This window comes from Monodelphis domestica, chromosome 3 (genome assembly GCF_027887165.1).
Source record: "Monodelphis domestica isolate mMonDom1 chromosome 3, mMonDom1.pri, whole genome shotgun sequence".
NCBI lineage: Eukaryota > Metazoa > Chordata > Mammalia > Didelphimorphia > Didelphidae > Monodelphis > Monodelphis domestica.
In genome coordinates this window covers 295,115,833-295,260,011 of record NC_077229.1, presented here as the reverse complement: position 1 = coordinate 295,260,011, position 144,179 = coordinate 295,115,833, and positions in this window count along the sequence as shown.

Genomic DNA, 144,179 nt, shown 5'->3' with positions numbered 1-144,179 from the left:
AGCACATGTTGGAGTACAAAGGACAACACGGCCATCCAATGCAGCTGAGGAAGTCTCCAGGTGTAATGACTTTTCGTGCCACTAGACCCAGGCTTCCAACGCCAAGAGAGTGGGACTGTCTCTGTGCATCGGCTTTTCCACTTAAATCTCTTTCATGCACAAGTATCTTTGTGCACACTCATCTAACCTAACCCCGTCCACCCTCTTCAATACCTGAGGCAATGGGGGAGTGGCAATGCAACTGGTGGAGGTGACCACTGGCAGTTGTAGTCACGATCCTGCACATAGGTGGCCCACGGACCAGTGGTCACTTGGCCCTGTGGGCAGCAGGGACGTTTGGCAGCATCCTGGGCGACTGAGCAGCTCTCTCTAGGACAGCACTGCTCACCCTAATCAAGGGAGGGGACTAGAAAAGGTGTCCCAAACATTGCCTGCCCTACAATCACCTGCTCAGCACACTGCCTCTGGCTGGTCATCCCCTTTAAGAGGTCGAAATCAAAGAAAAAATACAAAGAAACTCCTACTATGAGCATGGAACATCAGAACATTACTTGATAGAGAGAATACCTCAAGACCTGAGAGAAGAACAGCTCTAATCGGTAAAGAACTGGCGAGATATAACATCGACATTGCAGCCTTAAGCGAAACACGCTTACCAGAAGAGGGATCACTCAGCCAACCCACCACTGGATACACCTTCTTCTGGAAAGGTAGAGCCACAAATGAAGACAGAATTCATGGTGTTGGCCTGGCCATCAAGACCAGTTTGCTCAAACAGCTTCCAGACTTGCCTGTGGGCATCAGCGAGAGGCTCATGAAGATCCATTTGCCTCTCAGCAAAGACTGGTATGCCACAATCATCAGCGCATATGCCCCTACACTGACCAGCACAGAGGAGACCATTGAGCAGTGCTACTCTGACCTGAGTGCCGACAAATGACAAGCTGACACTACTGGGAGACTTCAACGCCCGCATTGGCCAGGATCATGAAAGATGGAAAGGAGTGCTCAGCAAACACGGCGTGGGCAAAATGAACAACAACGGTCTACTGCTACTCAGCAAATGCTCAGAGTTCGAACTCAGCATCATGAACACTGTGCTCAGAATGGCGAACAAATATAAAACAACATGGATGCACCCAAGATCAAAACAGTAGCATCTCATTGACTACATCATTGTAAGCCAGCGAGACATCCAGGATGTAAAGATCACCAGAGCCATGAGAAGAGCTGAATGCTGGACAGACCACCGATTGGTTAGAGCGACTCTTCAAATGCACATTGCGCCTCGCCATCCAAAATGCGCCCAGACAGTTCACTCATTTTACAATGTGAGTTGTCTTAGAGATCCATCTTAATTGCAAACATTCCAGTCCTGCCTGGACAACAAGCTGTCTGCCAAGGGACCACTCACTGGAAGTTCAAACGAGAAATGGAACCAGTTCAGAGAAGCAGTGAAGGAAACATCAAAGGCAGTCCTAGGCCCAAAATAAAGCAACCACAAGGACTGGTTCGACGAGAACAACACTGCTATTGAAGACCTATTGAGCAAGAAGAACAAAGCCTTTATGGAGTGGCAAAATAACCCAAACTCTGCCCCTAAAAAGGACAGATTCAAGTCTCTCCAAGCCATGGCTCAGCATGAGATCAGGAAGTTGCAAGACCAATGGTGGGGAAAAAAGGCAGAAGTAATCCAGTGGTTTGCTGGTATGAAAAACTACAAACAATTTTTCAGTGCCCTGAAGACTGTCTATGGACCCTCAAAACCCACCACCACTCCCTTTCTATCCCCTGATGGTGACACTCTCATAAAAGATAAAAAAGGCATCAGCAATAGGTGGAAAGAACACTTCAGTCAGCTTCTCAATCAACCCTCTTCAGTCGACCAAAGCACCCTTGACCAGATCCCCCAAAACCACTCCACTGAACAACTTGATGTCCCTCCTTCAATGGAGGAAATCCAAAAAGCCATTAAACAAATGAGTGCAGGCAAGGCACCCGGTAAAGACGGGATCCCAACCGAGGTGTACAAGGCCATAAATGGAAAGGCACTCCAGGCATTCCACATAGTGCTGACCAGCATATGGGAAGAGGAAGACATGCCCCCAGAACTCAGAGATGCCTCCATCATAGCCCTATACAAGAACAAAGGCTCATGAGCAGCCTGTGACAACTACAGAAGCATCTCACTACTCTCCACTGCCGGAAAGATCCTCTCCCGTGTTATACTCAACAGACTCCTATTATATGTTTCAGAGCAGAACCTGCCTGAATCACAATGTGGCTTCCAACCAGATCACAGCACCATCGACATGGTCTTCACGGTGAGGCAAATGCAAGAAAAATGCCTTGAGCAGAACCTGAGTCTCTACATTGTCTTCATAGTCCTGACAAAGGTGTTCGACACAGTGAACAGGGATGCATTGTGGGTGATCCTCAGCAAGCTCGGTTGCCCAGCAGAATTTGTCAAACTGATCCAGCTCTTTCATGTCGACATGACAGGGGAAGTCCTATCTGGTGGAGAGACTTCCAATTGCTTCAACATCTCCAATGGCGTGAAACAAGGCTTTGTCCTCGCTCCGGTATTATTCAACCTATTTTTCACCCAAGTATTACGACATGCTGTGATGGATCTAGACCTGGGTGTCTACATCAAATACTGACAGGATGACTCACTATTTGACCTTTGCCGCCTGACTGCAAAAACAAAGACAACAGAGAGACTCATCCTGGAAGCTCTCTTTGCAGATGACTGTGCTCTCATGGCCCACCAAGAAAATCATCTTCAAACCATTGTGGACAGGTTCTCTACCACAAGAAAACTGTTTGGCCTCACCATTAGCCTCAGCAAAACAGAGGTGCTGTTCCAACCTGCACCAGGGAGGCCAACTAACCAGCCGTGCATTACAATCGATGGCACGCAGCATTCTAACATCAAAACCTTCAAGTACCTGGGCAGCACCATCGTCAACGACGGGTCCTTAGACCACGAGATTAATGCCAGGTTCCAAAAGGCCAGCCAGGTACTCAGGCAACTGCTCTGCAAAGTCCTCCAACACAGAGGTGTAAGCACTGAGACAAACCTCAAAGTGTATAACGCAATGGTCCTCAGCTCACTTTTGTACGGTTGTGAAAATGGGCACTGTACAGGAAGCATATGAAACTGCTGGAGCAATTCCAGCAAAGCTCCCTCTGGTCAATCATGAGGATCCAATGGCAGGACCGAATCACCAATCAGGAAGTCCTTGACAGAGCCAACTCCACCAGCATTGAAGTCATGGTCCTCAAAACCCAGATACGATGGTCTGGACACGTCATCCTAATGGACCCACAGTGAATACCAAGACAGGTATTCTAGACTCAGGAAACAAGGCCAACCAAAGAAAAGATTCAAGGATCAGCTAAAGTCCAACTTGAAGTGGGCTGGCATTACACCAAAGCAACTAGAACTCACTGCCTCTGACAGAAGCAGCTGGCGAACCCACATTCACCTTGCCGCCATCACCTTTGAAGATGAGCAACATCGACGTCTTGCCACTGTGTGTGAACACTGACACCAGGCCACAACCGCACTTCCTGTAACAACTGGCGTCCCATGCCCCATGTGCCACAAAATTTGCACCTCAGCCTTTGGACTCCAAAGCCATAGGAGGGTACACCATAGATGATAATGCACAAAGACAATAGTCATTCTCGATCACCGAGAGACTACTATACAATATATATAGATTGATATAAATGTAGTCTTTATAGAAGAGAGTTTGAATAAATGAAAAGATAACAAGTTTCTCCTTTTCCCTTTCCATCATATTTATCTTTTCAGGTATTCCATGCTCTTTGTTTTTTGATATTGAACTTTCCACAGAGCTCTGGTCTTTTCTTTGCAAAAAAAGTTGGAAATCTTCTATTTTCTTGAATGTCCATACTTTCTCTTGGAAGTATATAGTCAGTTTTGCTGGATAGCTGATTCTTGGTTGAAGACCCAGCTCTCTTCCTTTCTGAAAATCATGTTCCATGCCTTACGATCATTCAGAGTGGAATTTGCAAGGTCTTGTGTGACCCCGATTGGCATTCCTTTATATCTAAATTTTCTTTTTCTGGTTTCTTGTAGGATTTTTTCTTTTGCTTGAAAGCTTTGGAATTTGGCAATTACATTCCTGGGAGTTGTCTTTTGGGGGTTTAGTGTAGAGAGTGTTCTGTGAGCTCTTTCAGTGGATGTATTGCCCCCTTGTTCTAGAATCTCTGGGCAATTTTCTTTGATTATATCTTGTATTATGATGTCGAGTTTGCTGTTTGTTTCTGGCTTTTCTGGTAGTCCAATTATTCTTAAATTATCTCTTCTTCCTCCATTTTCCAAGTCTGTCACCTTGTCAGTGAGATATTTTATGTTCTCTTCTAATTTCTTGATCTTTGGACTTTGCTTTATTGATTCTTGCTCTTTTACCTGCTCGTTGTTTTCCAGTTGTCTAATTCTGACCTTTAAAGCCTGGTTTTCCTTTTCAGTTTTGTCAAACTGGTTTTGTAATCTCATGAAATTCTTTTGCATTTATTCCCGCTTTTCCTGCCAGAAGGCTTCCATCTTTTTGATCATTTTTGATTCAAATTCTTCAAAAGTTTGTGGAGAGTTTCCATTTCCTTTGGAAGGTTTTTGCACATTTGCTTGTGTTTCCTCTTCTATCTCCTCTGTATTTTGTATTTTTGCTCCATTTAAATGTGTCCAAAGTTGCCCCCTTCTTGTTTTTCTTGTTGTTTTGAGGCTTTTTTGATTCTGTGCTGTTTGCCATCTCTATCTGAGTGAGGGAGGCTGGCTCTTCTGTTATCTGTCTGGTGTTCAGTGGCTTTAACCCCAGGCAAATTGTCTGTCTTCTCCAGGAAGCCCAGAATTGCTGGTGTTTTGGTGTTTCAGTGTTACTACCCTCCTCAGTTCCCTCCCGCTGCTTCTCTGTTGCCTTACTTCTATGCTCTGCACATGGCTTGACACTCTCAGATGTACTTCAATGCCTTTGCTGGCCAGAGGAACCTGTACTCTGAGGGGCAGTGGCCATGGCTTCCAGGAGCTCTGAGGGCTGGTGATAGGATTAACCTCAGACTGAGTATGCTCTGAGGCAGGGACCTTTGGTGAAACTCAGATGGAAGGATCTGGTTAGGGGGATACAGGCTCCCCCCATCTCTCTCTGTTTCCCTGCTGTCTGGGTGCCCCCTCAACTGGCTCAGGTTATTTTCAGGGTGCGGCCTTCAGAATAGCTGACTCTGGAGACCTTTTTGCCTGCCCTGAGGTTCCTGCTGCTGCCTCGGATTCAGAGCTCTGGGTTGGGGGAATGGGTCCTAGGACCTTCCTTTTGCCTACCCCTTAGATCCGAGTGATCTCGGGTTCTGACTTTTGGGGGGTGGTACCTTTTGATCCAGGTCCAGGTGGAGTGTTCCCGGGGTCTATTCTGTTGTCTGTTTTGTATTTTGGTGCCCTAGGAGCATTCAGTTTGAGATTGGTAAGGAAGGGTTTCTGGAGCTCTGAACTTTAGCTTTCTCTAAGCTGCCATCTTGACCGGAAGTCCACTTGATATTCTTGAGAAGAAGTAAAGTAGAGTTTGAAAGAATCCACAGATCATCTTCTGAAATAAATTCTCAAATGAAAACTCCTAGGATTTTAATAGCCAAGTTCAAAAGCCTGAGGCCAAGGTGAAAATACATTAAACAGCCAGAAGGAAACAATTCAAATATAATGGAGCCCCACTTATGATTACACAGTATCTAGCAGCTTTCTCATTGAAGGACAGGAATATTTAGAAGATAGCATTTCGGAAGGCATGGAACTGGGCTTATAACCAAGAATCACCTACCCATCGAAACTAACAATATACTTCCTGGGGAAATTATGGTCATTTAATAAAATAGGAGATTTCCAATAATTCCTAAAGAAAAGACCAGATATTCATAGAAAATTTGATCTCCAAAAAAAAAATTCCAAGTGAAGCTTAAAAGGGTAAATAAGAGAGAAAAAAATAAGGCCTTCAAAAAGGTGAAATTGTTTTCCTTACTGTATGGAAATATTATAACTATAACTCTTTAAAATTTCATCATAGTAGTTAGAAGAAGTATATAGAAATAGAGGGTATGGACATAATCTATTTGGATGATAGGTAAAAAAAAACAACAGGGGGTGAAAAAGAGGATTGTACTAAGAGAAATGGGTAGAGAGAAGTGAAAGGGGGGTAAATTATATTACATAGAGGCACAGGAATACTATTACAATGGAGGGGAGAAAAGGGGTGGTGATGGATAAAATTAAACCTTATACTCATTGGAATTGGCTCAGAGATTGAAGAACAGGCAGATTCATTGAGGCATAGAATCCTATAGAGAGGTAGAAGGGGAATAAGATAAAGAGTGATGGGGAGGGGAGTAATGTAATGGAGGGATAATCTGGGAAGTTATTAAAAGATCCTATTGAGAAGTAGAGGGGGAACACAGAGGGATGTGGTGGAAAGGGGAGTAATAAAAGGGAAGGGAAAGAAATGTGGGGAGTGATTAAAAGCAATGCAGTGGAGTGGAGGGAAAGAATGAAGGAAGAAAGATTAGGATTAATAGAGGAAATAAAAGTGGAAGGTAATACAAAGATGGCAATTATAATTGTGAATGTAAATGTTATGAACACACTCAAAACAGAAGTAGATAGAAGGGATTAACATCATAATCCTACCATATATTGTTTACAATTAGCTCAGATATTAGGCAAATAGTCACACACAGAGTTAAAGTAACAGATGGGAGCATAATCTTAGACTGCAACTGAGACAAATAAGGCCATACTAGCAATCATGATATTAGTCTAACATAAAACAAAAATCATTTTGATTAAAAGAGATATGGAAGATGATTGCATCTTGATAAAAGGCAATATATACAGTGAAGTAATATCAGTACTCAATATATATCCACCAAATGATATAACATCTAGATTTTTAAAGGACAAACTAATGGAGCTTAAGGAGGAAATAGATAGTAAAACTATTATTTGTGGGGTGATTCAAACTTTCCCTATCAGAACTAGATAAACCTGAATCAAAAATAAATAAGAAAGATTAAGGGAAGTGAATGAAATTTTAGAAAAATTAAAGTTAATAGTTATCTGGAAAAAAATTGAATAATAATAAAAAGGAATAAACATTTTCAGCAGCACTTGGTACATATACAAAGACTGACCTTGTACTGGGGCATGAAAGCATTACAACCAAATTCAGAAAATTATAAATAATTAATGCAAATATTTTTCAGATCTTAATGCAATAAAATTATGATTAATAAGAGTTCATGGAGCAGCAAATTAAAAATTGATTGGAAGCTAAAGAAACTCTTCCAAACTAGTGGATCAAAGAACAAATAAGAGAAACAATTTCTGATTTCATTTAAAGAATGACAATGAGGTGACAATATATCAAAATTTATAGGACATAGTCAAAGCAGTACTCAAATAAAATATTTGTATCCCTAAGGGTTTATATCTGCAAAATAGAGAAAAAGCAGATCAATGATTTGGGCATGCAACTAAAAAAATACTAGAAAAAAATAAAATATTTCTATTTATAGACTAAATTGGAAATCCCAAAAAATCAAAAGAGAAATTAATAACATTGAAATTAAAATGACTATTGAACCAATAAATAAGCAGAAGATCTAGTTCTATGGGAAAAAATGAAATATATAAATCATTGGTTAATTTGATTTAAAAAAAAAAGAGAATCAAATTTCCAGTATCAAAAAAGAAAAGGTTAATTCCACCTCCAATAAAGAGTAAATTAAAACAATTCTTATAAACTATTTTCCCAATTATATGACAATAAATCTGACAATGAAGATGAAATTGCTGAAATATAAATTGCGTCAATTGACAAAAAGGGAAATAAAACGCTTAATGACAACTCATAAAAAAGAAATTGAAAGAGTCATCAATGAACTCTGCAAGAAAAATCCCTCTTCAGTAGAGAAATGCAAATTAAAAAAAAACCTCTAAGGTATCATCTTTTGCCTAGCATATTGGTCAATATGACAGTAAAGGGATATAATAAATGTTAGAAGGAATGTGGCAAAATTGGGATACTAATTAATTGCTAATGGAGTTGTGAATTGATCCACTAATTCTGGAAGGTAAGTTGGAATTATGACCAAAGAGCTTTTTTAAAATTCCTACGTTTTGATTTAGCAATACCACTATTCCACCCGTATCCCAAAGAGATTTAAAAAATGGGAAAATACCTGCTTATACAGAAGTACTTACAAACTGTACTTTTTGTGCTGGCAAAGAATTGGAAATTAAAGAGATATCCCTCAATGGCAGAATGACTGAACAAATTGTTGTAAATGATAGTTATGGAATACTATGGTGCTATAAGAAATGATGAACAAAATGATTTTATAAAGAACTAGAGAGTCCTACATGAACTGATTCGGAGTTAAACAAGCAGAACCAGGAGAACATTATACACAATAGCTGCAACATTATGGGACAATCAAATTTGATAGACTTTGCAACTAATAGCAATACAGTGATGCAGGACAATTCTGAGGGACTTATGAAAAAGAATACTATCCACCTCTAGAGAAAGAAATGTTGGAATAGAAATGCAGATGAAAACATGATTTTTCACTTGTTTGAGATATGATTGGATTTTGAATTTATAAGGTTATTCTCCTATGAAAAGAGTAATATAGAAATATATTTTGGATGATAATACATCAATAACGCAGAGGAATTGCTTGTCAACTCCAGGAGGGAGGAGGGAAGAGGGAAGATCACAACATGAAGCATGTGCAAATTTATTATTGTAATAATATAAAGACAAAATACCAGTAAAATAAATACATGAATAAAAATTTGAAAAATAAATATTTTAAGAATTATTGTACTTTCTTAAATCCTTGACCAAAAGAGGGCATGCACATCATATTTCTGGAAACTCATCAGGAAAATTTCCTGAATATCTTAGAACCTCATATTAAAATAGAAATGTAAAGAATGAACCAATCAATATCTGAAAGAGATACAAAAGTGAAAATGCACAAATTTGAGACTTCCCAGTTCAAGAGAAAACACTTCAAGCCGCCAGAAAGAAACCATTCAAATATCATATTGTTATAATTAGGATTGCACCAGACTTAAGAGCAAACACATTAATGGAGCTAAGTACTTGGAATATGAGTTTCTAGAAGAGAAAAGAGCTGAAAGTGCAACATAGAATAAGCTACAAAGCAAAACTTAAAGAGCCTCTTTTTTACCCTTCCTTTCTATTTTAATATACATATATATAAAGATATGTGTATATATATTTTACATTACATGTATTTACAATTTTAGAAATCATTTTTAAATTGTGCAATCTGTGTTCTCTTCCTACCTCCCAATCTTCCCTTTCCTGAGAGAGCAGGTATATCATATAGGTTATACATGAGCTATCATGTGTTAAAATTAAAATGTCCAATAACTCCATATATAAACTAATAAAATTTTTAATTTTATTAATAATCCTTTGAAGTAGAAGTAGAAAAAAATAGAAGTACAAAGCTTAAGTATGACCACGTGAGTTAACTTTCCTGCCAAGCTCTCCCCTCCAGCCTCCAAAGCCATGTTCCATGAAGAAGAGAGAGGTGGAGCTACACTCACAATTTTATCTTCAAAGCATAAGGACATAACTTGAGAAAGAAAATGGGAGACTTGGAAAGAGAGTTCTGTGGAGAAAATTCCAATTAAACACATGTCATCCTATCTCCAAATACACTGTTATGTGGAAAACACAAATAGCTTATACTAGGGGAAAAAAACTCTTGAAGGAAATGAAGTGAAAAAAGATGATCTTCAATCAGCACACAAACTTTCTCAGTTTGTTCTATATTAATTGATAGCTTTCTTCATTAGATTGTCATGGAGATTTCTTGTATCCTTGCAATATTGATAATATTTAAGTTCTTATGATACATTATTACTGTTTCTGCCATTGTCCTGGCTCTGCACAAATCACTTTGCATCACTTCACACAAATCATTCTAGGATTGTGTGTGTGTGTGTGCATCTGTGTGTTGTTTGAATGTTCTTTTCATCAATTCTTATGGCATACAAATATTCCATTAAACTAATATATCACAGATTGTTTAGCCATTCTCAAATTTATGGGCATCTCTTCAGCTTCCAATTCCAACAGCCTCCACAATAAGTATTTTTATACAAGGATTTCTCTTTCCCTTATCTTTGACCTCTTTGCAAACCTAGTTGTGATATTATTGGAAAATGGAGTATAGTCAGTTTAATGGTCCAGTGGGCATAGTTTCAAATTGTTCTCCAAAATAGTTGGGTGAGTTAACATAACCTTCAACAGTGAATAAGTGTCTCAATTTTCTTACATCTTCTTCAAAATTTATAATTTTCCTTTTTTGTCATGTGTTACTTCAGAGTAGTTTTAATTTCCATTTCTCTAGTTGATAATGATTTGTAGCATTTGTTCACATGACTGCTTTGGCAATAGAAATCTATCTTACCAGTGTTGGAGTATAAAGGTGTATAAATGGAAATTTTAATCTCTACAAAGGCATATTATAACATGATTTATCACATGCCTATTTGGGTATATTACTTGGAGTTTTCAGTTTATAAGATTATTCACCTACAAAAATGAGTAATATGGAAATGTGTTTTGCTTGACAATACATGATTATTCCAGACTCTGGGAAGGGGGGAAGAAGAAGAAAAGGAGACAACATGAATCATATAACTTTGGAAAACTTATATGGACATTTATTAAAATATAATAAAGAATAGAAGAAAAAAGAAATCTATATTACCAAACAGGGATGTAGAAATGGAAAGTGATAAGGTAAAGAGTGGAAAAGCATTAAAAGAAAGGGCAGATAATGAAAGGTAGTGATGAGAATCAAAACAGAGGAAGAATAGAATAAAAAAGAGGAGAAATAAAAGAAAATAGGATGGATGGAAATGCACAGACATCAATCATAACTATGAATGTAAATTGAATGAACTCACCCATCAAATGAAAATGAAAATCATAATGAATTATAAATCAGAAACCAACAATGGGTCCTTTACAAGAAATACTTGAAACACACTGTAGGAGTAAAAACACCAAACAACTGCTTGAATACATGGGTGGAAATGATGTGGTTGAGAATGTAGACACTAAATGAACATTCTAGTGCAAACAAGAACATGTAACTAGTTTCTAATCAAGGATACAAGTAATACCCAATGAAATTGCACATTGGCTGTGGGAAGGGTAGGTTGAAGGGAGGGAGGGAAACATTGTGATTATTGTAACCAAGGAATAATGTTCTAAATTGACTAAATAAACTAATTCAAGTGAAAAAAAGAAATGCTTGAAACAGAGAGATACACCCTAGTTAAAATAAGGACAGAATCTATTTAGCTTCATCTAAAATACAAAAGAACAATCTTGACTTTAGACAAAGAAAAAGGAAAAATTGAATCTGATTTAAAAGTAATAATCATGGAAAAAATCACTAAAGATACAATGTAATAATGAAATAATATAAACACTATTTATACACTTCAGATGTTATACACTCAAAATTATTAAAGGAAAAGTTAAATGAATCATGGGATGTGTGATATTGAAACCACTTTAAAAGACTGATATATATTAATTTAAGGTCGCCAAGGAATTCAGCTATGCAATTTTTAAATGAAACCCTCAAGTCAGCTGCCAACTTTTTTTTACGGTGTTTTAATTACAAACAGGAGGAAGAAAGTATGAGAGAGAGAGAGAGAGAGAGAGAGAGAGAGAGAGAGAGAGAGAGAGAGAGAGAGAGAGAGGAGGGAGGGAGGGGGGGGAAGAGGTTTTAAATACCTACTCTGCTTAGGCTGAGCCAAAGTGGGCTTTAAGGCCCTGGATAGCCAAGGCAAGGAAAGAGATCTGTCCTTATCACTCACGTGACCAATCTGGAGAAAAACAGTCCGTGAATTCCTCCAACTCCAAACACCAGCCTCCAAACTGCCTCTAGCCCTCCTCACAGGAAATCATGAAAACTCTAGAGTCTGTTCTCTACCTCACTTCCTGCATCTCACATGTGCCAATGGTGGCTCTAGCTTGACCTAGGACTGCCCAGAGATCTGTCCTTTTTGCACATGTCTGTTGAAGGCCATATTCTCAAATAATTAAATCTTGAGTTTAGCTGCAGCCCTTCCTAATCTTGTTACCCTGAGTAGGGTGGAGATTGTAGTTTCTAAGACCTGATTCTGTTATTCCAAGTATCTCTATTGTTATGATCAGGAAATAGCTAAATCCCATCTTCTAAAGAATGGTCTGAATAGGGTGGAGTAGTTTTGAAATTCACCATCCCCCCTGAGACCCAAGGAAGGCTAGTCTCTCAGATGGGTTTTGTAAACATACCAGCTATGAAATTACAATAGTGAGAGGCAAGAGAAAAATAGGATATATATATATATATATATATATATATATATATATATATATATATATATATATATATAGAGAGAGAGAGAGAGAGAGAGAGAGAGAGAGAGAGAGAGAGAGACAGCAAAACAATGTTTTGCTGGGCACATTGAGAAAAGCCAATTAGGGGGCAGTCCCCTTTGGAAGAAGAGTGTACATTCAAAATAAATTAAATCAACCTTCAGTTCAATCAACCACACCCCGAGGGTTATTCTTGATCTTGATGTAATGTAGTTTTTCTGGCAGGCATCTTTCTGAAACAGTTCATTCTTTGGATTTAGGAGTTAGCAAGCTTCTTTCTTGAAGATCTTTCTCAAAGAAAAAAAAAACCTTTCAAAATCTTGGATTTTTATTAAAATACAATCCCCCCTGAAGTGGGTGTTAAAAAAAATATCCAGTTCAACTCAGGATGCTTTGTTGAGTTATGTGGGTGTATGAGTCAGTTATTAAAAGAATTCAGAAACAATAAAAACAAAACAAACAAAAAAACAAAAGAAAATAATATATAAAGGGAAAATTATGGAACAAAGTTAAACTTTTGAGAGAAAGGGAAGAAAAAAAATTCAAAATCAGAATCAAAATGCCAAAATCAATGTATATAAAATGTTAAGTAAGCAAGAATAAATTCATAATAGGCCATTGCACAGTTCCAATTTAAAGTAATTTCTATGCCACAAGTCTATAGGACAGAATGCAGTAATATTTCACTTACTCATTTGCAGCCAAGATTACAAGAAGTTGCCATATTATAAGAAGGAAAGGAACTAGAATTCTATTTTGATAAGGAAGTGTCATTCCCAGGTCTGACTTTTTTCATTCTCAGGGATATAGGGAGCCAGAATAATAGTCAAATTTTTGGTACTTGTATGAGTACTTCATAAAGAGTGTAGATACGAGGAAGTCCTATGACTTAATGTATGTCAAGCATCACAACCTCATGTCCACATTAGTATTTCCTCTGTGTTCTTTTGGCATTATTCAGGTTAAGTCCATGCTCCTTGTTTTTATCCCATTTCCTAGAATCAGACACAAACATTAATCATAGTCCCATAACATTTTGTCAATAAATGGAAGATTCCCACAGTCTAAAACTGTTTGGGTATGTTTTAATAATATAGCAAGTATGTACATTTAAACTTATATTACTGCAGAGAGAGAGAAAAAAAATTTAATTGTATGTACGTTTTTGTACAAGAAATGAGGAAAGGGGGAAAAATTCAAATATTCAAAAGAAAAGCAATAATAAAAAATAAGGGAAAGAGAAGAAAATAACGGGAATTCAGTGTGTTTTTGAAAAACAGCATCCACTTGTCAATGGATTATTATCTTCAATGCATGTGATAGGATACAGTCAATCAGTCTCAACAGAAGATGCTCTCTTTACATGTGAGCAATGAATCCAAGAGTCCTTCTATCCAACCTTTATAGATGTTGGAGTAGTTAACAATATTTTGAATAGCCCTTCACAGGAAAACTAAGTTGCTTCAGTATGCTGGAAATTCTTAATATACACCTTGTCTCCTGGGTTCAGGTCAGGAAGTGAATAGTCTAGTGGTCCAGCTTGTACTACAGCTCCAGATTCATGAAGTTCACATAGTTTATGCTGTAATTCCTATATATAGGAAGCAATAGTAGTATCTCCCCCTAATAGTGATGAATATGCCTGGGAGAAAGGCTTAGCCTGTATAGGCGGATGTCCAAAAAGCATCTCAAATGGTGAGATATGTAAGTTTCCTCTAGGCCTGCTTCTAAGATAAAATAGGGCCAGAGGGAGAATTTCAGGCCATTTTAAATGGGTCTCAGTGCATAATTTTCCAATCATAGTTTTAAGCTCTTTATTCATCCTTTCAACTTGGCCTGAGCTCTGCAGATGATATGGAACATGGAATTTGGGAGTTATCCCCTAGAAAGAATATATTTGGTTTAAGACAGAATCAGTAAAATGACTTCCTCTATCTGAATCAATACATGCTGGCAGGACAAAACAAGGAATAATTTCTTTTAAAAGCACCTTAGCAACAAAAGCTGCTGTGGCTCGGGTCATAGGAAATGCTTCAGGCCTTTGGCATTGTTATGAAATCTATCTGTAGCTGCTCAAATGGTGTGTAAGCCAGAGGACACCCACCAAAAGCTTTGCCATGAAAGGCGTGTTGGTTATATGCCTGGCAGGTAGAGCAGGCCAAACACACTTTAGTGGCTATGGTAGTTATTCTGGGGGCTATCCATACTCTCTTAACAGAGTCCATGATGCCCAAGTTACCAAACTGACCATTTTCATGAACAGATTGGGAAAATTGGTGATAGAAACTTCTAGGGTGCAGGGGTTTCCCTTCAGACAATACCCATAATCCATTAATCTGTTTGCTTTACATTTTTCTTTCCATTTTTCCACTTCCTTTTCATTATAGGAAAGTGATGAATTTAAATCATCAGTGGTTGTTAATGTTAAAATTAATGCAGGTCCTCCTATGACTGCTAGCTTTGTAGCCACATCTGCTCTGTCATTTCCCCTAGAGACAGGGTCAGAGCCACCTGTATGGGCAGAGCAATGAACTACAGCTAGGGCTTCAGGCAGTTTGAGAGCAGAAAGAACTTCATTTATAGTTTCTGCATTAGCTATGGATTTTCCAGCTGAGGTTAAAAATCCTTTCTGGAACCATAGCATCCCAACTGAGTGACAAATGCCAAAAGCATATCTAGAATCCATATAAATTGTTACCTTTTTACCCTTTGCAATTATACAGGCATGTTTGAGAGTTATGAATTCTGCCCCTTGAGCACTAAGATTAGAGGGCAGCGAAGCTGACCACTCTGTGGCAAATTCTGTGACTACAGCAGCTCCAGTGTAATGTATGTCATTTCTCATAAAATAACCATCAGTAAATAAGACCAGATCTGTATTGTTTAAGGGAGTGCCCAAGAAATCATCTCGAGCCTTTTCTGCCATGGACACTAGTGTTTCACAACTATGTAATGGTTCTCCTGAAGTTGGTAAATCTGGAAGCAAGATGGCAGGGTTAAGAGTTGAACAATGCTTCAAGGTAATGTTTTCATTGTTTAACAAGGTTATTTCATACCTTGTAATTAGCTGATCAGAAAATGCCTGTGTTCTATGTCTTAGCAACAATGCTTCTACCTCATGTGGTATTGTTTTTGTTAATTGTTAATGGGCACCCCAATACTACCTCAACAGTTTTTGTCACTAGTAAGGCTGTAGCAGTTACTCCTCTAAGACATGGTGGTGCTCCTGATGATACTGGTTCCAGTTGGGCAGAATTATAAGCAATTGGGCACTGAGAAGGTCTTCACAAAACATGTGGGGAGCAGGACAAAGCCAAAACTTTCCACAGGTTTTTTCCACTCCTAATCTAGGCAGTTGTTTCGTAAGGGAAAGGATATTTAGAAGCAGCTCTCCCAGCAAGGATCTTAGGGCTCTGTTTCTAAGAATTAAAACAGCTGTATTCTATCTAATTTAAGGAGATAATCCCGAAAGCAGGAAAATGGGCTTTGTACTCTCATTGTCTAGCTGTTTTTGTTGTGAGAGATTGAAGCAAGGGCTCCATTTCCCAGAGTTTCCTCCTGCTAATCAACAAGGGTCAGCTAACTATATTTAGCTATCTATCTAGCTATCAGAGTCACATTGCTGGGAAGTATCTGAGGTCAGATTTAAACCAAGGACCTTCTGTCTCTAGGCCTGGCTCTCAATCCAGTGAGCCACCCACCTGCCCTTAAGATTAAAAGGAAGGAAAAAAAAACTGCTGATTCCATTACATTGGAATTATTAAGTTATTAATAATTAATTACTTATAATTAAGTTAAATCTTAAGGTGAAAAGTGAAGAGAGAAGAAGTTTTTTATACTCACCTGTTCTAGTAGCTGTGTCTTTAAGCTGAGTTAGCTGTTAAAAAGGACTGACTGAGTGGGGAGAAAGTAGAGTAAAAAGGTAAGAAAATTCAGAAAGTTTATTGAGGGAACTCGTTAGACTTTTGTGGTCAGTCACACTGTGATATTGAAACCACTTTAAAAGACTTTATTATATATATATATATATATATATATATATATATATATATATATATATATATATATATATATAAATTTAAGGTTACCAAGGAATTCAGCTATGTAACTCCTAAATGAAACCCTCAAGTCAGCTGCCAACTCTTTTATGGTGTTTTAATTACAAACAGGAGGAAGAAATTATTAGAGAGAGAGACAGAGAGAGAGAGAGAGAGAGAGAGAGAGAGAGAGAGAGAGAGAGAGAGCAGAGACAGAGAGAGACAGAGACAGAGACAGAGACAGAGACAGAGACAGAGACAGAGACAGAGAAGAAAAGAAGTTTTAAATACCCATTCTGCTCAGGCTGAGCCAAAGCAGGCTTAAAGGCCCTGGATAGCCAAGGCAAGGAAAGAGATCAGTCCTTATCACTCACATGACCAATCTGGAGAAAAACAGTTCGCAGGCTCTTCCAACTCCAAGCACCAGCCTCCAACTGCCTCTAGCCCTCCTCACAGGAAGTCACAAGAACTCCAGAGGCTGTTCTCTACCTCACTTCCTGCATCTCACATGTGCCAATGGTGGCTCTAGCTTGACCTAGGACTGCCCAGAGATCTGTCCTTTTTGCACATGTCTGTTGAAGGCCATATTCTCAAATAATTAAATCTTGAGTTTAGCTGCAGCCCTTCCTAATCTTGTTACCCTGAGTAGGGTGGAGATTGTAGTTTCTAAGACCTGATTCTGTTATTCCAAGTATCTCTATTGTTATTGATCAGGAAATAGCTAAATCCCATCTTCTAAAGAATGGTCTGAATAGGGTGGAGTAGTTTTGAAATTCACAGATGAAATAGAAAGTATGTCAATGGGATACCTGAACCTTTGTTCTTTTAGAGATAGATAAATAAAACCATAAGATAAATAAAAAAGATTTTAAGATATAATTGCATTTTAGAAAAGTTAGATTTTATAGATCTCTGAAGAAAAACTCAATAGATATAGAAGGGAGTATGCCTTTCTCTAAGCTTTATATAGTACCTTCAGAAAGAATTAGGTCTATATATTAAGGCATAAGAAATTCTCAGAAAGAAATGATGAAAAGTTGAAATACTATATGTCTCTACTTCAAACCATAAAAAAAATTACATCCAGTCTAATGTTGTGATTTAAAATTAATTGAAAACCAAATCATCCTACCCTAAAGAAGCAGAGGTTCAAAGAACAAATCATAGAAAAATTTTTAATTTCATTACAAAGAATAAGAATTACATAAAGTTTTAAATTTTTTAGGTTGTGACCAAATAGTATTATAGGAAAAACTGATATAACTAAATGTGTACATAATTAAAATAGAAATAGCACACCAATGAATTGGGCATCAAACTACAATAAACTAGAAAAAAGGTAAAAATTACAAATCTATAATTAAATAACTAAGAAGAAAAGCTAAAGAAATATAAATAAAATTGAAAGTTATTTAAAAAGATGGGGTAATAAATAGAGGTAAGTGCTGGATATAAATATAGGCAAGCAACAAACTAGATAAACCATTGATCTATTTGAAAAAAGGAAGAAAACAAATCACTAGCATAAAAAAAAGTCTGAATTCAACACAAAGATGAAATTAAAGCAATTAATAGGAGTTAGTTTGCTCAATTATATGGCAGTTAAACTGATAAAATAAGTAAAATGGGCAATTATTTACAAAGAAATATAAACTACTCAGATTAATAGAAGAAAAAAAATGGAATATTTAAATGTGCTAAGAAAAAAAGACATTAAATCAGCCATAAATGAGTACTCCCCAACCAAAAAAAAATCCATCTCACCATATTTACATGTGAATTCTATGAAATCTTTGAGTGAAATTAATCTCAATATTATAGAAACTTTAAAAAAAAATAGGTAAAGAAGTCCTATCAAATTCCCTTCATGATATAACTATAGTTTTGATGCCTAAAGCAGAAAGGTCAGAAAAAAAGGAAAGAGAAACCAACATATAGACCAATTTTCTTAATCAATACTTAAGCAAAAATTGTACATAAAATAATAGCAAGTAGATCACAGCAATATATCACAAAGATATTACATTATGACCAGGTAAGAATCATACCATGAATTAAAGTCTGGTTTAATATTAGGGGAAATATGAAGAGAATTTATGTTTTTAAGATAATCATATGATTATATAAATAGGTGCAGAAAAAGTCACTGACAAAATATAACACCAATTCCTATTAAAAATAACAAGAACTACAAAGTAGAGGAATAAAACAAGTTTTCTAAAATTAACATATACTTTGTACATAAAATGAAGTACATGTATTTTGTGTAATAGGAATAAATTTGAATCTTCTCTCCCCACAATCAGGGTTAAAGCAATTGTGTCCATAATTGTCCTTATTGTTCAAAATTATGCTAGATATGTTAGCTAGAGCAATAAATAAATAAAAGGATATTACACTAATTAAAATAGGCAATGAGAAAAAAAAACGTTGTTATAATATATTTTAAATACTCTAGAGAATCAATTAAAAACTAGCTGAAATAATTAACACATTTAACAAATATTCAGGATATAAATAAACCCACAAAATAATAATAATTGAGAAATTAATATACCATTGGTGGAGGTGTAAACTAGTTCAACCATTTTACAGGAGAGTTTGTAATTATACCCAAAGGGCTTTAACATTGTGGATACTATGTGACTCAACAATACAACTACAAGGTTTATATATAAAAGAGATCAAGGAAATGAAAAAAAAGGACCTATTTGTAAAGCAGATATTTTTAATATCTCTTTTTTTGATAGCAAAAAATTGGAAATTGAGGGATGCTCATCAATTGGATAAAGGCTGAACAAGTTATATGATTGTGATGGAATACCATTGTGCTATTATGAAATGACAAATAGTAGAGTAAATCCAAACCTGGGGTGACTTATAATAATATATACAAATATAAATGAGAAAAACCAGGAGGAAATTGCACACAGTAATGGCAATATTAGATTGATGATCAATTGTGAAAGATTTGCAACTCCAATTGACAATGATATAAGACAATTACAAATTGTCTATGATGATAGAGGCAGGGTTTGGAACTCAAAATTTGGGAAAAAATAAACATTAATTATTCATATGTCATTTCAAAGTCTTTAATTACTTATAATTTTTTGACCCTCTCCCCTTATTGCTTCCTCATTATTTAAGATAGATTTGTATACCTATTTGAAAGTGTGTGTTATTCCCAATTTGTGCCAATTTTGATGAGAATAAGGTTGAAATATTGCCCACCATTCTCCCATATTCTCTTCAACTATATTGATTCTTACATGCTTCTTCAGGTGAGATATTTTTTGACCAACTTCCTCTCCTTTTCTCTTTCCCCAGAATATTAGCTTTTTCTTATCTTCTGATTTTTTCAATATTAGCCCATAGTATTATTCCAACTTACTTCTTTTTGTCTATATATGCTGCTATTCATTGCCCTAATAGTGAATAAGTTCTTCTGTATCTTCATATTCTAATATAAATTATTATTATCCCAAGTACTTTAAATTGTATAAGTAGCTCAAGTATCATATATATCTTAAAAACCTTCCTTATCACCATACTATTAAATTATCAGTTTAACCCTATTGTTTTCCTGGATTATCTTAAAGTAGCTTAAATAACTCTTTTACCATAAGTATATTAAGTATCTTGTTTATCACTTTCCCATGTAAGAAACATAATCATTTTAACAGTCATCACTATCACACCATCTCTCTTCTATAATTTTCACTATTTGTATGACTCTATATTTTAAATGTAAAAAATTACTGTTTTTATAATTATTTCTCTACCTTTTTTTTCTTTATGTGGAAAGTTAATCCTTACATGTTTAATTGAAATGTGCATATTTTTTAACCATTTTGGATCACAGAACAAGAGATAGTAAGGACCTCAAAAGCCCTCATTTAAGAATTGAGGAATCTGATACCCTGGATATTTAGGTAGTTTACCCCAAAGCACTTGAGTATCTATTCTGATGCTTCAGCGTGGTTATTTGGTTTGCTTACAATCCTTAAGTCATTTCAGTTCAGGATTCCTCCACACTCAGGACTCTAGTTTTTATGTTTTTAGTTAGTTTTTTTTAAGGACCCCTATATTTTCTTCTCATGTTAAAAAAAATCTACAATTTTCCACTTTTGTGTCTGGATTTTACTGTCTCTTTCTTGCTTTCAGACAAGCTACAATTGTGGAGCATCTATCACTAAGTTAAATAGCTTATTATTTAACTTCCTTATTTTTTCTTAAAGTATTTTAATTCCTATCCATATGTATTTGGCATTTTTGCTCAATTATTTCATCCCTTAGGAGAGGTATTAGAATAGTTTTATTGTAATTTCAAGGAACTTTTAAATTTTTCTTTTGATATCTTCACTTTTCTCAATGAATTTTGACTCAATTCCTTAATTTCCATTTTTCTCTTCTTTTTAATGAAATCTTGTCCATTGAAGTGATTCTTTTATTTGAAGATCTATTTATTTCTGCTCCACAGTTATCTAATATTTTCTATATTAATTATTGCTGGTCTTTCCAGAATGTTGTCTTTTTTAAAATGGTATTTTTACTGTTTTTTCTTTTTCTTTAGAATGTCAGTATTTTTTATAACCCTATTCTATCTTTTGCTATATTCTGTTCTTTGAGATGACAGGGATTGGAAGGGGACTGTTTTCCTTATACAAGAAATAAGTAATTGTGACAATTCATTAATCCCAATTGTCTAAATAAACAAGGACCGTTTTCCACTTTTTACAATCCCATTTTTTAAGACTTCAGTCACTGGAACTATATTGTCTCAATTTTTATTGTAGACTGCAAAGAACTAGGTTTGAAAGCATTGTAGGATGATCTCCTAGAACATTTCTAGGAAGAGACTTTTGAGAGTCTTTTGATTCTTTTCTGTATCTTTCCCTTCCTCCTAATTGCTTCTTATTTTTTCCTGTTATATAAAATAAATATATTATCTACCATGTGTTCTTATCTGCATCCTCATCACCTTTCTTGTCCCATAGATTCCACATTCCTCTGTAGCTGCCCCCTTTTTTCTTATATTAATCTTTAGTATTTTGTCTGAATCATGGGTTAATAGTAGTTGGACTTCTTTGCAATCATGTCAGAGCTAGCTGTCAAGGGGTTATTTATGCAATCCATGGTGAGGGTGAATAGGTTAGGTTCAAAACAGATTTGCTTTAGACACCAGCTTTGAAATTGGACAGCAAAGATGGTGCAGAAGATTTGACTGTAATTAATCTGTCATGAACAATTTTAAAAACAGTTTTCTTATGTGCCTTCTGAATCATTTCCTCTCCCATAAAATATACCTATATTGGACATCCAGGACATTTGAGTGAGAGGTTCAGAGCCTTTAACACTATATTGTTGTTATAAGATCATAGATTTAGAAATGAAGGATAGAAGATGTCTTTTAGTTCAACTCTACTGCATTATAAATGAGGAAACTGAGACCTTGAGAGGCTAACTGACTTACCCAATGTCACACAGGTAGTAAGTAGGAAAAAGATTTCCTAGTTCCTCTGAAATTAAGTCCTGCACTCTTTCCACTCTAATATGATTCCTCTTCCTCTTAAATAACTCTTCTTTCATAGAAACATTTCCTATAATTTAAAAATAATTCATTTTTCCCATGACAAAAAAAAATTGAGATATTTCTTTCTCTCAAGACAGATGATAAATTCAATCAAGGAATTATAGTTTGTTAGAACTAGAAGGAATCTTAGAGATCACCTACTTCAAACCTCTTTTCTTTAAATATTTTGATAGTCTAGCCATTTCACCCAATCTTTCCCAAAATTACTTTTGTGTTGGAGAATGCACTAAATTGAAGCCTGAGAGCTACAGTCATTCGTAGTGGTTCATCTTACATTATTGTTGTTACTGTGTACAATATTTTTCCTTGTTCAGTTCACTTAACTCTGCAATCTTCACAGGTTTTTTTTTTTTATTATCCAGTTCATCATTTCTTATGGCACACTAGTATTCCATTACAAATATATACTGGAAATTCTTCAGCTTTTCTCCAATTGATGGACATCCCTTCAGTTTCCAATTATTTGAACATGTATCATTGTTCAAAACCTATTTCCATATTATTCATATTTGCAATAAAGTGATCTTTTAATGCCAAAACCCCAAACATATCTCCATTGAACCACATGATTGATCAAATGTTTTTCTTCTGCTTTTCTACTTACACAATTCTTTCTTTGGATGTGGATAGCATTATTTCTCATAAGTTCCTCAGTGTTGTCCTGGATCACTAGTAGCATTGCTACTAACAGAAAAGTCTGTTATATTTTATTGTGCCAAAATGTTTCCAGTTCAGTATAATATGCTCCCCTGGTTCTGCTCATTTCACTCTGCATCAATTCCTGGAAGTCTCTCTAGTTCACATAGAAATACTCCAGTCTCCAGTCCATCACTGATTTTATCACTATAGTATGCCATAACCATTAGATACCACAATTTGATTTGTAGATGGTTTTAAATATATACTATTTATTATTTTGAGGAAAGGCCCTTTCCATCCTGCTTCAAACGTGTTTCCTGTAAACAACATATAGTAGGATTCTGGTTCTTATTCTTTAACAAAAAATTCTAAAAGTTTTGCAAATATGAATAAAGGAAACCTGATATCTATAAAACTAGCTGACATAGTACTAGTAACTTTAGGTATAGGAATAAGAAAAATAAATAAACAAAGGATTAAAAATAGATGGAAAAAAGGAAGCAGTGGATTGATAGAGGAGTAACAAGAGGCACTCCACATCAACACAAGAATCCTGGTTGTAGAAAAATACTTTTGGTCATATAAGGAAAAGTTATTTTATTGCTATTATAATTTTAGTGATTTAAACATTAATATTTTTCATATTTTGTAAAGAACATTTTGCTGTTTCAATGAAGATATTGTTTGTTATTTTGTTAACAATAGAAACAATTATATGAATTTTTCCTGAATGTTGACTATTCCTTAAAAATTCTTGATAGAATCCAGCCTGCATTTAATGACTATTTTAAATCTACTATTCTTCACTAATATTTTGACAAATTTCATTAGAGATATTGGTATATATTTTACATTTGCTTGTTTTTTTTTTCCATTTTGTTTTTCTTTTCTCTGATTTGATTCATCTTTAGACCAGTTTCTCTGCCCACTTAAGGATCTAGCAAGACTTAGCCCTGAGATCTCCCAGGTATCAACACTTCTGTTATTGCCCAAGCATACAGCATTTTTCCTCTTCCATTTCCCTTTCTAATAGTCCTACAATTCTAAAAGATTTGTGCTGTGATTATGAGGCCAGCATTTACCACTCTCCACTTTCAACTCTCTCTCAGGATTGCTTTTTTTCCTGTTATAATACAGGACTCTTACTAGGCAAAGCAAAGCAATATGCAATTATCAAGTGGTTGATTATGGTCTGCTCATATGGGTGCTAGCTTTGAGAATACAAATGTAAGTCAAATAGAATGGGAATCTGAGCCCTCTGGGGGTTTATATTCTAACTGAGCAAGACAACCTAAAAAAAGTTGCTGAAGAGAGGTAAGATATTGTTTATATAATACAAAATTTATCATTCCAGCCAAAGAGAATATAATTATGAGACACTAACTCTCTCTTTTTCTGTCACTCCATATGTATATCTATATATCTAGTACCTTTTAACTTAAAAAGTTTAGTAAGTCACTTTCTTAATTTTCCCTAAAACATTTAGATAGCATAAATTGAAATTATATAGAATTCAATGATAAATACTAGCTTTTAAAAGAAGTCATGTTAAATATAAAGTTTTATTCATTTTCCATTCTGATATTGGACTTAGGTTGGAGGTATATCTGTAAATATATATATATATATGTATATATATATATCCATTAATATTTATATACATACAATTGGTTTTTGAAAAATTATTTTCCTTTTAGTTTTGTGGGAACAAATGGGAAGAGTAATTTCTGATAATCTTCTTTATAATTTATTTGTTTTAAATTTACCTTATTTTCAGCATGATAATTTTGTATATTTCATTTAAATAATTTTTTAGTTATTGGGCAGTAAATTTCATTTTTTAAAAAAAGAATCATTAAATTTAGCTTTTTCAGAAGACTTTTTTCAATTTAATCCTTTTTTAAGTTTGTAACTGCTTCTGTGGATAATTCTGATCATCACTATGCATTAGTGTGTGTGTACCTGAGCAAGTGTTCACTTAATTTAGTATGAATTTGTTTTTTTTCACATTTCCACTAGTAATTACTGTATGTATTTTATCAATAAGTAATATTGATGTATTATTCAAATTCTAGAATATTTTAATTTAATACTGAAAAATAGTCTTATTTAAATTTAGTAATTACCACAGTTTTATACTATCTAGTTATTTGAAGGTCTGTAAAGATCCATAAATTTCTCTTTTTTAAATGTTCTATTGTACTTGCTAACATCTGAAAAGAAAAACTGCAGAGTGTGTTACAATACTTGTTTCAAACCAAAGTTGTTTTATGTTTATTTTCCTTTAAAAACTTTGATGCCATGGTATTTGGTATTCAAAGACCATATTTATCTTTATATAGCCAGAAAGATAGATTTTTTTTTATTTTTTTTAACCCTTACCTTCTGTCTTGGAGTCAATACTGTGTATTGGCTCCAAGGCAGAAGAGTGGTAAGGGCTAGGCAATGGGGGTCAAGTGACTTGCCCAGGGTCACACAGCTAGGAAGTGGCTGAGGCCAGATTTGAACCTAGGACCTCCCATCTCTAGGACTGGCTCATAATCCACTGAGCTACCCAGCTGCCCCCAGAAAGATAGATTTTATGACATTCTCTGTCAAAAAATGCATTTCCCATTTTTTTTTTACTTTTTAATAGTAGCTTTGTAAAAAAAATCATTGCTAATTTTGATCTTTTGAATTTAGATGAATCATTATGTATTTACTTCAACCTCTAATTTTAATTTTGTATGGATCCTTGATTTAAGTAGATTTATTTGTAGTCCTTTGTGGATTTTATTTTTAAATTAATGAAGCAGTTTTCTTTATATCAAAACTAAGTTCAGAGACTTCCAGTTAAACATGGTGACAGTCTAGCTGCAAAACTCTTCCTCTCATCACCCCCAATTGATACAGAGTACCTCGAAAGGCCAAAAAAACCAAATTCATATGAATGAAGGGACTCTACAGTAGGGCATAGCATTGAAGATACATGGGATTTGGGCATTTCCACACTATAAGGGGGTGAAAAAGCTTGCACCAAAATGCAAGCTGATCTATACTCTCCCATTCCACCTATGGAGCCAGAGTCATACCCAGTGCATGCTAGAATCAGTGAGTGAGTGAGTGAGGGGAACCTCTAGGTCCTTGGCTGCTGACTAAGACCACAAAAAAACATCCCCCTCATAGAAGCTAGACCTGAGAGCCCAGCAGGCTGATGGTCTCAGACCTTGGGCACAGAGAGATAGCACAGAGAAGGGAAGAAAACAGTAGAAACTGCAGAGACTGAAGAGGTGGCCTCAGGGAAAAACCTACCTCATTAGCTACACACATAGAAAGCCTGCCCTTCTCACTCAGATTTATGACTGAAGAGGGAAGGAAAAACCACCATAGTGATGGCAAACAGTGCCCAGGAACAACTTACCAAAACCAAGAAAAACAAGAAGGGGTTAACCCTACATAATTTGATGGAGGAAAAATCCATATTACAAAGGAAATAAGAGAAGAGGAAATACAAATAAATGCACCAAAACCTTCTCCCCAAAGTTGAAATTGGCCACAATCTCTTGAAGAATTTAAGTTGGAACTTAACAAAAAAAATGGGAAGTTTTCTGGCAAGAAAAGTGGGAAATAGTTCAAAGAAAAAATAACAGTTTAAAGGACAAGAAAGTCCAATTAGAAAAATAGCTGGAAGTCACAAAAAGCAGGATAGACCAAAGCAAAAAGGAAAACCAGTCTTTAAAGACCAGAATTAGGCAACTGAAAGACAATGATCTTACAAAATAGCAAGAATTAATAAATCAAAGTCAAAAGACTGACAAAAATAGAAGAAAACATAAAATATCTCACTGAGGAGATGGCAGGGAAAGACAATTTGAGAATCATTGGTCTATCTGAAATGCCAGAAATAAACTGAAATGTTGACATCATACTACAAGAAATTATCCAAAGAAACTGCCCTGTTGTTCTTTAAAAAGGGGGCAAAATAGACATTGAAAGTGTTCATAGAATACCCTATACAATAAATCCTCAAAAGACTAACCCCAGGAATGTAATTACCAAATTCAAGAGCTTCCAAGCTAAGGAGAAAATTTTACAAGAAGCCAAAAAGTGACAAATTGGATATCAAAGACCACCAATCAGGATTATACAAGATTTGGCAGCTTCCAACCTAAAGAACTACAAAGCTTGGAATATGATATTCAGAAAGGCAAGAGAATGGGTTCTTCAACAAAGGATCACCTATCCATCAAAACTGACTAAGTGTTTCTAGGGGAAAGTATGGACTTTCAACAAAATAGAAGATTTCCAAGTATTTGTAAAAAAATGTCCAGAACTAAGTGGAAAGTTTGATATCCAAACACAAAAATCAAGAAAAACATGAAAAGGTAAATAAGATAAAGAGGGGAAATGGAAAAAATATTTTTATTTAAATTTTCTTCTTTAAGGGCTTCAATAAGATCAAATTGTTTATATTAATATATGGAAAATGTTATTTGTAACTCAAAATATATTCATTATTATAGTAATTAGAAGAACCATTCACACTAAGAGATTGGGGTAATAAGTAGTCTAAGATGATATTCAAAAAAATGAAAAAAATGAAAAATGGAGGGGGGAATAGAAGATGGCACCAAGATAAACTTGAGGGAATAGGATAAATAGGGTAATCCATATCAAACAAAAAGGCACATTGGAAGTGGAGAGGAAGAATATTATTATAAGAAGGATAGAAAGAGAGTGTAATAAGTAACACTTAAACCTTACTCTCAGTGAAATCAGTTATGAGAGGGAAGAGCATCTAGATCCATTGGAGTATCAAATTCTATCTTACCCTACAGGGTAAGTGAGAGGGGAAAAATCAAGGGGGATGGTGGTGGTGTAAGGAGTACAAAAAGGGAGGGAAAGAGAGGGTGGAGGGAACTTAACAGACCCTAAAAAATAAGAATGGAATAAAAAGGGAGACGGTAGATAGGGAAGTATAATAAGGGTGGGGATTAGGGGAACTGATTAAAAGCAGATCAGTCATTTAATATGATATAGGGAAAGAAGAAAGGGCAGAACTAAGAGTGGATATCAAACTGTTTGGGAATACACAAGTAGCAATCATAACTTTGAACACAAATGGGATGAACTCACCCATAAAACAAAGCAAATATCAGAGTGGATTAGAAACCAAAATCCTACCATATGTTGTCTACAAGAAATATACATGAGGCAAGTAGACATTCACAGGGTAGGGATTAAAGGTCGAGGTAATATCAATTGGGCATTAACTGAGAAAAAATAAGACAGGCATTGCAATCATGATATCAGACAAAGACAAAATAAAATACATCTGATTAAAAGAGATAGGGAAAGTAATTACAACCTGAGAAAAGGCAGTATAGATAATGAGAAAATGTCAGTAATCAAAATGGATGCATCTAATCATATAGCATCCAGATTTCTAAAGGAGAAACTAGTGAAGTTGAAGAAGGAAATAGATAGTAAAACTATATTACTGAAGATCTGAACTTTTCTTTATCAAATCTAGATAAATCAAACCAAAAAATAAATAAGAAAGAGGTAAGATATATGAATGAAATCTTAGAAAAATTAGAGTCAGTAGATATGTGGAGAAAAATAAATAGGGAACAAAGGAATACACCTTCTTTTCAGTAGCACATTGTTCATTCACAAAGTTTGACCACGTTCTAAGGCATAAAACATGACAAACAAGTACAAAATAGTAGAAATGTTAAATGCAAATATTTCAGATCATAATGCAATAAAAATAGTAATAGTAAGGGTACATGGAGAACCAAATAAAAAATTAATTAAAATTAAATAATATGATTCTACAAAATCAGTTAAAGAACAAATCATAGAAAGAATTAATAATTTCAATAAAGAAAATCATAATAATGAGACATCTTTTCAAAATCTATGGGATGCAGCAAAAGCAGTACTCAGGGGAAATTTATATCCTTGAGTTCATATATTAACAAATTAGGGAAGGCAGACATCAATGAATTTAGACATGCAAATCAAAAAACTTGAATGCAAACAAATTAAAAATCCCCAGATGAAAACTAAATTAGAAATCATAAAAATTAAGGGAGAATTTAATAAAATCAAAAGTGAAAGAACTATTGAACTAATAAATAAGACTACAAGCTGTGTTTTGATAAAATGAATAAAACAGACAAACTACTGTTCAATCTAATAAAAAAAAGGAAAGAAGAAACCTAAATTAACTGTATCAGAGATGAAAAGGGAGACCTCACCTCTAATGAAGAGGAAATGAAGGGAATCATTAAAAACTATTTTGTCCAATTATATGGCAACAAATATGGCAATCTAGATGATATGGATGAATACGTACAAAAATATAAATTGCATAGACTAAAAGAAGAAGAAATATAATTCATAAATAATCCTGTATCAGAAAAAGAAATTGAACAAATCATCAAAGAACTCCCTAAGAAAAAATGCTAAGAGCCTGATGGATTCAAAATTGAATTCTATCAAACATTGAAAGAACAACTAATCCCATTACTATACAAACTATTTGACATAATAATCAAAGAGGGAGTTCTACCAAATTCCTTTTATGAAACAAATATGGTACTGATTTCAAAGCCAGGCAGGTCAAAAATGGAGAAAGAAAACTATAGACCAATCTCCTTAATGAACTTAGATGCAAAAAATCTTAAATAGAATACTAGCAAAAAGATTCCAGCAAGTGATCATGAGGTTTATTTGTTATGATCAAGTGGGATTTATACCAGGAATGTATGGATAGTTCAATATTAGGAAAACCCAACAAACAAACCAACAAAAATCACAAGATTATCTCAATAGATGCTGAAAAAGCTTTTGACAAAACACACCACACATTCCTATTGAAAACACTAGAAAGTATAGGAATAGGAGGGACTTTACTACTAATAATAAACAGTATAAATCTAAAACCATCAGCAAACATCATTCACAATGGGGATAAACTAGTTACATTCCCAATAAAATCAGGAGTGAAGCAAGGATGCCCATTATCACCTCTATTATTTAACATTGTACTAGAAACACTAGTAGTAGCAATTAGAGAAGATAAAAAAATTTGAAGATTTTAAATTGGCAGTGAGGAGACCAAGCTGTCACTCTTTGCAGATGATATGATGGTCTACTTAAAGAATCCTATAGAATCAACTAAAAAGCTAGTGGAAATAAACAACAAAGTTGCAGAATACACAATAAACGCACAAAAGTCATCAGCATTTCTATATATCTCCAACACATCTCAGCAGCAAGTATTAGAAAGAAAAATTCCATTAAAAATCGCCCCACACAATATAAAATACTTAGGAATCTATCTGCTGAGACAAACACAGGAACCGTATGAACACAACTACAAAACACTTTCCACACAATTGAAACTAGATCTAAACAACTGAAAAAACATTAACTGCTCATGCGTAGGACAAGCTTACATAATAGAAATGACCATCCTACTCAAACTTATTTACTTATTTTGTGCCATACCCATTAAACTACCAAAAATCTTTTTTATTGAATTAGAAAAAAAAACATACCAAAATTCATTTGGAAGAACAAAAGATCAAGGATATGTGGGGAAATTATGAAAAAAAATGCAAAGGAAGTTGGTTTTGCAGTACCAGATCTGACGCTATAGTATAAAGCAGTGGTCATCAAACCAATTTGGTACTGACTAAGAGACAGAAAGGAGGATCAGTGGAATAGACTTGCGGTAAGTGACTTCAGGAAGACAGTCTATGATGAGCCCAAAGATCCCAGCTTTTGGGACAAAAATCCGCTATTTGATAAAAACTGCTGGGGAAATTGGAACACAATATGAGAGAGATTAGGTTTGGATGAACATCTCACATCCTACACCAAGATAAACTCAGAATGGGTGAATGACTTGAACATAAAGAAGGAAACTATAAGTAAATTAGGCAAACAGAATAGTATACATGTCAGACCTTTGGGAAGGGAAAGACTTTAAAACCAAGCAATTAGAAAGAGTCACAAAATGAAAAATCAATAATTTTGATTACTGAAAACTAAAAACTTGTTTTTCAAACAAAACCAATATAACCAAATTAGAAGAGAAATAACAAATTGGAAAACAATCTTCATAAAAATACCTCTGACAAAGATCTAATTACTCAAATTTACAAAGAGCTAAATCAATTGTCCAAAAAGTCAAACCATTCTCCAATTGATAAATTGGCAAGGGACATGAATAGACAATTTTCAGTCAAAGAAATCAAAACTATTAATGTACTCATGAAAAAGTGTTCTAAATCTCCTATAATCAGAGAGATGCAAATTAAAAAAACTCTGAGATATCGTCTCACACCTAGCAGACTGATTGGTGAATATGCCAGAAAAGTAAAGTAATGAATGTTGGAGGAGATGTGGCAAAGTTGTGACATTAATGCGTTGTTGATGGAGTTGTGAATTGATCCAACCATTCGAGAGGGCAATTTGGAATTATGCCCAGAGGGTGCTAAAAGACTGTCTGTCCTTTGATTCAGACATTGCACTGCTGTATTTATACTCCAAAGAGACAATAATGGAAAAGACTTCATAGCTGTGCTCTTTGTGGTGGCAAAAAATTGGAAAATAAGGGGATGGCCTCCAATTAGGGAAGGGCTGATGAAATTGTGGTTTATGTTGGTGGTTGGCTACTATTGTGCTCCAAGGAACAATGAACTGGAGGAATTACATGTGAACTGGAATGACCTCCAGGAATTGATGCAGAGTGAGAGGAGTAGAACCAGTAGAACATAATACACAGAGATTGATACACTGTGTTACAATCAAATGTAATGGACTTCTCCATTAGTGGTAATGTGGTGATCCTGAACATCTCAGAGTATTAAAAAAAAAAAAGAACACTATCCACATTCAGAGGAAAAACTATGGGAGTAGAAACACAGAAGAAAAACAACTATTTGATTACATGGGTTGAGGGTGATATGATTGGGAATGTATATTCTAAATTATCATCTTAGTGCAAACAGCAACATCATGGAAATAGGTTCTGATCAAGGAACATGGAAAACCCAGTGGAATTGTGTTTTGGCTATGGGAAGAGGTGGGGGAGGGGAGAGAAAGAATATGATTCTTGTAACTAAGGTATAATCTTCTAAATTGACTATTTAAATAAATTTTTTTTAAAAAATGAGTTCAGCAAGTTCATCTTCAGATATCTTTATGTGCATATAAACACACACACCTACAGATAAATACACATACATATAGTATTGAGGTTTACAGAGTAATATTTTTTATTTTAAACATTTATTTTTATTAAAAAAATCATTCAAAATTCTCTGTCACTCACTGAAAAGACAAATATTTTTATAATTACACATATGAAGTCATGCAAAATATTTTCTCATTAACCATGTCTCCTTGAAAAGAAAAGGAAAGAAAAAGAAAGTGAAAATATTATGCCTAATTCTATACTCAAATTTCATCTGTTTTCTCTCTGCAGGTAGATCACACTTATCACCATGAGTCCTTTGGAATTGTTTTGGATCATGGTTTTGATCAGATTAAATCTTTCACAGTAGATCATTATTGCAAGATTGTTATTACTCTGTAAAATATTTTGGTTCTCCTCCTTTCACTTTGTATCAATTCATATTACCCTTCTCAGATTTTTTCAATACCAACCCACTATAACTTCTCACAGCAAAATAATATTCTATCACAGTCAAATGCCAAAAGTTTTACATTCTACAATTAATGGGAATCCCATAAAATTATATTTTGTCATCACAGAAAGAGCTGTCATATTTCACATATTTAAGGGATTTTTCTTATCAGTGTTATTATTTTACTTATGTTATTCTGTCAATCAAGTTTTATTATTTTTCCTTAAAAGTTATTAATCACTCATTTTCTGCAATTTATTTGGATTGAAAAAAAAGATAAATCTTTTTTCTCCCTAGCCACAATTCTCTCCAAGCCCCAACCAAAATAGTTGAATTTTTCCCTATGATGTTAAAAATCAGATTTTGCAGCTATTTCTCATTTATTAAATTTAAAATTGCTTTCAGACAATGCCATAAATATCATTAATTTAGACTTTGCATTCTAACTTAATTACTTCTCAAAAATACCCATAAAATCTGTCTTCAAGGTCAATTTCTTTCCTTTTCCAAAACTATAAATTTGGCAAATTTCATCTACATTTCCCCTCTTTTTCTTTATACCCCTGTATTTGAGTTACATCTCTTATTTTACTGGTTTTCCAAGGTATCCTTTGAAATGACATCTATTATCTTTCCATAGGATTTAGATTTTCCTTTAAACACTTTTATGAGCTTAAATTTAATTTTTTATATTTTTCTTTTAATGATTTAATTAGACTTCTATTTACAGTTGACTGTGAAGTTTAAGACATGATATATGTTAATGATTTTGATAATTTAAATCATCATTGGATTGTAAATTATCTTTAATGTTGCTTTTATTAGCCCCTTATATTATTCATCATTTGATGGAATTGTATTTACTTTGTTTATTAAATTTATTTTATTTTTTCTAGTTTCCTTTTTATTTTCCCTTTAAATGTTTCTTCTTTTCCCCATCTTTTTGTCATTGGTTCCTTTACTTTATTTGGTATTGTTTTTAGTTATTTAAAAAAATCAAAAATAGTTTTTTGAATATCCTTCACTCATCCATGTAATAAATATTTATTGCTCAACAATGTATTAGTGGTCAAAATATTGCTTTCTAAGGAAAGAAATTTGGACTTGTTTCCTCTTCCAAGGCATAATTGCCCAAAAAGTGAAGCTTATTTTTTCTATAATATTAATATCTGAAAAAGTGAAATGCTCTCAAATAAATTTTCTACCTTAATATCATTGTACTATTTTTATCTTAGATTGTATTTCTATGGAAAATAGAAAAATATGTATTTTTTCATAATGGGTACATAAATATTTAAGTTACATATAATTTAATTAATCTATGATTGTTCAAATCAAAACATCAGATAGTTGAAATTATTTTAAAATGTTCAATTGCAGACTATGATGTTTTCTTTGTATCCCTGTAGCTTGAGATTAATTTTGTTTGTTAATCTATAGTTTAAGATTTTAGATCTTGTAGTACTTAATTTACAAAGAATTAAACTAACACCCAAAGAGACTAAAAGATTTCCTTAGATCACGAAATTTCAGAGGATATATTTGAACCTATGTGCCCCAATTCCATTCCTTAATATTCATTCCTTTATATCATATTTGAAAAAAATAGAAAATTTAAAGTATGAAATATTTTTGAGCATTTTCTGACCTAGACAAAAATAAATGTTTCAGAAATAACAAACAAAATGGCAAATTTAAAAAGTTTTAAAAATTGTGAATTGTACTCCCAATAAACTTTCCATTGGAAATTGATTTTTCCACAGTATTAATATATCATACAATAAAATAAATGATATATCATCATCTGTGGATAGGTAAATTGTTTTTGTCCTTTAAATTAAAAATTTTAGTTAATAACTAATTGATTGTCACAATTCTCAGAAGGTAACTCCATGTTAATATTTTGTTTGTATGTCTATATATATGTGAAATAACATATGATGTAAAAGAAAAAATATAGGTGAGTAAATTGGATAATGTTAAAAATATCATGGAAGACATTAAAAAATAGAATAAAAATATATCCAATCTAGACACTGGATGATTTCTGACTTTGGTTTGTGAAATGTCAATGGTGAATTATGGATAGAAACTAGGTAGTGTGAAGATTGAATTTGGCTCTCCCCTGATTTTAACAATGAAGATACTTAGCTCTTCCTTGATTGTGAAATTTTAAATTTAAAACTCATGTCTATTTTTAGATTTTAATCCCCATAAGTGTAAACACCTTACTTAAAAGTTAAGTATAGAGACCTGCCTATTTTTTAGATTCAATCACAAAAAAGTGTAAACATAACACTTAAAAGTTAAGTATGAAGATCTGCCCACTTAGATATCATCACCAAAAGTGCAAATATCCCACTTAATCATGAAGTGGGAGGTCTCTGACCCACATGTGTGATAGTGGATAATGAATCAGAATCTACTAACTATCCTCTGGGCAGTCCTAGAGAGAGTATCAGCTGTAATTGATAGATGTGGAATTAGGGAAAGTAACACAAGAGAAAATGCCTTTAAAAGAGAAAGTATTACAAAGAGTTTGGGAATTCTGGGAGTGGAGTTCAGCTTGGACTTCCACTTCTACTGAAGTTCAATTATTCATGCTTTCAAGTTGAGGTTGGTGAAGAGGGGCAGAAGGATCTGCTGTTAGACTGGCATGTGCCAGAAGTTGATGCTAAACTGCTGGATTTTTCTGAAGAGACTTCCAAAGTTCCTGGGCTACAAGGTCTGAGGCCTGTCCCATTGAGGACTAAACTCTCCTGCATGTTTTTTGAGCCAGGGGACAGCAATAAATTACTTAGTGCTGAGGCTTGATGTATTACCTCATCCTCGCTCTGATGTCTTGCTTTACTCTTTCTACATTTTGTAAAAAAATTGTAAATAAAATCTCTTTGGAATTAAATTCCTAGTGACCAAACTCTTAAATAATCAAGTCTAACTCTATAAAAATTAATCCCCTTTCCCCCTTACAGTAGTCAAAGAGAAAGTTGATGGAAAATAGATGGAAACATTGATTAAAGAAAATCACATTTTTTAAAGTTTACCCTGAATGGGAGAAAAATAATGCTTTGGATTGTGAAAATTGTCCTTTCTAATTTTTCATTACAAAATATTCTTTCAAAATTTTAGTATTAAACATTTCATTCCTTCTACTTATTTTAGTACATAGGTTTCTGGAAATCATCAAGAATATATATTAGAAATTTAGAGCATATAAACAAAGTACAGAAACTACTATTGCAAGTGTAAATACAAAAAGAAAATTATTGTGATACAACACATAGAAAGTAAAGAGAAAGAATTTAAAGCTAAATTATTTCTTTCATATGGTTAGGGCAGGTAGGTAGTACAGTAGAGAGTATCCCTGGCCTGGAGTTAAGAAGACTTGAATTCAAATATGATCTCAAAAACATACTAGATATAGACTTCCAGACTAAGATAGTGAAAGAGTAGAAGGAACTTTACAACTCTCCTGACAACTGATCACCAAAAATCATCTTAAAAGGAAAAAAAAAATAAAAATTAGATGAGTGAAGGGGCTCTCTCACAGAGTTCAGCCTTGAAGATAGGCAGGATTTGAGAATGTCCCTGCTATAAGGCTGTAAAATTATACTCACTAAAGCATGAGATGATCACTCTTCCCTGACACAGAGCCAGAGTCATAGAAACAATTAATGATTTCATTGAAGTGAATGACAATGAGGAAACTACATATGAAAATCTATTTGATTCAGCCAAAGTAGTACTAAGGGGAAAATGTATATCCCTGAGTTCATCTATATTAACAAATCAGAGAGGGAAGAGGTCAATGAATTGGGCATGCAAATTAAAACAAAAAAACTGGAAAAAGAACAAATTGAACAAATCAAATATCCTCAGATAAAAACTAAATTGGAATTCCTAAACATCAAAGGAGAAATCAATAAAATTGAAAATAAAAAACATAAAATTAACAAATAAGAATAGGAGCTGGTACTTGGAAAAAATCAATAAAATAGATAGAGTATTAATTGGTCTTTAAAAAAAGGAAAAAAGAAAACCAACTTAATAATATCAAAGATAAAAAGGATGACCACCTCTCTAATGAAAAGGAAATTAAGGTAATTATTAAGAATACTTTCGCCTAATAATGTGGCAATGAATATGACAATGTAGGTGAAATAGATGAATCTTTTCAAAAATATAAATTGCTTAGATAACAGAAGAGAGAATAGAATATTTAAATATTACCATATCAGAAAAAGAAATTGAACAAGCCATCAAAGAACTCCTTTAAAAAATCCCCAGGGCCTGATGGATTCACAAGTAAATTCTATCAAACATTCAAAGGACAACTAATCCCAATATTATACAAACTAACAAAATAAGCATAAAGAAGGAACTTTATGAAATTCCTTTTATGATACAAATATGATACTAATTCCAAAGCCAGGTAGATCAAAAACAGAGAAAGAAAACTATAGACCTATCTCGCTAATGAACATAGATGCAAAAATCATAAATAGAATACTAGCAAAAAAACTGAAGCAAGTGATCATGAGATTTATTCACTATGATCAGGTAGGATTTATACTAGGAATGCAAGGATATTTTAAAGTTAGGAAAACTATTCACATAATTGACCATATCAACAACCACACCAAAAGAAATCACATGATTATCTCAATAGATGAAGAAAAAGCATTTGAAAAAATACATTACTTATTCCTATCAAAAACACTAGAAAGCAGAGGAGTAGAAGGGCCTTTCCTAAAAATAATAAACTGTGTATACCTAAAACCACCTGCAAGTATCATCTAGATAAGTTAGAAGCCTTCCCAATAAGATCAGGAATGATACAATTAGAAATTAGATTTTTGTCAGAGATTTTTGTTCTAAAGATTTTTTTCCAAATTTGTTGCTTCCCTTCTAATGTTGGTTACATTAGTTTTGTTTGTACAAAATATTTTTAATTTAATGTAACCAAAATTATTCATTTTACATTTTGTAATATTCTCGTTCTTGCTTTGTCTTAAATTCTTTCCTTTCCCATATATTTGACAGATATACTATACTATATTCACCTAATTTACTTAGTTTCCTTCTTTATATTTAAGTCATTAATCCACTCAGATTCTATTCTGGTAAGATGCTGATCTAGACCTAATCTCTCCCATACTGTTTTCCAATTTACCCAGCAGTTTTTGAATAACATTGGATTCTTGTCTGAAAAGCTGGAATCGTTTGGTTTATCATATACTATCTTGCTGAGGACATTTACCCCAAGTGTATTGCATTGATCTCCCTTCTGTCTCTTAGTTAGTACCATATTGCTTTTATGACCACTGCTTTATAGTATGGTTTAAGAATCTGGTACTACTAGGCCCACATCCTTCACATTTTTTTCATTATTTTTCTTGATATTCTTGGTCTTTTGTTCTTCTAAATGAACTTTGTTATAATTTGTTCTAATTCTATAAAAATAGTTTCTTGGTATTTTGATATATGTGGCACTGAATAAGTGAATTTATTTGGGTAGGATAATCATTTTTATGATGTTAGCTCATCCTACATTTGAGCAATTTTATTTTTATTGAGCAATTTTATTGAGCAATAATATATTCTATTAATTATTTTTAGGAAAGACCTGTCTATTCCTATACTTTCTTGCAACTATTGAGATAATCATTTTATGGGTGAGTTCATCCCATTCACATTCAGAGTTATGATTGCCACCTGTGTATTCCCCATTATTTTGATTTCCTCCCATAATCTTGCCCTTTTTTTCACTATTTCCTTCTACACCAGTTTTTGCTTTTAATCAGTCCTCCTATTTCCCACCCTTATTTTACTTTCCTTCCCACCCCTTCCTTCTTATTCCCCTCTTATTTTTCTTTAAGGTCTATTAAATTCCCTCTCCTCTCCCTCTACTTCCATTTTGATACTTCCTGTCCCTCTCCCCCACCCTTGGTTTTCCCCTCTCAACTTCCCTTTAGAGTAAGATAGAATTCTATATCCCAATAGATCTGCCTGTTCCTCCCTCTCAGAACTGATTCCACTGAGAGAAAGGTTAAATATTACTTGTTATCATTCTCTTCTTCTCCTTATAATAGTATTTTCTGAGTCTGCCATAGCTTCTTTATATGGTAGAAATTATCCAATTTTTCTTCTTCAAGTTTCTCTTGGTATCTCTTATTTCTACTCACTCCCTTTTTTTACATATCATCTTAAATCAGTTAGTACCTCAACCTCTTGCCTTTGAATAATTTTTCTATCTACAATGATAGTGAAAACAGTTTGGGGAGTTACAAATATCCTTTTTCCATATAGGAATACAAACAATTTCACCTTATTGAAGCCATTAAAAAAATTCAGACAATTTTTTAATTTATATATAAATTGTCTTTTTTTAAAAAAAGACAATTTATATATAAAGGAATGCCAATCAGGGTCACACAAGACCTTGCAAGTTCTACTCTGAATGATCGTAAGGCATGGAACATGATCTTCAGAAAGGCAAGAGAGCTGGGTCGCCAACCAAGAATCAGCTACCCAGCAAAACTGACTATATACTTCCAAGGGAAAGTATGGGCATTCAACAAAATAGAAGACTTCCAACTTTTTGCAAAGAAAAGACCAGAGCTCTGTGGAAAGTTTGATACCGAAAATCAAAGAGCAAGGAATACCTGAAAAGGTAAATATTAAGGAAAGGGGAAAAATGTTATCTTCTTCTTTTATTCAAACTCTCTTCTATAAGAACTACATTTATATCAATCAATGTATACTAACATGTGGGGAAAATGTAATGTATAAATAGGGGGTAAAGAAAGACCAAATAGAATAATGGTTCTCACACAAAGATTCACATGGGAAGGGGAGGGGAAGAAAACTCCTATAAGAAGGAGAGGAAGAGAGGGGGGGGTTTACTTAAACCTCAATCTCAGGGAAATCAACTCTGAGAGGGAAAAACATCCAGATCCATTGGGATCTTGAATTCTATCTTACCCAATAAGGGTAAGGAGAAGGGAAAACCAAGGGGGGGAGGGGGAGAGGGAGAACAAAAAGGGAGGGAAAGAGAGGGGGGAGGGAGAGGGAAGAAAAAGGGAGGGATTAAAAAGGGAAACATCAAGGGAGGGGACAAGGGGGACTGATTCAAAGTAAATCACTGGACTAAAAGGTAGAGCCAAAGAAGAAAAGGTTAGAATTAGGGAGGGCAATCAAAATGCCAGGGAGTCCACAAATGACAATCATAACGTTGAACGTGAATGGGATGAACTCACCCATAAAACGTAGACGAATAGCAGAATGGATTAGAATCCAAAACCCTACCATATGTTGTCTTCAAGAAACACACATGAGGCAGGTTGACACCCACAAGGTCAGAATTAAAGGATGGAGTAAGACCTTCTGGGCCAAAAATAGACCTGATCAAAAGGGATAGGGAAGGTAATTATATTTTGTTAAAAGGGACTCTAGACAACGAGGAAATATCATTAATCAACATGTATGCACCAAATAATATAGCACCCAAATTTCTAATGGAGAAACTAGGAGAATTGAAGGAAGAAATAGACAATAAAACCATACTAGTGGGAGACTTAAACCAACCATTATCAAATTTAGATAAATCAAATCAAAAAATAAATAAGAAAGAGGTAAAAGAAGTGAATGAAATCTTAGAAAAATTAGAATTAATAGACATATGGAGAAAAATAAATAGGGATAAAAAGGAATACACCTTCTTCTCAGCACCACATGGCACATTCACAAAAATTGACCATACATTAGGTCACAGAAACATAGCACACAAATGCAAAAAAGCAGAAATAATGAATGCAGCCTTCTCAGATCACAAGGCAATAAAAATAATGATTAGTAACGGCACATGGAAAACCAAATCTAAAACCAATTGGAAATTAAACAATATGATACTCCAAAACCGTTTAGTTAAAGAAGAAATCATAGAAACAATTAATAATTTCATCAAGGAAAATGACAATGGCAAAACATCCTTTCAAACCTTTTGGGATGCAGCCAAAGCGGTAATCAGAGGCAAATTCATATCCCTGAAAGCTTATATTAACAAACAAGGGAGAGCAGAGATCAATCAATTGGAAATGCAATTGAAAAAACTCAAAAGCGATCAAATTAAAAACCCCCAGCAGAAAACCAAATTAGAAATCCTAAAAATTAAGGGAGAAATTAATAAAATCGAAAGTGATAGAACTATTGATTTAATAAATAAGACAAGAAGCTGGTACTTTGAAAAAACAAACAAAATAGACAAAGTACTGGTCAATCTAATTAAAAAAAGGAAGGAAGAATAGCAAATTCACAGCATTAAAGATGAAAAGGGGGACAGCACCTCCAATGAGGAGGAAATTAAGGCAATCATTAGAAATTACTTTGCCCAATTATATGGCAATAAATACACCAATTTAGGAGAAATGGATGAATATATACAAAAATACAAACTGCCTAGACTAACAGAAGAGGAAATAGAATTCTTAAATAATCCCATATCAGAAATTGAAATCCATCAAGCCATCAAAGAACTTCCTAAGAAAAAATCCCCAGGGCCTGATGGATTCACCTGTGAATTCTATCAAACATTCAGAGAACAGTTAATCCCAATACTATACAAACTATTTGACATAATAAGCAAAGAGGGAATTCTACCAAACTCCTTTTACAACACAAACATGGTACTGATTCCAAAACCAGGCAGGTCAAAAACAGAGAAAGAAAACTATAGGCCAATCTCCCTAATGAATATAGATGCAAAAATCTTAAATAGGATACTAGCAAAAAGACTCCAGCAAGTGATCAGAAGGATCATTCACCATGATCAAGTAGGATTCATACCAGGGATGCAGGGCTGGTTCAACATTAGGAAAACCATCCACATAATTGACCACATCAACAAGCAAACTAGCAAGAACCACATGATTATCTCAATAGATGCAGAAAAAGCCTTTGATAAAGTACAACACCCATTCCTATTAAAAACACTAGAAAGCATAGGAATAGAAGGGTCATTCCTAAAAATAATAAACAGTATATATCTAAAACCAACAGCTAATATCATCTGCAATGGGGATAAACTAGATGCATTCCCAATAAGATCAGGAGTGAAACAAGGATGCCCATTATCACCTCTACTATTTGACATTGTACTAGAAACACTAGTAGTAGCAATTAGAGAAGATAAAGGAATTGAAGGCATCAAAATAGGCAAGGAGGAGACCAAGTTATCACTCTTTGCGGATGACATGATGGTCTACTTAAAGAATCCTAGAGATTCAACCAAAAAGCTAATTGAAATAATCAACAACTTTAGCAAAGTTGCAGGATACAAAATAAACCCACATAAATCATCAGCTTTTCTATATATCTCCAACACAGCTCAGCAGCAAGAACTAGAAAGAGAAATCCCATTCAAAATCACCTTAGACAAAATAAAATACCTAGGAATCTATCTCCCAAGACAAACACAGGAACTATATGAACACAACTACAAAACTCTCGCCACACAACTAAAACTAGACTTGAACAAATGGAAAAACATTAACTGCTCATGGATAGGACGAGCCAATATAATAAAAATGACCATCCTACCCAAACTTATTTATCTATTTAGTGCCATACCCATTGAACTACCAAAATACTTCTTCGCTGATTTAGAAAAAACCATAACAAAGTTCATTTGGAAGAACAAAAGATCAAGGATATCCAGGGAAATAATGAAAAAAAACACATATGATGGGGGCCTTGCAGTCCCTGACCTAAAACTATATTACAAAGCAGCAGTCATCAAAACAATTTGGTACTGGCTAAGAAACAGAAAGGAAGATCAGTGGAATAGACTGGGGGAAAGCGACCTCAGCAAGACAGTATACGATAAACCCAAAGATCCCAGCTTTTGGGACAAAAATCCACTATTCAATAAAAACTGCTGGGAAAATTGGAAGACAGTGTGGGAGAGACTAGGAATAGATCAACACCTCACACCCTACACCAAGATAAATTCAAAATGGGTGAGTGACTTAAACATAAAGAAGGAAACCATAAGTAAATTGGGTAAACACAGAATAGTATACATGTCAGACCTTTGGGAGGGGAAAGGCTTTAAAACCAAGCAAGATATAGAAAGAATCACAAAAAGTAAAATAAATAATTTTGACTACATCAAACTAAAAAGCTTTTGTACAAACAAAACCAATATAACTAAAATCAGAAGGGAAACAACAAATTGGGAAAAAATCTTCATAGAAACCTCTGACAAAGTTTTAATTACTCATATTTATAATGAGCTAAATCAATTGTACAAAAAAATCAAGCCATTCTCCAATTGATAAATGGGCAAGGGAAATGGATAGGCAGTTCTCAGATAAAGAAATCAAAACTATCAACAAGCACATGAAGAAGTGTTCTACATCCCTTATAATCAGAGAGATGCAAATCAAAACAACTCTGAGGTATCACCTCACACCTAGCAGATTGGCTAACATAACAGCAAAGGAAAGTAATGAATGCTGGAGGGGATGTGGCAAAGTAGGGACATTAATTCATTGCTGGTGGAGTTGTGAATTGATCCAACCATTCTGGAGGGCAATTTGGAACTATGCCCAAAGGGCGACAAAAGAATATCTACCCTTTGACCCAGCCATAGCACTGCTGGGTCTGTACCCCAAAGAGATAATGGACACAAAGACTTGTACAAAAATATTCATAGCTGCGCTCTTTGTGGTGGCCCAAAACTGGAAAACGAGGGGATGCCCATCAATTGGGGAATGGCTGAACAAACTGTGGTATATGTTGGTGATGGAGTACTATTGTGCTAAAAGGAATAATAAAGTGGAGAAGTTCCATGGAGACTGGAACAACCTCCAGGAAGTGATGCAGAGCGAGAGGAGCAGAACCAGGAGAACATTGTACACAGAGACTAATACACTGTGGTATAATCGAACGTAATGGACTTCTCCATTAGTGGCGGTGTAATGTCCCTGAACAACCTGCAGGGATCCAGGAGAAAAAAACACCATTCATAAGCAAAGGATAAACTATGGGAGTGGAAACACCGAGAAAAAGCAACTGCCTGAATACAGAGGTTGAGGGGACATGACAGAGGATAGACTCTAAATGAACACTCTAATGCAAATACTATCAACAAAGCAATGGGTTCAAATCAAGAAAACATCTAATGCCCAGTGGACTTACGCGTCGGCTATGGGGGGTGGGGGGGGAGGAAAAGAAAATTATCTATGTCTTTAATGAATAATGCTTGGAAATGATCAAATAAAATATATTAAAAAAAATTCACCTCACTTTCTGGTTTACCTTTTCATATTTCTCTTTTTTGGAATTTGGACACCAAATATTCTATTTAGTTCTGATATTTTCTTTAGGAATACTTGGAAATTTTCCATTTTGTTGAATGCCCATACTTTTCTCTGGAAGTATATAGTCAGTTTTGATTGGTTGGTGACCCGTGGTTGTAGACCCAATTCTGTTGCCCTTCTGAATATCATATTTCCAGCCTTGAGGCCCATTAGTGTGGTAGATACCCAGATCCTGTGTAATCCTTATTGGTGCTCCTTGACGTCAGAATTGTTTCTTTCTGGCTTCTTGCAATATTTTTTCCTTAGCTTGGAAGATATTGAATTCAGTAATTACATCACATTCCTGGGGGTTGTCTTTTGAGGATTTAATGTAGAGTGTGATCTATGGACTCTTTCAATGTCTATTTGCCCTCTTGTTCAAGAATATCAGGGTAGTTTTCTTGGATAATTTTCTGTAGTAAGATGTCAATGACTATTTTTTCCAGGTTTTCTGATAGGTCAATGATTCTCAAATTTTCTCTTCTATATCTGTTCTCCAAATTTGTCACCTTCTCAATGAGATATTTCATGTTTCCATCTATTTTGTCATTATTTGGCTTTGCTTTATTAATTTTTGCTGTCCTGTGAAATCATTAGCTTCTACTAGTGTAATTCTAGTCTTTAAAGACTGTTTTTCAGCTTTGATCTTTTGATTTTCCTTTTCAGTTTGGTCTATCCTGCTTTTCATGGATTCCAGCAGGTCAATTTTGGTCTCAAATTTGCTGGTCATTTAATGATATTTCTGGGCTTCTTTTTCCAAGTGGGAGATTATATCTCTTAAACAGTTATTTTCTTTTTTAATTACTTGCATTTCTATTTCCCATTTATATTGCCAACTTTCTTATATCTTTCTTACTTGGTTCTTGACCTTTAATTTGAGTTCCTCAAAAGCTTGTGACCAATTTACTTTATTTTTAAAGTGTGGATGTGTTGCTTGTTTGTTGTTCTCTGCTGTCACCTCTGTACTCTATTGTTTTTCTCCATAGAAATTATCCAATTTAATAGGCTTTTTCTTTCTTTCTTTCTTTTATTTATTTTTTTTTTGTTGCTGTAGATTATAGTTCTTGGTTATTGGAGGCCATTGCTGTTTTCATTTTCTTTTCCCTTTTGTAAAAGGGGATTCTAAAGCACACTGGAAAGGGGAATTAAATACCTTAAATGATGGTATAGATGGTTGGCTAGAGTTTTACAGAATCTAGCCAGGTTAAGGTGTCCTCCCCAGAGGCAGAGTCCTAATTTGAGAGAGAAAGGTTAAATGATGGTTGACTGGGAATTAGCTCAACTAAGTTGAAGTAAACCCTCTCTCTCCAGGATAAACCCAAAAGACTACTTCTCCCTTTTATGAGTTTTCTTGATGAATGTGACTGATTCTCAGTGAATCATAAATTTATTTATATGTAGTGAACAAGGATAGGGCCAGGAAAGAGGATATAGTTTTTTGTAAACTAAAGAAGCAAGTATCAATGTCCAGTCTTGTCAGCCCTCACCTAAAGCCTAGGCTAATTTGATTTTCCTCTCTACCTAAAGGTTTTCTATGCTGTTTAATGCTAGATTAATCCACAAAAGGAAAGTCTCTAGATATTAGGTAAAGCAGGTGAGAAAGCAGGAACTAGGAGCAATTCTGTCTACCTCAGGGAAGTTACCCCTGAAGGTAAACTAAGCAGTTCAAATCAGTTCCTCATTGGTCTTGTTCTTCTCCACATGACAGGAAAGATTTCTGGACTCTTCTGATTTCAGGTTCAATTGGGAAATCTTTTGCAAAAGTGGGTTTCACTTCCAAGGGCTGGAGTAAGGGTCTCAAAGTTGCTTCTCTCCTCAGACTTCCTGAGCAAATCCACCTGGGCTGTGTAAACCTTAAAATTTCCCAGACCCTACTTTATAAGATTGGATTAAGACCATTCCCCATTTGGGCATCGAACTCTACTTAAAGCAAGAATGTGAGAATTCTACTTTACCTACTTGGGTCTGCCCTAGGGGAAGATAAAGTTGTAAACTCTTTTCTGAACAATGAAAAGTACTTAAACCCATACTTTTCTTAAGCTAAGTACCTATAAAGGTCAAGCAACTTGTGAATTTACAAGGAACAAAGAACTGGAAAACCTACTCAGAGCTTTCCTGGTGTGAATTACTCAAAAATCCACACCCTCTTAGGTGTGGACTAAGAATGGGCGGTCCTTTAGAAACATCTACAGTGATTGGTAGATGTAAGGACTTAGGGGAGGTGACATAGGAGATTTTGCCCTTAAAAATAAGAGCTCAGGGAAGAGCTAAAGAAGTCATTCTGAAACATTCAGATGGAGGAGGGAGCTGGTGAAAGCTGAGATGCTGCTGGCCTGGTGTCATTAGAAATCCTTACTTAGACAGATCTTATGGTGAGTTATAAAAAAATGACTGATTTCTCTTTTAAGACTCAGGTCTAGGCCATATTGGCTTTGAAGCCCTTCATACTTATTCCTTTTTTACTCTCTCTCTCTTTCTTTGATTACTCATTGTATTGTTAATTAAAATCTCTATAAAACCTAACTGACTTGGGTATTTGAATAATTGGGAATATTTCCCTGGCGACTACCTTATATTTGATTTTAAACCCAAGACACTGTAGTGAAACATATTTCTGCAGTCAAACTTACTCACTCTCTCTTATATCTATCACAATTTATATCTTCCACTATTTTAAACACTACAGTTTAAGACCTCAACCATTTTAAATCTCATAGCTGGCAGTTGTTAGAATTAATTGTGGTTGGACGCTGAAATATATTATTAATTAGGTAGTTGCCAGGGATTTAATTTCTAAATCCCAAAATGAATTACTAAAGTAAATGGAATTTATGGTAGTTTATTTACAATATTTACAATAGAAGAAAGATATTAAGTAATGGGAGAGACAGAGAGAAAGAATTCTGGCTCCTTCTTATATCAGTTAGAATTTCTAAGTCCCAGCCAGGGGAAGAGAGTCTAAAGAACTATAGGTCTTACCTGGAGGCTTCATGCCTCCAGAAAGTTGTTTTCTCCAGGACTGCCCATTCTTTAGTTCTCAACTTCTTTGGTTAGATTTTATCTTTTTAGTTACTTAAATCCTCTCTTGTTAAGTTCTCCTTTTGTAGTTATTTAACACCTTTTTGAAGTTTAAATCTAAAAATAGATTGTAGTTTACAATTCTAGCTTCACTATAAAGGAAGAGCTAAAGTATCTTCATTGTTACAATCAGGAGATTACAATTTTATCTTCACAATAAAGAAAGAACTAAGTATCTTCATTGTTACAATCCAGAGATAGCTAAATCCAATCTTTACACAGTTCAACTTCCAGACCAAGCCCCTCATCCAAGACTCTAAGAATTCTAAGCAGATTCTCTCTTATCAATCATTGCTCTACTCATTCCATGGACCTTCCTTGTAACCTCATTTTTTTGCCAAAATTATCTCTCTTACTTCCCAGCCAGAAGTCTGAACGAGGAGGATAGGCAGCTCTCTATGTATTGATCTACAGAGAGATTTTCCCTGAGTCTATTTTTCCAGTCTTTATCACATCTTCTATAGCCAGCCCTCTCTGCCCTTTCTCTGAATGCAAACTCCATGTTCCTCTTCCTCCTCAGGTTGTCTGTGGTGCCCTCAGCTGGCCACTGAAAACTTAGAAATTGCCTCAGCACTCTCTTTGACTCTGAAGTGGTAGGCAGAGTGGGGGAGGGGTGATCAACTTGAGGTTTGGTAAGTGTAATTTTACCTCCTTATAGCATAGTGTGAAGATTGGATTTAGCTATCTCCTGTAAAGGTGAACTTACCAAAAGAGGTGTTAAGCAACCCCAAAAGATATAACCTAACTAGAGAAGGTAAGAACTAAAGAATGTAGAGTCCTGGAGAAAATGTAACCAAAGAAGGTGAGAACTAAAGAATTAGCAGTCCTGGAGAAAAGCATCTGCTCTGATTGGTAGATGTGAAAATTTAGAGGAGGTGACACAAGAGAAAAAGGACTTTAAATAGAGGGAAAAAAAGGCTGAAGAAAAGAGTCAGTCACCCGGGCTTGGAGTGAAGGACAGAGGAGCAACTGGAAGACCAACACCCAGAATTCTTTTAGACTGTTACCATTAGTGAGTGAAAAGCTGAATTACTGACCCCACCTTTCTGGAGGCATGAAGCCTCCAGGTAAAGTCCATATTCTTGAGATTCTCTTCTCCCTGGCTGGGGCTTAGAGATTCTAACTGGTATCAGAAGAAGCCATAGCTTTTAATTTTAACAGTAGACACGCCCAAACCCTTATTACCTTCAGGACTGTGCCCTACAGAAGGGCCTCTTCACTTGTCAGATTTTGATTTTGTCTTTCTGTGGAGCTTTATATTGGTTGACTGTGAGGAGAAGAAGACCCTTGCTTCTACTCTGTAGCCATCTTAGCCCAGAAGACTCTTTCATTAAAATTTTATTGAAAAAAGTTGATTCATAGATTTCTGTCAATTTAAATTTTTATTTAAGTTCTGTGAAAAAAATATATTCCTAAGGGACAGAAATGAGGGGACACAATTCTGGAAGAAATTTGAAAATGTGCATTAGACAGGTGATTTTTAATAACAAACTATAATTTTAATTAATATTTACATATTGCTTTTAGTTTTATATAGTATCATATAGCAATAAAACATTATATAGCATCATATAAATAGTGTATAATTTTATATTTACAAAAAATATTGGGTAATAGGTATGACTATTATCCTAATTTTATAGTTGAGGAAACTGAGGAAGAAGGTGATTTAATGTTTTGCCTAGGCTCAAACAGCTACTAAATATCTTTGAGATCAGGTCTTACCAAACAGAGTTACCATAAATAGTAGTTTAAAAAATTATAGTAACTTCATATTTTATAGAAGCATCGATTAAAGTTTTGAGGATAAGAAAACACTTTGATAAAAAAATTGTTAGGACAACTAGAAAGTTGTTTCTCAGAAACTAAGTATAGACCAATATCTTACAATATTCACTATGATGAGATCAAAATGGATACATGATCTAGCCATAGAAGACATAAATGAATTGGAACAGGGAATATATTAAGTTATATTTATGGAAATGTGAAGTATTTGTGAGTCAACAAGATATGTAGAGCATTATGAAGTATAATATGGATACTTTTGAGTATATTAAATTGGAAAGTTTTGTACAAATAAAAAAATTACTTATATGATTATGAAAGCAGAAAACTGAGTGAAAAAATTTTATACACAGCCTCTCAGAGTTTCAATATTTAAGATATTTAGAGAAATTTGTCAAATTTATAATAAGATTCATCCCCAAATTGATAAATCAGCAAAAGATAAAAAAGACAATTTTGAAACTAAGAAATCAGAGTTATGTATAGGTACATGAAAAATACTCTGTATCACTACTGATTAGAGAAATGAAAACTGAAACAATTCAAAAATATTAACTTACACTCATCAGATTTGCTAAGTTGAAAAAAAAAAAGGACAAAATGAAAAATACTGAAGCTGATGTGGAAAAAACATTGTTGGTGGAGCCATGAACTGGAGAAACCATTTTGGAGAACAATTTGAATTTCACCCAGAGAATTATAAAACTGTCTATAGTGTTGGGCCCAACAATACCATTGCTGTGCCTGTTTCCTAAGGAGAACAGAGAGAAAAAAAGAACCTATATATAGCACCTTTCCTTGTGGTGGCAAAGAATCAGAAATTGAGAAGATGCCCATAAACTGGGAAAAGACTAAACATACGGTTTTGAATATAATTGTGTTGGAATACTAGTGCACCATAAGAAATAATGAACAAGATAATTTTTTAAATCTTGGAAAGAACCTCATGGGATAACAAACAGTGAAATGAGTAGAACTAAGAAAACAAAAACATCTTCAACAGCCAGAGAAGGAACAGATAAAGTGTGGATGTAGACTCAAGCATAGCATTCTTCACCTTATTTATTCCATGAATATTTTTCTAGTGTAAGCAATATGTGTTTTGGTTTGCAACATGAGAAATATGGAAATATGTATTTTATTATAATATATGTACAACATGTATCATATTACCTGCCTTCTTGGTGACAGAGGAAGGGTGGGAGAGAGGTAGAGAATGTTGATTGCAAAATATAATAAAACAAATAATGAAACTTATATTTACATATTCTGGAAAAATTGAAAAGAAAAAAGGAAACCAAAAGCAAAGAAGGAGTATGATTCTTTCTCTCTAAGTGACTATTCTTTGGGAAACCTGGACAAAATTTAAAAGTAAATATGCAAAGGTACATATGACAATAAGCCTTAAAAGAGTATTGAAATGAAGACAAATATTAATCTTCTTTTCTTTAGGTTGTACTAAAAAGGAGACCAAAATTTGCTAAAAATGAAGATATATTAATCCAAAAGGATTTCCCTCATCCATTCCATAAGAGAAAGCATTAGTAAGAATGATTTGTCAGAGGGGGACCTCACCTCCAAAGAAGAGGAAATTAAGGCAATCATTAAAAACTACTTTGCCCAACTATATGGCAATAAATATACCAACCTAGGTGCTATGGATTAATATTTACAAAAATATAAATTGCCTAGACTAACAGAAGAAGAAATAGTTTTCTTAAATAATCCCATATCAGAAACAGAAATCCAACAGACCATCAAAAAACTTCCTAAGAAAAAATCCCCAGGGCCTGACGGATTCACCAGTGAATTCTATCAAACATTCAAAGAACAGCTAACTCCAATACGATACAAACTATTTGACATAATAAGCAAAGAGGGAGTTCTACCAAACTCCTTTTATGACACAAACATGGTACTAATTCCAAAGCCAGGCAGGCCAAAAACAGAGAAAGAAAATTATAGACCAATCTCCCTAATGAATATAGATGCAAAAATCTTAAATAGGATACTAGCAAAAAGACTCCAGCAAGTGATCAGAAGGGTCATCCACCATGATCAAGTAGGATTTATGCCAGGGATGCAGGGCTGGTTCAACATTAGGAAAACTATCCACATAATTGACCACATCAACAAGCAAACCAACAAGAACCACATGATTATCTCAATAGATGCAGAAAAAGCCTTTGATAAAATAAAACACCCATTCCTATTAAAAACACTAGAAAGCATAGGAATAGAAGGGTCATTCCTAAAATCAATAAACAGTATATATCTAAAACCATCAACTAATATCATCTGCAATGGGGATAAACTAAATCCATTCCCATTAAGATCAGGAGTCAAACAAGGATGTCCATTATCACCTCTATTATTTGACATTGTACTAGAAACACTAGCAGTAGCAATTAGAGAAGAAAAAGAAATTGAAGGCATTAAAATAGGCAAGGAGGAGACCAAATTATCGCTCTTTGCAGATGACATGTTGGTCTACTTAATGAATCCTAGAGATTCAAACAAAAAGCTAATCAAAATAATCAACAACTTTAGCAAATTTGCAGGATACAAAATAAACCCACATAAGTCATCAGCATTTCTATATAATTCCAACACAGCTCAGCAGCAAGAACTAGAAAGAGAAATCCCATTCAAAATTACCTTAGACAAAATAAAATACTTAGGAATCTATCTCCCGAGACAAACACAGGATCTATATGAACACAACTACAAAACACTTTCCACACAACTAAAACTAGACTTGAACAATTGGAAGAACATTAACTGCTCATGGGTAAGACGAGCCAATATAATAAAAATGACCATCCTACCCAAACTCATCTATCTATTTAGTGCCATACCCATGGAACTTCCAAAAATTTTTTTTACTGATTTAGAAAAAACCATAACAAACTTCATTTGGAAGAACAAAAGATCAAGGATATCCAGGGAAATAATGAAAAAAAAAATACAAAGGAAGGGGGTCTTGCAGTCCCAGATCTCAGACTATATTATAATGCAGCGGTCATCAAAACAATTTGGTAGTGGCTAAGAGACAGAAAGGAGGATCAGTGGAATAGACTTGGGGCAAGCAACCTCAGCAAGACAGTATATGACAAACCCAAAGATCCCAGCTTTTGGGACAAAAATCCAGTATTTCATAAAAAATGCTGGGAAAATTGGAGGACAGTGTGGGAAAGATTAGGTTTAGATCAACACCTCACACCCGATACCAAGATAAATTCAAAATGGGTGAATGACTTGAACATAAAGAAGGAAACTATAAGAAAATTAGGCGAACACAGAATAGTATACATGTTAGACCTTTGGGATGGGAAAGACTTCAAAACCAATCAAGAATTAGAAAGAGTTACAAAATGCAAAATAAATAATCTGGATTACATCAAATTAAAAAGTTTTTGTACAAACAAAACCAGTGTAACCAAAATCAGAAGGGTAGAAACAAATTGGGAAACAATCTTCATAAAAACCTCTGACAAAGGTTTAATTACTCAAATTTACAAAGAACTAAATCAATTGTACAAAAAATCAAGCCATTCTCCAATTGACAAATGGGCAAGGGACATGAACAGGTAGTTTGCAGCCAAAGAAATCAATACTATTAATAAGCACATGAAAAAGTGCTCTACATCTCTTATAATCAGAGAGATGCAAATCAAAACAACTCTGATGTATCACCTCACACCTAGCAGATTGGCTAACATGACAGCTATGGAAAGTAATGAATCCTGGAGGGGATCTGGCAAAGTGGGGACATTAATTTCATTGCTGGTGGAGTTGTGAATTGATACAACCATTCTGGAGGGCAATTTGGAACTATTCCCAAAGGGCGATAAAAAAATGTCTGACCTTTGATCCAGCCATAGCACTTCTGGGTCTGTACCCCAAAGAGATAATGGACAAAAAGACTTGTACAAAAATATTCATAGCTGCACTCTTTGTGGTGGCCAAAAATTGGAAAATGAGGAGATGCCCTTCAATTGGGGAATGGCTCAACAAATCGTGGTATATGTTGGTGATGAAATACTATTGTGCTAAGAGGAATAATAAAGTAGAGGAATTCCATGGAGACTGGAACAACCTCCAGGAAGTGATGCAGAGCGAAAGGAGCAGAACCAAAAAAACATTGTACACAGAGACTGATACATTGTGGTACAATCGAAAGTGATGGACTTCTCCATTACTATCAATGCAATGTCTCTGAACAATCTGCAGGGATCTATAAAATACTACCCACAAGCAGAGGACAAACTGTGGGAGTAAAAACACCGATGAAAAACAAGTGCTTGACTACAGGGTTGGAGGGGATAAGACTGAGGAGAGACTCTAAATAAACACTATAATGCAAATTCCAACAACAGGGAAATGGGTTCGAGTCAAGAACACATGTGATAACCAGTGGAATCATGCGTCGGCTATGGGAGAGGGAAAGGTGGGGGGAGGAGGGGAGGAAAAGAAAATGATCTTTGTTTCCAGTGAATAATGTATGGAAATGACCAAATAAAATAATGTTAAAAAAAAAGCAATCCAAAAGGACAGAGGTCAAAACGAGGATAAGTAAGGGGACCCTTCCACCTGACATTGTGGAAAAAAAATAATAGTAACACTTAAAAATTGTTTTCATTATGTTAAATTTAAATTGTGGTTGGATTCTGAAATATATCAATTAGGGGGTTGCCAGGGATTTAATTTCTAAATTCTCAAATGAATGACTAAACTAAATAGAATTTGTAGTAGTTTATTTACACTGTTTACAATAAAAGGAAGATATTAAGGAATGAGAGAGAGAGAAAAATCTCTGGCTTCTTCTTATACCACTTAGAATTTTTAAGTACCAGCCAGGGGAAGGGAAGAGTCTCAAGAAGTTGGGCCTTACCTGGAGGCTTCATGCCTCCAGAAAGGCAGGGTCACTAAGTCTGTATTTCACTCACCAACAGTAACAGTCTAAAACAAGTCTGGGTGTCTGTATTCTGATTGCTTCTCCAAATCAGTGCCCAAATGTCTGAAAGAATTTCCAAATCTCCGAATGTCTGTCTTCCCTTCAGCTCCAAGTGACTGATCCTTCACTGCAAGCCCAGGTGACTGACTGTCTTTCTTCAGACATTTTTCCTTCTATTTAAAGACCTTTTTCTCTTGTGTCACCTCCTCTAAATTTTCACATCTACCAATCATAGCAGATGCTTTTCTCCAGGACTGCCCATTCTTTAGTTCTCACCTTCTTTGGTTAGATTGTATCTTTTTGGTTTACTTAACACCTCTTTTGTTAAGTTCTTAACTTAACAACTTTTTGTAGTTAAAACATAGAAATAGATTGTAGCTTACAATTCTAGCTTCACTATAAAGGAAGAGCTAAGTATCTTCATTGTTACAATCAGGAGATAGCTAAATTCAATCTTCACAATTATCATAATAGATAGAAAAAATATACATAGACACATGTTTTGGTATTAAGCTGTTTAGAAAGATATTTTTTAAAAAATTAAGGGGAAGAAGGAGTGTACTAAGAGAAACTTTAAAGAAGAGGTAAAATAGGTTAAATAATACCATATAAAGATATGTTTTGGGTGTGTGGAGGGAAATAGTATTGTAAGAAGGGAAGGAATGGAGTGGTGACAGGTAATGATTAAACTTACTCCCAGTGAAATTGTTTCTGAGAGGGAAGACCATTCAGGTTGATTGGGGTATAGAATTCTATCTTACCCTATAAAGAATTAGGAAGAGAATAAGAAATGTGGTGTATGAAGAGGAGTATCAAAAGGGAGGGGAAAGCTGGTGGGGTAGTGACCAAAAATGCTGAAGAGAAATAGGAAGGAAATAAGAAGGAAAGGGGTGAATATAGAAGTAAAATGAGGGTGAGATAAAGAGGGACAAATTAAAAGTAAAACACTGGGATGGAAGTGTAGCCCCTAGTAGTGAAAGGGGACTCCAGTAAGATCAAAGCCATTGTCTGGCCAGAATCACTACTCACGTGAGGCCCCCAAAACCACTCCTTTCTAATCCCTCCCTCCTGTACTTTGTAAAAACTCTATATTATTCCAAGAAATTACTGATACAGAAATTCTGTGAGAATCTTCACTAGATGTTTACATATTTACCTGTAATTTATTATCCTATCTAAAACTCTGTCTAAGCTTCCATGAGGCAAACTAAGTCATGGTACTAAGACTGGAAATCCAGTACTAACCATTGTCCCTGTAAAAACAAATAAACAAACAACTTATCTAATACCTCAGTTTGCATTACTTTCTCTATAAAATACTAGCTGAAGTCAATAAACCTTACCTCTAATTGGTACCAGCTTCAATGGCCCTCCTGTTTCATGTCATTCTTCTGACCATGTCTTATTTTCTTACCTTTTTGGGACCCCAAAATGTTTGTCATTTGTGTACTAATATTTCTTCATTATCTATACTGCATTTTATCAGGATGTAATTACCTTCCTTATCTCTTTTAATAATATCTAATTTTGCTTTAACCTTACTACTACTGCCTTCCTTTTCTCTGTTGATGCCCAATACATTTTGCTCTATCCCATTACCTTTTCCCTGTGTCTGTCTACCTGCTTCATGTTTATTTCTTGTAGGCAACATATGGTTTGATTTGGGGTTTTAATCCACTCTGCTATCATCTTCTGTTTTGTGGGTAATTTGGTAATTTCATCCCATTCACATTAAAAGTTATGTAACTGTGTATTCCCCATCATTTTGATTTCCTCTTTTAATCCTTCCCTTTCTTCTTTCACTATTTCCTTATACACCAGTATTTTGCTTTTAATCAATTCCCCTTTTCCCCACCCTTATTTTACTCTCCTTCCCACCCCTTCCTTCTTATTCCCCTCATATCTCTTCATCCTTTTTAATCATCCCCAACATTTCTGTCCCTTATAATACTCCCCTCCCAATCCCCTCCTTCTTTACTCCCTTTTTACTTCTCTATAAGGTAAAATAGAATTCAATAGCGCAGTTAATCTGGCTATTATTCCCTCTCAGAAATGATTCTAATGAGAGTAATGTTTAAGTATTTTTGTCACCACTCTATTCCACCCCTTCTTATAATAATATGCTTCTCCCCAGCATGCACCTCATTATGGGATATAATTTACCCTATTTTACTTGTTCCTTTAACTTTCTTTAGTACAACCCTCTTTTTTCCCCTAATTATTTTTACATATCACCTGAAACAGCTAAAAACCACATCTGTCTATGTATATTTATTCTATCTACTATTATAATGAAAATAATTTTAAGAGTTATATATATATATAATTTTCCATAAATGAGTATAATCAATTTGACCTTATTGAAGTCCTAATTTTTTCCCTCTTTCTTATTCATCTTTTTATGGTTCTCTTGAATTTTATATTTGAAAATCATATTTTCTGTTTGATTCTAGTCTTTTCTTCAGGAATGATTAGAAATCTATTTTATTAAATAACTATATTTTCTTTTCAAAGTATATAATTAGTTTTGTTGGGTAGATAATGCTTGGTTGTAGACCCAATTCTCTTGTGTTCCTGAATATCAAATTATAAGCCTTAAGGTCTTTTCTTGTGGAAGTTGCCAGATCCTGTGTAATCCTGACTGTGGATCCTGGATATCTAAATTGTTTCTTTCTGGCTTCTTGAAATATTTTTTTCTCTTTGGCCTGGAAGCTCTTGAACTGGGCTATAACATTCCTGAGAGTTGTTATTTGGGGATTCAATGTAGGAGGTTCCTTCCCCTATGGATTCCTTCATTGTCTATTGTGTTTTCTTGTTCAAGAATATCAGGGCAGTTTTCTTCAATAATTTCTTATAATATGATTATATATATATATATATATAATATATATCTTATAATATGATTATAATAATTTTTTTTTTCTTTTTGGTCATGGCTTTCAGGTAGTCTAATAATTCTGAAACTGTCTATCCTGGATCTGTTTTCTAGGTCCATTGCTTTTTCAATGAGATATTTCATGTTTCCTTATTTTTTCATTCTTTTGATTTTGTTTTGTCATTTCTTGCTGCATTGTGGAATCATTAACTTCTATACACCCAATTCTAGTCTTTAAAGACTGATTTTCAACTATGATCCATTTGTTTCTATCTTCCTTACTTGGTTCTTTAAATCCTTTTTGAGTTCCTCTAGAGCTTGTGACTAATTCCCATTTTGGAGGTGAGGAGTGTGTGTGTGTGGGGTGGAAGTTTTCATATGCTTGCTTGTTTCTCACTCTCTTCTGTTGCTTCTGTATTTTGCTCTTTTTCTCCATAGAAAATTTCCAGGGTCAAAAGCTTTTTTGTTGTTGTTACTCCTTTTCCCATGGGAGGATTAGGATTCCTGCATGTTAGTGGTCATTGCTCTCCTGGTTTCTGCCTCATGGGGCATTACCTAGGGACTATTTTCCCTTCCTTGCCAGAAACCTGAGTGAGGGCAGCTATATCTATTGTGTTTTGTTATGTATTGTGCTTCAAAATGTTTTGCCCAGAGGATATCTTCCTCAGCTACTGTTGCTGCTACTGCTGCTGCCTCTGCTACTGGAGCTCTTAGTCACACCTCCAATGGCTGCAGTTTTCAAAGGTGGGTCTGCAGTGTAGTAGGCTGCACTGTCTTTTGCCTTGACACTATCTTCCCTGCTCCTGCTACCACCTCTTGTGGCTATACTGCTTTCTCTGCTATAAGGACCAAGTTCTATTCTACTAAGCCTCAAATCTTACTGCCGAGGCCTTGAATTGTCCCAGGGATAAGTCTATGTGCTTTCAGTCAGCCTCAGAGAATTTTGAGATTACCTCAGCACAGAAGGTGGTGTCTGGGAGGGATGATCAGCTTGCTATTTGATTAGTGCAGTTTTGCACCCTTATGGCATGGGAATTGCCACTCACTGTCCACCTTAACACTGCATCCTGTGGCAGAGCCCCTTTACTGATCCATTTTTTTTTATTTCTGTCTCTTTGAGATTCTTTGTAATGATCAGTTAGAAGGAGATTCAGAAGGCTTCTGCTACTACACTGTCATCTAGGCTCTGCCTCCTGGACTAATCCAATTGTATCTGAGAAGGAAGGTGGGGAGACAAAGTCAAACTTCATGCCTGTGTCCTAGCCTTACATCGGAACCATCAGTAAGGCAGTGACTGCTTGAACTACCCTATCTTCTCTCCCTCTAAGTCCTCAAAAATTATAGCTAGATCCAGAAAAAAAGAAATGAGGAGAACCAAGGGAATTTGGATGGGGTAAAAAAAAATAAACTGTAACTGGACTCATTAGTAGACTGAATCCAAGTAGAACTAAATTGGTCTACCATGAAAAAAAAAGTGTCTCACTAACCCTGACAAATAGCTGTAAGCAATAAAAGGAACATGAAAACAATAACTAGTTGATTAGTATAGTGTCACCTTTCAAATAAGACATATGGGTTGCTTTGATTTACAGTTATGAAAAAAACTCCTATATCAATCTTTTGACTGAGCAGCAAGTATAGAGGATTCATTTTCCTATTCACATAGGATTAGATTTGAGATTTGAATATTGCTTAATTTCTATAATCACTGTCTTCCTTAGAGACTGTACAGAAAGAGCAAAATTTGACCAAAAGTTGCTCCAAGTGTTTAACATATCATTCACCCACCACTGAGCCAGGAACACCAAAGTGAACCATGGGTGAAGTGACATCTTTTTCCTTAGTTACTGCAGCTCTACTACTCCCAAACAATCATCTTCTTTCTTTATAAACATTCAAGATAAAAAAGCATTCTTGAAAATACCACCATACTCCCCATTAGCTAATTCTATTCTTTCTATTGCAACACCATTACTATCATTCCTTATAATAGTTTTTTCCCTCACCATGAAGCCTGCCTGAACAGTCATTTACTTATATGAGACACAACTTTTGCCCAACACATCAGAATCAATCTATTCTGCACAGATGGAGTTCAGAGGATAGGGAGCCCTACCTTGAGTCCAGTCAAAGGAGTAGATCAACAGCATATCTAGCTACAAAAGGAGAGGAGCTTGTTAATTTTTTTTTTGTGGTTGGACTTGGATATATAAATTTGTGGATGCTAGGGATTTAATTATTAAATCCCAAAATGAATTACTAAAGTAAAATGGACTTTATGGTAGTTTATTTACAATAGAGGAAGATATTAAGGAATAGATCAAAGGGTAGAGAGGGAGAGAGAGAGAGCTCTGGCTTCCTCAGAGCGAGGTAGAAATTCTAAGGCCCTAATAAAGGAAATAGAGTCTCAAGATAATGGGCCTTTCTCAGAGTTTACACCTCCAGAAAGGCAGGGTCACTAAGTCAGCCTTTCACTTACCAAGAGTGATGCTAGATTTAAAATAGTTTTGAGTGTTAAATAGTCATAGGTAAGAGAGTGGGAGCCATATACTGTGATAATTAAAATGTTTGGGAGCAAGGGAAATATATATATATATATATATATATATATGTATGTATATATATATCTGAATTATGACCACTGAAATATGTTTTCTACTGTGTCTTGGTTTTATATAAATATAACATGGTCACCAGGGAATATATTCCCAATTTATGAATATGCTCAAGCCAACTGGGTTTTATAGAGAAATTTAATTTATAATACACTGATTAATCAATAGAAAAAGAGAGAAAGTAAGAAAGGAATAGGAATGAATAAATCAGTCAGTTGGTTTTATCACTCACCCTAGATCTCTCTAGGTAAGGCTTCTCATGCCAACCTCAGGCTCCACCTTCAAGAGAGCCTCCTTTCAAGAAATGTTTCCAGAGAATTCTCCTCCTTCAGAGCCAGCCTCCTCTCCTGGTCCTCCAACAGAGCAACCTCCTCAGTCCTCCTTCAGAGCCACCTCGTTCAGAGCAAAACCTCCTCCCTCTCTCCTCAGACCCTTCTATCTTTAAGGAAACCATCTAAGTTCCCTCCCCTCAGTTCTCACATCTACCAATCACTGTCCATGTCTCCCCTGTGCCAATGATTGTTCTAGTTTAACCCAGGACCACCCAGAGGTCTATGGCTTTGTGCATGTCTGTTGAAGGTCATATTCTCAAATAATTAAATCTTGATCCTTTGCTGTAGCACTTCCTAAACCCTGTTACTCTATGTAGGGTGGAAATTGTATTTTCTAAGACCTGGTTCTGTCATTCCAAGTATCTCTATTGTATCAATTCTAAAATCAATCATGACTCAAAGAACTTCCTGTTCTATGCTTAAGCATAGGTCAAAGCCCTTTCCATTGTTTAGCAAAAGGTTTCTGTCCTAAAGTAGTCTTATGTAGGGAGGAGAAGGATCGTCCCATGCCAAGGGGTTTCACATTCCAATAGAGTTCTTACTATCAGTAGGAAATTTTTTCCAGTATGAAATTAATCAATGGGGAAATTTCCAACATTCATAAGTCTAAGAAAATTTAAGGTTTACAGTGGCCATCTAAAAATAAATCAGTCTGAAATCTCCTGCACAAGCTCCTCTAGGATTGGGTTCCAGAGCAAAGTCCAAATGTCTGTCTTTCAATCTCTCCTCCAAGTGACTCTTCTTCCCTCTATCCCGAATCTCAAATGCTTGAATATATTGAATCTCAAATCTCTTCAAATGATCCTTCTGGCCTCTTTGGTCCTCTTGTTGAAGATCTTTTTCTCTTGTGTCACCTCCCCTAAATTTCATGTCTACCAATTACAGCAGACACTCTCTCCAGGACTGCCCACTCTTTAGTTTATGCCTTCTTTGGTTAGATTATACCTTTTTTATTAGATCACACCTTTTGTAGTTAGTTCACATCTTTATTAGTTTGTTCACACTTTTTTGAGATTAAAATGGGTAGATCTTCAGAAACTGTAAAGGATAATTTTAGCGTTGTGACCTAAACTATATTAATTATTGGTCACCATGGATATCCAAAAAAAATTACCCAAGTCAGTCTGGAAATTTATGGTGATTTAATTAATATAGTGGAAAGAAATTTAAGAAGAAGGGAGAAGGAAAGGGTGTAGGATTTATCCTTCCTGGCTTGTGCTGGGAGGGAAGATTAGAGGCTCTAGAAAGTAAGGTTTTGGAGAGTAAAAGAGGAAGGAATCAGTCTGAATTCCAAGAGGGCTCAGTCAAGATGCCTGAACCTGAATTAGCTCAAGGGCAAACTCACTGTCAAAACCCAGACAAATAGCTGCCACCACGCCAAGATGTCGGAACACTTAGCATGCTGACAGCCAGAGACCCCTCTCCAGGAAAAGAGCACAAAGACAGGAAGTGATGTGCCCTATATAGATGGTTTTACATCACTTTCCTGCATCTCATCTGTACCAATGTTAGCTTAGCTTGACTTAGGACAGCCCAGGTGTCTGTCTGCTTCAACATGTCTGTTGAAGGTCATTTTCTCAGATACTTAATCCTTGAGTATGGTATAGACATTCCTGACTTTGTTAAACTATGTAAGGTGGAGCAATTTAGAGTTCCCAAGACTTGATTCTGTTAGACCAAGTATCTCCATTGTTACTAATCAGGAAATAGCTAAATCAGATCTTCTAAAGTACAGTCTGAGTAGAGTGAAGTAGTTTTAAAATTCACAATACTGAGTTTACACTTTTTGTAGATTAAAATAGGTAGATCTACTTCAAATACTGAGTTTCCACCTTTTGAGGATTAAAATCTAAAAATAGATTGTGGATTATAATTTAATCTTTACAATAAAGGAAGATCTAAGTATTTTCATTGTTGCAATCAGGATATAGCTAAATTCAATCTTCACAAAATAAAACATTGTTTTAGGCAGGATAAAAATAATGTGGTAATAATGAGAGAAAATCTACAATAAAAGTTAGAGCATAAGTAGATAAGAAAATAGACAAAATTAAAAACCAAAGCGAGAAATTCCAGAATTTTCCAGAATCTATCAAAGAAAGTAGCAAAGAAAATATGTCAGACAGAAAATAAAGAAGCCAGAACCAGTTCCAGTTGCATGGGTTTGGGTGGTGTGCACAGTGATGTTGGTATGAAGGCCTCACCAGACCTGGGCCTCACTGGATACAAGCTACTGCATCCACTTTGCCCTTATCAGTGTCACCCTTATAGCTTCAGACCTTTGTAATTGCTGTGGGGTGGCCCAAGGTTCAACATTGATCCTTATCAGCAAACTGGCTCCACCCAGAAGTTTCACTAAACATCAATCACTAGTGTTAATCCTGGAAGAGTGATGATTATCCATGCTGTCTCTACACTATGGGACTTGCTTATGAGAAAGAAATGCCTGTCCTATTCTAAGAACTCATCCAGGCTGCAAAGAAATGATGGTGATGGGGATGGTGCTATTCCACTTCTTCTACTCCAAGCATTGCTTTTAGATTGTTGCTACAACTTGTATCAATTTACCTTTCAAAACTGAAGAAACTTCTCATAGAATAAGAGATGTGTTATACGTTTTTCATCATTTATGGAAGTTCTTAAGAAAAAGGATGCCAAGCCCCATGATGCTTGGTCAGAAGTATATAGACACTAAAAATCAAGTAATCAAGGCAAAGGTACAGGTATCGAAGAAATGGAAATTTTGTGTTCATGCAAAGCAACTATTCAAGATCATTGTTACATATTTTCAAATTTTAGAATGTTTATGGAATCTAACCCTGGTTTGCTCAGCCTATAATTCCATGAGTGACAACCTTCCTATAAAAGTTTTGTTTGTTTTTACCCAGAGATAATAGCATAAACTTTGCTTTGTCCTACTTAGTCTTTTTATTAGCAACTTGTACAAAATGAATAAATAGTTCACATCATATTTTCAGAGAATATAAAGCTGAATGGGATAATTTTAAAAATGTATGACAGGATACAGTAACATCTTGACAGTTTATCTTTGTCAGAATCCAGTAAGATAAAATCTCATAGGCATAAATGCAAAGTTGACTATAAATAAAAAAAATCATTTTCACAATTTCAAGATTGAAATTGCATGACTCAATTGCATTTTGTGAAGGAAATGTGGACTGTATTAGTAAACTTAAGTCTTACTATAGTAGTGAAAAATACATCAGAAGAATCTAATGCAATTGTAATCCAGAAAGAAAAAAGTAAGAGATTTCAGGAATAAATCAATAGAATTAGTTGTATTCTATCCCAGACAAATCACATCTGAAAAAGTGTGTTCTTGTTTAAGCACCATGGATTTCAATGAATAAAATAAAGAACAAAAAATTGAATTGTCCAGAGGAGACAGTTTAACATGCTAAAAAGACCATCTAATAAAAAGAATGTGGGTATCTTTCATTTGGATTAAGAAAGACTCAAAATTTGAGAACTATGTGCAAGTATCTCAATCCACTGAGCTACCCAGCTGCCCCCCCCCCTTTTTTAAACCCTTACCTTCCATCTTAGAGTCAATACTGTATATTGGCTCCAAGGAAGAAGAGTGGTAAGGGCTAGGCAATGGGGGTCAAGTGACTTGCCCAGGGTCACATAGCTAGGAAGTATCTGAGGCCAGATTTGAACCTAGGACCTCCCGTCTCTAGGGCTAGCTCTCAATCCACTGAGCTACCCATCTGCCTCCTATACTGTCTTTTTTTGGAAGAGGAATTGTGTTTGTTCTTGGTTAGGAGTTATACATGTGTAGATATTGCAAAATAAAATAATAAAAAGCAAAATTTTACTTTAAATAAAGATTATATTGATTACCATCATTCCAAAGCAGAATGAATTATTACTTTGGAAGAGAATTGAATCAAGATATTTGCACATAGTTCTCAAATCACCATACTTAATGATTTTTAAGCAAAGATTAAAGAGATACTTAAAATAATAGGTTTACAGCTACCACTTATATAGTGTTTTAAATGTATAAAACACTTTAGAAATAATATCACATTTTTCTCCTTTTTCATATTGTCTCTTTTTATTTTCATTTTAGAGGAATCTGGTTGGCACCATTGAGCATAGTAGGCCTAAGAGTCAAGAAGACTTCAGTTCAAATTTATCCTCTAACACATATTAGTTGAGTGCACTTGATTAACTCAATCTCTATTTGCCTCTGTATTTTTTTTTTCAGCTATAAAATGGGGATTATTATGACACCTAATCTCAGAATTGCTATTAGGATCAAATTAAATAGTACTTGTAATAAGGGCTTCACACCATACTTGGCAGAATGTAGGTGCTAAATAAATGCTTATTCCATTATCTTAATAATAACCTTGGCATGTTAATGATATTATCACAACTTTACAAGTTAATAAATCAATATATAGAGAGTTTAGTTGATTTTCCAAGTTTCACACAATTAGTAAATGTCTAATGTCAGATTTGAACATATCTACCTTGTTCCAAGTCTGATATTCTTTTCATTGAGCTATCTCACTGCCTGGATGCTGGTATTTTTACAAATGGGATCTCACTTATAATGTTGCAAAAGGTAACCTTGTTCAAGTATGTGTTTGGATGAGATATTCTCTGAGGTTTTATAAATCTATATTCTAAATGATATCATTGAAAGAAATTAATCTAAATTGTGGGATAGACCTCAACTAATGTAGTCAATTATTAGAATTATTAGAAATTGTTATTATTTTGGAGGGGGAAAAGCGACAGTATTTATACTGATCAGTTAGATGGTGCAGCACTAGACCTGAAGTCATAAATACTCTACCTGAATTAAAATTTAACCTCCAAACTAACTATGTGACCGTGAAAAATTATTTAACCCTTTTTTGCCTCAGTTCCTCATCTGTAAAAGGAGCTAGAGAAGGAGATGGTAAATCACTCCAGTATCTTTGCAGACAATCCCAAAATTGAACCATGAAGAGTCAGCACTGAAACCACAGAACACCAAAAATAATATATATCAGTATCTGAAATCTACATGCAATCAACATCTGCCCAAAATTTCCTTGCCATATTTTCTTTGCATTTTGTTCTATAGGGGATTATAGGAGAAATCTATTCTCTTTTTATAAAATATCTCGTTAAATTCCTAAATACAATTATATTTGTCTAATCCTTTACAGTGATTCATCAACCTCATAAGCCAGAACTTAGTAAATGGTAAAAAATATGTCAATATAAAACCCCAAAACACCTATATCTGGTTCAGTTCTCAGAGATTTCCACAACACAGAGAAATATATCTGGATTTGATTTACTCTGATAACAATTACATTTCCATAAAACAACATGAAAGCAGAAAATCTGTTGCAATTGTAAAGATAAAAATTTAGGGGAGACTGAGGCAGGTAGAAATTTAGTTTCTCTCTGCAAGGAGTATTATATTTTTAGAGGTTTATTAAGGGTTAAGGATTAAAGAAAATACAGGATAAGGAAAACGTGCCTAGGCCAGAGACCTAGACAAGACCTCACCTACATTATGAAAAGAGCCATGTCTGCTCCAAAATGGAAATCCAAAAAGAGCCCCCAAAACCTTTGCCACCAGGTTAAATACCTTCTCGATCTTGGCCCAGGTGAGATTACACAGCATTCTGGGGAAGTGGAGCAAGGAATTATGGGGATTGTAGTGTTGTATTCGAGTCTATTTTTTTACTTTCCCCCATTTGATCATTGTTGGGGAGCAAAGTTTCCCCAAAAAGGATCATGAGAACATAATCAACTTAAACATTACAATAATTTGAGGATAAGAGAAAGAAAAAAAATTAAACCAATAATTGCTGAAACACATTGACAAAAAGCCAGTTAGGGGGCACTCCCCTTTGGCATGAAAGTATACATACAAATAAATGTTCAATCAACTACACCCAAAGTTCATTTTTGTGCAGCTTGTGGTCTGGAGGCTTCTTCATGGTGACTTCTCCAACAGTTCAGTTCTGGATTCAGAGAGGTAGCTTCTTTTTTACCTAAAATTCTTCTCAAAAGGAATTTAAACTTTGCAATTTAAATGATATTTTTACATTCCCCCTGTTAAGAGGGTGATTAAAAAAACAGGATCACTTAGGGATGCATGGCTGAGGTATGAGGTATATGAATCAATTGGCAAGAGATATTAAAAATATATCAGAAAAATGCAAAAAAAAAGAAAAATTTCTGGATGAAAATATAGACTATCAGTCTGATGTGTAAAAATTCCAAATGAAAAGAAAAATAAATCTACAACAGGTCCTTCAGTCAGGGCCCAATCAAAATGATCTAAGCAATGATGCATTTACCCAATCAATAGCCAGGACTACAGAAAGGTACCACACTAAGAAAGGTAGAAAAGGGGACCAGATTATATGAGCCAAAGTTTCGGGAATACTCGTGTGTATTTTCAGAGTGAGTCTGGACACGAGGAAAGCCTATGTCTAGCAATGATAAACACAGTAACCTGGAGTCTTCACACTAGGTTCAAGACCTTTGTATTGGCCTAGAAGTGCATCAATCCATCCTGGATTGGCTTTTCTTTGGCTCTGAGCAATGGCTCTTGTGTGTATATCTTGTCCTGGAATCAGACAGAATCATTAAGCAAAGTCCCATAATTTGTTTAAATAATTAGTGGCATCATTTTTATAGTCACAAGCTTTTTGGGCATGCTCTGACAAATGTATTTCAAACTTGTAGCACTGAAAAGTCAAAAAGTTAAAGAAAATCTTAATGCTGGTGACATGTGCTTCAAATATAAAAAAGAGAGAAAAATATATAAAAAACCTGAAAAGGTACATTGCACATTCAAGAAAAATATAATAATAAAAGAGCTTTAAAATTCAAGAATGTAGCTTATAATCATTGACACTCTGTGCCACATAAGAAAATATAAAATACAAGGCTTTCTCACCAAAAATGAGATCCATTTCCTTTTAATATCTGGCCATGCTCCACTGTGAGTAGAAGGCAAATGAATTGAACAAGGTTAATAATTTTTCATTTTTAAAAATACAGTAGTACAAATATGTAGATATCAATATCCCCAAAATTCTCAATAGCCCAATTAATTACAATAGCAAACAAACACACTTTCATATTTCACATAAGTTGCTGTATGACATTTTTAAAACCTATGAATTGATGGATATTTGTCACAAGTTTTTACAAATGTAGCAATCTTTCAACCTTGGCAATAAACATATTTTCTAAAACAAAGTAAAACTCATCTTGGGCTAAGAACATAATCAAGAAATCTATATATCATTCTGGTGCAAGTAAAGTAATGAGCTGAAGAGTATAAATAAAGGGGTGCTCCTTTTTCTTGGAGGCTTTTTAGGGGGTACAAATGCTCTGAGATTAACTGCCCCAACTTCCATTCACATATTTAGGTCTAAATTAACTGCCCCAACTTCCATTCACATATTTAGAACTGCTTTAGCTATGCTGTAGCATGTGTGGGCTGATAGGACTAAAATTATCTGCCAATCATACATTAATTTATAATTACTTATTCAATAATAAAAAGACATGCCAAAGAAAGAAAAAAAAAACACCAGCTAAATTTGTCTGGTAGCTCCCTTTGCTTACTTTCTTAGCAAGGTAGATATATCCAACCCTTGGAGCCAGACCCCCCATGAGTGGCAGTATTCTCTTAGTCAACTTCCTGTCTCAGACCCCATTGCAAGAAGAACCTACTTCCATCTCATACTTCAATTCATGCTCTTCATGGTATCCTTTTCCCAAGTCCCTCTGATTTGGAGGATTCCAATATCATTCTGTAAAAGAAGCAGATTTTTCAGGCACCAGAAGTCACCACATCATCTTTTGAATGCCTGTAGAGTGCCACTATAGCTTCTCCTAACATGATTCACAAGAAGAGGGAGGCCTCCATATATACCTTCAGAGATATAATTCAGAACTTTAGGAGTAATTTTTTTTTTATTTTTAAAAATTATATAAGTATTTTTCCATGGTTACATGATTCATGTTCTTTCCATCCTTTTTACCCTCTCCCCTCTTGCAGAACCAACAAGCAATTCTACTGGTTTATACATGTATTATCAATTAGTACCTGTTTTACAGAATTATGATTACTGTGTATAGCCCTCCATGAAATTTCCCCCTTTAGATACCTCTCTATTCCCTTTCACTCTGTTCCTCCTCATATGTATTTTACTTTTTATTACCTCCCTGATTTTCCCCCTCCAATTATTTTACTCTTCCCTTGTCTTATTACCCTTCTACTTCTCTGCAGGTAAGATAATTCTATATCCCAATGAGTATATTTATTTTTCTCTTTCTGAGCCAATTATGGTGAGAGTAAAGTTTAACCATTGCCCATCACCACCCTTATCCTCCCCTCTCTATAATGAATTTTTACAATTCTTTATGGTGTATAATTTGCCTCATTCTAACTCACCCTTCCCTTTTCTCTCAGTGCAATCCTCTCTTTCACCACTTAATGTTTTACATATCATTCATATGCATACATATCATAGGATACATTCGTATCATTTCATAACATCACATTTACATACATATCACATCGTATGTCATCATAATCAGCTTACTTTCCCACCTTCTTTCTAAGGATATTCTTTCTATCCTCTCTAGTACTGAGAATATTTTTTGAGAATTACACATATCCTCTTACCACATAGAAATAAGAATATTTTTACCTTAATGATTACCTTAAATTTTCTCTTCTTATTTACCTTTTTAGGCTTCTCTTGTGTCTTATGTTTTTTAGGTCTGGCTTATTCCTCAAAAATGCATGGAAATCTTCTATCTTATTGAATGCCCATTTTTCCCCCTGAAAGAATATACTCAGTTTTTCCAGATAGGTGACTTATTTGTAAACCCAGATCTTCCACATTCCTGTATATCACATTCCATGCCTTCTGATCTTTTAATGTACAAGTAGTTAGGTAGCATGTAATTCTGATTGTAGCTTTATCAAATTTGTTTCTTTCTAGCTACTTGGAGTATTTTCTCCTTGGCTTGGGGGTGGGAGTTCTTGAATTTAACTATTTAGATCCTAGAAGTTGTCATTTGAGTGTTGCTTTTTAGAGGTGATCTGTGAGTTGTTTCATTTTTAATTTTATTTACTTGTTCAAGAATATCTGGACAGTTTTGTTTGATAATTTCTTGTAGTAGTATGTCTAAGGTTGTCTCTTGATCATTGCTTTCAGGTAGTCTAGTAATTCTCAAATTGTCTCTCCTGGATCTATATTCCAGGTCAGTTGTCTTTTTAATAAGATATTTTATATTTTCTTCTTTTTCCATTTCTTTGATTCTGATTTATTGTTTCTTTATTTCTAATGAAATCATTACTTTCTAGTTGTCCAATTCTGATTTTTATGTCCTGATTTTCCTCAATTTTTGGATCTCCTTTTCATTTGGCCCATTTCTTCTTGCATTACTTTCATTTCTTCCTTATTTTTCCTCTGCCTCTTGTAACAAGGGAATCACTTTAAAAGACTGATATATATTAATTTAAGGTCGCCAAGGAATCAGCTATGTAATTCCTAAATGAAAAACTCAAGTCAGCCGTCAGCCTTTTTTGGAGTTTAATTACAATAGGAGTAAGAAAGGAATTAGAGATAGAGAGAGAGAAGAAGGGAGAGAAGGGAATAGGGCTTAAATACCCCTTCTGTTTAGGCTGGGCCAAAAGGCCCAAGCCCTTAGATAGCTGGGGCAAAGAAAAGAGATCAGTCCCTATTACTCACGTGTCCAAAATGGAGAAACAGTCTCAGAGGCCCCCACCTTCAGCTTCCTTCCGAGCAAGCCTTCACAGAGTCCACCGCAATCACCCCGACCAAAACCTCAACCTCCTCCTCCTCGAGTCTTCAGACCCTCCTATCTTTAAGGAAACCATCCAAGTTCCTCCTCCCAGTTCTCCCATCTACCAATCACTCTTCATCAATTTCCCTATGCCAATGGAGGCTCTAGCTTAACCCAGGACCACCCAGAGGTTTCTGGCTTTTGCACATGTCTGTTGAAGGTTATATTTTCAAATGATTAAATCTTTACTCCTTTGCTACAGCCCTTTCTAAATCCTGTTAACTTGAGTATGGTAGAGATTGGAATAATTAAATTTTGATCTAGGCTTCAGCCCTTACTCAATCCTATTAGGACTGAATAGGGTGGAGATTGATTCCAAGTATCTCCATTGTATCAATTCTAAAATCAATCAAGACTCAAAGAAATTCCTGTTCTATGCTTAAGCATAGGTCAAAGTCCTTTCCATTGTTCAGCAAAGGGTTTCTGTCCTAAAGTAATCTTAAGAAGGAAAGAGAAAGAACCTCCCATGCCAATGGGGTTCCCATTCCAATAGACTATCAGTAAGAAATTTTCCAAGTATGAAATATCCCAATGGTGAAATTTCCAACATTTATAAGTCTAAGGAAATTTGAGGTTTACACTCTCTTTATTGGTATTTGAAGTTTTCCAGAATCTATGTCCAATCTATATCTTTCTTTTGGACATTGAGTGTTTTTGTTTTGCTTTCACTTTCCCCTTCTGTGTCTGTACCTTGCTTTTTGTCTCCATAAAAGTTCTTTAGAATTAGGTGCTTTTTTGTTTTTGTTTTTGTTTTTCATTTTTCCTAACTTTTTGTAGGTAGGCTCTATTTTCTCAAAGGTTAGGGTACCCTCTTAAACTTCAGTCCTTCCTTGATGCTGCATTTACTTATTTTCTGGGGTTTTCCAGTTTTATTTCTTCTAAGGTTATATGATGGCCTTAAGACTTGGAGCTCTGAAGTCCTCCACACAATGCTGATTCAATTAATCCTTGAGATTCTGATAGCTTAAGAACTTGCCTCAGAATGGGGCATATACTTTTGACCTCATTCTGAACTTAGTCAGGTCAGGGCTGCTCAATTTCAAACTACAGACTTTGGCACAAATTTTTGTCTCACTGTGGACTTGATCCAGTCAGGCACAAAGTTAATTGTCTTGTCCTGGAACTTCTCCCTGAGCCCTAACAAAAAATCTGTACCCTGTTTGGGTCAACCAACTAGCTTAAGCTATGATCTATGTCCTCACCCTAGGTCAAGACTGGGACTATTGGCCTCCTTTGAGTCCACGCAGATAAGCCAACTACCATGGACTACAATTCCAGACTTCACCACATGTTTGGAGATCTAAGGGGTTTGGGTTTTCTTGGACCTCTGTTTTCCTAGGAAGGCTCTTGGGATCTGAATATTGGCTTGGACTTAGGTTACAAAACTGAAATAACAGATGTGTCTGGTGATGTGTGGCTGGCTCTCAACTTGCTCTTTATTCCTTGTTATAATCTTGCTGATTGTGATTCCTTTTCACCTGAATGCCCTAGATGTTCTCTCCCTACTTTTTAAGTATTTCTGTTCTTGAAAGTTGTTTCTCTCTGTCCCCTTGTTGGTTCTTTTGCTTTTGTATTCATTTTGTGGTATTATTTTAATATTGATTGGATGGGATTCTGATGGCAACCTTGAGCTTCTCTGCCTTACTCCATAATCTTGGCTTCACCCCTAGATTCTAGAAGTAAGATTTTTTAACATAAAATTAAAAGGGGTCTGAAGTTCCACAAATGGGTACTGTATAGTTAGAAATCCTTGACCCTTACCATAGTTCCTTTCTGTATTACCTACAATTCTTTCCCCTATTTCTATGTCCTCTCATTTTGCATGATGGTATTTAAGTGGGCTTTAACTCCTCCCATGTTCTCTTTTACATGCAACCATGCTGAATTCAGGTACTCCCTTTTACTTTAGTTATTATTAATAAAATCTTTTTAAATATAATAATCAATTATTGAATATTAATTAAAAACCCACATTTATGGCTTATCACTTTGGGATACAAATTCTAAAATATTTTGAGCAGATAGTCTTCCACTAAAAATAGTAAGTTTGCCTGGTCTTTACCCATCATGAGGGCCCACTGGCTAGGTTTCCCTGTGCTCCTGCCAGCTATTCTGCCTTCGTGCCATTGTGGCCACTGCTGCTTGTTCAGTCTGAACTGTACCTGTCCAGTCTCCAGCCCTCTGACAGCCCACAACAAGACCAACCTGCCATTTCCCCCCGTGGAAGGGTGAGATTCTAATTGTTTAGGTATTTTTAAAGCCAGATTTCTTAAGCTGACCATGGCTTCCTAGCTGAGAGAGAAACTTGCAACTCAGGATTATTAAATAGGAAGGGGACTTCTCTGTTTTTTTTTAAAGCACAAAAGTTCAAATCCGTAGATTTAAAGTCAATGTTTTGGGAAAGTATCCTGCTTTTTTCCATTTCTCCCTTGACTCAAAACTCCAAAGCAAAAATCCATTTCTCTCATATGCAAATAAGCTATTATTTTCCCTTGAAGTAGTGCTTCTTTCTGTTTACTTTGTAAACAGATCTATTCAGTGTCTCTTTTATTTTTTGAGGAATAATGTTATTAAAAAGCATAAAACAGAGTCTCTTGCCCACCTCAAACAGCTTCCATTTCCATATAGCCTTATAGTGTTCATGAAGCTTACAGCTTTAGAGTGTTTTCTTACTTCTGATACTTGAGGTTTTGTGCTGATTGGATATCTTGCAGTTGAGAATTTGACTAATCTTAATATTCAAGGGGGAGATGCATCTCCCTATATCCTATTGTCATTTTGGCCTGACTAGTTTCTGCACCACATCCCATATGGGATTTCTTCACATTCTGCCCAGTGCTTTTATCAGAAACAAAAGAAATCTAAATGGATAATAAATATAGAGGGAGGGGAAGAACCTTACTGAGATGTGGAGGTTAATTTAAACTTTTCCCATTATTTTATTTGCTAGTCATCTTCAGTCTGTTCACCTCAAGATAGAAAATGTGTCTATTCAGGATTGGAAAAAATATTTTGACTGCACTGCTTGCCTATACCTTAACATGTGCCTATATTATTGAATTTACTCATTCTTTTAAGGTTTACAATTTTTAAATGTTTCTGTATTAATCGAATTAATATCTTTCTGTAATGTGGAATCATTTAAAGCTACTATGTTTTGCCTTTTTCTGAGCTTTAATTTGTAACTTTATCTTTGCTGAAGAACAAAATGTCATTGTATAAGTCCATAAACATCTTGCTCAAACCCTTGTCACTAGTTCCATCGAAGATCACATTTTTCTTTAGTTAATTGTCACATAAATGATGATGTATGGACTTCACCAAAACTAGTTACAACTTGTATACAACCTTTAGATAATTTAAAAAGCTAAGAATTTAATTGTTATTTTAAGGGGTCTTCAGAATTAATTTTAGATAACTCATGGTTCCTGAGTGGATGATATTTTAATATATATTATAAAGAATACTGTGTTATGAGAGCCAAATAGATGTTGCTACCAAGAGTTTTTATAAAGCAGGAAGACAATAAGAGCTTCTGTGCATGCATAATAATTTAACTCTTCAATTTAATTTACTTCCACCAGAACAATCTTTATTTAATGGTGATGTTCTAGACCCAAATAAGTTTTACTTTATTTAAAAATATCTTTGCCAAGTTTGAAAGATTTGTTACCTCTGTAGAAATTATGACAAATATCCATCAGTTCATAGGTTTTTTAAAAATGCCACAGAGCAACTCATGTGAAATATGATAGTGGGTTTATTTGCTATTATCATTGACTAAGCTATTGTGTATTTTTGGGATTTTGGTACCTCTATGAAAGTACATCATTTACTGTAATACTGTTTTATTCTGAAAATTATTTGAACCCACACAGTGTTTCATGGCCAAGTCAAAAAGGAAATGGATCTCATCTTTTAGTGAGGAACCTTATTATTCTGTCTCTCCTTGGCTGACACAGTGTGTCACTGATTGAAAACTATATTTTTTTATTTTTAAAACATTTTTATTATTGTTTTTCCTTGCATGTGCATTATAATAATTTAGTTTTATTTTTGTCTCCTTTTTGTATTTGAAGCACATGTCAACAGTATTGAGTTTATTCTTCTTTGACTTTTTTATTTTGTAGTAATATAAGTTTAAAATACATTTGCACTAATATCAATGCATGCCTGAAAAATTTTAGACTATAAAAATAATGACTTTGATTTTTTAAAAAAAAGCATGGGGGAGACTTCTGGTCAAAATGGTGGCTTAGAGAGAGCTTAAGTTCAGATCTCTGGAAACTCTTCCTTACCCTTCTCAAACTGTATGCTCCTAGGGCACCGATATTCAAAACAAACAACAAGATAGATCCTGGGAACCCTCCTCCTGGACCTGGATCAAAAGGTATGCCCCCCCCCAAAAGACAGAAACTTAGATCACTCGAATCTAAGGGATAGGCAGAAGGAAGGTCCCAGGACCCATCTACCCCAACCCAGAGCAATGAGTCAGAGGCAGCAGCGGGAACCTAATAGCCAGCAAAAGGACCTCAGGGCCGACTATTCTGAAGGCCACATCCTGAAAACAACCTTAGCCAATCGCGGGGGCACCCAGACAGCAGGGAAACAGAGAGAGACAGAGGGGAGCCTATCGCCCACTGGCTGGATACTTCTGTCCAAGTCACAGGGAAGGTCCCTGCTTTCAGATACACTCAGTCCAATACAACTGAAGTTAATCCTATCAGGAGCCCTCTGAGCTCCGGGAAGCCACGGCCCCTCCCCCCTCAGAGTGCAGGGTCTTCTGGCCCACAAAGACTCTGAGATACCTTGCATACAGTGCCAAACCAGGCTCAGAGTGTGGAAATAAGGAAAGAAAAAGCATCGGGAGGGAACTGAGAGCAGAAACACCTGCGAACGGACAATTTACCTGGGACTAAAGACTCTGAACAGCAGACAGAGATAAGAAAAGCTAGACCTCCCCACTCAGATAGAGATGGCACACAGCACAGAAAATTCTCAAAACTCCAAGAAAAACAAGAAGGGGGCAACTTTGGACACATTTTATAGAGCAAAAATACAAAATACAGAGGAGATAGAAGAGGAAACACAGTCAAATGCTCCGAAACCTTCCAAAGGAAACTGAAACTCTCCACAAACCCATGAAGAATTTGAATCAGAAATGATCAAAAAGATGGAAGCCTTCTGGGAGTAAAAGTGGGAAATAACACAAAAGAAATTCATGCATCTATAAAAAGTGTTAGAGCCAAACTGAAAAGGAAAACCAGGCTTTAAAGGTCAGAATCAGGCAACTGGAAGACAATGAGCAAGAATTAATAAAGCAAAGCCAAAAGACCAAGAAATTAGAAGAGAACATAAAATATCTCACCAACAAGGTCATAGACTTGGAAAATAGAGGGAGAATAGACAATTTAAGAATAATTGGACTACCAGAAAAGCCTGAAATAAACAGCAAACTTGACATCATAATACAAGATATAATCAAAGAAAATTGCCCAGAGATTCTAGAACAAGGGGGCAATACAGCCACTGACAGAGCTCACAGAACATGCTCTACACTAAACCCCCAAAAGACAACTCCCAGGAATATAATTGCCAAATTCCAAAGCTTTTAAGCAAAAGAAAAAATCTTACAAGAAGCCAGAAAAAGACAATTTAGATATAAAGGAATGCCAATCAGGGTCACACAAGACATTGCAAGTTCCACTCTGAATGATCGTAAGGCATGGAACATGATTTTCAGAAAGGCAAGAGAGCTGGGCCTTCAACCAAGAATCAGCTACCCATCAAAACTGACTATATACTTCCAAGGGAAAGTATGGACATTCAAAAAAATAGGACATTTCCAACTTTTTGCAAAGAAAAGACCAGATCTCTGTGGAAAGTTCAATATAGAAAAGCAAAGAGCATGGAATACCTGAAAAGGTCAATATGAAGGAAAAGGAAAAGGAGAAAAATGTTATCTTTTTCCTTTATTCAAACTCTCTTAATAAGGACTACATTTATATCAATCAATGTATATTAATATGTGGGAAAAATGTAATGTGTAAATAGGGGGGAAAAAAGACCAAATAGAATAATTTTTCTCACACAAAGATTCACACGGGAAGGGGAGGGGAAGAAAACTCCTATAAGAAGGAGAGGAAGAGAGTTTTTACTTAAAACTTACTCTCAGGGAAATCAACTCTGAGAGGGAAAAACATCCAGATCCATTGGGAATCTTGAATTCTATCTTACCCAACAAGAGTAGGGAGAAGGGAAAATCAAGGGGGAGAGGGGGGAGGGAAAACAAAAAGGAGGGAACGAGAGGGGAGAGGGGGAGGTAACAAAATGGGAGGGGCTAGAAAAGGAAACATATCAAGGGAGGGGACAATGGGGACTGATTTAAAGTAAATCACTGGATTAAAAGGTTAGAGCTGAAGAAGAAAGGTTAGAATTAGGGAAGGATATCAAAATGCCAGGGAGTCCACAAGTGACAATTATAACTTTGAATGTGAATGGGATGAACTCATCCATAAAACGTAGACAAATAGCAGAATGAATTAGAATCCAAAACCCTACCATATGTTGTCTTCAAGAAACACACATGAGGCAGGTAGACACCCACAAGGTCAGAATTAAAGGATGGAGTAAGACCTTCTGGGCCTCAATTGACAGAAAGAAGGCAGGAGTGGCAATCATGATATCTGATAAAGCCAAAGCAAAAGTAAACCTGATTAAAAGGGATAGGGAAGGTAATTATATTCTGTTAAAAGGGACTTTAGATGATGAGGAAATATCACTAATCAACATATATGCACCAAATAATATAGCACCAAAATTCTAATGGAGAAACTAGGAGAATTGAAGTAAGAAATAGACAGTAAAACCATATTAGTGGGAGATTTGAACCAACCATTATCAAATTTAGATAAATCAAATCAAAAAATAAATATGAAAGAGGTAAAAGAAGTGAATGAAATCTTAGAAAAATCAGAATTAATAGATATATGGAGAAAAATAAATAGGGATAAAAAGGAATATACCTTCTTCTCAGCACCACATGGCACATTCACAAAGATTGACCATATACTAGGTCACAGAAACATGGCATACAAATGCAGAAAAGCAGAAATAATAAATGTAGCCTTTTCAGATCACAAGGCAATAAAAATAACTATCAGTAAAGGTACATTGGAAAACCAAATCAAAAACTCATTGGAAATTAATCAATATGATACTCAAAAATCATTTAGGTTGGGTTTGGGATTCTAATCCTCTCTGCTATTTTCTTGTGTTTTATGGGTGAGTTCATTCCATTAACATTCAGAATTATGATTACTAGCTGTGTATTTCCCAGCATTTTTATTTCTACTCCTTTTCCTGCCTTTTCTTCTTTCACTATTTCATTCTACACCAATGTTTTTTTATAATCATTCCCCCTAATTCCCACCCTTATTTTACTTCCCTTTCTACCCCCCTCCCTTCTTATTCTACCCCTTATTTTCCCTGTATTCTTTCTAAAATTGTTCCCCCACCCTCTCCCTTCCTTGTACTGATTCCCTCCCCACCAGTCCATTTGTTACACTTCTACTCCCCTTTAGAGTGCAAATCTATTCTCTGTCACAATGGATTGGATTGTTCTTCCCTCTTTAGGTCAGTTTCAAAGCACATAAGGATTGAGTATTTCCTATCTCCAACCTCTTTAACCTTCCAGTTCTTTCACTCGTGTATTTGATATTTTTCTCCTTGGTCAGAGAGGATTCTCATGGTGGTATAGAGCTGCTATGAATTACGCTGCCATTCTGGCTCTACCCCCAGAACCCATAGTAGACTATTAAGTCAATAACAGACTGGTGTATCATGTAGATATATTTTAAAAATGTATTCTTAAACTATGCAGAGTAAGGCAAAATGTCAAGAGTCAACCATTTAAAAAAGTATTAATTAGGTGCTTATTGTTTCCCAGATATTGTGATAACTGTTAGGGATGGAAAGTAAGAAAAGAAAAACCTATATTACCTGCCCTTAAGAAACATACATTTTAAGGGGAAAGAATATACGTAAAAACAAAACAAATAGATCCCTAAGTACATACAGAGTAAAAAAAATCTCTGAGGAAAGGTAGTTGGAGTCCATTTCAGTCATGAAAGATATGTAATAAAGTGTAACAGTCAGGAAATGTGTTGTGTTTGAGGAACTACAAGAAAAGCCCACATATCCCAAGTGTCATTAAATCACAGGCTATTGAATGAGGGAAGAGGATGAAAAATGTAGGAATGAACTATGCTGTAAAGAGCTTTAAGAAAAAATTTTTTTCATTATTTAGGAGATATAGACAAACATTGGAGTTAATGAGACCAGAGGTGACTTGGTCAGTCCTATACATAAGAAAAATCATTTTCACTACTGAATGGAGAATAAACTGGAATGGGGAGACACTAGTGGCTGGGAGGCTAAACAGAACATGATTACAATACTCCAATAATGAAATGATAAAGTACTAAATATAAAAGTCACTGTTCCAGAGTCAAATCATACTTAGAGTATTTTGTTCAATTCTGGGCACTATATTTGATGAAGGATATTTATTAAGTTATAGATAAGCAAGTATATGGTGACTAGGATTGAAGAATATTTGTATTTTGCCAAATAAGGACTGACTGAAGAGACTGAGGAGCTTTGTGTTACAGAAGAAATTAATTAAGGGATTGAGCAGTATTTAAGGATTTGTAGAGTTTTCATTAGGAAGAGGTAAGTAGGAATACTGGTAGGAGTTAAAAAAGAGAAGTAAAAGCACATACTATAAGAAAACTATTAGAAAAGTAGAAAAATTTAATAGGTTCTCAGAGTGGGTATTGAATTCTTTGTCAGTGGAAGTTATTAAGCACAGGTTAAATGCCTACATTTTAGGTTTGCAGTAGGGAGATTCTGCTCTTCATATGGATTGAGGTATTGCAGTTCAAGTCTCTTTTTGTTATGTGATTCTATGATTAATCCTTCCACTATATTCTTTCCATTCAAGTAATGTCATTACCCCTTTATACTAAAATTAGAAAGTGAACAAAAAGCACACATTCTCTAAAGACATATTGATCTCTCAAGCTATGGTTTCATCATGTTTTGCTCATTTCTATATCTTCTACTTACTGAACTTGCAATCTAGGTACTGTACTGTTAGAAAATAAAGAAGAGCTAGTGACATGACAAAACCAAATGGTAACAGATGGACAGCAAGAATGTTGCACTGGTTCTCTTAATATCCCAGTTTAAAAAATAAGGAAGACCTCTAACACATGGGTTAATTATGTGTCATAAATATATGGGAGGAGAGGGATGTGTCTCCCAAAATATTTGGCAGCAATTGGGTTGGGATCTGCAATATTAGAGGAAAATTATGAACATATAAGCTCACAGATCAATTTGAGAGTTTGGAAAAAACCTCATATAGATGGTATTTTACAGGTAGCATGGAACTAGGAACCCTTCTCACTTTTCTAGGTCACCTATGAAATTGAGTAGATAATTTTTAAGGTCATTGGATTAAAATATCATGTGATTCTGGGAACACTGACTTTCCATTCATCTTGATTTTGAATGTTGCACACAATGCAAAAATACCAAAGCCCAGATTCCTGGATAAAATGTTTACCTCTTCTAAATTACAATAATTAAAATGCCCCAGTTAGAATAACTTGCCTTTTGATGTGTCAAGAGCCTTTGATGATGGTAGTTTCTTGAAAATTACTTTATTCATAAAGTGTTTGTTCCTATTCATTAATTGCATAATGCCATGATTCCTATCCACCCTCTATTATGGCTATGAGACAAAACTGTGCTCAACACAATTTCATAAGCTCTAGCCTTGAGGCCAATTAAAAATTACAAATAAAAAAATGAGCTACAATGAATGCAGAAAATGATAAATCTGTTGTGATGAAAATCATTCTTTGTTGACTCCAGAGAGATGCAGATAATGCACATAGAATCTCAAGATCTTAACATCACTAAATGTCAGCCATAGAGATTTTCTGGTTTGACCATCTAATTTTACATATGGAGAAGTTGAGACTAAGACAATCAAACAGATTTTTTTTATGTAAAGTTAAAATAGGGCATACTGGGAGGGAAGAATCAAACACTGTTGTATCTCTGAGAACAGCAGGACCAGTCTGGCATACAATCATTAGTAATGAGTAGAGGGAGGTAAGGCTGCAGTAGAGGTTCTTCCTGAGTAAGGGCTCCTGGCCAATTGTCAATTTAAGAAGCAAAATCACAAATAACTAAAGACTCTCCAAAGAGGCGGGGGCTGCAAAACAAAGATTAATCTTCAAGCCTGTGTGGTATGAAAAGAAGTGACCAGCTCATATCATTCATTTTAGTTACATCCCCTCCCACAGAGAGCAATTTCTGTCAGTTGCACCATCTGTCATATCTGAAGGGCATCAATATATTATAGTAAATGTTCTCAAAGCATGGACAAACACCCACTATTGTTATTTGATTTGGTGTGTGGAAGAGTGATTCTACCCAGTTCAGCAATAACACTAAAATGATGCACATCTTCATACTGTTGGCACTGAGGCAGCCCATTACTAATGAATTACTTAGAATGAAAGGCTGATTCAGAGAGTATAATTATGAGAGATTCATGTATAGAATATGAGCATAATTTTGATTAAATAGTAGCCAAATTTGTAAGTCCAGGTTGAAGAACAGATGCTAAATCCTGAATTTGTCTTTCTCTACAATAGTTCCAGTAATGGTCTGCTCTCGTACTTACTGTGTTTGGCTGATTATGTCTTTGATCTTTGCCCAATTTTCCAGCAGAATCTTTCTATTTCTGAATCTATATTGGGTACTTGACATTAATAATTCCTTCTTTAAAGAATGTTTTGATATCTCAAATTTCCTTCAGTTTCCATATTGAGGTTTTAGAAACTACTAATTTTGCAGTTGGACTGTGTAGAGAAGAGAATAAGCACTTATAAAGGACCAATTGTGTAACAGGCATTGTGTTAATTCTTTGAAAATATTTTCCCATATGTCCATCCTATGCAAGGAGTTAGGATTGAGAATATATTCAAGAAAAATGTGACTCAGAATTCTCATAGGTGAGTGCTTACACTGTTAATACACATTAATTAAGCACCTACTAAATCCCAGACTCTTTGCTAAGCAGTGGGTAAATATTTATTAGATGTGAGTTATTGTCATTAAATCATTGTATTCTATCATTCATCAATCAAGAGATTAGACTAGACCACTTAATCCTTACTAGCTGTAACACTAAATGATTCTGTGACTCTTAGAAAATATTAAGTTGTGAATCACTTAGATGTTAATTTTTTTTTAACTGAGATATTGTACAAGTAAGTAAGGTTGAATTTCTTCCAAAAGGGCTATGTATATTTTGCCCTAGAACTTTATGAGTATTCTGTCTTTTTGGGCTTTCCAGGGTAGAGGAAAAACAGAAGTTGCCTATTCAAACTTGGCACTTCTTTCTAATGATTTTACAGCCTGCCCTGTGGAACTGATACAGTTCTTCATTACCTTCTTTGGATCTCAGTTTTCCGAGTTTACCCAATTAATCTATGTCAAAATGGAATTTCTTTGAATCAAATGAGGACAAATGAATTATATTTAAAATTAATTAAGCCTTCTAAAAGAAAAAATATTCACCATCCTCCTGGTTTGAAATATCACATTATGTTAGTAAGAAAATACAACAAATATCTATGATGGCATAGTATAGTCTTTCTAGAAAACACAAAATGTTTTATACAAATAAGTCACAATTTCATTTATGAATCTGAAGCATGTTTTCTGTAATCGAGGTAAGCCTCCTCTTTCCTTTGTTTGTCTTTGCTTCAGACAAAGATGTGGATTAACCTTTACCCATCCCAGGACCAAGGATGGAACAGTAAACATGAAGGAAGCAGGACAACACTTATGAAAAGCAAATTGTGATAAGGCGGGCGCCTCTTCCCCTTGTTTGGATTTCCATTAGACGAAAATGTGGATTAACCTTTGAATACCTGCCTATCCCTGGACCAAGGTTAGGGTTTCTGGAATGAAGAGTCATAAATTCCTGTGGGTTTTGGCTAAGTAGTCTTTGCCTATAAAAGTTCTGTGTGAAGCAAATAAATTTGGCACTATTTCTCTCTTTCATATAGTGTCCGTCTTTTCTTTTGTTACTCTTCATTTTTCGTTACCCCACATAGGATCTCACAGGATTGGCCGACCCTGTGATGGAGTCTTACAAACCATAGAGTCTTACAGTTTTCTATATCTTAGGAAGTATAGCTATTTCTTAAAGTAATTACTCTATCCATTCTGCTTTAGAAGAACTTGATTCCCAAAGAATTAATTTCCTTTTTAAATAAAACACTGTCTAGTCTTATCATATCATATCATATCATATCATATAATTTGTCTGCCCAATACCCACTACCTATAATGGAACAGTTGGTTTGTTTTTATTTAGCACTTCATTAGTAATATGTCAAATATCATAAATAGAAAATAGCAATCTGGGGCTCTGTCACATAATACCCAAATCACTTTCTGATAAAAGCAGGCATCTTCTAAAACTTGAAAAATGTTTAGATTACCACTCAGGAATTCAGTTAAAGCATAAGAATAAGTTAAATCTAAAAGTCAGATAAACAGCTAGATAGAGGATGTATTGAACAAAAAAAAAATTCCTGGTTGCTCCAAGACAACAACTTCCAAATTTTGGAAGATTTTGGATGTTTGTCTCTCTTTTATACCATCTCCAAATTTGTATGTAATATAAGTATGATATTAAAAATAAAGTGAGTTCCACCACTAAAATGTCAGCTCCTTGAAATCAGAAGTACTACTTTTACCATTTATTATATCTTTGGAACATAGCACAGTACTGTGAATTTTAAAAGTCTCCATCTTGGTATAGCACCCAAAAATTGTGCACACCCACACTACATGGGCATGTGCTAGTCAATGACAAATCAGAAATAACTAACTGCCCACCTGGGCTGTCCTAAGCCAAGCTAGAGCCAACCATTGGCACTTGTGAGACACAGGAAGTGAGGTAGGGAACAGCCTCTGGAATTTGCTCACTTCCTGTGGAGAGAGCTAGACACGAGTTCGTGTTAGAAGCTTGGACAGGGAAGATGCCCACAGACAGCTTTCCTTCAGATAGGTCACGTGAGTTAAGGACTGATTCTTTCTACCTTGGCCCTTTGCGCCTAAAACTCCCTCTGCCTTGGTCAGAGGTTGAGTAGCCCCTTTCCCTTTTCTCCTCTCTCCTTCTCTTCCTCTCCTTTTCCCTAATCCCATTGTGATTAAACCTCCATAAACTCCATTCTGACTTGAGCGTTTCATTTTAAGAATTTCATAAGTAAATTCCTTGGCGGCCATTGTTCAATATTACATCAATCTTAAAAGGTGAAATTTTCAACATTACGGTTGGCGTAACCACTTCGGGAAAAAGAACTATATCAATCTTCTGATCTTCCTTTCTGATCTCCTTACTAATCACCTGGGAGAGGTCCCACCCCAGCTACCCCCTCCGGCTCTTGGCCCTGCTTTAGTGCTTCGAAGGTTTCTAGAACCTCAATAAATTTCCTGAATTTTCTTGCCCTTTCACCCCACTTATTACTCACTCCGTCAGTCCTTTTACCAAATACCTTGGCTTAAAGACACAGCTGCCAGAACAGGTAAGTATAAAACACCTTTTCTCTCTTCCCTTTTCTCCTTAAGTTAAATTGGGGTCAACAGGATTTTTTTTCTCCCCTTTGTCTCTCATTTCCATCTCCTTTTACTTTAAGGAGGTGGCTCAGTGGATTGAGAGGCAGGCCAGGCTTACCTAATCAACTGATTAGCAAAGAAGAACCTCAGGAGAAGGAGCTCTTAGGAGCTCCTAGCCCGCAAAAAAAAAAAAAAACCAACAACAAAACAAAAAAAAAAAGCTGAATACAGCTAGGGAGCTAACTTAAAACCCATTTTCCTGTTTCCTGGCCTTTCTAGTCTTAAAATTTTAAGTGAGCTTTGCTCAAGGAAGATAGCACATGGTCCTAGCAGTTTTAGCTTGAGGGCTAAAGAAGAAGATTTTTGCTGGGACCCTCCCATATACACACTTTGTAAAAGAAGGAGTTTTAGCTCTACCTTTTGTTTAAGGTCTATTCACTCCTAATCAGCCTTTTCATAGCTTCTACCTCCCTGAATAAGGCTTTTGTAACCCCTCCCAGAAGCTTAATAAGGAGAATTTACAACAGAATAAACCCTTAGCCTGTATAGGGTTGTAGACTAGGGAGCCACCTACTGTAAAAAAAAAATGTTACAGGCAACTTAGTAATTGACTTAAAGAAGAAAAATGTGGCTACAACCAATGTCTGATTTGCTTCGAAATTGGTTTATAAGTTCAATGACCAAGTTCATTGGATTTTTAGTAGGTGTTCCTATAGGATGGTATTTTTCAGAAACTATAAACCTCTTCGTGACCCTTACATTCATCTTCCTTGGGATTGTAATTGTTGTACTTGCAATAATATACCTAACCTCTAAGAGAGAACACTCCCTTGTTCCTTCTATTACTAAACAAATTAAGGAACTACACATTTTTATTGATCAGCAAATTAAGGAACAAAATACTGTTACTCAACGAATTAAGGAACAAAATACTGTTACTGATCAGCGAATTAAGGAACTACACACTTTTATTGATCAGCAACTTAAAGAACAAAATACTGTTACTGATCAACGAATTAGGGACCAAAATACTTTTATTGAGCAACAAATTAAAAAAAATACTTTTATTTATCAACAATTGGTGGAATGGGATGAAGTTAGGGAAAAAAATGGGGAGAGATAAAAACTTCCCTGGATGAAATTATGGAGGCAAAATGGGGAGATATAAAAACCTTCCTGCAAAACATTGAAAGGGAGTTAAAAACATCCTACAATAGGAGAGATTTAACTCTCCATCCCCCATCATTATCAGATTCCCTGACCCACCCTGCCCAAAATGATTTGGCTCAAATAGCAGCCCCTTCACACCAACCAGCTCCTCCCCATCCTGACCACCCAGTCCCTCCCCCTGCCATTGTTGCCCTTCCCACTCTGATTCCTCCTTCTATTCATGCCTCTTTGATTCCTCCTTCTATTCATGCCTCTTACCAGGCCTCCTCAGCCCCGGCCCCTCCCCCTGCCCTCCACCCCACCCATGCTCATGCTCTAGCCCCACCCCCTGTTCCTGTCCCGGCCCCTCCCCCTGCCTTCCCCCCCACTCATGCTCTAATCTCCAACCCCCATGCTCCAACAGCCAATAATCCTAACCTTTCCCCTTCTCTTACCTACCCCACTGAAAATGGAGCAAGTAGCCTAGAAACAGTAACACCAGATAATTTAGACTGAAGTTTATTTCCATTGAGGGAAGTACCCACCTTTAATAAAGAAGGGAACTTGGTGTCTGTAAGACACTATACACATTTTAAACCTGATGATTTAGAAAAATTCAAGCACAATGTTCAATCATTTGAGGCAGAACCAATGTTGGTTATAGAAAAATTAGAAAATATATTCAGAAACCTTGACCCTTCTTGGTTGGATGTGGAGAATTTGTTAGATACATTTCTGACAAAGAGAGAGAAAAATAATGTCATCTCTCTAGCTAATAAGAAAAGCGGTAGAGGAGCTCATCACTGGCTAACTGTAGATCTACACTGGAACCCCAATATTGCACAAGATCACACAAAACTAGCCCTGGCCAGAGAAGCATTATTAAAAGCCATGAGAGACTGTTCTGATAGCCCTGATGCATGGGAAAAATTTGAACAATCCCGACAGGAAATTGATGAGACCCCCTCCCATTTTATGGACAGAAGTATTGATGTAGGAAGTACATATATGGACCTTGATTTGTCCAGAGAAAAAGACATTAAACATATACGCAGACAATTCATTAGGAATTGCTGTTCAGCAGTAAAAGACTACTTTGAAACTAGCTGTCCCAACTGGGAGTCTATGGACCTCGACAAACTGAGGAAAGTAGCAGCATATGTCTATAAGAATCATACAAAAAAACCTGAGACACACAATACATCAGTGACAGACTTAAAAAAAGAAATTGAAATTTTAAAGGAACAATTGAAAAGTAAGGGAGAGACCATGGCCCCTTTGCAGGAACCCACAGATAGATCATTAACAAACCCCTTAATATGCCTCTTCTGTGGGAAGAGAGGCCATGCAATGATAGTCTGTAGGAGCAGGTTACGGGAAACAAGAAATAATAACACCTTTAGGAATAATAACTATAGGAATCACAATGCCAATCAAAATGACAGTGCTCAAAATACAGAAAATGATACTACCCCAAAAAATGCCTAACAACAATATATAAGAAATGGAGCTCGACCACGCTACACTCAGGGTGAACACCCTCAACAGAGTGGAGGGTCCCAAGAAACTGCCCAAGCATCTTTATGAAGGTGTGAAGGGGGGGTGAGGGCCTTGGAATCAAAGAATGAAACCTTTGATTTTCCAGACCCTGATATTTTAATGCCAATAATCCCTATATATTCCCCCCCAAACAGTAAGGAACCTCATGTCACTTTAAAGGTAGGAAATTCATACTATGGTTGTCTTTTAGACATCGTAGCATCTAGGTCAGTTCTAGTAAGCAGACCAGATGAGAAATGTGATTCTATTGGCTCCTTAAATGTAGTAGGTGTTTCAGGAAAACTGTTAAAGGTCCCAAAACTTTCTCCTCGCATGGTACGCGTGGGACCCCTAACTGTTGAACATTCTTTTCTTTTAATGCCTGGATGCCCCACAAATTTGCTGGGGAGAGATTTACTATGCAAATTACAAGCCACAATAATGTGCACCCCAGATGGCTCCCTCTCTTTAGAAGTGCCCGAGGAAACCTTAAATTTACTCCCTGTATTTCTCTCAGAGAGCCAGGAGGCAAAGGAGCCTCCCACCTTTGAAATACCTACAGATATACCAGACTCTCATTGGGCCACATCTTCTACTGATGTAGGCTTACTTAAATCAGCTGCTCCTGTGCGAATAAAAACTAAATCCAGCCCACCTCCTTGCATTCCTCAATATCCTCTCTCCAAGGAGGCAATGGAGGGCATTACCCCAATAATAAACTCCTTAATTGACCAAGGAATAATTTTCCCTTGTAAATCTGAATACAACACGCCCATCCTCCAGGTTAAAAAACCAAAAAGGGGGCCCGATGGCAAATGCCTCTATAGATTCGTACAGGATTTGAGGGCTGTGAACAATCACGTTATAAAGAGACACTCCATAGTTCCCAATATCAATACTATTATTTCTTCTATTCCTAGCACAGCTACATACTTTACAGTAGTAGACTTGTGCTCAGCCTTCTTTTCTATACCCATACATGAGAACTCGAGGCATATTTTTGCTTTCACCTAGAATGGCATACAATATTCCTGGAGTCTTCTGCCCCAGGGTTATGTAGAAAGTCCGACATTATTTGAACAAATTTTGGGACAAGATACAGATAATATAAAATTTAAAAACAGCAAATTAATAAAATATGTAGATGACCTGCTCTTGGCTTCTGTGGATGCAGAAGCATGTCAGGATGTTAGTAAACACCTTCTTTTGGAATTGCACAAAAGAGGTCATAAGATCTCGAAGGATAAAGTTCAGTGGTGTCTCCCCAAAGTAGAATATTTGGGGTTCATTCTGACAACTGGTGCCTGCTCTATTTCTCCCAAGCGAATTGAGAATATTCAAAAATTGAGTGCTCCTACCACTAAAAAACAGTTAAGACAATTCTAGGAGCAACAGGGTTTTGCAGACAATGGATTCCTTACTATGGGGAAATTACTAAACCTCTTATAGCACTAACAAGGGATGCAGTCTCTGCAGCCCTCACATTAGAGCCTGAACATCTGTCAGCTCTATCAGAGCTAAAAAAAGGTTATCTTGTCTGCCCCTGCTCTAGGCATCCCAAATTACAACAAGCCATTTACTTTGTATGTACATGAGCAAAGAGGAGTAGCCTCAGGCATTTTAACTCAGACTCTGGGGCCTTCTCAGCCTCCAGTTGCTTATTATTCAGCCCAGCTGGACCCAATACCTTCAGGAGCACCACCATGCCTTAGAGGAGTGGCTGCTACTGCTTTACTAGTGACAAAACCATTGATCTAGTATTAGGATGCCAATTGACAATTATGTGTCCACATGAGGTAGAAACATTATTGCTAAGACAGAGAACACAGGCATTTTCTGATCAGCGAATTACAAGGTATGAAATAACCTTGCTAAATAATGAAAATATTACTCTGAAACGCTGTACAACCCTTAATCCTGCCACCTTGCTTCCAGACTTACCAACTTCAGGAGAACCACTACACAGTTGTGAAACACTAGTGTCCATGGCAGAAAAGCCTCGAGATGATCTCTTGGACACTCCCTTAAAGAACTCAGACCTGATCTTATTTACTGATGGTTCTTCTTTCATGAGGGATGGCATACGCTACAGTGGAGCTGCTGTAGTCACAGAATTTGCCACTGAGTGGTCAGCCTCATTGCCCTCTAACATTAGCGCTCAAGGGGCAGAGCTCATAGCTCTGAAACATGCCTGTATAATTGCCAAGGGTAAAAAGGCAACAATTTATATGGATTCTAGATATGCTTTTGGCATTTGTCACTCAGTCGGGATGCTATGGCTCCAGAGAGGATTTTTAACCTCAGCTGGAAAATCCATAGCTAATGCTGAAATTATTAATGAAGTACTTTCTGCTCTTCAGCTGCCTGAAGCCCTAGCTGTAGTTCATTGCTCAGCTCATACAGGTGGCACCGACCCTGTCTCTAGGGGAAATGACTGAGCAGATGCTGCTGCAAAGCTAGCAGCCATAGAAGGGCCTGAATTACTTCTAACATTAACAACTACTGATGGCTCAAATTTATTACTTTCCTATAATGAAAAGAAAGTGCAAAAATGGAAACAGAAATTCAAAGCAAAACAGATTAATGGAGTCTGGGTGTCATCTGAAGGAAAACCCTTGCTCCCTAGAAGTTTCTATCACCAAATTTGCCAATCTGTTCATAATAATGGCCACTTTGGTACCCAGGGCATCGAGAACTCTGATAAGAGAGTATGGATAGCCCCTGGTATAACTACCATAGCCTCTAAAGTGTGTTCAGCCTGCTCTACCTGCCAGGCATATAACCAACATGCCTTTCGTGGCAAAGCCTTTGGTGGGCGTCCTCTGGCTTACACACCTTTTGAGCACCTGCAGATAGATTTCATAACGATGCCAAAGGCTGGACAATATAAATTTTGTTTGGTCATAGTAGACCAACTGACCAGATGTCCGGAAGCATTTCCTACAGCCCAAGCCACCGCAGCTTTTGTTGCTAAGGTGCTTTTAAAAGAAATTATTCCTCACTTTGGCCTACCAGCACGTATTGATTCTGATAGGGGGAGTCATTTTACTGATTCTGTTCTAAACCAGATATATTCTTGCTTGGGGATAACTCCCAAATTCCATGTTCCATATCATCCCCAGAGTTCAGGCCAAGTTGAGAGGATGAATAAAGAACTTAAAACTATGATTGGAAAATTATGCACTGAGACCCATTTAAAATGGCCTGAAATTCTCCCTTTGGCCCTATTTTATCTTAGAAGCAGGCCTAGAGGAGACTTACATATTTCACCAGTTGAGATGTTTTTTGGACATCCACCTATACAGGCTAAGCCTTTCTCCCCGGCTTATACATCGCTATTAGGGGGAGATACTACTATTGCTTCCTATATACAGGAATTACAGCACAAACTGCATGAGCTACATGAATCCAGAGCTGCAGTACAAGCCGGACCACTAGACTTCTCACTTCATGACCTGAACCCAGGAGACAACGTGTATATAAAGAACTTCCAGCATACAGGAGCAACCCAGCCTTCGAAGGTGGGAAGGGCCATTCCAAATATTGTTAACTACTCCAACATCTATAAAGGTTGGAGAAAAGGACTCTTGGATTCACTGCTCACATGTAAAGAGAGCATCTTCTGTTGAGACTGATTGACTGTATGCTATACATGCATTGGAGATAACTACTCATTGACAAGTGGAACTGTTTTATTCTGCTTTTGACACATTGAATTCCTAAATTTATTTTTTTTCTTTTTTTCTTTTTTCTCTTTTCCTTATTTTATTATTATTATTATTTTTACATTATTTTATTTTTCCCTTTTTCTCATTTCTATGTACTTAATGTACATATAAGCAATATTAATTTTATTCTACAATATTAGTTTAAATATATATACTTTCTGTTATTATTAATATGCACCCAAACAGCTTTAGACTATGGGAACCTGCCATTCATTGATAATTGTTGTGGGACTATGATTAATGTTTGTGTCTGATTTTAGGCACAGGATCAAAAAAGGAGCACAGAGATAACCTGGATAATGCCAAAAGAGCTCACAGGTCTAAAAATCAAAGACCAATCCAGGTAGGATTAATGCATTTCTAAGCCAATACTAAGGACTTGAACCTAGTGTGAGGCTCGGGTTTGTGACACTTGACAGACGTTAAGATTTAGGCCTTCTCTGTACCCACACTCTTCGTGAAAGTACCTACAGACAAGTACCAAAGGTTGGCTACCATCCTGGCTCCATCCATCCCTGAGAACGAAGGTAAAATCATACGAGGGAATGACACTTCCCTAGATATAAAATAAAAATCTGGTTCTTTTTTCTCTCCTATAGTATGGTAACTTCCTGTAGCCTTGGCTGCAAATTGGGAAGTAAAATATGCTGCATTCTGTCCTACAGACTTGTGGGATTAGAAATTACTTAACTGGACCCTAATACAGGGGCCTGTAAAAAAATTTTTTTTTATTCTTGCTTTCTCAAATTTTGTATACATAGATTTTTTTTAAAATTTTTTTGATACTGATTTTGAATTCTTCTTTAATATAAATATATGCATATATAAAGGGTCTATATTTTTCCCTTAATTTTTTCCCTTTTTCTTCTTTTGATTTTGATTTTTTGTTTTATTTTCATTTTGTTTTGTTTTCCTTTTGGATTAACTCACACACCCCCACAACTAAAACTTGAATCCTCAGCTGGACTCCGTGTTTTTTTCAACACTTTCTTCAGGGGGATTGTATTTCATCAAATCCAAGATTTAAATTTTGTTCAAGATAAATCTTCAGAGAAGAAGCTTGCCAACTAACTGAATCCAGAGAATGAACTGTTTGCAGAAAGATATCTAAACCTTTTCACTACAGGAAGATCCAGAATGAACCTTGGGGTGTGGTTGATTGAACATTTTTTGAATGTACACTCTTATGCCAAAGGGGACTGCCCCCTAATTGGCTTTTGTCAATGCACCCAGCAAAATATTGGTTTGCTGTCTTTCTCCTCTATTTCCCCATATTTACAACTATTATAATTTTCCTCTTAGTGGGTAAAAAAATTTTGTATACACTTACAGTTAGAAAATTTTGGGGTGCAGTATGCTTATGTTTAGTGATCAATTGGGGAGACTAGTCCCCCAATCATCATCAGGGGGGATTGTGAATTTTAAAAGTCTCCATCTTGGTATAGCACCCAAAAATTGTGCACACCCACACTACATGGGCATGTGCTAGTCAATGACAAATCAGAAATAACTAACTGCCCACCTGGGCTGTCCTAAGCCAAGCTAGAGCCAACCATTGGCACTTGTGAGACACAGGAAGTGAGGTAGGGAACAGCCTCTGGAATTTGCTCACTTCCTGTGGAGAGAGCTAGACACGAGTTCGTGTTAGAAGCTTGGACAGGGAAGATGCCCACAGACAGCTTTCCTTCAGATCGGTCACGTGAGTTAAGGACTGATTCTTTCCACCTTGGCCCTTTGGGCCTAAAACTCCCTCTGCCTTGGTCAGAGGTTGAGTAGCCCCTTTCCCTTTTCTCCTCTCTCCTTCTCTCCCTCTCCTTTTCCCTAATCCCATTGTGATTAAACCTCCATAAACTTCATTCTGACTTGAGTGTTTCATTTTAAGAATTTCATAAGTAAATTCCTTGGCAGCCATTGTTCAATATTACATCAATCTTAAAAAGTGAAATTTTCACCATTACAGTACCATAAATATAGTAAATACTTAATCAATGTTTATAGACAGAATACTTTGAAACTTTTTAATGTGATACTTACTGTTACAAATAACTAAAATATCCATTGCTGTCATGAAACCACAGTATGTCTATATATAGAGAGAGAAGACAGAGACAGAGTCAAAGATTGAAATAGAGAAAGAGGGATCGAAACGTATGTAAGGGGTTAAATTTGGGGGGATAGAAGTTTGAACAAAACCCAATGCACAGTTTATTAAACTCAAACCACTTAGTTTATTATTCAGAAATATGGATTGGAAATAGGAAGGAGGAAAGTGAAAGTAATCTTACAATAACTTGTAAATATAACCAAGATCCTAATCCTATTTTTTTTAAAAAAACCCTTAATCTATCTGCCTCAAAGGGCAATATCTTCTGCTAGGCCAAAGCGCTAGCCTATTCTTCTACTCTTTCTATCTCATAATATAAGTACTATCTATCCAAATTATTAATCATTAATAAGGCTATTAAGACCTTAATTCTGTTTCTCAGTCTCCCCACAGTCCCAGAGAGCATGAGTCATACACTCCTCTCTCCAGGAGACGCAGAGACAAAAAACCCATTTCAATTTTCTCAAACTGACTAATACCCCTTTGGCCAAGTCATTCTAACTGTCATTCTTTCTTTCATCTAGGTGTATTTGTTTACCTGCCCTGCCTATGACTTCTGCCTGCTGACACTACAGAATATGTTTCTATATGCTGGAAACACATAACTTCACAATGAAATCAAAGTCTTCTTCTAATTGTCTATGTATACATACATCTTATGATAGCCTAAGTCTACAAATCAGTTTTCATTCCTTAGGTCTTGATCTAGTATTTCTGAAATTCTAGTGCAACTACTTCTGCTTGTTCCACTGTCTTAATCTAGAGAAATGTATTCTCCTGTTTCATAATTCCTTCATTATTTCCCTCCAGATGGATGGGAAGGGGCAGTGATACTTTATCTGATACCTTATTTATGTTTGCCTTTTTGAACCATAGTCATTTCACTGCTGATCTCCTGACCACATTACCCACTTGTTCAAAATTCTTCTTTGACTTGACATTAACTCATTGATACAATGTAAAATATTCAGTCTGCCATTTAAAGTCATCCAGTATTTCATGAGCTGGCTGTTGTATCCCTATTCAGTCTTAATTCATATTATTTCAAACACTCACTATTTAAATCATACTGAGCTGTTACTTATTCCTTATAATTGATGGCAAATTTTCCACCAATTTATCTCTGCATAAGTTGTTCCTGAAAACTGAAATATATTCACTTTATTTTCATCTCTTAAGATTCAAATATTCTTCAAACTTAAATTTGGATGTCAAAATTAAAACCTTCCTTTCCAATTTTTAGAACTCAACCTCCCTTCTAAAATTGCTCATTTAACTTTGTATATGTATATATAAATTTTTTTCATTTTCATAACTATTGACACTCTATAACCATCAAAAATATACAAAATCATTGAGATCAGGAGCTCTGTTTCATTTTCTGATCTTTGTATCCTTTGTACCTACCATGGGACCTTGAAAATTTCAGGTTTTGAAAAAATACTTCTTGAATTGAATTGCTATTTTAACTTATAAGTGTAAATGAGGTAGGAGAAAGAATCTCTTATCCTAGAGTTGCAAATTTTGCTTTACTTCCACCTTCTCTCTTATAGCTCCATTTCTTGTTGGAAAGGTATCAAGTTAGGTTCTATTCTTATATATCCAGCACTTAACAAATTGCTGTAGTATAAAGACACAGAATACTTAATTTAATTGAATGACTACTGTTCCAATCCAGTTTATTTATTAACTTTAAAAGCTTGAATCATTCTGAACACATCCTGTTTATCAAACTCATTCTTCCATATAATTACTATAACCCGGAAACAAATCCAGCAAACCTTAGTGCTCTTTTATCTTTTTTTTTTTCTTTATGGTAGAATTGTTATAACTTTTTTAATTATACTCATTTTGCCATATGGAGTTATTGCAGGCACTTGTTTCCTCAGAGTTATTAAATACTTCTGTGATTAAAAGGTTTATATTTGAAATTTAAGAACATATTAAAAAGATTTTCTGAATTGTCATCTTTAAAATTTTATTTTATTTCACTGATGACAATTAAATTTCATTCAATAATCGTCTACAATAGAAAAAGGGCAAAGGAAAGAAGGAAGGGAGGGAGGGAGGGAAGAAGGAAGGAATGGAGCAATGGAAGAAGGAAGGAAGGAAGAAAACTTCTATTTCCAGCAACAAAGATGGCAGAATAAAGAATGTTCTGAGGCCATCTTAACCCACCTTAAACAACCACAAAAAGACCACAGAATGGATTTCAGAGTGGCATAAGTAAAAATAAAATACAGAATGAAGCAGGACTTCAGCCATATAAAATGTAGAGGAACATCAAGAAACACCTATATCACTGGGTTAAAGGGGAGAGCAATAGAACAGGTATGGTATGGAGCAACCCAGCACACACTTAAAGGCTGGAGGAGCATCCTGGTGGATGCACACCTACAGAAACCACAATAAAAAGAACAACCAGTAATAATGACTTCAGGGGGCTCACAAATGAAGACTAGAATCCAGCTAAATCCAATTCATACATAACTTGGGAAGGAACCCAAGGAGTGAAAGTCAACCCTTCACCAAAGAGGTGAAACTAAGGCAAGGTCCTGAAAAAATTTCCCCAAATTGAGCAAAAGAAAAAGTATGGACCTGGCAAACTATTTCAGCAATTGGAAATACTAAAATGGAAGCTCTAAAGAAGAACAAAATACCTAAACAGAAATATGTGAAGCTTCAAAAGAAAATGTGAAAGAATATCAGGTCCAAAATTAATTCTGGGAAGATCTCCAAAAAAGGATTGTAAAAGGAAAAGAGAAGTAGAAGAAAAAATTAGACACTGTAATAATTAAAGGGATTATTAAGGATTGAAGAAGTACTGGGGATAAAGAAGGTTTTGTAACAGGGAATGGAGAAGTTGAAGGAATATGGATGCTATTGAGGTAAAAGGAGAGAGATACCCCTTGCTAAGAGGCTGTCTTTGAAAAATGGGGTTCCTGAGAAATGGGCCAAGTATGATAGCCTGAGGGGATGTCTTCTCTATTGATTGATGTTTAAGACACCCCAGAGCAGGTAAGCAGGGACCCTCCTGAGGGGCAAGCCTCCCCCCAGTCTAAGGTTGCCCAGCATGGGTTCAATAAGGGCTATTTATGGTTGAATGTCTATCCTTAGGTTCAGCTCCCTCTATATCCCCCTAAAATGATAGTCCTCTTTTCAGACTGAGGGTTATTTAATTCAAGATGAATTTAATAACAAGTTTTGATTGGGAAGATATGAGGGAAGAGGGAATTGGGATTTCCCTAGATTGGGTTTGAGTCTCTCTCAGCTTTGGAGCTGAGTTCTGGCCTCGCAGGCTGGTGGAGGATTTCTTTTATTCCTGTATATATTAATCTATGCTAACTTTCTTAAATTCAAAGCCTTTACAAAGTAGACAGCAAGAGGAAGAAAAGGTTCTCATCTAAAGAGCTGATTGGGCCTGTCTCTTTGGGCTGATATCCCCTAAAGACTGACCTTACAGTTCAAACAGCTCCCATTCAATCCTTTTGTTTGATGAAAGGATCACAGGAATCCAGGTAGAGCACACAGTTGGGAAATTCAGGAATAGAAGTACTTCTATCCCAAGACAGGGTGAGAATGCTCCTTCTAGTCTGAGGGCCAGGAAAGAGAAAGCCCTTTGAGAGCAACTGTCACTCTCCAAATTCCCCTCCTCACCACCAACTGTCATTGCTGTTCATCAGTTAACCATATACTAGTTCTTGTAACTTCATTTTGCATCAGTTCATATAAGTCTTTCCAGATCTGTCTAAATTCATACTAGGCATTATTTGTTATGGCACAATAGTTTTCCATTGTGATCATATATTTCAGCCTTTTCTTCCATATCCCAATTGATAGATACCCTTTCATTTTCTAATTATTTCCAATAAAAAAGAGCTACTAAAATATTTTTGTTTATGTAGATCCTTTCCCCCTATTTCTGGAATCTTTGAGATATAGACCAGAACTGGTATTGTTGAGTCAAAAGATATACACATAGATTTAAGGGTTTGGGGTGTGTTTCCATATTGTTTGCTGGAATACTTGTATCAGGTCACAGATCTAGAAATAATTCATTGCTGTCCCAAATTTCCAACTTCTTCAATTGTTATCATTTTCCTGTTTGCCATATATCCCACATGGATGGGTATGAAATAGCATCTCATAATTGTTTTAATTTTCATTTATCAAATCAGTAGGTATCTGGAACATTTCCTCATATAAATATAGATAATTTTAATTTTTTGTTCTGAGAAGTACATGCCCATGCTGCTCATATACTTGAACAATACATACAATTGGTAATGTTTTGTATTAATATAAATTTTAATTACTTCTCTACATATTTGAGAAATAAGATTTTTGTCAAATGCATAATATAATTTTCCCCAATATGAATTTTCATACTAATCTTGGCTGCATGGATTTTGTTTGTTCAGAAACTTTTAAAGTTAATATAATAAAATTATCCAATTCATTTTCATTATATTTTCTTTTTTTTAGTTTAATAATAGGTAAACTTTTCCATTCTTCTATAATTTATTTATGATATCATTCTTTATTTCTGGACCAAGTATCCATTTTCACTTTATCTTTCTGAATGTTGTGAGATGTTACTCTATGTCTCATTTCTGTCATATTGTTTTCAAATTTTCCCAGCAGTTTTTATCAAAACTTAGTTCTTCATCCAATATCTTGAATCTTTCAGTTAACATCAAAACACTTCACAAAAACCATTTCATACTTAATCAACTGGAGAAACATTAATAGCTCATGGCTAGGCCAAGCCAATATTATAAAAATACAATTAAGCCTAAATTAATTTAACTATCCAGTGGCATGCCAATTAAATAAACCATGGAAAAATGATTTCCCAAGCTAGAAAAAATAATAAACTTCTTCAGGAAGGATAAAAGGACAAAAATATTCAAGGGAATTAATAAAAAATGTAGGAATGTATCTTAGCTAGAATGGATCTAAAACTGTATTATGAAGCAGCAACAATCAAAAGAACCTTTTTTTTGGTTAAGAAAGAGAGTAGTGATTCAATGGCATAGATCAAACAATTAAGATACAATAGTAAATGGCCATGATATCCTAGTGTTTGATGAGCCTAAAGATAAAAAAAAACTTTTGGAAGAAGAATTCATTATTTGAGAAAAACTTCTGGGAAAATTGGATAACAATACACCAGAAATTAGACACAGAACAATATGTCATGCCATATATCCAGGTAAAGTCAAAATGGACACATTATTTAGAAATAAAGGGGGATAGTACAGGCAAATTAGCAGAGCATGTTTACCTGTCAGACCTATGAATAGAGGAAGAATTTATGTCCATATAAATCATAGAGAATATTATTAGATATAAAATAGATAACTTTGAGTTTAAGATAGAGAGATTATAACAAGATAGAGAACAAGATGTTTACCAAAAATCCTGAAAAGACTTAAAGAAATGATTCAAATTTATGTGTGTGGAACAAGGAGAATATTATATATAATTACAGTGATAACATACCATAATCAACTGTGAATGACAACTATTATCAATAATGCAAGGATCTAGGACAAATCTAAAGGATGCATGAGGAAAAAAATGCTATCCACCACTATAGGAAAAATAAAACTGATAGAATCTGAATGCAGATTGAAGTGCATCATTCTTTTTTTTAAATTTCTTGCAGATTACATTGTGATACAATTTAAGTAATCATTTTCCTATTGTTTGCCATCAATGTTCTCTCCTTGACTCACATTCCCTTTTCTCCTCCTCAAGAAGGCTAGGAATTTGATATAGATTGTACATATGCTATCATATAGTAGGTATTTCTATGTTTATAATACTTTCAAAGAAGGCCCATATCACTGACGCTAGAAAAAATCTGAGGAAAACATAAAATGAAATATTGCATTCTTCAATCTGCATTTAAACTATATTAGTTCCTTCTATGGTAGTGGGCAGCTATATTCATTATAAGTTCCTTGTTATTGTCCTTCATCCTTCCATTGTTGACCAGTTAAGTCATTCACAGTTGATTATGGTACATTATTGTTGTTAGTGGGCAACATTTTTCTAGTTCTTCTAACTTAACTTTGAATCTCACTTCTGAAAAGTTTTTCAAGGTTTCTTTGTGTTCATATTGTTCATCATTGCTTATGGTGTACTAAGAAGCATACCTGTCTTCATATGAGTTCCTCCGTGAATTTTTCTTTAGTGTAAGCAATAATTGTATTCACAACATGATGAACATGGAAATATGCATTTTAACTTATGTATAGCCTCTCTCATATTGCCTGCCCTTTGGGAGGTGTGAAAGGGATACTGGGAACATTGATCGCAAATGGATGAAAATGATTATTAATAATTGTATTATCATTTAATATGGAAAAATAAAAAAATATACAAAAAAGAAAGGAAGAAAATGGAAGGAAGGAACAAAGAAAGGAAAGGAGGGTGAGAAGTTGTATGATATATTTTAGCACTCAAGCTTATGCAAGGCTTTTTCATAGAAATAAAAAATTTGTACAGGCATCAAAATCATAATTTGATAAGCTTAGTAATAAAATAAACACGATAGCTGACACTTCATTAACTTGGAGAAATGGAGCTGGGAAATATAAAGCTTTAGTAGAAAAGAGAGGAACTTAAAAAGCTCAGAATTTTCCTAAGAATTAGAAGAAATTTTTAAAATATAGTCATCCATTATATGGAAGTAATCAAAGACTAATGAATATATCACTGTGCATGATAAATAGATAGAAAGATAGAGTATTTTATTAAATTCATAATACATTTTCTGATTTTATCAAATGCTTAAACTAGGTACTGTCCCAAGGGCTGGAAATATAAATATTAAAGGTAGTCTGTACAGTTGAGAATCTTATTTTCTGTTAGAATAAGATGACTTATAATAGGGATTTAGGGGGGTATAGGGAAGAAGTTTTCTGTAGAAGAGTTGAAAAAGTTCAGAAATAATGCAATAGTCTAAACTTCATCCCATCCATGCCTTTTGGAGGATCTTTTAGATATGCTATGACAAAATTTAAATCTTCTGACAAGTTCTGTATTCAAGAATCTCTCTTAGCATAGCTGGACTGATCTAAAGCACAAAAGACTATGCTTTTTGTGCTCATATTGGAAATCACTAATATTGCAAATAGGATTAGAAGTCAATAACCAATTACCAATGGATTTAGCCAAAAAGAGGAAAGAGATATGTTTTAATATTCATTCTCCAATGTCATTATTATTTAAAATATTTACTTAGACCTCCACAACTATTAATAACCCTTTCATTAACATTGCTATGCTAAGGGATGTGTTAAAAATAGACAATTCTCAGAAAGTTCACTGCCAAAAATGAGAGACAAGTAGAAAACAACTATAAGACAGACAGAGAAACAATTGATATCTGAAAATCAAAGGACTTTTATCACTTATTTTTTCTTACTTTATGTGTTTGCAACTTGCTAATATGGAAACATAATTTCCATGACCTTACATATATAACTGCTATTGTATTGTTTACCTTTTCAATGGATGTGGGCAAGGTTGTATTAAAGAAAAAAATAAAGTTCAACTTTAATGAATATTAAAAATAAATACATGAAAGGAAGTGATATAAAAAAGAATGAGAGAGCCATAAAATAGTAGTTTTGAGGATAGTAAGACAATGTTGGTAATAGTCAATACTGATGAGCAAGGAAACAGGGTTTGTCTTATCTCTTCCTTTTTTCAAGACTGTCCTGTGACTTTGCTACTATTTCTTAATACCTAATAACACCTTTCTTGAGTAAGGGAGAATATTTCACATAGAATTTTTAAGAGTAAAATGTTTCTGATCTTTCAAAGAGTAATTAGCAACAAACATTTTTGTTTGCTCAACTTCTTGTTCCTTTCTAGACAATACTCTAACCTTCTCACCATGCCTCAGTTCTTCAGGCTTAAACTCACACCAGTTCTGAAGTTCTTACAGAGGGAATTACCTTCACTCAAATCACCTCTCTATCTGATTGCATGATTCATTCAAGAGCATCTATTTAACTATACTGCCCATGGACTTGTGGGGTTGGAGTCTAGATGGCAGGGAAGAAGAAACACTCAATGGAAGTCTTCCAACATTTGCTTTCAAACAAACTTAAAATAGCACTTTAAATCAAATTGTGGAATGGTGGAACCAACAAAAGGTCAGAATAAGATATTTTTTTCTGTGCAAAATAATGTAGGAGATTAGAAAAATAGATCTGTAACTCAGGAGAAGGGATTGGCCAAGAAACAAAGTCAATGAAACACCACAGATGATATTTGGTGATGGTTACAGAAATAGTAGTAACTTTGGGAACTCTCATATTATAGATGATGCGAAGATTAAATTTAACTCTCCCATGATTATAACAATGAAATTAATTAACTCTCCCCTGATCTTGAAGATTAAATTATAATCCCTGACTATTTTTAGAATATCCTACTTAAAGTTGAGTATGGAGATCTGCCATTTTTAGATCTAATCACCAAAAGTGTAATCTTTGAGTAGGAGGTCTGTGACCTATGTTTTTGATAGTGAGTGACAAATCAGAATTGACTGACTGCCTTCTGGGCAGTCCTAGAGCAGAGCATCAACTGTGATTGGTAGATGTAAAATTAGGGGATGACACAGAAAGTGATGCAAGAGAAAATGTCTTTAAAAGGGAGTGACAACTTCCTGAATTCAATTCTTCATGCTTTCAAGTTGAGACTGGTGAAGAGGGGCAGAAGGATATGCTCACTGGACCTGAGACCCTATTACTTAGATTGACATGTGGTGAGTGAAAAGTTGACTCTCAGCTGCTGGATTTTTCTGAAGAGACTTCCCCAGGTGCTGGGCTACAAGGGCCAAGGCTTATTTGATTGAGGACTAACCTCCCCTGCCTGGGTTGAACCAGGGGGTGGGAGATAAATTACTTAGTATTTAGGCTAGATATCTTACCTTATCCTCTCTCTGATTTCTTACTTCACTTTTTATACTATTTGTAAATAAATTGTAAATAAATTTCTTTGTAATTAATTAAATTCCTAGTGACCAAAATCTTAAATAGTCTAGTCCAACTCTTTTATAAATAACCCACTTTCCCCCTTAAAATGGTAAGATAGCCTGGCAATTGGTAAGAAAGTCATTATAGCATATCTCTGTAATAATAGTGGACAAAGGATCAGATGCTAATTGGCAACTGTATTATCTATATTCAATTCTAGGAAATAGTTCAAGGGCAGAATGGTACACTTACAGTTAACAGTAAGTGAGAGCCCTGAGGGGTCACTTTTTCACAATTGCATTGCCTTAACCATTTCTGGGTCATAGTTCTAGATAAGAGAGAAACATTTTCAATCAACAGAGAGCAGAAGCTTCAAGGGGTAATATCACTTCCAATTCAAAGGGAGTAGGAGCACTAAAGAAGAATATATATTACAGTGCCAAGGGATCAGAGATCCTTCCTAAGTAAGAACCTGAGTGAATAGCAAAAGACTGGTCAAAGTTCTGCATAGATCATACCACCATGAAATTATCAAAAGCTTCTGATCCTCAAGAATCAACTCTGAAAATAACAACTCAAAAAATCATGAATCTTGAAATGGAGGTCTTCCACCCCTTTGCAGTAGGAAAAGAGGGCAAAATTAAAATAAAGTTTCCAAAATCAAGCAATAAAGTAGAAAACGTAGTAAATAACAACAAAAGAACTTCATCACAAACCACCAATATGTTGGCAGGAAAGATAAAGAAAGAAACTCAGAAGAAGAAAATGAAGTCAAAACAAACTATAATGAAATCCTCAAAAAAAGTGTGAATTATAACAAGTCTAATAGGAATTCTTTAAAAAACTAAAAAATTATTCTCATAATATCATAAGAGTGGTAGAGATAAAATAGGTTAAGAAAGCAAAGGAAGAAAATTATAAAAAAAATTAACAGCTTGGTTAAAAGAAGCACAAAAATATTGAAGAAAATAACATGTTAAAAAAGTAGAATTGGCCCAATGAGGGGAGGGGGATATACAAAAACTCAATGAAGAAAATAATTTCAAAAAATTAGAATTGGTCAAGTAAAAACTAATTACCAAAGACATTAAGGAAAAATAAAAAGTCAACATAATGAAAAAAGAAATAGAAAAAAAGTGAACAACTATTTCAGAAAATAATGTAGCAAATAAAATGAGAGATAATTTAAGAATTATTGTATTGTTTGAAAAGGATGATGCAAGAAAGAGCCTAGATATGTTTGAAGGAATTCTATAGGATCATTGGTCTTATGCCTAACAGCTAAATGATAAATTAAAAATGGAAACAATCCACCAATAACACCTGAAAGATTCCCAAATGAAAACTCCCAGGAACATAAATTATAAACAAGTTCGAAGATACCAGGTCAAAGAGAAAACATTTTGAGCAACTTGTAAGAAATTATTCAAAAAAAGGAAGGAAAAGAAGAAATGAGGGAACTTTTCTCATATTAGTGATATGCAAAAGGAAAATCTTTTAAAGTGAAAGTGAAAAAAGGGATGAATGGCAACACCTGATTCTTATTCTTATCTAAATTGTTTCATAAAGGGAATATATAAATATATGCATATATATGTTCATATATATGGAGAGAAAAATTGAGACACAAACACTGAGAGAGAGAAAGAGGAGAGAGTTGAGTCAAATTTACAAAAATACAAATCACTCACAGTTGACAAATGGTCAAAGGACCAATAGACAGTTTCAAGAAAAATCAAAACTGTTTATAACCACATAGAAAATGCTCTAAATTACTGCTGATTAGAAAAATGCAAATGAAAACAACTCTGAGATTGAACCTCACTACTATTATATTGGATAATATGACAGACAAGGAAAATTGTAAATGTTGGAAGGTACGTAGGAAAACTGAAATACTAAGTAGAAGTTGTGAACTAGTTTGACCATTCTGGAGAGTAATTTGAAATTATTCCAAAAGGTTGCAAAATGCTGCATTCCTTTTACACAGGAATACCACTACTACTTCAGTATCCAAAAAAATATAGAAAAGGGGCAACATATTTGTACAAATAATAATAATAGTACTTAGTTCTTTATGTTAAAGCAAAGATTTTGAAATTCACATCAACTAGAGAATGTCTGAAAAAGTTTAGCCATATGGTTGTAATGGAATACTATTTTGCTATTATATATATATTGAGCAGAATGGTTTCATAAAAACCTGGAAAGATTTATTTGAACTGATGCAGAAGAAAGTAACCAGAACAATGAGATCATTTTTTGTATATAGTAACAGTAATATTGTAATGATGATCTCATATGAACAACTTAGCTATCCTGATCAAGACAAAGATTCAAGACAATGGTAAAGCCCCCATGATGAATAATGCTATTTCCCTCCAGCAAGAGAACTGCCAAACTCTAAATGCATATTGAGCATACATTTTTTTCCTTTTTGTTTTTTCACACTTTTTATGCTTTTTTTGCAACATAGTTAATATGTAAATATTTTCCATGACTTCCCATGTATAATTGATACAAATTGCTTGCCTTCTCAGAAAGATTAGTGACAAGGTAGAAGGGAATACACAACTCAAAACTTTAAAAATGATAGTCAAATTTTAAATGTTATTTAGAAATACTTAATAAAACTTAAATGATTTTCAAAAAATGAAGTGTGGCAAGTCCAACTATGCCTCTTTTCTATCTAAGTTCTATTCCAAACTTCTATCATATCCCTACAGCAAGTAATTTTTATTTTCCTCTCCCCTTTTCAACTTCCTTTTATGTGTTGTTATCCTTATTTTCTGTTATCCTCCATTATTATTGTTATTGCCCCTTCTTTATGATATTTTGACTTATACTTGAATTGAATTTGAGTGAGGCAGAGTTGCACAAAGTCATCAGTCTCAAAGTCTCTTACACATTTTCAATGTCCAGTGTCAAGTCAAAAGTCATGTTATTCAGAGATGGTCTGGGATTCAATGGATAACTTTGATATCTTCCATGTATAACCAAAATCTAAGGGCTACATAACACCTATTTCAGAGACTTTCATGGAATATTGGGAAAAAATTATCTTCTCATTCTGCAGGGTAAATCTTCCACATGCTTGGAGTAGGCATGTCCCTGAAGCCTGTCAGTTACTTCAGTCTGGTTAAGCCTGTCTATCATGATGGCCACTGCACATACTACAGATTCTTGAAGCCATAGATGAGAGTTGGGTGAAAGGTCAATGTCAAAGTCCTGGTGATGGGAAAACTGGAGGGGAAAATGGTAGGGAAAGAAGGGAAGGTGACCTGATAATGAAATTGACCAGGCTTTCCTTCTAGCCTATATTTATGCTAGGGATTTAAATTAAAATTGAGCCAGACTTCATTAGATAGGTTTATATTTGCTTTGAAAATAAAAAAGTTAAAGAAAAAAGTTAAATAAAATTAGATCTGCTGCAGGTATGTGTGGACCAAAAGCTCTTACCTGGGGCAAAGTTCTTCTCTAGAAAAGGCACCCAAATTCACATTTCTCCCTTCTTTTTATATCTCCTCATACATCTCCCACAAGGAAGTGTGAGGTGTCTGAGGAAGTTGGGGTAGAGGGTCCTGGGAGGTGTAGTCTCCCAGTGTTCAAAGCCATTTCAAAAAGCACAGTCCTCAAAAGAGCTCAGGAATCCCTCAATACCAGAAATTCTAGTCCTTCTGGAACACATATTAAGAATGAAATTTTCATTATTACATAATCTCCTTGAAGAACAACTGTCTTTCTACTTATTTTTATTTTCCTAGTACTTTTTACAGTATCTGGCACATCATAAATACTTTATAAATATTTGTTGACTTGTTAGCTGATTATGTTGTTTAATTTGATACATAAAATGTCCCCAGGGTAATAGATAAAAGAAAGGAACAAAAATATACATAAATAGGACTGTGAGTAACTAAAGTGCTCCACTATGAAGAGGTTTTAGTTAGTTCTCTATTTTGTATACAAAGACAACCAATTCTGCAAAATCTGTTTAATAGGCCAGCCTAAATATATTTGCTTTTATGTTCTAACTACAGTTATCATCAGTGAAAGTTTGATACCTTTTTTACAAAGTAAATAGTTGCTTGTTCCAGCCCCTCTATAAATATTTTGTTCTATCTTTTTCTTTCAACAATAAAATGACCCTAGATACTGTTCCCATGGGTTGAGGTAGCCTGTAGGTATCTGGGGAGGGAGTGGATGAGATACCTTTCAAGTTTCTTACAGGTGTAATGGTATTTGTTTAATTAAATAATAAGTAACAACACTAGAAATATATTTTACATTCTTGCAGTCTCCAGGAATTGCTAGACAGAGTTTCATACATGAGATATACTTACAAACAGGACATTGGTGTATGGGGAACTGCTTCTACAGTGCTGGGAATTTAAAGCTGAATTTTCAAGACCTAAATATCTCAAAAATATCCTTCATGATTGGAATTCTCACTGATAAGATTTAACCTTAAGCTTTCTTTTCCTTTTAGAACACATAGAGAGAGCTAGTCATTGGCAAATGAATCTGAGTAGTGTTAGCATGCATGCATGACACATTCATGCATTATTCTCTCTTTAAAGCAAAACTGGTAGAAAAAGGATTTTACCATCCTTATGTAAAAGCCAAGAGATCAATGCACACAGAATTCATATTCAATAAATTTATTCACTGAACAATCTCACTGAACTAAGAATTGATTTCATCTGGGCTTTTTTTTTTTTTGGCTTGCTCATGAAAGAATGCATAGAAAATACCTCATCTAAGCCCCTTTTGAATCTTATTTCTTTCTATCACTTTTCCCACAATCTCTCTTAAACATGGTGATTTTACTTACAAATTCATCTTCCAATATGCTCCTTTAATGATGTTTGCTTGCTCCCAATAATGATTTTGTGACTATATCCTGTAATAATTAAAATTTAATGGTTTGACTAAAATATATGAAAATTACAAGTACTAATGGTGGTTGCCAATTCAAAGTATTATTGCTCAAAGTTGAAATGACTTTAATAGCTTTAATTTACAAAAGAGGTGGAAAGAGTAAAAGCAGAGAAATACAAAAGTGTAGAGAAGACATTAGCTTATCTAGCTAAATATTGCTCTGGTGCTCAACTCAGCCAGGACTTGTTGACCTTTAATGAGAATTAAACTTTGTCCAGAAGGAATGAAGGAAATGCCAGCTATCCACTCACCCAAGTTCCCTCCAAGAGGCAGGTCAAGACAATGACTAAAGCTGAAGGTGACTCCTGAAGCTGACTTTCTTCCTTGTGCTTACCTTCTTCTTGAAACCAACTTCCTTCTTGAAGTGGACTTCCTCAGCCCCAGAAATTCAGGGAATGTTATAGTGGCTTCTTGTCCCTTCCCCTCTACACAAGGGACAATAACAGCTTCTAAATTGCCCAGCACTGCCCACAGGGAAGTGTTTGTGGAAACCACTTTTCATGTTCTGGAAACATGAATACTCATCAAAAGGTTTCACAGATTCATGGCTGATTGAAGTGTGAATTCTTTCCTGACTGATTGAGTTGAAATGGTGGAGAGCTCTTCCACCTAGTGCTAAGTAGGGTGTTCAACCTTTTGTTGATTCAATTCAATGTTAGACAAAGGAGAGTTAATCCTTTCTTCACAATCTAGTGAGGTACTAAGGAGGTAGGGATATTTAAGTTATTGCTAACCAAGTGTTAACTCAAAATAGACAAAGGGAATAAAGAATTTCCTTTCACAAGTGTAAACTCAGAATAGACAAAGAGAACAAAGAATTTCCTTTACATATAATGGTATCCTACAGGATAGGAAATATGTTAAACATGAGAACATAATAGCAAGGAGAAAAATTTTTAATAAGAAACTACTGTTTTATGTATGCAGCAATCAAGATTCTCCAGATTAGTTAATAGTTAATAGTTAATAGTTAATAATAGTTAATACTTATTGAGAGTCAGAATCCATTCAAAATCACACCTTGTAAAGTGCTTAATGCAGTGCCTGGCATTTGGTAGGTGATATAAAGATGTTTATGATGATGATGATGATGATGATGATGATGATGAATAATGTTCTATTCAAAATAATATTAGTCATGTCAATATTGTAATAAATTATAATAATGACAATAACTATCTGTGCTTGACTTTGTTTAAAATCACTGGCCACAAAGTTAGGTCTTAATTCCTAATTTAAAATTTCTTGTTAGCATTTTTTATATTATATGTTGATTCATTATTTTAAAAAATATATTGATTTATTTTAAAAATATGCTTTTAAAAATTTGAGTTCTGAGTAGTTTCTCTCTCACCAATCCTTCCCCCACTAAATGAGCAGGCAATAAATCTGATAGCAATTATATATGTGAATTAATGAAAAGCATTTCTACACAAGCAATATTGCAAAATGAAAAGCAAGACAAATTTTAAAAAAGTAAAAAATAATAATAATTATATTTTATTTTGGACTCAGATTCCATCAGTTTTTTTCATTTTTTGTTTATTTTTTGTGGGGGCAGATGATGGATGGCATATTGAATTCATCAAAATTCCTTCAGAAGCATCATGGATCATAGCATAGATCAGAATTGCCAAGTCACTCACAGTTGATCATAGTACAATATTGCTGTTATTCTGTACAAAGTTATCCTAGATCTGTTCACCTCCCTCTGCAGTAGTTTATCTAGATCTTCTTATCTTTTTCTGAAACCATCTTGTTTAGTCTTGACTATTTCTTAAGATACTTGCTGAATCAAAGGAGTGAAAATTTAGGAAAGACTTGGGAAATTAAGGAAAAGACATTTCCTTGCAATTATGACCCTTTCCTTTGAAAATGGTAGAAGAGACTAAGTGAAACTCTATTTGGAACATTAGAATTTACAATGTTATAAAAATAATTTTGCCTCAGGTTAGCAAAAACAAAGAAAGAAAGATAATTATGTTTTAAAGTTTGCAGCTTGTGTTGAACTCAATTCTAATATAATAAAAGTTCCTGCTATGAATAGAGTAATAAAATAACTATGGTTAGTTGGATTTTATGTGTTCTTTTACCAGAATTTTACTTAAATGTTAAAAGGATATTTACTTTAATGGATTGATGATCTCACTAATGTGGCTTTTCTTCTCAATAATGCAGGTCACTACCTTGCCCCCATGTCTGTCCTTTGTAATTCTCATCTGTGTTCTCCTATAAATCCTTCATATGTTGCTTACAAAATATGCTAGGGATTTTCCTTCAAGCCAACTCCAAATTTATTTTCATCATACATGTTCCTGCAAAATTATTTTAAAGCACATGTCTCCAAAACATATGGAAAGTAGGGTGGGGACTAGCACCAGTCCCAGAGTTAGGAATGCTGAAGTCCAATCCACTCTGAGATGCTTATGAGTGTGACTCTGGGAAAAGTTTTAACCCTGTTTGCCTCAGTTGCTTATTTGTAAAATGACTTGGAGTAGGACATGACAACCATTCAAGTATTCTTGCCAAGAAAATCCCAAATGTGGTTAGAAAGAGTAGGACACTAATTAAAAATGACTGAGCATGAAACACCAAAATATGTATTTGATTATGCTCTGTAAATGGAAAACTATACTAAAATTGCATACTATAAAACTTTTTTTAAAAAATGAGTTACAGAAAAAAACTCACAATCCTAAATCCAACAGGAATTTAATAAGATTTATAAGTAAGATAAACATGGTAAGAACTGTGCTTTAAGAAAATCATTTTGGTAGCATAATAAAGGATAGATTGGAAAGAAGAGGCATTAGTAGAGAGAACAATTTAAAGTTTATTGCAATAATCCAGGTGAGAAATGATATTTTTTATAAAACTCTCAATGCCTGGTAATATGGAAAAAATATATGAAATTTTAATATCTTACACCCAAAATGATGAACATTCTATAATTAGAACCCTTTTCTGATTTTCATCATTTATCTACTTTCAGCAAAATATGTGAACAAAAAATTTCTATCTTTCTATACCAGTGAAATGACTAAATTATAAGTATACTGGCATGTAATATTCTTTCTTAAATTTTCTGTGACTCATTTTACCAATTTGATATTTGAAAGACTCTTCCATATTTCAGGTATCCTATTATGAGAAGGAAGGCACACATTTGAAAGTAGTCTCGAGGACATATTGTATTTAATAAAATTATTATTGGAAAACAAATATCAGGACTGGAAAGCAATTTAATAATAACATTATAGTGATGTCCTTGCACCAAATTAATCTACCTTCTATTTATTATTAAGATGAACCTTAATAATAACTATCATCATTATTAAATTGTAATAATTATGAAGTTTCTATCATAGTCCAGGAATTATTAATTATTGGTGATCTATGTCCTGAATTTAAGAATGGCACTACCAGGAAATAACTATGACAGTAATGTAAAGTATGGGTCAGTGCCTTAAGACAACTGGATTTATTGTTAAAGTATCACAGGGACATTGACATATATCACACAATTGGGCTACCCTGCACAGTGTGACATAACTGCTCCTATTAACCTAAAAAGAACAGGGTGGCATTTATGTACATAATTTTTATCAGTGTTATGCTGGATCCATCACTAATAATTATGAAATTTTCAGGAGAAATTTAATCTCCAAATGAGCAATTGCTACAAATCAGGGCTTGATTTATTGTTTAGTTATCTAGACTAGATTAAAACTAAGAGTTTGAATGCTAACAGTTTGAATGGATGCATTTTTTTTTCCATAGAAGACTCATTAAATATTTGCTAGCATACTCCAATTTTTCTCTAAAACACTGCTTAAACTCCACAGGGGTGTAGTAGAAAGTTCAAGGAATGAAGTAACCATCAGACTAGAGATTGGAGAAGTTTTTCTGTAGCAAACAACAGAGAAAGACCATGTAACTTATTATTTCCCCATGTGATTTTATTTCTTCTCCTGAAGCACTATTTTGATTTCTTAAATTTTATGTAGGTTTAAAATTATGAATATTCAGTTTGGGAACATCTAACATATATTATCCTATTTTTATGGATGAATATTATAGCTAAGTGGTTATGGATAAGATAGATAGACAGACAAATAGATGCTAGATGGATGATAAAATATTTATTGGGTTTATTATGTGCTGGCACTGTACTGTGTGATAGGAATACAAATACAAGCAAAGTAGAAAATCCTTAGTCTTAAGGTATTTACATTCCATTGAGGGAAAGAGAAAAGGAGGCTAGAAAAGCAACACATTTAAGGTGTAATAGTTCTTTTTCTAATAATTCTGTAGCTTCAGTACAACTTATTAAATTCTCAAATTTATCTGGGTTTTGTATTTGCACAAACATGGGGTATGTTCATTTCTTAATATATGGTATTATGCTTCTGGTATATAATTCAAAGCATCTGGTTCTTGTCTTTCTAGGCATCTTGTTAATGCTAGTTTGGGGGGGAGTATTTTTTGGAAACCTGTAGTTATATTTTACATAGTTCCCACAATTTTTAAAATTGTTGTTATTATTAATTCATTCATTTCATCTTGCTTGATGCAGTTCAGACAAATATAGTCCTGGGACAAAATACATTTTTAAAACTATTTTTCTTATATATCAATTTTGTATAGTAACTATCTTTAATAATTTAAAAACATATTGGATTATATGATATTTTTTGCAGGCTCACCAAAAGGGCCATTAGGACAATCTTGGTAGGAAAGAATATCATAGGAAGACAATCTTTTTTTTGTTCTGTTTCAATGTGATTTTCATTTCTTCAGCAAGATGTCTATTTTCATATGTATTTGTTTTGTTGTTGTAGTTCACATAGCTGGGAGATTACGAGCTTTGTTGGTTATTTATTTTAATGGGGATATCTATTAAATTTTGTCCTTAACAATTTATAAATAAATGCTCCATATGAATGGCTGTGCAGGATACTTGTTGCAGGAATAATGTTTCTGTACAGTGCTCAAGACTGTTTTTGGATAGCATTTGGGGTTTGGGGACTTGTTTTCTGTCAGTCTGTGAAAGATAGCTGTTTTCTAATGTACACTTCTGGTCACCAGGTCTTTGTGCCTTCAATGATGCATGTCAATTTCTTGGTTTAATAGGGGGCATAGGTAACTTCCATTCTTTTGCCTAATCCCCTACTCTGGCTAGATTATATCCCTTTGCAGTATTAATAGAGCTAAGTGGATTTCTCTTGACTATATCCAAAAACATTCTGTGAAGAAGAAATATGGGATAATGTAAGGAATGAAATGCTTCAGGCTCCAGAAGGAGGAGAGAAAGAGGGAAGTGAATGGTGAGCTTGAAGTTGGGAAGACTTGACTTCAAAGATGTCCTCAGATAAGACACCTACACAAATATGACCTTGGACAATTCATTTAACCTTTATTTGTATCATTTTCATTATCTATAAAATGAGAATAATAATATCATTTATTTCCCATAGTGGCTGTAAGGATTAAATGAAAAAAAATACTTAAGTACTTAGCACAGTGCCCAGTCCATAACAAAATCTATATAAATGTTTGTTATTATAATAGTTATTATTATTGTTACCTTTCTATTGTCTCTTATGTGATCCATATGAATTCTTTAATTTTTTTTTCAAGTAGAATGCTGTTTTAAAAATAATCTCTCCTTCTCAGGACACTATGCACCAACCAATTTAAAAAAAAATTCATATATCATATCTCTTAAAATATATTTATAGAGTCCAGCAAAGCACATCCCCATTTTAGCCATGTCCCAAAATATGTATTTTCTGCATTTAAAATTACTCATATCTCTGACAGAAAGTGAGTTGAATATTTTATTTTCATTCTTTTGAACGCATAATTTTATCATTTCATTGAACTGAGTTCTAAAGTCTTTTAAAGCTTTTTCTCCTTGATAGTGTTATCAATAAATACAACTGATAACACACTTCTCCCAGTTTTCTGTATAAGTTCATAAATGTGTTTTCAATATTCTTTGGCTTAACAATGTCTTTTCTATACTGTTACTCAAAATGGAACAAGATGGTACAGATATGGTGCAACCAGTAAATTTTATACTATCATCACCACCTCCTTTGGCATGGACATTCCACATCTTTCCATATGTCCCAAGCTTACTCCCTCCTTATGAGGGCCACTCTGCAACACTGACTGGTAATGAGTTTGTGATCCTTTGAAATTTCAAGTTTTTTAATTTTTTAAATTTTTCCAAGTTCTTTTTAAAGACAACTACTATTTAGTCTCATCTCTCCAATGAATGTGGTAGGTTTGATGTTTTTAGTCTCAATATGAACATTTATATTTGTTCTTATTAAATTATATTTCATTATATATTTTTTTAATTTCATAGTCATTAAAGATCATTTTCTTTTATTTTTAATTTGGAAAAGATTATTTATTTAATTCATTTAAAATATTTTCCATGGTTACAAGATTCATGTTCTTTCCCTCCACTTCCCCCATCCCTCTCCTCTAGCTGGCATGCAATTCCAATAGGTTTTACATGTGTCATTGATTAAGACCTATTTCCATATTATTGATATTTGTACTATGGTGATTGTTTAGAGTCTATATCCCCAATCATATCCCCATCAACCCATGTGATCAAGCAGTTGTTTTTCTTCTATTTTTCTTCTATGTTTCTATTCCCACAGTTCTTACTCTGAATGTGGATAGTGTTCTTTCTCATAAATTTCTAAGAATTGTCCTGGATTATTGCATTTGTTAAAATTAATTATGGGTTGGACTTGAATATTTAATAGGTGGTTGCCAGGGATTTAATTTCTAAATCCAAAAAAAGAATTACTAAAATAAAATAAAATGTAATTCATGGTAGTTTTATTTACAATAGTGGGACGATTTTAAGCAGAGAGAGAGAGAGAGAGAGAGAGAGAGAGAGAGAGAGAGAGAGAGAGAGAGAGAGAGAGAGAGAGAAGAAACAGCTCTGGCTTCCTCTGAGCCATGTAGAAATACTAAGTCCCTAATCAGGGAAAATAGTCTTAAGATGATGGGCCTTTCCTGGAGGCTTTATGCCTCCAGAAATGGGGGTTTCCAAGTCAGAGAACTCTTTGATCTCCTTGAATCGAATTTCGAATTGAATATATCTTCTTCTGGCCTCTGGACCTCTTTTTAAATATCTTTTTTTCTCTTGTGTCACCTCCCCTAAATTTCACATCTACCAATGATGGCAGACACTTTTCTCCAAGACCACCCACTCTTTAGTTCACACCTTCTTTGGTTAGATTATACCTTTAGGGTTACTTAACATGTTTTTGTATTTAAAATGGGTAGAATGGGTAGATCTAATTAAAATACTGATTTAACACCTTTTGGGGATTAAAATCTAAAATTAGATTGTGGATTACAATTGAATTTTCCAAAAAAAAAAAAGGAAGAGCTAAGTATCTTCATTGCTACAATCAGGAGATAGCTAAATCCAGTCTTCACAATTGCTGCTACTAGAGAAATCCATTACATTCAATTGTGCCACAGTGTATCAGTCCCTGTGTTTAATGTTCTCCTGGTTCTGCTCCTATCACTCTTCATCAATTCCTGGAGGTTGTTCCTTTTCATATGGAATTTCTCCTGGCCATTATTCCTTTGAGCACAATAGTATTCCATCCCCAACATATACCACAATTTGTTTAGCCATTCACCAATTGAAAGGCATCCCATCATTTTCCAGTTTTTTTGACACCACAAAAAAGTGGTGTGTAGAGTGAGGCTACAAAAATTTTTGTACAAGTCCTTTTCTTTATGATCTCTTTGGCATATACCCAGCAGTGGTATGACTGGATCAAGGGGCAGGCAGTATTTTAGAGCCCTTTGGGCATAGTTCCAAATTGCCATCCAGAATGTTGATTCAATGCACAACTCCACCAGCAATGTATTAATGTCCCAATTTTTCCACATCTCCTCCAACATTTATTACTTTCCTTTGCTGTCATGTTAGCAAATGTGCTATGTGTGAGGTAGTATCACAGAATTCTTTTGATTTGCATTTCTCTAATTATAAGAGAATTAGAACACTTTTTCATGTGCTTATTAATAGTTTTGATTTCTACACCTGAAAATTGCCTACTCATGTCCCTTGCCCATTTGTCAATTAGGGAATGGCTTTTATTTTGTGTACAATTGATTTAGCTCCTTATGAAGTTGAGTAATCAGATCTTTGTCAGAGGTCTTTGTTATGAAGATTTTTTTCCCAATTTGTTGCTTCCCTTCTAATTTTGGTTGCATTCGTTTTGTTTGAAAAAAAAAACCCTTTTTAATTTAATGTAATCAAAATTATTTATTTTACATTTTGTTATTCTTTTAGCTCTTGCTTGGTTTTAAAATCTTTCACTTCCCAAAGATCTGACATATATACTATTCTGTATTCACCTAATTTGCTTATAGTTTCCTTCTTTATATTCAAGTCATTCATCCATTCTGAAATCATCTTGGTGTAGGGTGTGAGATGTTGATCCAAACCTAATCTCTCCCATACTGTCTTTTAATTTTCCCAGCAGTTTTTTATCAAATAGTAGATTTTGGTCCCCAAAACTGGGATCTTTGGGCTCATCATAGATTGTCTTGCTGAGGTCACTTACTTCAAGTCTATTCCACTGATCCTCCCTTCTGTTTCTTAGCCAGTACCATATTATTTTGATGAGCACTGCTTTATAGTACAGTTTGAGATCTGATACTGCTACAACACCTTCCTTCACATTTTTTCATTATTTCCCTTAATATTCTTCATCTTTTGTTCTTCCAAATGAATTTTGTTATAGTTTTATTTTCTAATTCATTAACAAAGTTTTTTAATAGTTTGATAGGTACGGCACTAAATAAGTAAATTAATTTGGGTAGGATTGTCATTTTTATTATATTAGCTTTTCCTACCCATGAGCAATTAATGTTTTTCCAAATGTTAGCTCAAGTTTTAATTCTGTGGAAAGTATTTTATATTTGTGTTGATATAGTTTCTGTGTTTGTCTTGACAGATAAAGATTCCTAAGTATTTTATATTATCTAGGGTGATTGTAAATGGAATTTCTCTTTTTAATTTTTTCTACTGGGTTTTGTTGGAAATATATAAAAATGATGATTTATGTGTTTTTTTTGTATCTTTCTACTTTGCTAAAATTGTTGATTATTTCCACTAGCTTTTTAGTTGATTTTCTTTGATTATTTTTAGTTGACCATCATATCATCTTCAAATAGTGATAGTTTGGTATTAGCATTGCCTATTTTATTACCTTCAATTTCTTTTTCTCTCCAGGTGCTACTGCTAGTGTTTCTAGTACCATGTTAAATAATAGAGATGATAATGGGCATCCTTGTTTCACTACTGATTTTATTGGGAAGGCTTCTAATTTATCACCATTGCAGATGAAACTTGCTGATTATTTTAAATATATACTGGTTGTTATTTTTGGGAAAGGTCCTTCCATTTCTATACTTTCTAATATTTTTAGTCATAAAGATAATTTTAAATACTATGACTGGCATCTGTTATATTGGCTATACCTACTGAGCTTTGGGTGATCTGAATATTTGATTAATATGATTAATATAGGTATATTCAGTTCATGGATAGATATGTAAGTACCTTACCCAAGAACCTAGGGCACTCTTCAAAAAATCTCCCCAAAAGGCACATTAAGGTCTTTCCATTAATTATAGCCATTCATCCAGCACTGTATACATCTAATTATATGATCATCTTTTCAATATTTTCCATGCTCCACATTGAATATTTATGGTCTTATGAGAAGATTTAAGAATGCCTTTTTAGAATATGATTAAACATGACAAAATATACTAAAATAACAGATTTATTCAATATCTTACCAATCATACTTCTAAAAAGTTAGAGAGCTAGAAAAAATTGAAAAATTCATGGGGAAGAACAAATGGTCAAATAAAGCAGTAATCATAAGAACAAAATTATTTGGAATTATAAATAAAGTAGTTGATTAATGGAATAATTGAGAAACACAAGGTACAGAACTAAATCATCATGGTAATTAATGGTTAATAAACCCAAAGATTTAAGACCAAAATTTCTAGAAAATCTGAGATTTTATTTTTTATATACTATATTATTTCTATATTAGAAAGAATTAATGAGCCAGGATTTCTACCTATGTTTCATCTAATCTAGAACTTTGCTTTCTCTTTGTCCTTAGAAATGTGGTCTCTTCACAGACTCCAACTAATAAGGTCTTACAATGATTATTTTCCTTTGTATGTAAGAAATATCTATTCAACTCTCAATTTAGGGAAAGGCTGAAGGTTTCATGAACCATCTCCTAATTAGCTTGTTGCCAGTTACAAATGTCAGTCTTTGGATGTTCAATAGAAGGGTTGAATAATGAGCTCCTAAAATGATATATAAAGCTTCCTGACCCAGTTCTAGGTCACCAGTCATTTTTTTCTTTTCATTTTTCCCCTTTTAAACATTGTTTTATTTGGCCATTTTCAAACATTATTCATTAGAAACAAAGATCATTTTCTTTTCCTCCCCCCCTCCTACCCTCCCTCCCATAGACGACTCATGATTCCCCTGGGTGTCACATGTGTCCTTGATTCAAACCCATTTCCATGTTGTTGGTATTTGCATTATGGTGTTCATTTAGAGTCTTGCCTCAATCATGTCTTCTCAATCCCTGTAGTCAAGCAGTTGCTTTTCCTTGGTGTTTTACTCCCACAATTTGTCTTCTGCTTGTGGATAGTGTTTTTTCTCCTAGATCCCTGCAGAATGTTCAGGGACATTGTATTGACACTAATGGAGAAGTCCATTATGTTCGATTGTACCACAGTGTTTCAGTCTCTGTGTACAGTGTTTTCCTGGTTTTGCCCTTTCACTCTGTATCACTTCCTGGAGGTTGTTCCAGTCTCCATGGAATTTCTCCAGTTCATTACTCCTTTGAGCACAATAGTATTCCATCACCAACATATACCACAATTTGTTCAGTCATTCCCCAATTGATGGGCATCCCCTCATTTTCTAAATTTTGGCCACCACAATGAGCGCAGCTATGAATATTCTTGTACAAGTCTTTTTCCTTATTATCTCTTTGGGGTACAAACACAGCAGTGCTATGGCTGGATCAAAGGTCAGACAGTCTTTTATCGTCCTTTGGGCATAGTTCTAAATTGCCCTCCAGAATGGTTGGATCAATTCACAACTCCACCAGCTATGAATTAATGTCCCAACTTTCCCACATCCCCTCCAGCATTCATTAATTTCCTTTGCTGTCATATTTCACTAGTCATTTTCAAGAGGACCATGGATACCTATGTTACTTTACCAGGTATGATTCTGGCCTATCCAACAATGCAGATATAATCAATAAATTGACATTCTTACCCAAAATTCAGTTTCTCAAGATAATTTTAATTATAACAATAAAGCAGACTATTAGTCTGCAGTCAAAAATGATATCAAGGTTGTGAACTTGAGTGATTGAAAAGGTGCCTTCAAAATAATAGGAAAATTGGGAATGATAGCAAGTTTATGAGTAAATCTAATTATTTCAATTTTAACAAATTCATTTTGATATACCTAGAGGATATCCAGTTTGATATCCAAATGACCAATACACAATAGTAGTTCAGGAGGAAAATTTTATCCTTGGCTTGACTGACACATGAGCTGAACAATGGAATCACTTCTTTGAAGGCTATGAACACTTGAATCAAACTGTTTATATAATTTTAAATTGCTTTCTAAAATGGCTATACCATTTCAAAGGTCTCACAAAAAATATTTGTGTTCCTATTTTTCCACAACTCATCCAGCATTGACTGTTGCAATTTTTGCCACTTGGCAAGTAGTGAGAAGAAAATTCATTATTATTTGAATTGAATTTCTCTCATAAGTGATATGATTCAATTTCCATCTGGTTCTTATTACTCTGCAATTCTTCTTTGGGGAATTGTTTGTTCATATTCTTTAACTATTTATTTTGGGGGATTCTTGTTAGATAATGCTGTTAAATATATAAATCAGGGAACCATCTGAATAATATTGTTCATTAAATGCATAGGGCTCAGTAAATCACCAATGCACTGTGACAAGGAAATCACTTTAAAAGACTGATATATATTAATTTAAGGTCGCCAAGGAATTCAGCTATGTAATTCCTAAATGAAAACTCAAGTCAGCAGTCAACCTTTTATGGAGTTTTTAATTACAAACAGGAGGAAGAAAGGTATGAGAGAGAGAGAGAGAGAGAGAGAGAGAGAGAGAGAGAAAGGGGAGAGAATGGAATAGGGCTTAAATACCCCCTCTGTTTAGGCTGGGCCAAAAGGCCCAAGCCCTTAGATAGCTGAGGCAAAGAAAAGAGATCAGTCCCACTCACTCACGTGACCAAAATGGAGAAACAGTCTCAGGGGCCTCCACCTCCAGCCTCCTTCAGAGCAAGCCCTCCTCTCAGAGCAACCTCCTCAGAGCAAAACCTCCTCCAACTCCCCCAGTCCTCAGACCCCCCTCTATCTTTAAGGAAACCATCTAAGTTCCCTCCCCTCAGTTCTCACATCTACCAATCACTGTCCATGTCTTCCCTGTGCCAATGGTGGCTCTAGCTTAACTCAGGACCGCCCAGAGGTCTGCCCCTTTGCACATGTCTGTTGAAGGTCATAGTCTCAAATAATTAAATCTTGATCCTTGCTGCAGCCCTTCCTAAATCCTTTTACTCTGAGTAGGGTGGAGATTTTAGTTTCAAGACCTGGTTCTGTCATTCCAAGTATCTCTATTGTATCAATTCTAAAATCAATCATGACTCAAAGAACTTCCTGTTCTATGCTTAAGCATAGGTCAAAGCCCTTTCCATTGTTTAGCAAAAGGTTTCTGTCCTAAAGTAGTCTTATGTAGGGAGGAGAAGGATCCTCCCATGCCAAGGGGGTTCACATTCCAATAGAGTTCTTACTATCAGTAGGAAATTTTTTCCAAGTATGAAACTTTCCAATGGTGAAATTTCCAACATTCTCAAGTCTAATAAATTTCAAGGTTTACAGCACATAGGATGGATTAGAGGGATAAAATAAGGGGGACCAAGAAAGGTTCTCATGAGAGAAATTGTTGAAAATTCAACAAATGAGATTGAGAAAGAACAATTAGAGTTATAGGAGAACTTAACATGATGTTATTAAATTCTAAGGATAACAGAATATCTAGGAGAAGTGAGGGTCACTGTGTCAAAGAATACAGATTGATCAGTAATTAAAAGATCATTGCTAAATTTGAAGAAAGGTTTTTAAGCGATTAAATATGTGGGAAAATAGATTTCTAAGGGATTAAAAGTGAGTAAGGTATAGTGAGTAAGCAAATATGGGATAAAAGCTGATGAAAGTGCTGATGATCAGATCAAGTAACATTGATTTGTTTTGTTTTGTTTTGTTTTTAAGGCTATGGAGTGATTAGCATGTTTGTAAACAGAAATCAAGAAATTAAAAAAATTAGAAGTGCATATCAATGGATTTGCTTTGACATCAAGAGCCATCACTTTTTGAAACAAGGCTGAAGAAGAGAGTGAAGGAAGATGTTAGAATGTTGTGGGGTAAAGAGGAAGTAAGAATAGTTAGATATCAGCAAATGACTCAATTTTTAAGTGAATAGTATGGTGCAGTTCTGATTTCAGAGACATGGGGTGAGAGATGTTATGGGGTACTTCACTAGAGAGGAAAATTCCTTGAACAATTCCTGTGACAAATAGCACAAAAAATCTTTTAATGAGTTATAAATATTTTCTTTCTGCATGAGTGCCAGATAAGATTATATAACAAATTTATTGTGAATCTCTTTAGCATGATAGTGAGATTATTTCTAGTACATTTGTTCAGGAACATGTTGACAGTGCTACAAATGTAGATGGTAAGAAAAATTCAAAACTGTTTTTTAAAAAGCATGTACATTCAAGTATAAAATATAGTTTATCATTTAATTGAGTCAACAAGGGTCAACATAAGAAAGGAAGAGTATGTTTCAGAGAAATACCAGGAGATAGCAAAGAGTACTCAACTCATTGGAGTATGAGGAGGGAGCACTAATCAAGCTTCAGTGAATCTTATACACAATATAATGCAAGTAGGAGGAGAAAAACAACAGCTAGTTATGTTCAGCCTCAGCAAGGTAAAAGTGGAAACTAATACAATATATAAGTAGAAGAGGGAAGTAAGTGGCCTTACATAATCCAGACAGGATGGAGACTAGGTACAAAACAAAGCAAGTAGCAATAGAAGAGAACTCAGCCAAAAAAGATCAAGCCTCAGTTGAATTGGGCAAAACTCAACATCAAACAGTTGAATTGAGCAGCTGCAAACTTCTATACAGCAGTCCAACCAGTCAGCCTCTGCAGAGTGCACTCAATCTGAGATCTAGACAGCTGAGCTATCCCCAGGCACAGTACAATCACTTGACAGTACTGCCTTCACAAGAGGAACAGAGATAAGCTACAACATATAGACAAAATCAAGGCAGTGGAGGAATAATTTCAAAATGAACAAAAGACAAAGCCTAATGATCTAAACATATCTCAACAACTGAGGTGATTAAAATACAATCTCAGAAGAGGAAAATACAAGCATGAAAACATATGATGCCTTATAAAATTGAGATTTGAACTCTGGATTCCATTCCCCAGGAGTCCTTGCTAGCTCCCAGAATACCCTCTAATCTCACTGAATTCTCACCTGGGTCCAGAGCAAAATTTTATTTAAAGGGTCTTCCCCGTAGGCAGGGTCTCCTTTTGGACTTCCATTTTGGAGCAGATGTGGCTCTTTCCATAATGTAGGTGAGATCTTGTCTAGGCCACTCTGGCCTAGGCACGTGTTTCTTATCCTGTCTTTTCTTTAATCCTTAATCTTCAATAAACCTCTAAAAATATAATACTCCTTGCAGAGAGAAATTAATTTCTGTCTGTCTCAGTCTCCCCTAAAATTTAATCTTTACAGCCTCAAGGGAAAAAATGAAAGGATGACACCCAAAATGAACCAAAGAAAATGATTGAAAAATCATCAGCTTAAAACAAAAATTTACTGAAGAAAATTGTTTTCTAAAAAAAGGAATATAATAGCTCAAAGAGGAAAATAACTCCATATCAAAAGAAATACAAAGGCTCAAAAAAGAAAATGGCTTCCTAAGAATTAGTTTTGGGCAAATGTAAGCTAATGACTTCATGAGACAGGAGTGAACAATAAAATGAATTTAAAAGAATTTTAAAATAGAAGAAAGTTTTAAATGTCTCTCAGAGTTCCCTTGGAAAATGGATTCAGAAGAGATAATCTAGGAGTGATTTGATTGATTGAAAGCTTTGATAAAAAGAAGGACATGGACATCACAATGAAAGAAATTATCAAGAACAATTGTCCTAATCTTCTTGAAAAAAAAAAGGAGAAAATAAAAACAGAATCTACCAGACACCTCCTTGAAGAAGTCCAAAATTTGAAAATTCCAGGAATATCATAGCGAAATTCCAGAAATCTCAAGTCAAGGAAAAAATACTAGAAATAGCCAAAAAGAAGATATTCAAATATTATGGAACTATGGAGCTTTAGGACACAGTTTTGTTTTATTTTTAACACTTAAATCTAATAACGTGGTGTCAGATTAAAGACAGATACAGTCAAAATTAAAGTAGGATGAACATAAATCTTTCACATGAGTAGGTCTTAATTAATGATGCAAGTGCTGAATAAGCTGGAAAGGACAGAAATAGTCTCTATGGGAGGTAACTAATTTCTATTATTATGGCTAACCTTTCCAAGGTCTCTACAATAAGGGTTCAGCATCTAATTGTTTTTCTGATAATTTCTATTAAGTTAAGGAGTCAGATGCTTCTAAATATGGTAGCTAAATATGACTGACATAATCATTTCACCTAGCTAGGCACCCCAATTCTATCTTTTTATTTTATTTATTTATTTAAAATTTTATTTAATTAGATGATTTAGAATATTTTTCCATGGTTTCAAGACTTATGTTCTTTCCTTCCTCTCCCTCCACCCCCTTTCTATATATGACACACAATTCTACTGGGTTTAACATGTATCATTGATCCAGACCCATTTCCATATTATTATTTTCACTGTTTAGAGTCAACATTTCCAGTAATAGCCCCATTACCCAATGTGATCAAACAACTCTTTTTCTTTTATGTTTCTACTCCCATAGTTCTTTCTCTGGATGTGGATAGCATTCTTTCTCATATGTCCCTCTAAATAGTTCTGGACCATTGCATTGCTACTAGTAGAGAAGTCCCTTACATTTGATTTTACCACAGTGTATCAGTCTGTGTACAATGTTCTCCTGATTCTACTCGATTCACTCTGCATCAATTCCTGGAGATCATTCCAGTTCCCATGAAATTCCTCCAGTTTATTACTCCTTTGAGCACAATAGTATTCCATCACCAGCATATATCACAATTTGTTCAGCCATTCCCAAATTGGAGGGCATACCCTCATTTTCCATTTTGTTTGTTTGTTTTTCGAACAAAAACAGTACGGATGTAAATATTCTTGTACAAGTCTTTTTTCTTATTATCTCTTTGGGGTAGAAACTCAGCAGTTCTATGGCTGGATCAAATAGCAGACGATCTTTTAGAGCCCTTTGGGCATCGTTCCAAATTGCCTTCCAGAATGGTTGGATCAATTCACAACTCCACGAGAAATGCATTAATGTCCTAATTTTGCCACATCCCCCCAAACATTCATTACTCTCCTTTGCTGTCATGTTAGACAACCTGCTAGGTGTGAGGTGATACCTCATAGTTCTTTTGATTTGCATTTCTCTGATTATAAGAGATTTAAAACATTTTTTCAGGTGCTTATTAATAGTTTTTATTTCTTTAACTGAAAATTGCCTATTCATGTCCCTTGCCCATTTATCAATTGGGGAATGGCTTAATTTTTTGTACAATTGATAAAGTTCCTTATAAATTTGAGTGATTAGACCTTTGTCAGAGGTTTTTGTTACAAATTTTTTCCCAATTTGTTGCTTCCCTTCTAATTTTGATTGCATTAGTTTGGTTTGTACAAAACAATTTTAATTTAATGTAATTTAAATTAATTATTTTACATTTAGTAATTTTTTCTATCTTTTTATTGGTCTTAAAATTTTTCCTTTCCCAAAGATCTGGTAATTATCCAAGTGTCCACCTAGTTTACTTATTTTTTCCTTCTTTATGTTCAAGCTGTTCACCCATTCTGAGTTTATATTGGTGTAGGTTGTGAAATGTTGATCCAAACCTAAACTCTCCTATCCTATCTTGCAATTTTCACAGCAGTTTTTTTTTTTTATCAAATATTGGATTTTTGACCCGAAAGCTGGGATTCTTGGGCTCATCATAGACTGTCTTACTGCGGTCACTTACCCCAAGTCTATTCCACTGATCCTCCATTCTGTCTCTTAGTCAGTACAATATGGTTTTGATGAACCCTGCTTTACATTACAGTTTAAGATCTGGTAAAGCTAAGCCACCTTCCTTTGCCTTTTTATAATTACCCTTGATATTCTTATTCTTTTATTCTTCCAAATGAACTTTGTTATGTTTTTTTCTAATTCTGTAAAAAAGTTTTTTTGGTAATTTTATGGGTATGGCAACAAATAAATGAATTATTTTGGGTAGGATTGTCATTTTTATTATGTTAGCTCATTCTACCCTTGAGCAAATAATGTTTTTCCAATTATTTAGATCTAGTTTTAATTGTGTACAAAGTGTTTTATAGTTGTGTTCATATAGTCCCTTCATTTGTCTTGGCAGATAGATCCTAAGCATTTTATATAGTCTAGGGTGATTTTAAATGGAATTTCTCTTTCTAATGCTTGCTGCTAAAATGTGTTGGAAATTTATTAGAAACGTTGATGACTTATGTGTGTTTATTTGGCATCCTGCAACCTTGCTAAAGTTGTTAATTATTTCCACTACTTTTGTAGTTTATTCTTTAGGATTCTTTAAGTAGAACAACATATCATCGGGAAAGAGTGATAGCTTGGTTTCCTCATTGCCTATTTTAATACCTTCAATTTCTTTTTCTTCTCTAATTTCTACTCAGTGTTTCTAGTACAATATTAAGCAATAAAGAAGATAATGGGGCATCCTTGTTTCACTCCTGATCTTTTGGGGTAGGCTTCTGGTTTATCCCCATTGCAGATGATGTTGGCCAATGGTTTTAGAAATATCCTGTTTATTATTTTTAGGAAATGCCCATCTATTCCTATACTTTCTAGTGTTTTAAATAGGAATGACTGTTGTATTTTGTCAAAGGCTTTTTCTGCATTTATTGAAATAATCATGTGATTTCTGTTGATTTTGTTGTTGATATGGTCAATTATGTGGATGGTTTGACTAACATTAAACCATTTTTGTATTCCTGATGTAAATCCCAACTGATCATAGTGAATAATCCTCATGATCCCTTGCTGGAGTCATTTGACTAATATTCTATTTAAGATTTTTGCATCTATATTTATTAAGGAGATTGGTCTGTAGTTTTCTTTCTTGGTTTTTGGTCAGCTTGACTTTGAAATCAGTACCACATTTGTTTCATAAAAGGAATTCGGTAGAATTACTTCTTTGCTTATTCTGTCAAATAGTTTGTATAGTTTTAGGATTAGTTGTTCTTTGAATGTTTGATAGAATTCACTTGGGAATCTATCAGGCCCTGAGGATTTTTTCTTAGGGAATTCTCTGATGTCTTGTTCAATTTCTTTTTTCTTATTTGGGGTTATTTAAGTATTCTATTTCTTCTTCTGTTAACCTTGGCAATTTTCATCCATATCACATAGGTTGCCATATTTATTGCCATACAATTGGCCAAAATAGTCCTTAATGATTTCCTTAATTTCTTCTTCATTAGAGGTTAGTTCTCTCTTTTCATCTTGGATGCTGTAAATATGGTTTTCTCCTTTCCCTTTTTTATTAGATTGACCAGTATTTTGTCCATTTTATTTGTTTTTTTCAAAGTAACAGCTTCTAGTCTTGTTTATTAATTCAATAGTTCTTTTACTTTCAATTATATTAATTTCTCCTTTAATTTTTAGGATCTCTAATATAGTTTTCATCTGGGGATTTTTAATTTGTTCAGCTTCTAGTTTTTTTTAACTTGCATAACCAATTAATTGACCTCTGCCCTCTCTAATTTGTTATTATATGAACTCAAAGATATAAATTTCACCCTAAATATTGCTTTGGCTGCAACCCATAGATTTTGAAAGGATGTCCCATCATTGTCATTTTCTTCAATGAAATTATTGTTTCTATGATTTGTTCTTTAACTAATATTTTGGAGAATCTTTAACTAACATTTTGGAGAATCATATTATTAAATTTCCAATTAATTTTTTATTTGCCTCTCCATGTACTTTTACTAATTATTATTTTTATTGCATGGTGTTATGACAGAAATTTGGTGAGGAATGAACAAGAGGGAACATATAAAAAATTCAGATTTATTGGTTGAGAAGGAGAGAAAGGAACAGGGGTAAGGAGAAAGTCTGCAAGTTATCTTATAATCTAATGTCTATAAACTATCTAAAACTATCTTATTAAGATAAGTAGTAAATTTCCCAATAGTCAAATCTCACACAAGGAGTCCCATCAAATGGCCCTGGCCCTTTAGGTGATTTGTATCCAAACAGGTCAAGAAATGAAGTCTGTCTTCAATCTTCTTTGCTGATTCAGCAAGCAGCCAGATTCAAAAGATTTCTCTCTCTTTAGATGGCCTCAGGAGAAAGACAGAAACTTCGTTTCTCAAAGTCTTCAACCAAGGTCCTTCCAGGAGAGAAGTCTGCCTGTTGAGGCATAGAATCTTATCCCAGATCTCTAACCTTAGGCTCCCATGTGACTCCTGGTCACATGTTCCTGTCAATCACTCACTCTGACTTATGCACTACTCAGTTTGTTGCAAAGCATTCATTCTTTATCACAATCCCCCTTTTTGCACAAATCAAAAATTGTGTTGGAGACACTATTTTTTGCATTTGTGCACAATCTAAAATACTTACCAATTACCTAAACTTAGAAATCTACCCAAAATAACAAACAACCTACACTCGACTATCTTACTTTAATTAATGCTAACCTATTCCAGGGAATTTTAACATGGAAAAAGGAAAAGGAAAATTAATTGAATAATGAACAAGTACAAATATCAATTAGAAACAAAACCAAAACAGCAAATAACATCAAACAAAAGATGAGCATACCTCCTATTCAAACATCAAACTCAAAATAGTCTTATCATGTAATATAGAAAATTGTACTACTATTGCAGTACATTAACATTAAACTTAAAGAAATATTTTGAAAATTACAAACACAACATTAATTTATTATTAATTAATAAAAATTAAACACAACATTGCATAAGTTTTACACTGAAAATCAAACCAAACATTAAACTTACTTAGGCAAATACATGTAACAATAAATATTGGTGATCTATGTACTTAATTTATATATACTACATACATACAATATATATGTATGCTCTACATTAGCACATATATACACTTATGTACACTTCATATTTACACATATTATATCTATATGTACAGTATAATACAATTAATTTATAATCCTATTATGAATACTCTTTACATGTATTTATGCATACTCGTTACATATATTTACATATTTGTTTACAATATTGTATGATATGTGATATCATGTCTTTTGTATTGCATAATTTATGATGCAGTGCAAATCAGTATCTAATTTTCTTATGTTACCTCACTAATCCCTATATTCAAAATACTTCAGCCTAACTATATTTCTATACCTAAACTAAATCTAAATATGTAACTGCATTTTTTATAAATAACATATATCTACAGCTACTAACTATACATTGTTTAATTCATTTAAATAGTGATTCAATGTAATCTAATCATGTTTATGTTTTGTGTTTATGCTTTATTATGTTGTTACTTTTGCTATGTCATGTTGTTTTGCTATTTTAATGTCAGTGTTACTGTTATGTAAGAGTTATATTACTGTTATATGCAACATACTTACTCCTACTTCAGATCTTTCTTTCTCTTCTCTCCTCCTCTTGAATATTCTTCTGCAATTCCACAGTAGTAAATATATTTGTGTTTGTATGTGAATAAATGATATGTTATTTGTATGTATGTATATATGTAATGTATGTATACATTACCCCAAAGTATCAATTCATTAGTCTGTTTATCCTGTAATCCTTTTCATTGCAAATTTCTCAAAGTCTTTTAAATTTATAAATTTTTAGTATTTTATCAATGTCCATTAATTCCTGAATTCTTCTCTTGATCTGCATTGTCCTCTTCTATCCTCTTCCATAGGAATGGTCCTCTCCTTACTGATCTTTTTGACTGCAGACTCAATTTGACTGATGATTCTATCTTTCTGTCTTAATTTTCTTCTTCGATGATTTGTACATTTTCATTATTAATATCATGTGCTAATTTTATATGTGAACAATGATACCTGGAATCTCTACCCAAAACTTTTACAGAAGATGAAGAAACTAACACAATAATGTAAGGACCTAACCAACTTTCTTGTGTTGCTGATATTGTAGCAACATATTTTACATATACCATATCTCCTGATTCATAATTATGAAGAGAATAATCCAAAGGACCAGTATGAATTAATACTCCCACATCATGTAATTCTTTTAGTCTTTGTTGTAAAGCACTTAAGTAAAAAGCAAGTTGACAGTCTCCTTCTGAGAGAGATGTATAGATTTTCTTACATGTTTTTGTTTGTAGTGGAGTATGTCCAAAGATCATTTCATAGGATGATATATGTAAATTGGCTCTTGGTCTCGTATATAGGTAAAACAAAGCTATAGGTAGAATCTCTGGCCATTTGAGATGAGTTTCAGCACAGAGCTTCTCCACCATAGTTTTTATTTCCTTATTTACATACTCCACTTTCCCTGAACTTTATGGATGATAAGGAACATGATATTTTGGTGTTATTCCTAGATTTTCATATACTCTTTTCAGAATGTCTTAAGTAAAATGTGATCCTTTATCAGAGTCTATTGTTAGTGGTACTCCAAATCTAGGTATAATTCCCTTAATCAACACTTTCACCACAAAGTTAGCTGTATTTCTGTTTCATGGAAAAGCTTCAGGCCATTTGGTTAATCTATCAACAATTACCAGCAAAGCTTGTATCTTTCAGCTTTTGGCATTCTGATGTAATCAATCTGCAGACTTTCAAATGGACAATATGCTAAAGGTCTACCATGTAAACCTTTCTGTCTGAATACTCCTTGATTGAGTTTTTGGCAAACAGAACAGCTTGAACAGATCTTATTTGCTACAGTACTTATTCCAGGAGCAACCCATTTTTTATGGTGTCATTTATAGCTTGAGTACCAAAATCACCTTTTATGTGAATGGTTTGACACAAATAGGTATACAGGTCTTTTGGTAACAGTGGTTTTCCTGTATCTGTTAAGCATATACCACGTTCTTTTCATGCTCCAAATTTCTCTTTCCATTTTTGTATTTCTGAGTCCACATAAGCTTTTTCTAGACCATCAGATTCTATAGTTGATAAGTTTATAGCATACACTGGGGTATTTCTGGCAGAAAACTTTGCAGTTATGTTTTCCTTTAGCAACTGAATCTCTTCTATTAGTATGACTTCTAAAATGGATTACTGCTAGCTGTTTAGGCTTCTGGATAGCATCCAGCCACTCAGTTATTATTTCTGCATGAGCAATTGGTTTTCTCAATGCAGTAATAAAACCTCATTGTTTCCAGATCCTTTCTATAGCATGACACACTGAAAAAGCATAATGAGAGTCTGTGTACATATTTGCACTTTTACCATCAGCCTCAAGACATGCTTGCTTTAAAGTGACCAACTCTGCACATTGAACACTAATATTACTAGTTAATGATCCATACCACAGTGTCTCAAATTCTGTGACAACTGCAGCACCTGTACATCGAATTCCATCACACAAATATGAAGAACTATCTGTGAATGAAACCAAATCTGGATTTTCAATTGGAGTGTCTTTTAAATCCATCCTTGGCTATCCACTAGATCTATTACTTCTACACATTCATGTAATGGTTCACTGTTCTTTGGCAAATCAGGAATATTGTAGCTGGGTTTGATACCCTACACCTTTTCAACTTGATGTTTTCACTACCTAGAAGTATAATTTCATACTTAGATATTCGTTGGTCTGAATATGCTTGAGTACAAAGTTTCCTCATTAGTGATTCTATTTGGTGTGAACAAAATATAATCGATGGACATCCTAAAACTAAGTCTGATGACTTCTGAACACAGATGCAGCAACTGCACCCCTAAAACAAGGAACTGTACCTGCAGCAATTGGATCTAGTTGACAATTATAGTATCCAATTGGACAATAACTTTGTCCTAAAGTCTGTCAGTACACCAGATGCAATTCCTTTTGTCTCATTCACAAGTAATTGAAAAGGTTTAGTATTGTCTGGGATTCCAAGAGCTGATGCAGATAAAATTGCTTCCTTAAGCTTACTTAAGGCTTGCAGATATTCAGGTTTGAGTTTCAGTGGTTCTGGTTCTGTATTCCTGGTTAGATCTGTTAAACATTTAGTAATTTCACTATACCCATGTATCCATTGTTTACAGAAATCAGTTGTGCCAAGGACAGTTCTGAGTTGCTTCTTGGTCTTAGGTGCACTCAATTTCTGGATATCAGCTATTCTTTTCTTAGTGATACTTCTGGAACCCTCTGACAACACAAATCCAAGATATTCAATGCAAGGCAAAATCCATTGAAGTTTTGCTTTAGAGATTTTATATCCATGTTTATGTAATTCAGTCAAAAGAATCTTGCTATCTTTTAAACCACTTTAGCATTTGGAGATGCTAGGAGGATATCATCTACAAAATTTATTATTTTGTTTTCCTTGAATGTTATTGTTTTAAGGACTCTGTTCAAAATTTGAGAGAATTGACTCGGGCTATTGCAATGTCCTTGTATAAAACAAGTTTAGGTCCACTGGGTACTCTCCCATATGAAAGCATAGGTCTTTTGAGAATCCTTGTGAATAGGTATCAAGAAAAATGCTGAACATAAATCTACCATGGTGAAATATCTTGCTTGACTTGGGATGGATGAGATTATAGCAGCTGGACTTAGTACTATAGGATGAGTCTTTATTACATGATCTTTTACAGCTCTCAAATTCTGTATGAATCTATAGACAATTCTGCCATCTTGATCTAGCTTTTACTTTTTTATTGGAAATATGGGCATATTGTATTCTGAGAAACATGGTATTGTGATTCTTTGTTGAATTAGGGACACAGTAATCAGTCTTATCCCATATATAGCTTCTTTACTCAAAGGGTATTGAGGAACACAAGGAACTGGTCCTTCCTTGGTTCTCACTATTACTGGAGTAGCTGATTCCAATAGGCCTACATCTGTGGAAGACTTAGACCATAAGTCTTTTGGTATATCCTCAGGAAGAGGATAGATGGAATCCAACTCATTCTCTGCACTGACTCAATCTAAGAACAGAAATGGAAAGGCTTTCAGAGTTTCTTCTGGGAGTTGTAATGATATATCATCAGTGTCAGTACATTGAATCGTTGTTTGTAATTTACAAAGCAAGTCCCTCCTGAAAAGGTCCTTTGGACATTCAGGCATACAAAGGAATGCATGTTCCACAGATAAAGGACCTAGAGTTATCATTTTAGGTTGTAGTTTTGTTATTCTCTCTGGTTTTCCAGTAGCTCCAATCACTTCCATGGTACCAACAGCTTTATAATCTTTAGGAAGACTTTGAAAAAACTGATTTACTGACTCCAATATCCACCAAAAGATCATATATCTGATCCCCTATAGTTATAGAAACATAGGGTTCAGGGCTATTTGGAAGTTGGAAGGTTTCAAGAATTGGTGCAAGCACAGTAACATCAGTACAAAGCTCAGTCATTTCCTGTCCATCCAAGTCTACATCTCCTTGAATTACATGACTTTCCCAGGATTTTATATTATCAGCTTTTATATTATTCTCATTGGTCTTTAAATTTTCCATCTTAGTGTCATTGTTCTCATTTACAATTTCATTATTGTTATTTAGTTTATATTCTTCATTAATTTCTCTTATTATACATACATTAATATTTTCTATTAAATTTATATTACAATGTTCTCTCTCTGTACAATTATTTAAACTAATTATATCCTCCTTTGATTCCCTTAATTCATTTGTATCACCAACTATTTTATTTTCATTACTCCCAATTTCATTTATTCTCAACTCATTTTCATTTATAGCACAATCATTTCTTGATTCATTTTCATATGTCTCAGAGGAAACCTTCATAAGGCACTAGTATTCTTATTCTGGTCACCCTTTACTACTTGACTGTATTTAAGTCTAGCTCCAGAATTTACACATGACTGCATAGTATTGAGATTTGGTGCTTGTTGTCCCTGGAAACAGGCACTCTGGCATTGATTTGTATATCTATTTTGATTTATTATTATTATTATTATTATTGTTCCATCTGTTATTATCATAATTATTATTATTACTCCAGTTATTTTATTGTTTATTAAACCCATTATTTCTATTTAGTTGTCTTCTAACTTGATTTCTGAATCTGCAGTCCTGGGACAGATGTCCAATCCGATTACAAAGGAAACAGTGCCTAGGACCTGATCACCTCTCAGGAGGCTTATAGTTATTATTATACCTTGGCTATACAGATCTCAAAGCAGCCACAGCCTTTATTTCCTTAATTTCAATTTCTTTATCTTTCATTTCAGTTTCCTTTAATTTTCTTTTCAAGTCCTCAACAACGGAATCCATATCATCAAATTTTTCCTCTGAATCATTTGTCAAATAAGTAGCTTTTCTTCTTAATTCTTTGAGATCTAATTCTTCCCAATCAGAGTAATTTGATCTAAAAATTGTCTGACCCTTGGGATTGAATTCTTTACAAAGACCCATTTGATGTGTGTAATCGTGTTTTCTTCCAGTGCATCCATTCCTAATAGAGTTTCAGCTGCCTCAGTTATCCTTTCCAGGAAAACTGTAGGAGGCTGAGAGATCTTCTACTTTATAGTCTCAAACTTTGACCAAGTATTGGGCCTTTTCATTTGCATCTCTTGCTTTAATTAACATATCATGAACCCCATCATCTGTCATATCCAGCTGTAAGTCCTCTGGCCAAGACTGTAACAGAGGATCTGTTCTTGTTTCCTCTACAAATTTATTCCTTTCTGCCTTTGTCAGGACCTCTTTTATTAATAGGGTAAAATCATTGAAATTAGGATTGTATAAGTCAATTGCCCTATGCATTTCTTTAATCACTTTATTTGGCTCATCATTAAAATTTGGGGTCTTCCTTTTGATGGATTCAAGGTCCTCAGGGGACAATCATTTGTGCATTTTAAAGATAATAAATTTTAAACATAAAAAGGTGACATAAACTTATTATTTCTGCTGTTTCCTCTTGTTCCAGCCTATTTAGTCTTTTCCCCTTATTGTTTATTTTGTTGTTGTCACTTGCATAGCCTTTGTACATATTAATATAATTTATAAATTCTCCAGTGTATCCATTTGTTGTTTCATATGCTCAATCATAAGTTTTAATTTAAAATCCATTCTAAACCAGGTTATTAGATCCTTAAGACACTTTATACAAAGGCACACAGAGGCGTGAGACTTGTATACAACATACCCACAGATAATAGCAAGGGCTACATAGGTCATAACATCACACAGTTTCATATCTATTACTGACTTCATACAATCCATTTTAAAAACATAATAACAGTAGTAAGGGAAGGATACAAAAATAAAATAAGGAATATGCATTATATAGTGAACAAAAGCATTATCATAGTATTAAACATGTGTGCTGATATGTCAGTTTCCATAGTTATATTATTATTCAAAACAATATTTTTACAATATAATTTACACATACAACAAATAAATAAAGAACAAATAAATTTCAAATAAAAAAACAGTTTTTCCAAGATGGCTGCTCAAAGATGGCTGCTGGGGTCTGTGGTGTAGTCCTAGTAACCCCTCTGAGACAGTCAAACCCTTATATTTCTATTTGGCTTTCCCCCTAAGCTCATAGCCTCCTAAAGATAGATTAGAATGTTGGCTCAAAACCTCTCTATACTTAAAAAATACTAATACAGTAAGCATACAAATAAACCTAGCCTTTTCCCCCTATCTTTTATCTCATTAACATACAGACCTACCTGACTCTGCCAAACTGTTATGATAGAAATTTGGTGAGGAATGAACAAGAGGGAACATATAAAATAATCAGATTTATTGGATGGGAAGGGGAGGAAGGAACAGGGGTAAGGAGAATGTCTACAAGTTATCTTACAATCTAATGTCAACAAACTATCTCACACTATCTTATCTTAAGCTAAGCAGTAAATTTCCCAATAGCCAAATCTCACACAAGGAGTCCAATCAAATGGGACAGGATCTTTAGTTGATTTGCATCCAAAGAGGTCCAGAAATGAAGCCTGTCTTCAATCTTCTTTACTGATACTGTCAGCAGGCAAATTAAAAAGATTTCTCTCTCTTTAGCTGGTCTCAGAAGAAAGCCAGAAACTTCTTTTCTCCAAGTCTTCAACCAAGGTCCTTCCAAGAGAGAAGTCAGTCCATTGGGGCATATAATATCATCCCACATCTCCAGACTTAGGCTCCCATGTGACTCTTAGTCACATAATCCTGTCAATCACTCACTCTGACTTATGCACTACTCAAATTTTTGCAAAGTATTCATTCTTTATCACAATTGTGATCTGAGAAGGTTGCTTTTATTATTTCTGTTCTTTTGCACTTGTTTGCAATGTTTTTATGCCCTAGTACATGGTCAATATTTATGAATGTACCATGTGCTGCTGAAAAGAAGGTGTATTCCTTTTTTGTCCCTATTTATTTTTCTCCACATATCTACTAACTCTAATTTTTCTAGGATTTCATTCTCTTCTCTTCTTTCTCATTTATTTTTTGGTTTGATTTTTCTAGTTCAGATAGAGGAAGGTTAAGGTTTCCAACTAGTATAGTTTTTCTATCTATTTCATCCTTGAGCTCCACTGCCATTTGGTACATACATGTTGAGTACTGATATTTCCTCATTGCCTCTACTATCTTTTATCAGGATGTAATTACCTTCCCTATCTGTTTTGACTAGATCTATTTTTACTTTGACTTTGTCAGATATCATGATTGCCACTCCAGCCTTCTTTTTCTCAGTTGATGTCCAATAAATTTTGCTTCATCTGTTTACCTTTACCCTATGTGTATTTACCTTCTTCATGTGTGTTTCCTGTAGACAACATATGGTAGAATTTTGGTTTCTAATCCACTCTGCTATTTTTTTCCTCTTTACAGGTAAGTTCATTCCATTATAATTCAAAGTTACAATTACTACCTGTGTATTCCCCAACATTTTTATTTTTCTCTCCTTGTCCTGCCCTTTCCTCTTTCATTATTTCCTTCTTTACCACTGTTCTGTTTTTAATCAGTCCCCCTAATTCCCATCCTTATTTTACTTTACTTTCCCCCCTTCCATCTTATTCCTTACTTATTTTTCTTTTGGGTTTTTTTAAAGCTACCCCACACATTCCCCCAGCCTTGTATTGCTTCCCTCCCCACCATTCCTTTTTGTCCCCTCCCCTTTTTTGTTCTTTCTTTTTTTAGTGTCCATTAAATTCCCATCCCCCTCTTTTTTCCTCCCCTTTTTTCTAACTCCTTTCCCCACTCCCCCCCCCCCTTAGTTTTCCCCTCTCAGCTTCCCTATAGGGTAAGATAGAATTCTATAGCTGAGTGGATCTAGATGCTCTTCCCTCTCAGAATTATTTCCATTGAGAGTAAGGTTTGATTATTACCTTTTATCACTCTCTTCCTCTCCTTCTTATAGTTGTCTTCTTCCCCTCCCAATCCCATGTGCCTTTTTATGGAATATAGATTATCCTAATTTTCTTATCCCTTCAAGTTTATCTTGGTGCCTTTTTTTCTCCCTTCCCCTTTCTTTCATCTTTTTTATATGATTTTAAACCACTTAGTACCCCAATCTCTACCTATTCTTTTACTTCTATAATAGTTAATACAATTTTTGACAATTACAAATAATATTTTTTCTATATAAGAATATAAACAATTTGGCCTTATTGTGGCCCTTAAAAAAGAAGAAAAAAAAATAAGAACCCTCTTTTTATTATTTACCTTTCCATGTTTCTCTTGGTTTTTGTATTTTGATGTCAAATTTTCTTTTTAGTTCTGGTCTTTTCTTTACAAATATTTGGAAGTCTTCTATTTTGGTGAATTCCTTTACTTTCCCCTGGAAGTGTATAGTCACTTTTGATGGGTAGGTAATTCTTGGTTGTCGACCCAATTCTCTTGCCTTTCTGAATATCATATTCCAAGCTTTTCAGTCTTTTAGTGTGGAGGCTGCCAGATCATGTGTAATTCTGATTTTTGCTCCTTCATTTCTCAATTGTCTCTTTCTGGTTTGTTGTAATATTTTCTCCTTAGCATGGAAACTCTTGAATTTGGCAATTTCATTCTTGGAGGTTGTCTTTTGAAAATTTAGTTTAGTAGGTGACCTAAAGAGTTTTTCAATTTCTATTTTGCCCTCCTGTTGCAGAACTTCAGGGCAGTTTTTTTGGAAGATTTCTTATAATATGATGTCAAGGTGTCTGTTTATTTCCAGATTTTCAGGGAGGCCTATAATTCTCATATTGTCTCTCTGAGATCCACCCTCTCAATGAGGGTGGATAGGAGAGATATTTTGTGTTGTCTTTTAATCTGTCATTCTTTTGACTTCACTTTATTAATCCTTGCTCTCTTGTGAGATCATTGGCTTCTACTTGCTCAATTCTAGTTTTTAATGACTGGTTTTCAGCTAAGATCTTTTGATTTTCCTTTTCAGTTTGATCTATCCTCATTTCTAGTCTTCAATTTGCTTATTATTTCATTTGATTTCTGGGCTTCAATTTCCAAGTGGTATGTCTTGTCATTTAAAATGTTATTTTCTTTTTGAGCTATTTTCCACTTTTCTTGCCACATCTCTTCCATTTTTCTGACAGTCTTGAATTTAAAGTCTTCAAGAAATTGTGACCAATTTCTATTTTTTGAAGGTTTGGGTGTGTTTAATTGTTTGTCACCTTATGCTGTCTCTTCTTTAGTTTGTTTATTTTTTTCTGCATAAAATTTATCAAGGATTAATGTTTTCTTCTTGTTTGTTTTTTTTGGGGGGGTATTTGTGGATTTTATTTCCTGGGAGTTGGTGGCCATTGTCTTGTTCCTTCCTGGTCAGATGTCTAAGTGAGGAATGTGGGTGATCTTTGTATTGGGATATGGAAAAGTTTTTGCCCTGAGAATATTTTTTCCCAGTCCTAGCAGTGTCAAGATGCTCTTACTGGCAGGTCCAGCTGCTAAGAACTTATAGATTGCCTGGGAAGACGTCTGGGTGTGGAGTATAGGGAAGTCTCTTTATTGAGCACTGAGAAGTACCTGAGGGCATTTTAATCTTCTCTATGTCAATTTGCTCTGAGCTTCCCCCTCTCCCCAGGCTTTGGCACCTTATCTCCACATGTCTTCAGGCTCCTGGGGTCCCTAATTTTGCTGTTCTTATGGGCAGGTCCAGCCCCTTAGAACTTAATGATTGCCTGGGAAGAGGTCTGGGTGTGGAGTGTAGGAAAATCTCTGTACTGAGCATTGGAAAGGGCTTTTTTCTGTTCTCTGTGGTGTTTTGCTGTGAGCCACCCTATTTCCCCAAGCTCTGCAGGCTGTCTGAATGTTTCCTCAACCTCCCAGTGTTTCCAGTCTAGTTTCTCTTAGGGGTAAGTCTGTGTTGACCTCAGTTCTGTGTTGACCTAAGTTCTCTTCTAGAACTTAGAAGTTTGTCCTGTACTTGCTAAGACTCTGAAAAGGTAGGTGAAGTGGGGGAGAGGTGAAGAGCTCACTCCTTGGTGGGGGAAATTTCTCTCACTTTTAGTGTGGAAATGCCCTAACTTTGCCTACCTTTTGTGTTGTGCCCTACGTGGAACTCCTCTTGTTTGATTTTGGTTTTGTCATTTTGAGACACTCTGTCTAGATCAGTAGAGAGAAGAAGAGCTTTGCTTCTACTCAATAACTGTCTTGACTCAGAAGTAGTCCTCTACTTTCTGACTGACTGTATTATCAGAAAACCAAAGGCGGTCCTCCACCTATTGACTGACTCTTATGTTTACATGTAGCAGGGTATGGTGGGATTGGTAGAAACTTTCAGATTACAGGCATAAAGTCAAAGTGCCTGTCAGCAAGATTTAAAACCACCATAAACTATTTATTTTCTTATCAAACTATGTTATTTGACTATTAACTCAAAAAACTGATTGTGTTATAAAAATAATCATAAAGGCTAATACTATTATAATCATAAAAAGGGGAAGGGAGTTTTACATTCATACATACTACTCCAGGGGAAAAGTAGATATTTAATGAAATAGAGGAATTTCTGGTGAAATAGCAGAGGAAAAAATGATAAAATTCAACATTGCAGAGAAACATAAAAAGGTAAATAGAAAAAAAAAAGAACTCAAGGGAATCAGTGAAGTTAAACTAATCTCATTCCTGAAAGTGGTTATTTTGATATTTTAGATTTCTATAATACTAAAAATACCTAAAGTATTTAATTTAACTTAAAGTTAATCAAGGGAAATGAGGTTAAACTGGTTATATTACTTGGAAGAATGTGATAACTAAGATGACTTAGATATTTATGACACTTGAAATACCTAAGATACCTAAAGTACTTAGGATGCTTAAGGTACTGAAGACACTTAAGAACGTAATCTTATTAGGGAAATGAATAGACACATATATAAAAAGAGTGCAGACAATAAGTTGAATACAATCGTATATTATATATATTTTTGAAACAAGGGATAAGAAAGGATACATTGGGAAAAGAGAAAAGGAAAGTAAGTTGGGAGTAAACTATCTTACATGAGGAAGCATGAAAGTATCAATACAGTAGAAAGGCAGATGAACGGTGATTGGCAATGCTTCAATCTTACTCTTATTGGAATTGGTACAAAGTGGAAATAACATCCACACTCAATTAGGAATAGAAATCAGAAGAAAAGGTGAACAAAAAAATGGAGAACAGATAAAATGGAGGAGGAACTCAGGGATGTGGGAAAACAGAAACAAAAACAGGTGTAGAGAAAGGCTGAGAGGAAGAGAAAGAGAAAAAGGAGAAAAAATAAGATAGAGAGAACTATACAGTAATCATAACTCTGAATGGGATGAAATCAACAATAAATAAATAAAATGAAAGAAGATATCAGAGTGAATTCAAATACAGAACCCCACAAAAGGAAGAATATGTGGATGATGAACTGTGAAAGATGAATGGGTAGAGAAATTGGATAGTATTTTAAAGATGGAAAAAAAATCGGTTTAATTTGCAAGACAAAGTAAATGATGAACCAAAAAAAATTTTCATGGAACAAATTGTTTTTGGAGATTGAGAAAGTGGAAATGACTAAAGGCAAGCTCAAGGTTATGACCAAACATTTTTATATGACATGATGGATAGAAGATGGATAGAGAGAAAGATTTCAGCTTAATAATGAGGAAGGTATTTCTAACAAGAACTGTTAAACAGTGAATGATAACTGTCATATGTATTGATAATGTGTTTTTGTAAATGTTTTAAATTTAATTATGTCATTTATGCTTTTAAAGATTTTAGAGCACTTTATAACTTAATTTTACTCTCCATCTTCTTTTTTTTCACTTTAAATATTATTTTATTTGGTCATTTCCAAACATTATTCATTGGAAACAAAGATCATTTTCTTTTCCTACCTCCCCCCTTCCCACCGCCTCTCCCATAGCCGACGCGCGATTTCACTGGGTATGACATGTGTTCTTGGTTCGAACCCATTTCCATGTTGTTGGTATTTGCATTAGAGTGTTCATTTAGAGTCTCTCCTCAGTTATATCCCCTCCACCCCTGTAGTCAAGCAGTTGCATTTCTTCGGTGTTTTTACTCTCACAGTTTATCCTCTGCTTGTGGAAAGTGTTTTTTAGATCCCTGCAGATTGTTCAGGGACATTGCATTGCCACTAATGGAGAAGTCCATCACCTTCGATTGTACCACAGTGCATCAGTCTCTGTGTACAATGTTCTCCTGGTTCTGCTCCTTTCGCTCTGCATCACTTCCTGGAGGTTGTTCCAGTCTCCATGGAATTCCTCCACTTTATTATTCCTTTTAGCACAATAGTATTCCATTACCAACATATACCACAATTTGTTCAGCCATTCCCCAATTGAAGGGCATCCCCTCATTTTCGAATTTTTAGCCACCACAAAGAGTGCAGCTATGAATATTCTTGTACAAGTTTTTTTACTTATTGTCTCTTTGGGGTACAAACCCAGCAGTGCTATGGCTGGATCAAAGGGCAGACAGTCTTTTATCATCCTTTGGGCATAGTTCCAAATTACCCTCCAGAATGGTTGGATTAATTCACAACTCCACCAGCAATGAATTAATGTTCCTACTTTGCCACATCCCCTCCAGCATTCATTACTTTCCTTTGCTGTCATGTTAGCCAATCTGCTAGGTGTGAGGTGATACCTTAGGGTTGTTTTGATTTGCATCTCTCTGATTATAAGAGATGTAGAACACTTTTTCAAGTGCTTATTAATAGTTTTCATTTCTTTGGCTGAGAACTGCCTGGTCATGTCCCTTGCCCATTTATCAATTGGAGAATGGCTTGGTTTTTTGTACAATTGATTTAGCTCTTTGTAAATTTGAGTAACTAAACCTTTGTCAGAGGTTTTTATGAAGATTGTTCCCAATATGTTGCTTCCCTTCTCATTTTGGTTTTGTTGGTTTTGTTTGTACAAAAACTTTTTAATTTAATATAATCAAAATTTTTTATTTTACATTTTGTGACTCTTTCTATGTCTTGCTTGGTTTTAAAGTCTTTCCCTTCCCAAAAGTCTGACATTTATACTATTCTGTGTTCACCTAATTTACTTATAGTTTCCTTCTTTATGTTCAAGTCATTCACCCATTCTGAGTTTATCTTGGTATAGGGTGTGAGGTGTTGATCCAAATCTAATCTCTCCCACACTATCTTCAAGTTTTCCCAGCAGGTTCTGTCAAATAGTGGGATTTTGTCCCAGACATTGGGATCTTTGGGTTTGTCATATAGTGTCTTGTTGACGTCACGTGCCCCAAGTCTGTTCCACTGATCCTCCTCTCTGTCTCTTAGCCAGTACCAAATTGTTTTGATGACCACTGCTTTATAATATAGTTTGAGATCTGGGACTGCAAGGCCACCTTCCTTTGTATTATTTTTCATTATTTCCCTGGATATCCTTGATCTCTTGTTCTTCCAAATGAACTTTCTTATGGTTTTTTCTAAATGAGTAAAAAAAAATTAGAAGGTCAATGGGTATGGCACTAAATAGATAAATGAGTTTGGGTACGATGGTCATTTTTATTATATTGGCTCATCCTACCCATGAGCAGTTAATGTTTTTCCAATTGTTCAAGTCTAGTTTCAGTAGTGTGGAGAGTGTTTTGTAGTTGTGTTCATATAGTTCCTGTGTTTGTTTCAGGAGATAGTTTCCTAAGTATTTAATTTTGTCTGAGGTGATTTTGAATTTCTCTTTCTAATTCTTGCTGATGAACTGTGTTAGAAATATGTAGAAATGCTGATGACTTATGTGTGTTTATTTTGTATCCTGCAACTTTACTAAAGTTGTTGATTATTTCGACTAGCTTTTGGTTGATTATCTAGGATTCTTTAAGTAGACCATCATATATCTGCAAAGAGCAACAACTTGGTCTCCTCCTTGCCTATTTTAATGCCTTCAATTTCTTTCTTCTCTAATTGATACTGCTAGTGTTTCTAGTGCAATGTTTAATAATAGAGGTGATCATGGGCATCCTTATCCTGATCTTATTGGGAATTTATCTAGTTTATCACCATTGCAGATGATGTTTGCTGATGGTTTTAGATATATACTGTTTATTATTTTTAGGAACGACCCTCCTATTCCTATGCTTTCTAGTGTTTTTAATAGGAATATATGTTGTATTTTATCAAAGGCTTTTTCTGTGTCTATTGAAATAATATGTGATTTTTGTTGGTTTGTTTGTTGATGTGGTCAATTATGTGGATGGTTTTCCTAATATTGAACCAGCCCTGCATCCCTGGTATAAATCCTACTTGATCCTAGTGGATGATCCTTCTGATCACTTGCTGGAGTCTTTTTGCTAGTATCCTATTTAAGATTTTTGCATCTATATTCATTAGGGAGATTGGTCTATAATTTTCTTTCTCTGTTTTGGACCTGCCTGGTTTTGGAATCAGTACCATGTTTGTGTCATAAAAGGAGTTTGGTAGAACTCCGTCTTTGCTTATTATGTCAAACAGTTGTATAGTATTGGTATTAGTTGTTCTTTTAATGTTTGATAGAATTCATTTGTGAATCCATCAGGTCCTGAGTATTTTTTCTTAGGGAATTATTTGATGGCCTTTAGGATTTCTTGTTCTGATATGGGATTATTTAAGAATTCTATTTCTCCTTCTGTTAGTCTAGGCAGTTTTTATTTTTGTAAATATTCATCCATATCACCTAGATTGGTATATTTATTGACATATAATTGGGCAAAGTAGTTTTTAATGATTGCCTTAATTTCCTCTTCATTGGAGGTTAGGTCCCCCTTTTCATCTTTGATGCTATTAATTTGCTTTTATTCTTTCCTTTTTTTAATTAGATTGACTAGTACTTTGTCTATTTTGTTTGTTTTTTTTCAAAGTACCAGCTTCTAGTCTTATTTATTAGTTCAATAGTTCGGTCACTTTCAATTTTATAAATTTCTCCCTTAATTTTTAGGTTCTTTAGTTAAGTTTTCTTCTGGGATTTTTAATTTGTTAGCTTTCAATTTTTTTTTTAATTTGCATTTCCAATTCATTGATCTCTGTCCTCATTAATTTGTTAATATATGCACTCACTCAGAGAGATGAATTTTCCTCTGAGTACTGCTTTGGCTGCAACCCATAAGGTATGAAAGGATATCTCAACATTGTCATTTCCCTCAATGAAATTATTAATTGTTTCTATGATTTGTTCTCTGACTAACCAATTTTGGAGTATCATATTAATTAATTTCCAATTAATTTTGGATTTGTCTTTCCCTGTTCCCTTACTGATCATTATTTTTATTGCCTTATGATCTAAAAAGGCTTTATTTATTATTTCTGGTTTTCTGCATTTGTATGCCATGTTTCTATGACCTAGTGTGTGATCAATCTTTGTGAATGTGCCATGTGGTGCTGAGAAGAAGATGTATTCCTTTTTGTCCCTATTTATTTTTCTCCATATGTCTATTAACTCTAATTTTTCTAAGATTTCATTCACATCTTTTACCTCTTTCTTATTTATTTTTTATTTGATATATCTAAATTTTATAGTGGTTGGCTTAGGTCTCCCCCTAATATGGTTTTACTGTCTCTTTCCTCCTTCAAATCTCCTAGTTTCTCCATTAAAAATTTGGATGGTATACCATTTGGTGCATATATGTTGATTAGTGATATTTCCTCATTGTCTATACTCTCTCTTAACAGAATATATTTACCTTCCCTATCCTTTTAATCAGGTCTATTTTTGCTTCAGCTTTGTCAGATATTGTGATTGCCACTCCTACCTTCTTTCTATCAGTTGAGGCCCAAAAGTTCTTACTCCGTCCTTTAATTCTGGCCTTGTGAGTATCAACCCACCTCATGTGTGTTTCTTGAAGACAACATATGTTAGGGTTTTGGATTCTAATTCATTCTGCTATTCATCTACATTTTATGGGTGAGTTCATCCCATTGATGTTCAAAGTTATGATTGTCACTTGTGGATTCTGTGGCATTTTGATATCCTCCCCTATTTCTGAAATTTCTTCTTTAGCTATAGCCTTTTAAACCAGTGATTTACTTTAGATTAGGCCCCCTAGACTCCTCCCTTGATATGCTTCCCTTTAGAGCCCCTCCCTTTTTGTTCCCTTCCCCTCCCCCCTCTCCTTCCCTCCCTTTTTATACTCCCTTCACCTTCCCATCCTTAAATTCCCCTTCTCTCCTACCCTGTTGGATCAGATAGACTTCAAGATCCCAATGGATCTAGATGTTCTTTCCTCTCATAGTTGATTTCACTTATTCTTATGTTTTGTGTTTATGTATTACCAATTCACACTCTTTTGCTCTCCTTCTTATAGGAGAATTCTTCCCTTCCCCTTCCCATGTATATCTTTGTGTGACAAAGATTATTCTATTTAGTTTTTTTTTTCTATGTCTTGAAGTATATCTTAGTACTATCAATGATTTCCTCATCCCTTTTTCTTTCTTTCCCTCCTTTTCTCCATATTGTCTTGATGTCCCAATCTTTACCTATGCATGGTTCTACTAACTACTCTAATGATGTATACAATTTTTAAGAATCACACATTACGGACTTCCGGGTAATCATGGCTGCAATCTAGACGCCACACGCTTCCTCTCCCCGGCACCGAACGAAATAGACTACATCAAAGGAGCATAAAATCACCTTTGGAGGAACAGAAGGACTCCCCAGTACCCCACAGAGGCAAAGGTATGTGGGGCTTGACCATTTCCACACTAAAATAAGAAGGAAAAGCTTGCACAGAAAAGTGAACTGAGCAGCCCTTCCCCCATCCCACCTCCCCCACTAAACCAGAGTGAGCTACCTGAGCGCTCACCAGGACAGTGAGTGAGTGGGGAGCGTCTCTGTCTAGGGGGGGCACTCCAGGGTTCTTGGGATCTGGGGACTGCCAGGATAAGGCGTCTCAGGGTGGTTTTACTGGAGAATCCAGAGACAGCGGATCTGTACTTGGGACGGGCTGCGCTGAACATCTCGGCGGAGCTGAGCACCAGGGGCGGTTCATGAGCTGATTATCTGGGCGGAGCTGAACACCTGGGCAGTGTGGCTGTGATCAGGGACCCAGCGCTCTAAGAAACCTCGGAGGCTGGGAAGAACTAGTCTGAAGCAACCTAAATTCACAGAAAAACCACCCATATAACCCAGATCCCAGACCAAAAAGGAAAGGGGAATAAAACCACCAAAGGGATGGCTCACATGGCCCAAAATCAAGCCTCCAGGAAGAAAGGGAAAAAAGTGACTATTGAAAACTTTTATGGTGGAAGTACCCAAGGAAAAAAGGAGAATGAGGAGGAAATCCAAAAAAATTCAGAACACGCCTCCCAAAATGGAAACTATCAACAAGCTCTGGAAGATCTCAAACTGGAACTTATCCAAAAGATGGAAACCTGGAAAGAAAAATGGGAGAAAGAGATCAGCTGTCTGACAGATAAGAATGCTCATTTGGAAAAAGAACTCGAAGCATCCAATAGAAGTGCAGTCAAGGCTGAAAAGCCTTCATGAGTTGCTTAATTCTGGTTGTTAGGGACTGGTTTTGCTTTTCAGCTTTGTCTGGCCTTCTATTGGATGCTTCAAGCTCTTTTTCCAGTTGAGTAGTCTTATCTGTCAGACAGCTGATCTCTTTCTCCCATTTTTCTTTCCAGGTTTCCATCTTTTGGATAAGTTCCAGTTTGAGATCTTCCAGAGCTTGTTGATAGTTTCCATTTTGGGAGCCATGTTCTGATTTTTTCTTTTTTTGGATTTCCTAC